This window comes from Drosophila montana, unplaced genomic scaffold (assembly GCF_035044405.1).
Source record: "Drosophila montana isolate Dmon_TW-CO22-7 unplaced genomic scaffold, ASM3504440v1 contig_1964_1, whole genome shotgun sequence".
NCBI classification, from domain to species: domain Eukaryota; kingdom Metazoa; phylum Arthropoda; class Insecta; order Diptera; family Drosophilidae; genus Drosophila; species Drosophila montana.
In genome coordinates this window covers 231,171-370,572 of record NW_026996881.1, presented here as the reverse complement: position 1 = coordinate 370,572, position 139,402 = coordinate 231,171, and the positions used below count along the sequence as shown (strand labels likewise).

Below are 139,402 nucleotides of genomic sequence, written 5' to 3'. Positions count from 1 at the left end.
CTTTGTATGCAAAGTGCAAAAAACGGAAGTGGAGCGCCGAATAGTCGAATCAACTAGCCCAAGCGCCGTGTGCGAGAATGGGGAAGCCGACTAAGGAGTAGGAGGGGTGGTGGGGGCGCGCAGGCCGCAAAGCGCTCAGAAGCTTGTGTTTGATTATTTTTTACGCCGAAGCGGCTGCTCCTAGCTATTTCTGGTGCACTTTATTTTGCAGATTGTAAGCGTTTATATCCAGAGTAGGAGCAGAAACAGGGGATCAGGAGCCAGAGCCGGAGCAGGAGCAACGCTGACAGCTGACTGAAATGTCGAAAGTAACTTGAAATCGCTTGGGCGAAGCATTTGGCAGTTTTTGGGTTCATGGTCCACCCATTTCAAGTGCCCGCCGTAGCTATGTATCTACGTATCTATCGTGTGATTAAGAACGTTTCGTTGTATTTAAGTGTTGGCCCTAAGCTCTTTGTTACTCTTTATGCTCTATTGAACGGCTATTGGCTGGTTTCGTCGGTGCGGGGGTGCGGGGGTGCGGGGGTGCGGTGGTGCGGCCAGCAATGGGAATTGGATACTTGAGCATATCATTACCACAGCTGCGGCTGACAGCGGCAGCTTTGTGCACGGCTTTAGATGCAATTTATCGATACTCGCTTGTGTTTGAAATAGACCTGGCCGTAAATTTGCCAAATGAATAATCCAAAATTTTGCCTTTGTCAAATAAAAACAAAAAAAAAATCCGCTATTTTGAAAAGAGTAAAGTATCACACAGTACAGTACACAATTTCAATATTAAGATATTTACTTTTATTTGCCTTTTAGCCTTTTAGAGGGAAGCTTATCAGCAAACATCCCTAAAGGGAATTGTAATAATCGACGTGTCTAACAAAGGCTCATTAATTGATTTTGTATATGAACAATTAAATGAGAAAACCGAAAATATATTTATTTAATGTATCCTTATGAATCATTTTCTAATCAGACCCCCTTAAATTTAAGAAACCCTCAAATTTAGGCCTCGCCTTTGAATGGTGTGCACAACGCATCAATGAATTTTATTTTGTTGCATTTTAGGCTCCTCTCTTTTTATACCCTGAACACATTGAACAATGAGAGTATATTTGTTTTTTTACATGGGTGCGTAACTGGCAGAATCAATCAATTCCGGCTGCTTAAACGTATCCATACACTCTTGGTCAGCATCAGCCGAAATCCTTGAAATCTGGTAACTAGGTTTACCTATTTCGTCTCTAGCTGCAATTTCTGTAACAGCAGATCTGCATTGCGTCTGCAGGGTATCTTATGGTCGGGCAATCCCAGCAAGAGCGCTCTAACTTGTTTCATTATGCCGATGGCTTCGACTTCTACAACCTTCAATTTTGATATTTTTTGCCTTCTGTTTTAGTTCTCATCCGCTGTCTCTTCTCTTCGATTGCCTTTTAGTACATTGAACACTTGGTATTTGCCATCTGCGTGCTTGGGGGCGGAGGTGGGTTTCGTCGAGGTGGGGTGGTGTGTGTGTGTGTGTGTGTGCCGTTACTTCGATTTGTTTCTTATTTAAATTTTGTATACGCTTCAAGCGACATCATACCAGGGCGAACGGTTGCTGAGCAGGGCTGCATTAAGTGCTTTGCGGGTGCAAGCGCGAATTAATGCGAGCCAGAAAAAAAAAAAAAGTGAACAAAAAATGGGGGGAAAATGGGAAATCGCTGCGGTTGCCAGCTGTAACGCGTTTAATTTATACGCTCGCCCTGGCAGCACAACAAAATAAAGAATGGCCAAAGAGAAGAAATAAAAATATATATTTATTTTACAGCTGCTTCAGCACTTAGAGATATGTATGGGTGTGTTCGTGTGTCCGTGTGTGTGTGTGTGTGTGTGTGAAAGTGTTTCGGGCAATAAAAAGCAGCCAGCGAGTGGCATTCAACACCTTTTTCTATTTTGGCCAAAAAGCTTAATAAACAAACGACCAAATGGGGTGCGGATGCGGATGCGGATGCGAATGCGAATGCTAGTGGGTTGGCAATTGGCGGTGACTCTGGGCACAAACCAGCGCATAAACATTTAAGTCCACAATTTGCACAGCACGTAAAGAGGCACCGCACACACACACACACACACACACCACACACTTACCACACACACATACACACCAGTTACACATACCCTGCCCACACACACACGCAACCAAATGCTAGCCAAATGCAATTTTCACGTGCAACCACAACGAAATTTATGCCACACCAGTAACTACAGCTGCAGCTTCAGCTACAGCAACAGCAGCTGCTGCTGCTGCTGCTGCTTCTGCTATTGCTGCTACCGTTGCCCCACCCACACCACCGCATCCACATGCCACTGACAATGGTTGACACCGTCCGCCCGCAGCCGCAGCTGCTGCACCTTTCACCAGCCGAAGTCGAAGAGTCGACATCGCAGTCGCCGTCGCAGTCGCCGTCGCCGTCGCTGTCGTCGTTCTCGACGTCGCGGCTTCATGCGTGCCCGGCTACGATGTGGCAACATAAACATTAAAGCAACAACAGCAACAACTGAAATAACACAACTGCAACAACCTCCATCCCATCAGGCTCAAATGCATGCCCCATGGACAATTTGATGCGTGAGCGAGACTCAAAGCCAGCTTCAGCGGCAAGTGCTGAGCTTTTTGTATTCAAAACTTTGCGAGCACACCTTACCGTGAATATGAACTCACTGTGAATTCCTTTTACGGGCGAAGTCAAGTCATAAAAATTTAATTAGAGCCATTAACGGAAAATCATTTTTTTTTTAGCTGTCTTCTTAAATATTTTGCTCGAAGTTTTTAGCTTTAATTATAACTGCTCAAAGCTTTTTTTTCTTTCCAGAAAGTCTTAGGACAAAAACGCATCAATCAGTTTTTTTTTAAGAATTCTGTTTAAATTCTTCGCTCAAGGCTTTAAATTGGTTTTTGTAGCTATTCATCAAAATTTAAGTTCCTGAAAAACCTAATTATTATTATTATTTAAAGTGACTTTCCTTCAATGAATGCCAGCTTATGCTAGGATTATTCTATAGAATACTCTTAAATATTTTACAAAACCATAAAAATAATGCCTCGCATATGTTTCGTGCTTCTTGAATCTTGAATCTTGACACACCCTGTAAATTGACCACTGGTCATATGCGAATACTATGCATTCAAGTATTGGCCATGATTCCTTTTGTTGTAGCTCTTGTCGTGCCGTGTGTGTGGGGAGCATTGTAATGCAGCGCTATCACCTGGCGCTGCATTTGCTCAGTAGCCAGCTTATTTATTGCTGTTGAATTAAAATGAAAAACGTTTGTGCTGGTCGAGGCTGGGCTCAGTTCATGTTCATTTCAGGAGCGCCACATGATGACATAACCATTGCAGAGCAAAGCAACGAGCTTTCCGCGTACTAACGACAATAAGCAGGTGCAAACGGCAGAAGGAGCAGGCGAGGAGCAGGTGACCACGGCTGGCCGCACCGGCAGCTCAAGCAGTCATAAGCACGACTCATGGACACCTGCAAGTGAACGGACTTTGGGTTTCCGTTTCCGCTGCAATGTGTCGCCGCCATTATGCAAATGCCGCTGCGCCCCCCTTGGCCACACTCCACAGCTCATTGCAATCTGCATTTAAATGACCCAAGCGAGGTGAAACGCGCGCGCTGAGATTTTATCGAGCATCGTCTTGTCGCATCATTTGCAAAAATATTAAAGAAAATATATAGTCAGCACCTGGAATTATGCATAAAACACCTCAGCCACCGGCAGGAGGCGCCTCCGTTTGGTGCGTGCCTGGCGCTCCGAAATGAGTTTTTGGTCTCGTAATTGAAATTCCTTTTCCTTTTAATGCTGTGATTCCTTCTGGCTTTGACCAGCCAACCAGGGCCAGTCAACTAATGATTTTTAGCTCTTTTGATTGATTGCCTTTTCGAATATTTCTCTGCTAATGCAAGTTGCTAGCTGCCTGAATGTCTTTGTTGATTCCAGAGTCAATAAAAATGCTTGGGATGCTTTGACCTATACAGAAGTTTATTTCAAGTCCTCACTTTCTACTTTAATCTCTTTCTACACATTTCAATTAAGTTACCTTATTTGTGAACAACTTTCCTGTTAATGTAAAAAGTTGATTGTGTAAAACTGTTTAGATTCTTAGATTCATAATAATTTTTAACGGTGTTTATGAAAACTTATTTGAGCTGTGTTTCAAAGTATTTGGAGAATTTACCTCCACCAGCATCCTCCATCTCTCGCCCTCTTAAGCTGTTCCTTTGCCTGGAGGGTCAATATTCTCCCGATCTGTCACAAAGATATATGTATAAGATAGCTCTAAAGAACATTAAATGCAAATTTAAATTCAATTTTAAGTCAGATTATCAGATTATTTAGTATATTTTATACGAATTATACTTTAATCTATTTAAAGAAACATTTTGTTAAACTTAAAGTAAAGTTTCGGGTGTGCTTTTGTTCACGTAGTCTAAACTAATTTAACAGACGGCTAGAGCATGACAGTAGGTAGGTGGCAGCAGGGAGGGAGACGGGAGGCGGGAGGCATTCCCTAGTCGTTTTCATAACTTTGACAAGGTAACACACAGGGCCAAGAGACTGCTAATAAAGTTACACGTAGTCACACACACAGGCTGCGAGAAGGCCGCACACAAATTGTGTGTAACGCGTTTTGTTATGAGCCAGCAGAGCCCACAAACACACACACACACACACACACACACACACACACGCACACCCACATGCATGCCCAAGAGAGTTGTTAACGTTTTTTCATCGCTGTGTTTACTCTTTTTCATCTTGGCAGCAGGAGTCTAATGACAGCAGCCCTGTTGTAGGCACGTTGGCGGCCAGGCGGCGATAAGCGACAATAAACATAAAAAATAAAAGTCAAGCCACCCACACCCCCCTCTTCCCCTCCTACCCGTTCTATGCAATGCTCGACAAAATTTTAACAACCACGCGAGATTTTTGTCGAGCTTTTTTGCAGCTCTCGTGGATTTTTGGCGGATTTTCAGCGCATCAAATTATTCCCCTTTTCACGTACACTCGCACGCGTGCATCGACTCACAGATGAGATCTCGGCCCAACCCAATCCCTTTCTCCTTGGGATACGCAAATTAGTGCGCAGCGCAAATCCATTAATTGAATTATAATTTACAAGCGCGATATGCCGCCAGCTCCCCCCGCACTCTCCCCGTCCTCCCCAGTATGGAGGAAATACGGAGCAAGTAAACAATAAAGATGTCATATACACCAGCATACGGTTGGCCCGGCTGGGGGTCGGCTGTATTCACGCGCAGTAGCCTTATTGTGCAATCGTTGTATCCGCAAAAAATGTTTAACATATTTCTATACCCTTGGATTCATTTTTTTTGCCAGCTCACGGCCGACATTTCTAGCCATTAAATCGTTTGAGAGGGATATAAAAATTTCCGTACGTGATAAATATAATATATCTTTGTATATATGAAACCACTTGTGGTTAAACTATATTGTTTTACAGTTGACATTTAATTCTCAGTTTTAAACTTTTTTCGTTGCATACAAATTATGGATTTAACTACAATATGGGATAATATGGCAAAGGCATGCCAGTCGGATTGTTAAGCCAGAAACTTTGCATGGAAGTCACGTTCTATAATCTGGAAACGTGTTAAATTGAATGTGAGATTGCGAATTTATACAAGTGTGAACTAGATTATAGAGTATCTGGCAGTCAGTCCAACCCAATCGAATGGAGCATTCCGAGTTGTTTACCATCATGGATCTCAAATATTTTGTGTATTATTTTGCAAAGACCGCAACAAAAATTAAATTTCAATTAATTTACTTTTTTTTTTGTGTCGTGTTGCGTTTCGTTTTTTAAATGTGAAAAACTGCTAGCCGCATATTTCGCAAAGAAAATATTTTTTGAATGCTATTGATTGCACTTTTAACGAACACATTGTAAAAGCGTTTGATTTAATTAAGAATACGAGAGCTCCAATCAAATATTTCATGCAAAACAAAAGAAAATATTGTATAATAAAAAAATATTTGTAATGCGTATTTAATTAAAAATACTTGAATATACTCATATTTTTTATGTTCTCAATTGTTTTACGAAGGAGGAAGGATTTTATCAAATATTTCGTAAATGAGTTCTGCAAAACAAAGATAAAGATAAAAATCGGTAAAGTTTTGCCCAAGCAATAAATATTTTTGTTATTTGAATCAAAAAAGTAGATTTACGCAGAGCGTAAATCCTTAACCCCACAATGTGAGCAGTGCATATATAATATACTATAAAGACAAGAGTCAAGAGCTGTGACAGGTATCCAAAAGGTGAAACATTCCCAATCTGTGTGTATGCAAGTTTTTTGTATATGTTTTGGAAGGCTTTACCGTTATTCTGCCAAATAGCAAATCAGACACAGCATAGTTCTTTGTACTTCTTTATTCTGCGTCGGGCGATACACAACTGAACTCTCTCGTACACAATAATGTTATATCGCGTGATAATGTTATTGCTTATGTTAAAGTGTGTGAGTGACAATGTTATATGGGACTGAGTGATGTATGTATGTATGTGTATCTATGTTGCTATGCGTGTTTATCCTGCTACAATGTAATATGCATGTGATACGAAAGCAAACTTATAAACCAAATTTGAAGCTTATAGCTGACACATTCTCTATGCAGGACAGAAATACACATGTCTCGAATATCAGGTATATATTATATACTCGGATATGCCTCCTTTTGCCTGCACAGAAGCATTAAACGCTTCATTCGCTTTTCAATCGGAATCGATTTGTAATTATCTATTTGATTAGTAAATTAAATTAGAAATTTGCAAATTTTAGTTTAATTTCCAAACATATTTCAAACACATTTCCTCCACTTTTAATCCACGTCTGAGCCAAACTCAGATTCATGTCCATGTAACCAATCAAATTGAATTTAAGCCATTTAATAAGCCGACAATTGACATTTCGACTTTGTACATAAATTCGAATTATTAATAAGTTCGTCGGATCCATTTCGTAGCGTTTGTCAATTTGTCGCCTCAGCAAAATGGGGGGCAAAGGAACGAGACCAGACGACAGAAGTTACAGTCCCAATGCAATGTCAATACATTGCAAAAAGAAATTGGCAGCACGCACGACACTGTGCGAGATGGATGCAGAGACCAAGTTCACCAAGGATATGCTGCATGTCTGCAGACCCTCGTCCTGGCGGCTGACTGCCTTCTCCCTGGGCTGTCGTCATGTCGAACGTCAGCTTAACATGCGATCAGCGACAGTGAACGACAGGCGTAAGGACATGCTGAAGTGGCATGCCTCCCCGCCAGCACTTGCCCCTCGCCCACTTGTCTCTTTCTTTATATATACCAGCCAGCTTTGAGGACGTTGAAGGCGTTGACAGGCAACAATTTGCAATTGCTGAAATTATTTCGCTCAAAATTGTTTGTCGCCCACTTTTGATGCGTGTTAACTGCCAAATCAATCGAAAGCCAAACTAATGCAGCAAAAACGCATCGTTCGTTTGCCATTAAAAAGCAATTTAATTTACTGAAATTTAGACGCACAAACACACACACACACGCACAAACACACACACAGACATGAGCTGTAAAGTATGCTACACATTTTGAGAGCTGCTTGCTGTGCAGCTGGAATTTTGTAGCTAGATAAATTCCCATTATTAAAATCGAATTTGCAAAGCACGCATACGGCATGAGCTCTTGCATGGGGCTGCAGTAATGGAAAGGGCGTGGCATTAGTGGACAAGTGATGTGCTGCCGCTAGGGCTGAGCTCCTGTCGTGTCACGAATGCAAGGCAAGCCGGGAGATGAAAGGAAGGAACCCTTATAATCCAACCAATATAAATATAATACTTAGCTTGCAAACCAGTTTGATCCAAACTGATTTCAGTTTGAAAAATCAAAATTTGCTTACAATAAGCCAAACGATAATGATTTTATTTATATGATTGACAAATATATATATTATTTTGAAATTTACAGTATAATAAATAATATCGGCAAATAAAAGTACAGTACTTCTCCGCTTAAAGCCAAAAGATAGGTCATATTTTCTATTGCAAAGGGCCTTCTTACAAAATGAGACGCTTTTCTTATTTTTTTTTGTTTTTGCTGGACAGCAGTTTCGCGAAGATAGAAAGTTCCAATGAAGGGTTACTTTGTGTATGTGATATAAAAACTTACATTTTTAATAAATTAAATTGGTCCATTGAGACGAAACTATCGAATTAAATACAAGCATTCTAGCAATATACTCACATCTCTAGCTGCGATTACAGTTCTGCAGCCACATAACTCAAAACATCCTCCAACCCTAATCGACCTCCCTCGCCATCTGTTCAACACTGGTGTTGCCTTTAGCGTGGCCGCACATTTTATCACACTCAAATTATGCAAATAATCCGAGAAAAAAGCAATTAAAACGAATATTTCGTTTGTTACCAAATGCACAAATTATCAGATTGGGCGTAACATTGGGTCAGCTGTGTGCTCGACATGTTTTCCAATTAATTTGGCTGTCGTCCAGTGTTGAATAACGTGCTTATATGCAGCTGTCAAGTGTCTTAAACAACAGCAAGGAGCAGTATTACGAAAATAAATAAATATTACCCAGAGGATACAAAGGACACGCCCATTCGCCTGATTCCCATACGGTGTGCAATAAATTTTTAAAATTGCGAATTTTCTACTTCAATAAATTGTCAAATCTGCAAATCAACAATAACTTAATCTACGGGCCCTCTAGTGCATTGAGCGGTTGAAGGTGTAGCTTTAGCTCTGTGTGTGTGTGTGTGTGTGTGTGTGTGTGTGTGTGTGTGTGTGTGCGTTTGAGTGTGTGTGTACGCTCCCTGACTGTGTGCAATACATATACATAATGTGCTGTTAACGGCTCATAAAATTGCACTTTAAAACGCGATTCGCCAGTCACGACTCGAGCACAGCAAAGGACAAAACAAAAACAGGAAGTGTCAACGACAACGTTGGGTTGAATCGGCAACAACAACAGCAACAACAACAACAAAAGCAACAACAACAACAAAACAAGCGAACAACTGAGCAACAACGAGGAGGCAAAAATATCACGTGGGTAGTTCGAAACGCGCTTGTCGAACTTGACATAGTGTTATAAACTGCAATTGCACATGGGAACAATGGAAATAGCACAGTTCTGAAACAATTGAGGATCAGAAACAGTGGGAATAGTAATATGAACAGTCAGCAGGGAATATGAAAAACTGGGAAAAGACGAAAGTCGCAATAATACAAAAGTAATTGGAAAAGAGAAGACTTCCACAAAGCAACTAATACTATTTCCATACTAGGAACTTCCAACATGGGACGCTTCAACCGCAAGAAAAAAAATTAGGAAAAAGAATCAAGCCGGAGAAAAAGAATTTGGAATAGAATTGAAACAGAATTGGCATCGAAAACTATAAAGCAAATTTTGAAAATGTGTCTCTTATAATTTAAATTCATAAATAAAAATATAAATATAAATAGAAAAGAAGTGCATACTTTTGAAATTACCCTCGCCTCGTACCATAAATAAAGAGAAAACGAGTCGCATTGTCGCATTTGTGTCTGCCACATAGGCACATAAATTTTGAATTGGCGCTGAACCTAAAAGCAATGCGAAAAATTATTTTTACATGAAATAAATAAAATGGATAAATTATGCGCAAACAAAGTGCAAACAAAAGATGATGCAAATGATATATATATAGAAAGTAACTTTTAAATAACTGCAATGCATATTGAAGAAATAAGCAGCAGAACAGGAGAAAAGTCTGGACAAGAGACGGAAATTCCCCGGCCTTGTCCCAACCAAAAGTTAGAATCAAACTATTCCGCCCGGTTCATTCTTGTAAAGGTAAGGGATTTTCCAAAGCGTGTGAAACACCTCTCAAATAAATTTACTCAAATATTCTACGCCCGTTTTTCGCTATTTTCCACACTTGTGCTAAGGCCATAACATAAAATGCGATAAATTTAATCAAAATTGGCAGTTTCCTGGCTCAATCATCAATCAGTCAATCAGTCAGTCCGTCAGTCAGTCTGGACTGACAGTTTTCTATGAATACCTTGAATAATAAATATGAAAATATTTGTACAAACTGATAAATTCCGTTATAAGAAATGTCACTGAGATGCACTCAGTGCAAACATTGCGACAAACAATGCGAATACAAACACACACACACACACACGCACACACATTGAGAACAAAAATGTCAGCGACAAAACGTTGCATATGCACAGGCGCTGCGCAAAAATTCTTTTCGTTTTTCACATTTGAGTGCAGTTTTTCTGCGTACTGCTGCATAAATATAAATAAACATTTTTTAATATGCACACAAATGATAAAATAAAATAAAAGATAAATACCAAAGAACAACAAAAATCACACACATAGGCACGCACAGAAAAAACAAAATGAGAATTTTAAAAACAAATATAAATAATGCATAAATAAAATGACGAACAGCGAAGCGAGACATAAGACACGACCCATTTAAGTTAAATGCTCACTCGGGAACAGTTTTTGTCGTTCTCGCTGTTGTTGTTGTTGTTGTTATTACTGTTACTGTTATACCCTGTAGCCATTAACGGGTAATCCTGCGACTATACGCGAACGGGGCAATACTGAAATAAGATTAATAGGTTAGCTGGTAAAGTTGAACCAAAGTGATTCAAAAATTCTATTTAAATATAAAAACCATTCGGCATTAAGTATTACGATTTGATTATATTTATAACAGTATTAATTGCCCAAGCCAATTTTACTTGATCTCTAATGCATTTATTCTAAATGTAGGCCAGCTATTTCGGGAACTTAAGATCAAAAAGATATATTATTTGAAATCAAATTGGGTGAGGTGTACTTAAAATTTCAAATATTTCGCACCCAAAACAAAAAGATCAGCCTTTGCAACGGAGCTCAGTACAGGGTATCTCCTAATCGAGCAGTTGTTGTTGGTTGTCAGGCTTTGTCGCGCGTTGTCATGAAATATGCATGCCAGATATTTACACAAAAGGCATTAATTTTGCAATTTCATTGGCGCTTGTTATTATTATTATTATCGTTTTTTATTTCTACTTTTTATAAGCATCGCAGCGCTAAACGGTGCAAAATTGATATACGACTCTCCCCCACCGGAGGCCCATAAATATGCAACAAATGACATATAATATCCATATGCTCTTTGTGTCAGTTGAGCCATTGAAAAAAAACGATTCCTTAACGTGAATATAAATATACTGAGAGAGCTGAACAAATTTAATAGAAATCATATTTAAATTCCTCATTTTCATTAGATTCTTAAAACGTGTCGACTGTTCCCATTTACAGCCTGCATAGCTAAAACTGTTCCTGGGTTCGAATCATGGCTAATACCTAGTTCTTGTCTTTGGGATCGGTTAGGGTTTTAGCTCAAACTTTTACAGATATTTTAAGGGATTTAATCAAACACAGGTGTTTTTAACTGTTTACTTAAAATTGCCCGTTCACATACATGTTCATATCGAAGGGTTTTTAGTTATAGATGCTTTGGTGCTGTGTCTGTTACTTTGAACTTAATTATTTCGTTTTTTCCGTTTTTTTTTTATTTTATTTTGGTAACTGGTTTGATTTAAGGTTTGATTCTAAAAGAGAACAAATTGTAAATCCGGCTCAAAATCATTTTGCTCACAACATTTCTGGGGGTTAACAAATTATTCATCAATATACAAGACATCATTCAGTTAGAATAAACTATTTGTTGCACAGATTTGCCAACCTATTTGAAAACAGATTTAAAATAAGCACACACTTTAATTCGAATAGCGCTTAATATTTGAATAAATGTTGCGTGTGCATAAAAACTGAAATGCGCAGCACGAGGATTTGTATAAATTAGTCAAATGTGATTTACGCTGATTTGTAGCCAGCATCCGTCCATTTTAATAGCAGGCACAACAATTTATGTGACCAAGGCAAAAAGTAACATAAATCATAAATCGAAAAGCTGCAAGAGAAGCCGCCGGGAACCGGGAAAGCGGGAACCGGGGAAGCGGGAATCGGGAATCGCGAACCGGGTGTTTCATATTCAATTATTAATTTTTTGCATACAGACAACAAAATGCACAATTGAAATTAGTCGAAAATATTTCAATGTTAATTAGTTGACGAGCACCCCGGGGCATAATTGTAATTTTCTTTATATAACATATATATGAATATTTATGGGTATTTTTTTTATTTGCCATTATTTGGTATCCTTTTGCAAACGAAATCAATTAAGCGAACGCACAAAGTGAAGATGAGTGTGATTGGATATTTTATGGATATATGACATTACTGACCAGCTGGATGTGACCCGACAGCTGGGGGGGTGGGGGTGGGGCAGCGCATTATGGGCCGCCATTTTTGACGCTGCTTTGTTTCCGTTTCCGCTGTGCACCGCACGACACAGCTGCGTTCGTTTGTTTTTGCACAAAGCGATCCGCTTGCGTTGTTGTTGTTGTTGAATAATTTTTTGCAATTGAATTGACGTGATGCTTTTATGACAATTTCAATCAATACACAGCACGAAATTACATATTGTTATTAATTTATGAGCGAGCGCCATGACAGCACTCGTAAATCCCACAATAAATATGCGACTTTTCGCATGAAATACGCGAATTTCGCACTAAGCCGCGACAACAAAAAGAACGAAGACTGAAACTGGCAATGAGAACTCTGAAGAGCATAATTGGCTTGCATGTACAAATTCATTTTGAACACATATCCAAGCCAATTATGTATTCTTAATGTTGTTACGCTTGAGTAGCTACCCAATGGCGCACCTTATAAAGCAACGTGTAGCTCTGTCTGTTACATATGTGGGCATTCGAGTGAAACAATAGATGAGGAGTACGTTGTTCAATGGGTAATCCGCTGGCCACATGGTAAAACTAACCAAAATGTACGCGGCTTTCTATTCAAACTTGCATGCTAGCGCCATCTGCTGTCAGAGCTGTTAGCTAACAAGCCATAAATTAAAGCTAAATGCTATGCAACACATCATAATTGTACCGTACTCTTTGATGATGCAATGACATCAGCCACATTTGGTTCTTAAAGCTGACTGCTATGCAATAAGGTCCCGTTTATGGTGATATGACACCACCGCTTTTCGGATTTAAAAATTAGCATACAATCCGCTGGCGAGGGTATTAAATAACAAATAATAATTAAAGCTGGCTCACAACCCGTACAATTTGCATAAATGCTTAAAATATATATATGTACTTTCCATTTCGCAGATTTTTATTAGCTTCTGCTAGAAAGCTGTTGGAAAACAATACAAATAGACCGGTTTCATTTCAAAACAAGGCGGAGGCATTTTAATAATGATGGATATGTAAGGGAAGTACATTAAAAGTGTTTTCGTAGCTGCCTGTTTGTAAGTAAATACATATTATATGCGTTTAATTCAATACAAATATGATTAAATGATTATCATCATAGAACTGGACTTAAATAGTCGCAGCTAGTGTTATTGATTAACAGAATTACTCCACACTTTAATTCAAATCTCTCCTCTTAACAGAATGTTAAAGTAGCCCATCCCTACTGTCTCTATCAGCTGTTTTGTTGTTTGGATATTTTTTGGACTGATAAGAAGCGACGCAATTAGGTTGTGCAAATAAAGGCGAAAAAAAGCTCAACATGAGCGGCAACATACACGGCATCAGTTGGTTTCCCAACTTCCCCGACAAGTTTGTCTCATGGGGCCAGGAAATCAATTTGTACGAAGTGCGTAGCAAGGACGACCTGGCAGCCCAGAAGAGCCGCCTGCCCTACATTCCCGTCAACTTTCTTTCGAACGAAACGCGCTATCAATACGCTCGATGCGTGGCCACCTCCTATCACAGTGACCAGCCAATTATCGCCGTTGGCCTGGCCGATGGCAAAATTGGCATTTGCAACTTTCGGGACACCTACGAGAGCAGTTGGGAGTACAGTAAGGCAGAATTTGAGACTCCTTTGTTGCATATGTTGTCTATCAACTTTATCCTCATCCCTTAAAGCGCCGCGGCAGCAGCGCATGTGCACCTGCCTGGCCTGGAATGAGTTGGATGCAAACATATTGGCCATTGGCCACGACCGACATCGCTCCGACTCCTGCATCACCATCTGGGACATTGAGCGCGGCGTGCCTAAGGAAACAGCTAATTTCTTTGGCATGGCCGAAGCAGCCAATTCTCTGTGCTGGGATCACAATCACCGCGTGCTCATAGCGGGCATGAGCCAGAAACTGATTAAGCTTTTCGATCTGCGACGTAAGTGAATTAAATAATCCAAGCTGGTATCGCTTTACTCTATTTGATACTCGCATCTTTCAGAGAGCAACGCCACCTGCCAGTCTATACAGACAAAGACGGTGCAGGGCTTGTCTGTGGCGCCCAATGGTAACTATCTGTGCAGCTATGTGGACTCGGTCATTATGCTGTGGGATCTGCGTGCCATTGAGCGACCGCTGCGCCAGATCCAGTCCTCGCGGAATCACATGCAGATTGGCTGGTGCCCAACGCGCACGTCTCTGCTGTCCTCGCTCCAGCGCGACTCGCCCTATATTACGCTCTACGACATACGTAGCGTGGACAACGAATCCAGCCGGGAGGTGTACCACGTAAAGCGGCAAATTAGTCCGTTCCCGGCCAAGTATCAGCACAGTGGTAAATTTGCCGCTGTCAATTGGCTGTCATGGCATCCGCGTGACTTCGAGCGGGCGCTGCTGCTGGCGGATGCGCTGAATATTCTAGATTTTCGGCTGCCTGCCAGCTTGCATACAGCGTACAGTAATCGGAGCAAGTTGCCGCTGCTCATGCAACGTCCGCTTTATGCGGCTGCCGCTGTTAGCTCGCCCACGGACAGCCAACAGCCGACGACGAGCAGTTGCAGTTCGAATAGTGCCGCCAGCTCTCTCAATGAGTACATCGTCGGGTCCTCCCTGAGCCTTGACTATCTGCAACGCGAGCTCTTCGAGGAGGATCTGTTGGAGGAGACGCGACAGCGAGCACTGCAGGACTACGGCATAAATCCCGAGAACAAACGATTTGCTGAACTACATCTGAGCCCGTATTTGCGCAATGTGTGGGCCACTCTAATCAATGTCTTCTGCGAGGAGCGCTTGGCGGGTTTAAAGGCCACGCTAGGCATCAATCTGGGCCACACCTCGGAGGCGTTGATGGCCAGTTCGCGCATTGAGTCGCAGCTGCTGCAGTGGCCCGATGGCATTAACAACTCCAACAAACTCATTTCCTATCGGTAAGTGATAAGCACAAAATGGCCACAGCAGCAACTAAAGTGATCTTTCGCCTCTTTTCTGCAGCAGCGAACAGCGGGATTTGGCCCTGCAGCTGTGCGGCTGGTCATTTGAGCACGAGCTGGACCGTTTCATAGATGAGCTTTATGCGAACAAGGAGTTCAGTCGGGCGGCGATGATCTGCGTGTTCCATCTGAAGGTGCTGACTGCCTGCAATATACTGTCTCGGGCGGCGGACAAGATGCGCGATCCGAGCATGTATCGGATAACGGCGATCGCGTTGTCCAGCTTCAATGCGGATCGCTGCAGCTCGACCTGGCGCAACCAGCGCTCCAGTGCCAACATGCAGATACAGGATCCGCACTTGAGGGCCATTTTCTCATTCCTAACAATGGAAGCGGACAATTTTGATGCGGTGCTCAGAGAGGAGGGCGTCTCGCTGGCAGATCGCGTGGCCTTCGCTTGCAAATATCTGTCCGAAACAAAGCTGACGGAGTATATCAAGCAGCGCATACAGCGCGCCATCGAATGCGGCGATCTCAACGGACTGCTGCTCACTGGCGAATCCTTAGATGGCATCAATATACTGCAGGCCTACATGGACGCCAGCTTTGATGTGCAAACAGTGGCTCTGGTGGCCATAAATTACTTCCGTAATGAGCATCAGGCGGACAATCGCATCCAGTACTGGATATCCAGCTATTTAGACTATCTGAACAGCTGGGGTCTGTGGGAGAAGCGGGCCGAGCTAGATATAAAAATAGAGAGCATGCGCGCCTCAGCGAGAAGCTCGCGTACCGTTTACCTATCGTGCAATTTCTGTGGAAAATCCGTGTCCAACGCGCTGCTCGATGAACCGCGTCCAAGAAGCACAAGCACCAGCACAAATCGCTTATCTTCCTGCCCCAGCTGCCGCAAGCCCTTGCCGCGCTGCTCGCTCTGCCTGATGCACATGGGCACCATCATGAATACAAGCGCCAGCGAGACTAGCTCCACAGAGCTACAGGGCAGCTGGCAAATGAAACCCTTTTCCAAGTGGTTCTCCTGGTGTCAGACGTGTCGCCACGGTGGCCACACAGAGCACATTTTGCAATGGTTCAAGTAAGTTTATCATAATACTTTTCCCCAAGCAGTTATTAATCGTTTCCCCCTTGCGTTTGCAGGCAGAATCCTGAATGTCCTGTGTCCTCCTGCAATTGTCGCTGCTTTGACATGGACGGCATCAAGCCGAATGCTTTGCGTGATATATCCTAGCTGCTGCCAGACTTTGAACTACAACACAAACAAACACCCACGCCATATGGTTCGCCTTAAACTGATAAGTGTTCATTGTACTTAGACCACGGCTGATGAGCCTGTAGCTTTAGTTTCTTATGACCTACAGCTTTTAGCTGCTCAATTGCATTTTTTACTAACCTAGATCAAAGGAAAACACACAAATACATAACGAAGCGAAACAGCCAAAGCACTTGGCGCCAATTTTAAAATTTAAATAATTCCATACGTTTGCAACACTCGCATGAAAGACTATTTACCTATCGGTTAGCTTATCGATAACTATATTTAATTCTGCTCGACGGATTGACGTAGTTGTTTAACTTACTTTAAAATATCGAATTGTACAGTTCTATTAATGTGCTATTTTATGCTACATTACCAAAATTATAAATCCGTTAATGGAAATATGCACTTGCAGCTTAAATTATTACATTTTAGGTTAATGTTCTTTAAAAACATATGGTTTTTGTTTTTGTGATAAACGAACTAAATATATGAACGAATATCACTCGGTTCATTCAGTTCAACGACTAGTTCGATTGAACAAATGCCGAATTCTGATACAATTCCATTTCACACGTTTTTATAAGTAGATCACAGTTGGTGTTAATTATACATTTATTGCTAAACTATTAACGTTGGGCTTCCAGTTAAATACTATTGTGATACAATCTATACGTTATCCAAATTAATTGTTCTGCCATTTTTTCACAAAGTGATAAAAACAAGTCCAAGTAAGAGTGCAGCCGTGCAACTTGGCGACAATCAGAAATATTACAATCAACGCATGCTTTATACGCATACCCTTCCAGCACTTTTACTATTGGCTCTTGTTTGGTTTCGGTTTCATTGATTTGTTTGTGTATGTGCGGGAGTTTATGAAATTCACGTTTTGCTGGTTTTAGTTAGAATTTTAAATCGTGAGTGCAGCACGCAAATTGAAAATGTTAATATCGCCGAGTTTTGCTCATGGACGCGCCTAGTCGAAAATACTTATAAGCTTATACGAATATTAATAATAGACCAGAAAGACCGCTTGATGTTCTCCAAATATAAAATACCTTGCAAACTTAAATGTCTGAAAATGACGTCGATAATTTGTTGTTTTTGAATTAGTTTTATTTTAGCAACACGCCGCGTTCAGCAACAATGCGAACTGCGAAAATTGAAACATTGCCAACAATTCCGGCATTATCAGCGCGTGACCCTTGAAAATGTTAAATTAATATATGGATTTTAAATGATGCTATCGTAATAACTCTTATCTGAAATTAATATTTTTATAACTTATCTTATTACGCATATGTCGCTATGTAGATAATAGCTTAATTGAGGCGACAACAACGCATGTTTGACTTTTCCGTTAGCATCCTTTTATTGAGCACTAAACTTAACTTAAAATGCAAACACTCAACGAAAGGCTTATTATGTCATTTAACTAAATTTAGCTTTTAGCACACACAGCTCACACACGTACATACGCGTTCAAAGCTCTCTGACAAAATGCGCTCTCACTCTCCATATTTTTGTCGCACGCTTTTAATTGCTTCTGTCATTCCCCAATCCTTACTTATGCCAAATCATATTTATGTTTACCAGTTGTTGCTCATAAATGAGCCGGCAAAGTAAACAATGAAAACAACAGGCAGCTTGTGCTTGTGTGCTCGCATGAAACAGAGCACGATTGAAAGAGGAAGACCGAGAGAGAGAGAGAGAGAATTGCCAAACAGCTGACGCCATTGAGCGCACGGCGTCTGCTGAGGCGAAATTTAAATTATTGCAACAGTTATCTATATTGAGCGACACGAGCCGGACAAGCAACTGCTTGCGCTTTGTCGATTTGTATTGTCTGCTCATTACTTAAATTAAAACGAAACGAAACGATTTCCAAGCAATCGAATAAAACGCACGGTTGAACTTAGGCAAACTACACGACACAAAACTAAACTCAATACTTAAATTCAATATCAAGGTCAGCGCAGCTTGCAAAAGAATTTGTATTTCATTCCAATTTTTTTTATTTTATCATTGACACATGATAAAAATGAAATGAAATGCTCGCAGCATATTTTTCCGGTGGACACACAGTTCTCAGTTAAAGCTGTTCAACCAGTCTCAGATAAAGCTCATGAACTGGTTCCACTTGTCGAAGGACAAGTTCAAAAACTCCAAGCGAAACGTGATTCAAGAAATAAGGTGTTGATTTGTTATGTTTAAATACGGTACACCGTGGTAATTACGTGATCCAATTAGGCTGGAAATGGAGCTATTACTTTCCCATTCTCACAAACATTGTGCTACACAATGTTCGAGCAATGCTAATCGAATTCTTTTAAATGTTCGTCATAGTCGCTGTATACATTTTGAGAATTCTTGTAATAAAAATCGTAGCCCTGTAAATACAATGATTTATTTCTGTGAGTTTGGGATTCAATTGTGTAGCGTAGTGTAAACGTGAACGCAAACGTCACAATTCTATTTGTTTTGCTGCTGTCATTTGTGTATATGTCTGCCAAAAATTATTAAAAATTTCATTTGTTTTGCAAATTTTCATTAACATTTTGTCGAATTGTTAGTGATAAGAAAATTATATAACAGACAATAGAGGGTCCAAAATGGCACGCTTCATCGAACAAACCAGCGCCTGTGTTTGAAGGGGGAGAAGCTCATTGTCGCGTCTTATTTTTTATTGATTCACTGAGCCGTAAATCACCAGACGGGCGGCCCGTGTGCATGCAATATTTCGTTAACATTTATCGTAAACCTTGAGAAAAGCTTTGCCTTACATTGATCTCTGCTTGTAGCTTGAAGTAAGCTGCCATCAACGCTGCAGCGCCCAACAAGCAAACCCGAAAAGAAAGATTAAAACAATTACAAACACACAAACCATCAAACAAAAATACAATCAAATACAGAATGTTGCGCAATACGCCTTTTGCCGGCACGCCCACCTACAAACTGCTACTGGGCTTTGGTCTCTGTTCACTGGGCAGCGCTATGCTCTACGCCTACTTCAAGACGCGCAATGACGACAAGGAGGAGGAGGCGGACAACAAGCGAAGGACAACTGAAGAAAGGCAACAGCAGCGACAAAAGCAACAGCAGAAGGAAATCTGCCTGAAGATTGTTGTGGACAATGACCATGTGCCGTTGATAATTGGACGCGGCGGCGCCAACATTAAACTAATTGAAGAAAGAACTGGGGCAAAGATAAGATTACGGTAAATATTTAATCTACGGATTAAAAAGAAGTAATGAAAGAAAAGACACTTTGGATGTGCAGAATAAACTGTATATCGTTAGTAATATATAATATTTAACCCCAGCGACAAGGACAATGCTCACAAATTCTGCGACATTAACGGCTTGCCAGATGCGGTCAAGGCGGCGCGTGTGATGCTTATCAAGGAGATTGAGCGTGCGCCCCTAGTCAAAATGGAGCTACAAGTGCCGCAGCGTCTGGCCAACAAGATCAATGGCCGTGGCGGCGAGATAATTCAGGACATTAGTCGTGCTTCGCTGGCCAAGCTCAGCGTAGATCCAAATGGACGCAATGGCAAGGCCAAGATCAGCATCGTTGGCAACCAGAGGCAGGTGAACATTGCCCGCAAGCTGCTCGACGATCAGATCGAGGAGGACGAACAGCTGCGTATCGCTGTCGACGAGGTGGAGCAGCATCGCGAGCCGCGCCGCTCCCCCAGTTACAGTCTTACATCTAGCATGTACTCGTCGCAGACATCGCTCAGCTCCCAGCCGCCCCGAGACAAACTGTTGGCCGCCCGCGGTGATGACAAGCCCATGGAGGTGTACGTCTCGGCCGTTGCCTCTCCCACAAAGTTCTGGGTGCAGTTGGTGGGACCGCAGTCCAAGAAGCTGGACGACATGGTCAAGGAAATGACCAGCTACTACAGCAGTGCCGAGAATCGTGCTAAGCATCAGCTCACGACACCATATGTGGGTCAAATTGTGGCCGCCGTGTTTAAGTTCGATGAGAAATGGTATCGCGCCGAGATTGTGGACATTATGCCTAATCAGTACAATCCGAATGAGATGGTCATCGATTTGTACTTTGTGGACTATGGTGACAGTGAATATATCTCGCCAGCGGATATTTGCGAGCTGCGCACCGATTTCCTAACACTAAGGTCAGTATATATACTAGATTATATTATGTATGTATTTTACATTATCTGCCCCTTTTAAAAACTTCCAGATTTCAAGCAGTTGAATGTTTCTTGGCAAACGTTAAGTCAACTATTACAGATGAGCCGAACACCTGGCAGAAGGCTTCAATATCCAAATTCGAGGAATTCACTGAGGGTATGTAATTGTTGATTTTCGAATTTAAAATCCTTATTAATTTACTCTCGATTTTAATAAACAGTTGCCCATTGGCGCAAGCTCATCGCTCGTGTTGTTACCTACAAGGAGCGTCCAAAAGTCACAAGTGCTGTCAACGCAGCCACAAGAGAAGGCACACCTCTGCCCGGTGTCGAGCTATTCGATCCCACTGAAGGCGGAGAGGTGAACATTGGCGATCTGCTGATAACGCAGGGCTTTGCGCTGCCGCTGGATGACGCATATCCAGTACGGTCGCGTTCCAGCTCGCCGTCGACTCAAAGCGATTCAACCATCGAGGAGCTGGGTGCCGCAAATACGCCACGTACGCCGCTTACCCCACGCTCCCCTATGTCCATGTCAATTACGAATGATGTAGAAAGCGTGGAGGACGCGCACTTTGCCGACCAGTTGCACCATTTGGGGCACAAGCTCAATGGCAATGATTTAACAACCCATATCAATCCAGTCAAATTAACTGCAGATGACTTTCAAAATAGAAATGTGCAGGCCAACAATGGCTCACACGGTGATGTGAACCGCTAGAATGGATTCTGGCCTCCTAATTCTCAAAGTTAGTCTAAGCTAAGCTCTCGCCTTATATATGTATGTTTTCTTAGTTCATTGGACACCAACTGTGAAAAGGCAGCTCCGTACTTCCTTCTTGACGTGTATATACTATTAAAAAGCGTAGTCTGTAAGTTATTTACAATTAGGTATTGAAGAAATTTCTTTAATTTATCACCCGCCAATTGGCTGTTTAATTATGGACATATCATGCGTATGAACAAAACACAATATTTTCTAAGCCAATGCAAGAGCAAAATACTTTATTTCTTGTTTATTTAATAGATATGCCATGTTACTTAGGCTGAAACCATACTCTCAGATAATTGGTAAAATAAGATTGTATTCGGCTATTTCATACAATGTACTGGATAGAATATCATGTATGTATGTAAAAATGATGTACATCAAACCCAAAATACAATTTACAAAAGATTGTTTACTTAAATCTATTGCAGTCTCAAATGTGTTTAGTATAAGCTATATATATTTAGATAAGTATATCGTTGGTAGTATTTATAGCGATCGGTGGCAGGTATATGGCACGTATCTGGCTACGCAGGCGTGCAATTTCCATGTCGTCACGCTCCATTTCCCGTATAAGCTGTGAGAACTGAACGAGACCCTCACGATTGCCTGGAAAGCCGTGCACCTTGATCACCTCCAGCTGGAGCTGCATTACCAAAGGGAAAACATGCTGCATCATAAGAATCATTTCTTTGCCAGCCGACGCTTTTGCTTCCGATAGTTTTTTTGAGTTCTCTGGCTGATTCACTGTACGTATTATGTCCATAAGTATTTGTTTTGCACTCTCATTATTAAAACTGTTTAGATAAGACATGTCTAACGAGTTATTCTTTTGTTTTTTTATTTAAACCAACTGCACAAACAAAATTTTTCTAACTATACACCCACAGTTGCCTTGCTCTTTGACATTCACCTAAAACTGGTCATTCACAATTTGGCGCAACAGCAGTGCTGATAAACACCAAAAGCCAGTCAACAGCTGTTATTCTGTCCACACTTCCAGTTAAATGCATCTTCAGCAGCAGAAGTGTATACGTTGACCTAAAAAAAACTACCATAATTAGTATTGATGTTATTGACTTACAAATGCAGCCTCAATTGTGGTGTAACAAATACTTCGACCGTGGCTTATGATTCAGTTCAGCGTGCGCGACGTTGATCAACACTAGACGAAAAATGTCACGTCGGAGAAACAGAAAAGACACAAAAAATATATTATAAAGCTCATTATGCGCAAGTATTTAAATAGATACAAAATAATATAAAATATGCAATTGTATATTTAGTATCTGCTTTTAATTAATTCGAAAAAATTGTCAACGTAAATTGTAGAGTTTTAACAAAGTAGATAAACAACAACGAAGGCGACGTAGATTGTGGTGCATCTCTTAGTGCAAAAAAAAAAACAAGTGGAATAAGTGTGACAAAAGTACAAAAAAAAAGTCGGCAGCATTTGCAGAACAATAATAATACAAAGTAACAACACAGACGCACACACGTAAACACACAGACACAAATACACATCAGCAAAGCGGAGGCAGGTGGCAGCTCAGTCAACAATTGTGCCACACATACAAAAAAAAATCACTAAGAATTATAAACACAATGAATCGCAGCGACGGCTTGGTTAGGCGCGCTGTCAAGCCACGCGAGAACGGAGCCGAGGGCGGTGGCGCTAGTGGGTTGAATGCGAATACACCGGATGACAATCAGGACGCGCTCGACAACAACAAGGATCAGGAGGATAACATTGATGATGGCGACTCAAAGGAGACACGACTTACGCTCATGGAGGAGGTGCTGCTGCTTGGCCTTAAGGATAAAGAGGTTCGTGCGTGCCTGCTGACTGATAAGAGGGCTTATCAGTTGCACACATATACCTGTTACCAATTATCGTTTATCTTTAATTAGTATAACTTGTGTACATATGCCTCAACGCTCTCAGTTTCATCTTTTTCGCACAGCAAAGTTTCCAACCGAAACGCAACATTTTAATAAGTAGCTTCCGTTATTGTTTTCTGTTTTGGCTACTTCTCGCTCTTTCCCTTATTCGCATTCAGCAGCCATTAGTTGGCTGCTCAATAAAGCTCAACCCTTGTTGCCTGCTTATTGCCTCATGTTGGGTTACTTCAAAGCGCATTGTCGTATTAATCATATTACCTTTTGTTTTCGTTGGTATTGTGCAATAAACTTTAAAGCTCAAACTCTGCGGCTGTTTTTAGTGTACACAATCGACGGAGAACGAGTTTAGCAGCAGTGCTGCTATCATAAACACGCTTTGGTCTCCTTCGCCGTTGATCTTCTCTCGCCTCACAGTGTGGCAAAACGAACTTGTGTTTGTGTCAAGTGAGAAAGTTGTGATTGCCAAGTGGCATAATTGAAATTAAACTCATATGTACATCACAACTTTTGATTAACTATTCAATTGCCCAAATGCTTCAAGTAAATAAGATTGCTCGCCCTTATTCAACTAGTTAGAAAGAAAAGCTTTCACTCTTATACGTTGAAAACTCAAATTCCAAGCCCTTGGATGCTGTGCCTAAAGTCAAAATTTTAAACAAGTTTTGGCAGGTATTTCACTCATTCAGCTGATTCGTTTTCTTTCTTTATTTGCATAATAACGACATACGCATAAATTTGGCACATGTTTGGTGATGCCTATGGCTCTATAGCCCATACGTGCCCGTATAGGGCATGCAAATAGTTCTCAATTCGCCTTCGCTCATGCAATCGCATTGTATTTTATTTGCCTTTGTGTTTTATCTTTCTCTATGCGTGCGTGTGAGTGAGTGTGTTTTGCTTCCAGACCCACGACACACCCCACAACACCATCCCCACCCCCACTCCCACCCATCAAGCAGTTGCCGCCTTGGTAGTTAAACGTGTCATTTTGAGTGTTTTGCTCTGATCGTTTTGTTCAACTCTAGAATGGATTCGTTCTTCTGCTGGTTCCATGGCCTTCTTATCAGTTCTATTTTTTCATTTAGCTAATTATTTGAGGAAGTGGTAGTTGCCTTCTGTTTGCTCCCTTCCCTATTTATATTTCTGTACTTATCGCACATAATGTCAACAACTAAATTGTTGCAGGCTTTTGAGTACAAATGATATGAAGAAAGAAGACAAAGTTGTGGCACTCGCTCACTCAGTGACTCATACACGTGCGCAATATATATATATATATATATATATATATATATATATATATCATATCAAATCGAATTACTTTTTCCAGTTCTGTAGCTCGTTAGCCGCCACTTATAGGCTGCGTAATACATTTCATTTCAGTTTAAACAATTCATTTGTTACAAATTCAACTGTTTAAACATAAAACAGTTGCCATCGGCAGCTGGAAAAGTCGGGAGTATTTTGGGCACATAACAACGTAGCCTACTTTCTACTCTGATATTCATTCGACATGAACATGTTTTATCTTACACTCAATTGACATTTTAAAAAAATCCTTCCAACTTAAATATAATAAGTATTTGCACATTATAAATATTTTATATCATATTTTAATTTGCATTGATAAAATGAAAAATGCTTTAAAACTTCTATTCAAAGAACTTATTAGTTTGTAATTTTATTGGTTAATGTAAAGGTACTAGGGAACTTTTTATAAAAAAAAAAAGTCTTGATTACTGCTTGAGCTTTCCAGTTTTTCCAAAGTTTGGAAATAAGCGTTTTATTTAGGCTTTAAAATCATCATCTTTATTAATTACTCTCACTTAATAATTATTATTGTAATTAACATGTAAAACCTTTTATATATATATTTGAATCAGGGTTACACATCCTTCTGGAATGATTGCATATCAAGCGGCTTACGCGGTTGCATTCTCATAGAGCTGGGCCTGCGCGGACGTGTGATGATCGAGAAGTCGGGCATGCGACGACGTGGCCTATGTACAAGGTGTCTAAGCGGAGCAGACTAAGGGTATTCGATCATAAGCAAAACTAATCTGTCATTGTTGCAGAAAACTGATATTGAAATCGGATCAGCAGACTGGCGATGTTTTGTTGGATGAGGCGCTGAAACACATTAAGGAGACAGATCCGCCAGAGACGGTCCAAAGTTGGATCGAATATCTGAGCGGTGAGTGTTTTGCTTGCAAGGCCTAAATACAAATTTTTCGCTAAACTTTGATGGTTTCAGGCGAAACTTGGAATCCATTGAAGTTGCGATATCAACTAAAAAATGTACGCGAGCGTCTGGCCAAGAACCTCGTGGAGAAAGGTGTGCTCACAACGGAAAAGCAAAACTTTCTGCTCTTTGACATGACGACACATCCGCTCAGCGACAATGTGGTGAAGTGTCGTCTGGTCAAGAAGGTTAGACTGGCTACATACCAAACATCAACTTCACTAACACAAATACATGCACTCATACTGGTATATGTATTACAGATTCAGGATTCGGTACTTTCGAAGTGGGTGAACGATGCACAGCGAATGGACAAGCGAATGCTGGCACTTATCTTTCTAGCGCATGCCAGTGATGTCATCGAGAACGCGTTTGCGCCACTCAACGACGATGACTACGAGGTGGCCATGAAACGAGTGCGCGAGCTACTCGATCTCGACTTTGAAACGGAGGCGGCCAAGCCGAATGCGAATGAAATACTTTGGGCTGTGTTTATGGCGTTTACGAAATAGGGCGGTTGCCTAACTACACACTCCTCCCCAAATCCGGCGACCACAACAGTTAGCAGCACATACACACACACACACTCACATACATACCTATACACATACCCATTAAAAAGTTGGCTGCTTGATTTCTTGGCGAAACGGGCGATTGCAACATGCCCGCTATTCGGATTTTCTTCAGCTAACTTTAAAATGACAGTGCGAAGCAAAAGCAGTCTATAGAAGCATATATATATATATATATATATATATATATATAAATATGTATATGTATATACATATCGCTGTAATAACTGATGAAAAATCATACGTTTATTTCGTTTTTATTTTATTTCGCAATTTATTTATGTAAACGAAATGCTAGCCAATAGTTGAATTTTATAAAGAATTGTATGCCGTATTATTCCATAAATTGTGTTCTGTGTAATTTGAAACTATTTCGGCATGCGAATAAACATTATATCAAAATTTCATCAGAGTCGTCGTTGCTTAAAAATTATAATAGTAACTAAGTTGTAAGCTGCAAAAAGAAAAAGATAAAATTAAAAAAACTAAATATTTTGAGCTGCGACAGGATTTTTGTAATTATATAAACTTAACACTAATTGTAAGAGCAAATTCTGATGCAACAACAAACATTTGTTTATAAACCTGCATACTGTGTGTTTACCTATGTTCCAATTTAATTAAAATTAAAAAAAAAATTCATTTGTAATCTGTATAAACAATTTATCTACACACACACACACACACGCAGAGACAGTGATTTGAGAAAGGGAGAGAGTGGGCATCATAGGCAATGTTTAATTAATTGTTACGAGTTTCGGGAACATTGAAATCGAAAACTTTTCTAAATATACAAAACGAAATAAAAAACAATCTACAAATTTATGTAAATGTAAAATGTGCACGTCAAATAATAATAATTCTAGATATTTAAAGGCCTAAAATAAAATAAATACCTATATATATTTACCCTTCTATTAGAGGTATCTTTTATTAACTACGTAGGACCAAGTTAATCTTATCTTAACTGTCTAGAACTTAAGACTCTCAGGCAAATTTCAGCATGAGTATGTTGGTTCCCGGTTGAAAAAACTCCCTGCCTCGAGATTCTGTTCGTGAACCTATTCTTCTACATCTATAATCCCAGGAACTGTTTCAAACTTGGGCTTGTCATGTATATTCAAAAATTGTAATGAAGCAATTTAATTTACAATTGCGCGTTCCACTCAAAATACTGCAATTAATTTTTGTTCATACAAATTGCGCGTTCAATTTGATCTGTACCCAAAATTGGCATCTATCAAATATGGTTAACAAAGGTTAGAACTTAAGTTCTTGATGTCATAGTTTTGGCTCTCTGTCAAAAGTTATATATTTAAAAAATAAGATATTTTCATGATGATGATAATGATTCATGCTGTTACCGATCCACATTTTTTATTAATTATGTGCAAAGTTTGAAGACAGTTAAAGTATAAGTAAAAGTTTTTTCTACGTGATATCTGATATTAAATACACATGTAGATAATGTTCGATAAAATTACTTGGACAATTTTTCAGTGATATAAGTGATATAATCGGTTGTTTTTAGCAAGTTCACTAAAATATTAGAAAAACATTGATGTTTTTAATTGGCAAGGATGAATAATATATTTGAAATCAGAAAGTTGATCGTGCAGGATATTCATTTTCGATCGGCTAAATCGTATGTGTCGTTGAAAACGTTAAACATTTTGCTAAAATATATAATTGCAATTACAAGTATTATTTTTTCAATAAGGCAATACAAATTCGATCTCGAAAAAAATTAATTATTAATTTTTTCAGGATTGATTGCATTTCAAACCTTTTTTAATAATCTTTTAACATGAATTGTGCAAGCATAATCTTCTGGATCTTAATTTCTTAAATAGTTTGATTAACATGTTTAGACTTCTGGGATCAGATATTGCAATATTTTAGATGTATATGTAAGTTTCACCGTTCATTGACTCCTAGAATGTTTGTTCATGTTTGTAAATGAAAAATTGACAGAAACTATAAAAATTTGTTTTAATAAAGATTTTTATTCCATTTGTAATATATTTTTTGCACAGTTGGTTTTTGTTTGGGGGTCCTGGGAAAAGGGGTTCGCAAATACCAAGTATAATTATAATAATTCTCACACGAAACTTTTATAGGTATTTATAGATAGTAATAATCATTTGAATTACGATACACAAATTACATAAAAGACAGAAAACAAAATATTGCATACAAGTTTTAAACACATGAAACAGATTTTGAAATCATTTGTTTCCCTTGTAGAAACATTTTTATATTAATCGTAAATGAATGTGCTGTTACAGGTAAATATATTTGCTTCCTATGCAGTTTCACAATCTACATATTTATCGCATCAGGCTTGCTTCACGGTATGATTTTTAATTTGGGAGCAATTTTAATGTAGCTGACATTTTTAATTTAATTAAAAATATGCTCGAAATTTGAAAGGAAAATAAAGAGAAAAAAAAAACAGAAAACTAATTTGTCTAATTGCAGTTGCTCATTTAACAAATGTTCATAGCGCAGAAATACACACATATATTGAATACTTTAGATTGACAGAAAAAAGAACATGCAAAATGTGGAAAGTTTAATAAAAGTTAATGGAAGATTTTTAACACGCGAAATGATGTCGCAGATATATGTTTATATATATGTATATATGTATGTATAATTGAAGTTTTATCTGCTCTTTATGCTATAAATATGTCAACACGCTCATTTAAACCGACGACTGCCCAGTGAGAGGCGACGCATGCGCGCCCGATTCTGCGAATAGCTCCTGGACCAGCGCTCGTCAGTTGCAATGCTGCTGACAGCCGGCGATTTGTACGTGTTGCCTACGTGCTAACTTAACAGGTCCTTGATCTCCTTGTGCATGTGGCACAGGAAATCCACATAGCTAGCAGAGCCATCTGTGCCGCGATCCTCGATAAGAAAGTGTCGAAATACGCTCTCCAGCTTATCGTTCTGCCGCACACATGTGACCTGCAATCATTATAGGTTGGTCAATATATTTGTGAAGTATTATTTAAAATATTCTCTAAACTTACCCGCATGTAGCGAGTACGTTCCTCCATAATCTGATCGATGATGTCGGTAATGCGTCGTGCCAGCGGCGTATCGGCGGTGATAGCGAAACGTTCGGCATTCACCTGCTGCGTGCATTGGACTCCGAAAACAGATTGGACAAATGTGGGCGACAAGGACTGACCCAGCCAGATGAAGAGATGCACACCGTTCTCCAGTATATAAGCTCCGTCTTCGGTGATCTTTTCATGTGTGCAGCGCACTGGCGTTGGTAGCGACGTCTCATCGGGTTCCACATTGTGTATGGGAATGAAGCGTGGATATAAATAGTTAACGGACATATTCAGATCCATGGCCAGCACAAACTGTATGACATAGGAGCGATCATCCAGGGTCATATCAGACCCACCAGAGACGGCATCGTTCTTCAGCAAACACGATGAGTACAATGGCAATAGCTTGAGGCACTCGGGCAGTATCAGCTGGCCAGCTGATGTCGGAGATGTGCAGTGCTTGCGATAGCAGGCCAAAATCTGCGCAGATCGCTGTATGAGATTGTCCTTGACCTGTTTTGGCGAATGCTCCATCAGCTTAAAGCAGGCTTGCTTCGCAAAGAAAAGCATTATGGCGTCCAGGTCGCAGCTCTTGAACACATCTGCTATGGTAACGGTTACCCGCAGCGCCAAATTCAATATGCGCAGACGTCGCTGGCCACTGCACGATGTATACAACAACGCCACCTGTATATAGACGTTCTCTTCCGGCGGCAGCTTATCATCATGCTTGATCTCAATGCTCACCGACTTGGTTGCATCTGTAAAAAGTAAAATATAATATGCGATTAACAATGACAGACTCGCAAGCTCACAACTTACCAATGCTTGCCAGCTCCACGTCGGTGGTGTTGGTCATGTAGAAGTGGCCAAAGAACTCGGTGGGTCTAATGCCCGCAGAGGTTCGAACGCGCATGACCGCATCAAAGGCAATCGGACGCGATACGTTTTTAATAATGTCCTCAATAAGACGTTTGCCATCGAGTTCCGCTTGAAAGTATGTGTACTTATAAACCTCACCACCCGTCAGACGCGACACTTGGCCAATGGTGGCAATGTCAATGTAGGCGTTATTGAACACAAACAAATCAACAGAACAGCCTTGCTGCACACATTCCTGTCCAAGCTGATTGTACGCTGTCGTTTGCGGCGTCAGAACTGTCTTCTCCTTGTCTGTGCCAAGCAGTTTGCGATCATCACGGTTCTTGAGCTTGCCAGGCGCCTCGGCGATGGGCAGCGTTGAGTTGAATACCAAAAGCTTGCCAGAGGCATTGGACGCCTTCAGGGCTTCTAGACCAGCCTGTATAGCCGGGTATAGTATAGTCTCTGTTTCCTTGGTGTCTACAAACATGCGCGGTATTTCCTCCATTAGTGCATCGATCACGGCCGCCGATTCCTCTGGATCGCAAAGAAAACCATCTAGGAGCGGCATAAACATTTCCTGCACATCGCCCACAACCATCATCTGTGGTTGCGCCAAGCTGCTCTTGATATTGTAGAAGTGCACAGTGCTGTTGTAGGTAATGAAGCCGACGCGCACCTTGGACTTGTCCTGACCCTGGTCCACAGGCAAATGTTTGAGTATGTGCTTTATTTGCGAGCAGAGCAAATGCACCAATCCAGATTTGATCGTATTATACGAGACGTCTAGGATGAAAATAAACGCCGGCAACTCAGGAGCCGTATTGTTCTATAGAATAAAAAAGCTATTTAGATAACAGCTGGGCATAAATGAATTCGTTAAACTTACGCGACAGTAATCCTTGGTAGCTAGAAACTCGTAAGTACCCAGTAGCAGTTCCGGTCGCTCATGCTTATCCACACGCTGCCCGGTGTGGTCCAAGTGCTGATAGTAGTCGGGATGCACTATGGGAAAAAATAATTTAAAATAAATTTAATTTTATAACCGGTGTGGCTAATTTTTTTTAATCTTTACCTTCCGTTGTGACCTTGCACATGAGGCATTGGAAACGTCGACCCGCATCCACGAACTGCATATTGGGCGACATGTAGGCCTTGCAACGATTGCACCGTATGGGACCCATGTCACCAAAATTCACTATTGGCGGCTCCATTTCACCCTGGCCAATGCGCGCCAACGGTGAAATGTTGAGCGTTAGGGGCAGTGCCGTCGTCTTGAGCATATCGCCCGTATTGGGTATGCAGTAGAGAGAGGAGCGCATAAAGCGCGGCGAGGAGTTGCCTTGATCGTGCACCACAAACTTCGTGGTCACCAGCGGCGGTAATAGGCCAGCCTGATTGGTCACAAATGGACCCCCAGCTGCTTGCTGATTTTCAATCATCACCTGTATGGGATTTGGCATTTGATCGGGATCTAGACGACGCGGCGGTGCCTGTTGGTACATATTGCCAGCGCCCGGCATGGGTGGTTGCTACAAAGAACAGAAAATGTTATTGCGGCAATAGCATATGGGCAAGGTAACATTTCCTTTTGCTGGTTACAGGAACTTACATTGTAGCCAGGACGACCGGGTCCTGGTTGTCCCGGATAGGTGCCAGGCTGGGGCGGATAGCCGGGCATGGGCTGTTGTGGCTGCTGTCCAGGCTGGGGTGGATAGCCGGGCATTGGCTGCGGCGGATAGCCAGGCATGGACGGCTGTTGCAACTGTTGTCCTGGTTGTGGCGGAAAGCCGACTACTGGAGGCGGAGCTGCACCAAATTGTTGAGGTTGCGGCGGCGCTGGCTGCTGTCCTGGTAGCGGAGGCGCGCCTTGGAATGCCGCATTTGGTTGTCCGGCATATCCGCCTGGATAGTTGCCAGGCGGCGGTACTCCATATGGCATACCAGTTGGGCCACCAGCTGCTGCCGGCTGAGGTGGCATGCCAGATTGCGCGAACGTGGCTGGAGCAGCGCTACTCGGTGGTTGCAGCGGTTGACCAGATCGTACATAAGCTCCGGGTGCTGACTGCGCTGCTGGTGGTGGCGGTTGCGCAGCGCCAATGGATGTTGGTGGCAGCTGTTGTCCAGCTGGTTTTGGTGGTGGCATGTGTGGCAAACCCGCCAAGTTCGCGCTGTTGAGTGTCATCTGGTTAATGCCGCTGGGCACGCTTTGCGGCATAGGTGCAGGTGCCAATGTAGGCGGAACAGAAGTAGGCGCCGCTGATGTGGGTGGATACAGCGAGGGCGGTGGCGCTGCTGCTCCACCAGCTGCAGACACTGGAGGCGCCGGAGATGGAGCTGATGAGCCATTTGCATAGGCTGCCGCGTAAGCATTGTTGTTATTGTTGAAGCTTAAGCCCGAACCGGCCGGGGGCAATGGCTGCGACGTTGGCGGCGCGTTCGAGTTAAACTGATTGTATGCGGCCGGCGGTGCAGTAGCTCCAACTCCAACCGAGGGCATAGGAAGCGGCGGCTGGGTAGGCTTCAGGGGATTACCACTCACACTCAAGCCGCTCATCGACGTGGCCAACTGTGCGGAGGCAGCGACAGAGAGAAATCAAGAGGGAGATAGAAAGTAGTAGTTCGAGTTATTCATAAATACATGCAATACAGTACAAATCGATTCAATTATGTGTGGACTCTTATCAGGCAGCTTCCATTATGAAACGTTTGCTGACCTCTTTACAGCTTGAGGCTCAAGTACTATTTAAAACTAATACTATCATCGGCACACACAAGTTGAATACAAGTTGTGGCAGCAACGAGTAAGCGATTCGAATTTGGGAGGGTATAACATGTTCTCTCTTTTGTGCTGAATTGGAGCTCATTTGATGTTGCTTAAAAATCAGGCTCAGAAGCTCACCTGCTGGTAGTTGCCATTCACATAGGGTTGCTGAGCGGACGTCACCGCAGCGCCATATTGTTGTTGTTGTTGCTGTGGCTGCTGTTGTTGTTGCTGTTGTGGCTGCTGCTGTTGTTGTTGTTGTTGCTGCTGCTGCTGCTGCTGTGGGTGCTGCTGTTGCGCTGGCGGCGGCGGCTGCTGCTGCTGTTGTTGTTGTGGCCAACCTGTCGGTGGCCGTGTGCCACTAATCGGCGGCGGAGGTGCATATTGTGGTTGGAATTGTGTAGGCGGTGGGCCATACATATTCGGATTCATAGCTTAAAGTGGCCTGCGAGAAGCGTCTCAAAATAAGCACATAAAAGTGAAGCAGCAACTTTCACACACAAAACACAAATTGCAGCTCAAAGTTCGCGTTCCCGTTCCCACGAATTCAAACGATTTCAGACCTTGCTGCGTCGAAATTCGGCTTAGATGCGTTAGCTAGCGACTGTTGTGCAATTATTTGCAGCTTTCGCTGGGAATGGATACACAGGTAAAGCAGTTTTTAACACAAATTCCAAGCAAAACGAACTTCCACGTCAGTTCGCTAATTCGATTTTTTTCTGCTGCCTATTGGTTGCATTTGACAGTTTGCCACGTAAAGTTGTCGCCTGTGCGACTTATATCGATAGCAGTCAACTGATGAGCAGTATTGTTGATTTCGATTTGTTTGGCGATAGTTTTTTTTAAATCAAATGCTACAACCTTTAAAAATATTGAAGAGTCTAAAGCTTACCAACGAAATTAACATTAATATTATCTGCTGCTTATTTAATATATATACTCTTATACATGTTACCTTAAAGTCAGCTCACAGAACAGGAACTATTTAGAGCCTGTCATAGATAAAAAACATTCATCCGTCACATAAAACGAAGTCAGCTAAAAATGAAACTAGTATCGATAGCCAGTCTCTAAAAATATCGAAACCCGGCAACATATACTCTGTTAACATAAACAGTGCACTGTTATTGCAACATATTTATTGTGGCAGTTACATTCTAACTCTTTATATCTAATATGCTCGTTTAATAAAAAATTTGCATACATTCATAGCTTTTATTTTATTTTTGAAATAAAATATTTTTTAAAAATTATTACTCTTATTAAAACACAGCGCAACCTCACATTTATTGCAAATCCATGTAGTACGAACAAAGCAGCATGAAATACATAGGGAATGAATGTGGCGAAAAATGTGATCGTAAATGGACAAAATAATGTAATCCAGAAGTTATGGTCAGGAAAAAATGATTAAAATGACAACGTAAATTGCATGGTTATATTTATTTAAGATTGGACAATGGGAATGGAAGGTTCACGTATTTGGCGAAAATGGTTACGTAGATGTTGAAAACTGTTCGCTTGAGAATCGAGTCTGTATTTTTTTTTCTCGAAACGCACCGTTGACTGAACGCCCTCGAAAAAGCGAAGACCAGTATGCCGCTCAATCTCAGCAATGTCACAAAGATAATCGGTCAATTCGGTGCTGCTACTTGATGCATATTGTTTATTGTCTATTATGTAGCCCTCCATATAGGGAGTATATTCTGGCAGCTGTGGGTCAATGATGAGCACCTTGAAGTAGTGGGAGGGCATGGGGAGCGGAATCCAGTCAACAATTTGATATTCTAAAGTCCAATCCTCGGTGGGGCGACAGGATGGCAAATACATGGGACCTGTGTACACGTACACCGAACCAAATTTTTCCGTCATTTGGGACACATGTTGTTCCAGCTTACGCCAAATTTCACGCTTGAAAGCCTTACAAACTCGCGTGCCGCCGCAGCTCAGAACATAGACATCATTGTAGCGAAGGTGCAGTGCATCGCCGTCTCCGTCGGTTGTTAGCTTCTTGTAATTGCCTTTCAGATGCTCGCACATCCATTTCGGAGAATTGGTGCTTAAGTCCTGCGATACAACGTAGTCCTTGTGCACATATAGATTCTCGATACTGGGTAGACCAAACTTGATCAGATCCAACAAATCTGGCGAGTACGACATTGGTCTCTTGTCAAAAAATATATTGCCAATTATGTCAAACAGTGAAAAGAACAAACGGTTGCGTATTCTGTCTGACAGGGTCGGCGTGAGATTCCACAGCCTCGCTTCATGATCTGTCCTGAAAGTAGACAGCTGAACGCCGAGGGAGATAGTTGGTAAATTGTCCAACTTTCACTATATACTTACGAGTGGGTACAGCTTTCGGCGATAATGAAACACATAGGGATCCCTCCTTATCATGCCAAACAAGTGACGAATTGAACTTTCTTGTTGGAAGTAGGCACCGAATACAAATCCCGTCAAACCCGCCAGCGCATAGAGCGCACATTGTTGGGCGCCGGCCTCTGTGACCGACATTGCGATGTGTCGCAACTCTTAAAAAACTATGGATATATTAATGCCGCCTAGCTACTTTTAATTTAGGGTTAATCCTTTTCAGATTTGCTCTACAAACAAAATAAATAGTTTTTAAAAAATGACCTACTGTGCAAACATATTGCTAGTTACCAAAAAAAAATCATATTTGTAGATCAGCTGCCTACGAGGTAGAAAAGTTCTTTTATTTAAAACTATGACTATATCGATCTGGAACCTGATAGAGATTATTGCACACACATTCCCGTTAGATAACATCTGATGGGAGCAAATTATTTCTGAGGATCTGGGAGTCTCCCCGTCAACCGACAAAATAAACTGATTTGGGATACAGCCTAAGGATCGAATGTTCTGTTATCCTAATCATTTATTTGTCTAACCTTTTGAAACGTGGCTTCGCAGAACATATTTCAACCTAGATCAACCTAGGCACTTGTAATATATTTATGCGGACTGTTTTGAGCATGGACTCGGGCGAGATTGCTCAAAATGAGAAATATTCTAATCTAAATGTCAAGGCAGGGGCAAATTAAATCTAACGAATTTGTTGACAACATGGCAGAGCACCAAAGAAAGATCATTATTAATTTGATTCCAAAAAAACCGAAATCAGCTAATTCAATAGATAATAGCAAAAAACAATTGGCCTAAATAAATCTAAGAATTTTGTGCTAGAGTTAATAACGTTACAGCGGGGTTATACCAAGTCAAGAATTTAAATATAGTCTTAATCGTAAATTGGCGATGTTTATTTAATAATAATTTTGAACGAGAGAGCAGCGTGGTTCGACGGTTGTTGTGAGCACCCAGAAAATACTTTAAAAGAATTTGATTGGAAGGACAAAACTACTGGAGAATGGCGGTAACCGCACACGAGGATCTCAATTTAAACCAAAAATGGCACCCAAAAAGAATTGTTTCTGTACAGATTCAATTCTGTCTTGGCGTATTCAATATTATAGCGACCAGACACAAGAGGCAACCTCAAGAATAGGTCGTAGCAGAGATATTAAGAGGATCTTTGTCGTGTAAGGATCGTCGAATTCCTTTAAACATCGCTTGATGTATTCCAAAACAATTCTGACCTTATTGACCAAGGTCGTAACATGAGAGTGGAATTGGAGTCTATGATCCGGAATAAACCAAGATCAATAACTTTATTACAGGTACTGTTGACACGCTCCAGCAGTAAGCTGTCGAGGAAGAAAGCCATTGCCTTCCATTTGAAACAGTTTAGATTTAACAGGTTAACTTGACACCAAGACCTAAATTCGGCAAATTAATCAAAGTTCAACAGTTTATTGGGACAGACTAATTAAGCTTTATTAACAAATTATAGCAAGCTTCTGTTACTGGAACTTAATTTGTTTATTTATGTTCTTAATCCTCAAGATAGAGCCACCCAATTATGCAAAATCTCGAAAAACTTGCGACTGGCTAGGATAGTTGCTGCCGAATATTGCACTTCTGCGAATGCCCTGAAAGAAATTAAGTCCTGCAAGGTGCTCGATCTCACGTATATCGCAGAGAAACTCGCGAATTGTTAGTTCCCCTGGTATGGGTGCATTGGGAAGCACATAGGCCTCCATATAGGGCTTACCCAATGGCAGCTTTGACTCCACCATGATCACCTTGAAAAAGTGAGTCGGCACCGCCACCATACTGGAGCCGATCATCTGGTATTGCACGCTCCATTTGTCATAGCCCTGCGGTCGGGGCTTGAACAGAGGGCCCGTGCACACATATACTGAGCCAAAATGATGGGCTAGCTCCCTGACATAGATCTCCAATTTGTTCCAGGCACCGCTATTAAAGCCCTGGCCGATCTGCGGCGCTATGTTGGTCAGAAAGAAGGTTTCGTTGCAATCTATTTGCTGGCCACGATGATTTCCAGCCGCTGCCAGATGACCACGATCAAAACCAGAGTGTCTATAGTCGGCGAGCGTCGATCGAAAAGTCGAAGGCACACTCAGATCCGGCCGATAGGTGGCGCGAGCGCGGATAACGCGCCGCGCACCCTGTAGATTCGACTTCTGCAAGTGTTCGCATACCCAATGTGCCACGCGATTGCGACGATCGTAGGAAAGTACAAAGTCGCTATATAGCCTCACATCATCCAAGCCCGGAAAGCCGTACTTCATGATACGCTGCACGCGGTGTGTGGTGTCACTCGCCGAACTGAAGAAGCAAAACTGGGAAACAGATTTTTAATTGCCTTCAGCTGATCAGTAGGATACTGGCAAGATGCAGGCTGCTGGCTTACCACACCGAAGAGCTTTGGGCTGATATAGTAGGCATAGGGATCTTGCTGCACGAGCTCTTGGAGCAGCCGAGTCGCATGGTTATGTTGAAAGTAAACGCCAGCCACAAAGCATCCAATCGCAGAGGCAAATCCAATTGCCACGACCAGCAGCAAGTGCCAGGGCCGGCTCATAAAAAAGAAACTGTAGGAACAACTAGCTACAAATTTATTTGAAAAAAAATATATATATTAGAATTTAATTACAGAGTCAGCTGTGGTTTTCATGTAAGTTTCAAACTTGGGAGACATTTTAAATACGAAGTGATTTCCTATGCGATTTCCAGGGGTAGATATTTTAAAAATTTTAATTAGCATGCACCTTTATTACAATGTAATTAGAGAAAAAATATTGATCCCCAATCAGTCAGTCAGCATTGCAGAGATTATAAAACGATAAGGAGTTCTCCAAACGGGAGTGCCCGACATGGAGATACTCTAAGCATATATGTACATATATGCATGTATAGAAACTGGAAGTAATAGGAACAACAAACTATTTGTTTTATTTTCTAGGATGTCAATCTGAAATATTTATTTATCCAAAATATGGCATATTTTTTGAAAAGTCTTAGTTTAAGTAATAGATAAATGGACTAACGAAAATAATGAGATATATAGTGAGAAGTGTATGAAACATTAGTTGTGGAATTTTGGTGAAAACATAATTCATATCGGGTTCAGCCAATCTTAAAAGCTATTTAACTAAGAAGCTTGAACAATTATTACAGCTAATCACTTATTTGAGATAGAGAACTTTCCAGTCGTTGAGGAGAAGGCACTTGGGTATTGACAAAGTTGCGATCGAGACCCTCAAAGAATTTTAATCCCGTCGCGTTCTCGATGTCGCGCACATCACATAGCAGACTATGTAGCTCGGTGTTATCATTGATGGCTATGTTGGGCACCACATAGGCTTCCGCATAGGGTGTGCTATTGATTTGCTTCGGATCGATGATAATAATCTTAAAGAAATGCGTCGGTATGGCGACAATCGTATTGTCCTCCGGCTGAAACTCCAGATACCAGTTGTTGCTCTTCATTTCGCGTGGCAGGTAAATGGATCCAGTGTACACAAACACTACGCCATGATTTTGGGCCATATCATGCACGTAGTGCAGCAGTCGATCCCAGACGCCGGCATTGAAGCCCCGGCCCAAAAACGGTTTTATGTTCGACATGAAGAAAACACGCGCAGCCTCCGACTGCTGATAGATGCTTGGCAGCGTTCCAAATGGCCTACGGCGTACTGAGAGGCTGCGATACTCTTGTGCCGTGGCATTTGTATAGCTGGATTCATCAACGCGTTCGCACATCCACTGAATTGCCGAGTTACGGCGGTCGAACGAGGTCACAAAGTTAAAGGTCTCGTTTAGGTTTATCTCGTTCATGCTCGGAAACCCGTACTTCATGACGGCGCCCATCTTGTGCGAATTGTTGTCCGGGATCTCTTCATAGCATTCGGTAATCGCTCTCACGTTGAAGATATCCAACTGAAATGGGTGTACACCTGTGTTCAGCAGGGTGCTACCGTACAAACAGGCTAGGGGGCATCTTACCAGTCCGTAGAGCTTTCGTCGAATGAAATAGGCATGTGGATTCTGCTGTTCCAGTTTCTTAATATTACGGATCACATGCTGGTGCTGATAGTAGGCACCCAGGGCAAAGAATGTACCGGCTGTGGCTGCAACAATTGCCAGTTTACCACTCAATGGCATGTCTATGTCCATGTCCACATCTCCACTAGCGAAAATAACTATGAAATTTAAAAAAAAAAATTAACTAAAATTTTCGATATAGCTTTAAGACGTGTTCAGTTATTTTTTTATAAGAATTCAAAGTGAGAGTTGTAAATCAAAGTTATGTATGCGGCTAATGAATTAAAGAGTATTAAACTGATCGACTCAAATGCTTCTGGCATTTGCCCAAAAATTTTGACAGAAACCTGCAAAGCAGTAGCCTTACGAAACTAAAAATGAATGGTTAGAACGCGATGACTTCTGTGTTCAGTTATTCCAGTCAATACAATTAAAGTTAGGCCGAAGTCTGAGCTTGGTAGATTAATTTGTGTGCTATATTGCATTAAGCCCAAGGCTGCAAGCTGGTCTGGAATACAAATTTATATTTTACAATGAAACGAACCTAAAAACCACCCAAGCCGAAACACAAATGGTATTTCTTCAAAAATTGTTACTTCAAACTAAAATACTTTAAAGGAAAATCCAACGGGTATATTACCATATTTGGTAGATGCCAATTTGGGATCAAGAACTGAACTATTGGATTTTTTAAATGGTTTATGACAAATCAAGGCTGGAAACAAAACCTGGGCACATGGAGGTGTATAGAGGTGGGTAAAACGTAATTTTGGTGGTATAGTCTTGGGCAGTTTATTTATTTTATTAACACACATTTGGATGAATTAGTAGGACTTGTCAATTTAACAAATATCAGATCTATGTCTATGTTCGTGTGTGTTTGAGTGTATGCGTGCTTTGCGGATGCATGTCTAGAATAAAGGTAGTCTCTTCTAACAGAATATTCGACAACTCGTCAGGGGAACTCTTAGTCGGACAAGGATAGTAGACGCTAACTTGTTTTTTTTGTCTTGGTAATCGCAACATTAATTGGGCAAGTTATTTGTGAGCAAGCGATTCCCTTGACAATGTGCAAAGTTTTCGTGTCCTTTTCTTTGCACCAAGTTAGCACACGGTTCTGCCCTGAAATCTACAGCCAACAGCCAACACTTCTACTGTGCACTTGCCAACTGCATTAAGTCAATAAGAAAAGTTGAAGTCATCGTTGGCCCACCGTAACCGGAAAATACAAAGACCAAGCGGCTGGCCTACCCCTTCGCCAACGAAGTTTATAATAAGCGCCCAGTGCAACGGCTGACTAAACCAAAAAGCGCCCTTAAGATTTATTCGCAAAATCCCGTCGCACTTTGTTATGCTTAAAAATGTTAGTTACGGATTTACAGTTTTCGGTTCAATGCGAAACTTTGGCGTAGAGGCCCGCAGCCCATTGGGCGGTTCCAAAAAAGTTTAAACGTTGACCAAAACTGCAAAAGAACAAAATGGCGGACTGCAAAATGGAGCGGTTGAGAGCTTGGCCTGGCTACGATCTGGATATTGTTCAAATTGTAAAAACATTTCTTTAATTTTATAATGATTTATTTTATTTTCAAAGAAGGCTGCTCTCATTTTGCGACAAGTAAGCTCTTTCTCTGAAGATAAAGTAGATATTTGGGAGTGTGGTGCATGTATCTGTATTCATTCATTATTTTGGATCCTAGGTTATAGGTTATTTATACCCTGAACCCATAGAAAATGGGGAAAAAGGTATAATAGTTCTGTACTGTAATGTATGTAACAGGCAGAGGGAAGTGTATATACTTTTGGTCAGTATCAATAGACGAGTCGATCTAGCCATGTCCTTCTGTCTGTCCGTATACATGAACGCGTCGATCTCAGAACCTATAGGAGCTAGAGACTTGATATTTTGTACATAGGTCTCCCTAGAAATCCCATGCTTTGAGCAAGTCGCCAAATTAGGCATATAGCATCTAGAATAGTATATACAGATCAAGTACCTTTAATTTAGCTACAATAGAGCACTGTTACTTGTTTTCATGTATTTTTACTAGCGGGCAGAACCCGGCCTTGCCCGTGACACGTATGTTAAAAATCAACGTTCTCAAAAAGCTTTGAAAATGATTTTGAAACTTATCGGACGGTAAACAAACAAAAAAACGTTTTCCGCCAATTTACCAATGTTGCCAGTGGAATTTCCCAAATCGCTGAAACACGTATTCATTATATTCTTATGTAGAGCTTTGAAAATAAGTTTGAAGCAAATCGGACACAACTGAAAACTTCGCCCAAAAAAATCTTTAAGTCGCATTCCCCCCGAAGAAGTTTGAATTTTGCGAAAAGTGTGAAACACGTCTCAAATAATTTTTCTTATAAATCTCTGGAAATGAATTTGAGCGCGAAACGTCGCCCACCAAATCTTTGACCTCCATTTCCACCAAAGAGGAATGAATTTTCCTAAAAGTGTGAAACACCCCTCAAATGAATTTGAACAAAGATCTTTGAAAATAAGTTTGGGGCCGATCGGATGGTAAACAAAAAAGTTACATGCAAACGTTTTTCGCGATTTTTCCACACTTGCGGGTGGAATTTCGCGAAACCCCGTCTTAACGTGCACCTACATCACATAAGGTAGCTACAGTGAAAATTTCAGCTTCCTAGCTCTTACGGTTTGGGCTGTGCGTTGATCACCAATCAGTCAGTCAGTCAGTCAGTCAGGACAAACAGTTTTATATATAGAGATTAATGATCAGAGAAGGTTCAAGGTATCCCCAAGTCGGACATTTCCGACTAGAGCAATTTTACTTGTTTCCTCTGTGCATAGATGCTTGCATCTACTTGCAGGTCATTCCCGACCAGAGAATTCTTCATGTGGTATAGCAAGAAAAAACTTTGATAAAGGCGGAAGTAATTACAAACGTATAATAAACGAAAAAAAAATATATATATTTTAATATTGTGCATTTTTTGTAAATATGTGCTTTGTTTATCAGGGGAGTATCATCTTATTTAATAGATAGCGTGGTTTGACCTAAGGCAATTTATGATGTAGGGTAAAATAAAAGAGATATGCAAAACATGGTTACCTGTGTAAATGGGTTCGTGTACCTTTAATCTCAACATTATCTGGGACCCCAAACAGGTCACGTGGTAAACAGAGAATGCTTTAATGACAAACGACTTTAATGACAAACGACTTTTGGGGGTAAGTAAGCCCCAAAGCTGTTGGCTGCCTGGAGTGGCAGTTTTCCCAGTTAATTCCCGCCCTGCCGCCGTCCCCTTGCGTCCTTGTCAGTGGCACAAAGGAACTGCGCAAAAAGTTTGGTGACACTCAAGCGAACAAAGTTAAGAGTAAAATGCGCAAAAGTGCAGTAAATTTTTGGGTACGAACCAAATATTTTAATTCGCAGAGAGAGGTTTCAAGAGGGACTTCCAGTTGGGTGCCGAGATTCGAAATGCTCAATAAGTGTCCTTTGAGCAAGCTGAAGCAGAAGAGCGCAACGTATAGGCAGCCGTGGGCCTGCCAATTAATTTGTGTAGTCTAATTGGTGGTTTTGCCAATTAATTAGCGTGGGCGTGGTTGGCGCCCACAAGCAACCTCAACCCAACCCCTTTTTGGCATATTGATTGACGCCCGAAGGTTGAGAAAGTGTCGGAGCTAGAGGTCCTCATGGTTCAGCCATGTCCCATGCCGACGCTTAAGGGTTTTTGCGGATTTTCTAATCAACGAGCCTCACGAAATTTGCATAATTGAAATGCCGCCTCACGTTCGCCAGGTGTGTGCCATTTATGTGTCCGTGACCAAAGTGCTGAAAACTTGCCACGCCCGCCAGTTTGCAGCTCGTCCTGGCCGCATTTCTCAGGCTGCCTGAGCGATTGACTTGCTAAGTGCCTGAAATTTGTCGCTTCATTTGGTCTCTCATAAATAACATAAATTATTCGCCTTAGTCTCCATAATAAGGTGTGCTACAAATTTGATTTGAGCTGAGCAATTAGACGATAACAGAGCGCTGCGATGAGTTTTCGACTTATTTGCTATCCTCGAGCGTACAAATGAAAAAAGTTGTCAAACTTTGGAATTTATGGTCGTAGTGCCGTAATTATTACGAGCTAATCAGATTCATGTTTAGAATAAATTTGGGTAAGCAAGTGAAACTCATATAAAAGAAAATAGATCGTATTGTTAGGGTTGATGAGTTTTGAGCCTGACAAATATTCAAAATTAATCCTTTACCCCTTAAAATACATATGCACATACGTAAATATGTCTACTAAAGGAAACGATTCTCGGGAAGCGTATCTTCCGATTCGCTAAGCCCAGCTCATATGTACAAGGTGAATACTTAAAAGGAAATATTACTCTAGTTGGGAGATACCCTAAATCTTCTTCTGTCGAAGAACAAGGCCTCACGCCGGAGCAATCTATCGCTGATTTGTTAACGAATTTCAAGTTCAACTACAAGATTAGTGGATGTATTTAATTAGTATTCATAATTGGGCTCTCAACCCCCTTTACCCCCACCCACTCTTAGCGTGAATAGGCGGGAGAGTAAATGAGTTCCATTAAACAGTTGTTTATTTTGATATCAATTAAATAATCTGTTTAATAACCGGCGCTCGGTCGCTCTCTTCATGCGTCGTTTGTTATCTCTAGAGATGAGGGAGAGAGTGCAGACACGAAGTCGCCACTCGAGAATATTTGCTTGGAATAGAGAAGGTAGCGGGCCGTGTTTTTTTTTCGTGACTCGTGAGCCACGAATCAGGAGATTTTGTGTTCGTGCACATAAAAGAAAGGCACGACATATCCTGAAAAAATAACTTTGAATATATACAATTGAAAAGAAAGTCTTATGGCATTCATCTATTTGATCGCTCCTTAAAAAGTAACAATAAGTTCTTTTTACTAATATCCAGAAAAATATTCGAAAAATATACATAACATATGAAGTTTTGTATAATTTTGGACACTGCCTCGTGCTGAACCCTGGCTCAAAACTGAGGCAGCCGCAACCATCTCTAGTTGGAAGTGTAAATTTGAGTTTCGAGCGCTCGGAACCGATCAGCCAGTCAGTCGTTAGTTGAGCACGCACCATTGAGCGTTACGGAGCTGTTAAATTGGCGTCTGACTAAGTGTGTGTATGCGATCTTTGGGGCAACGCACGAACGCGAGCTCACGCATAAATTCTGTAACTGTTCGAGGGCTTGGAAGAAAAAGATCAAGTCATGCGCTTCGTACCGATAATATTTATAGCTATAGGCGCTATTAGTGTTGTGATAGGTAGGTCAGCTGTCAAATAAAATGTATTTAATATATATAGGTAACATATTTTTGTATTTGCAATAAATATTAGCGGCATCTTCAACTGAAGCTGCCTCAGCAAATCTGCCCGAGCTAAACCAATGCGATCACAAGTTAACAAAGTCCAATAAGTATTTGGATTATCCATTTTGGAAGAAGTTCTTCAAGCATTTGGTACCCTTTACGAGCAGCGCTCGTGTCAAAATGCAATTCTTTCTATTCAAAAGGGACTTTCCCGATTGCGGTAAAGAACTGTTCCCCAGCGATGATGAGACCTTGGAGCGTTCCGGTTTCGATGCACGGCATCCCACTAGGTAAGTGCCTTAATCGGGTTCAATCCCAAAGCCATTGCATTGGCTGATAAGAGATTGGGAAGCACAAATGTGCATATGTGACAGAGTAATGGGAATTTTCAATGTAAATAGTATGCACTACATGCAAATTGAACCTATGTATTGGTCTGTAACTTGCACACATATATGCATGTGTGTATCTATTGTTAACCCACATTTACTTTCTCATTCTAAATATACATTTTTTGCGTCATTTTGATCAGCTGTAGTTTTGCCTGGTGCAAAAATTTGAGTAAGTTTCTAATTAATTGTTTTTATACCCTAGCCCGTTGCAAATGGCTATAATGTTTTTGTGCAAGGGTATGTAACGGACAGAATAAAGCATCTTCGATCCCATAAGGTATATTTATTTTTCTGAGGACGACGAGCTGAGTCGATCTAGCCTCGTCCGTATGTCCGTCTGTGGGAACGCCTCATCCTCGGGAACTACAGGGGCTGATGTTTTGAAATTTGCAATACATACTCTCGATAACTATTTTAAAATTTCAGAATATTTATAAGCATCGATTTTGATGCATGGTCTTTTAAGCAATATTCGCAATTTTAAAACGAGATACACGATATTTAGTAGTCATACAGATAAAATAGTAGTATATCCTTTTGGAAAACTCCTTTATTCTTCTCAAACTAATGAACAAACTATTTTTAATTATAATTTATAATTATAATTTATATTTCATATTTAAGCAGTAAAAATTTCATAAATATCGTATAATCTCCGAAGGTAATCACAAAAGAATTTGTTGTTGTGATTTTTAGTTAGTATGTATTGAAGTATATCAATATATATATTTAGGGTATCTCATAGTTGGGACCACTTTTATTTGTTTAATTTTGTTATTCACATGTGAAAACTGGTTTTGTGTTTTTATCAGTATTTAATGCTCTCTAGTTAGATCATGGTACAACGGGTAGATTGAATTTTTTGCCAAACATGTAAAAGGTAGCAAGCCATATAAATAGCTACAGATGTGATGAAGTACACTTAGGAGTATTCTGCAGCAGTGTTAGCAACCATTAATAGGTACGAAATATGAAAATCTAGTTTCGTTGAAATATCGAATACTCCACCTTCGACCTTGTTGGAGCCGAAAAGGTGAACGTTTATTAATATCACACATTTGAACACATTGAACAACTATTGATTGGTTTGGAGCGCACTTAAATTATATATTATTCCTTTTTAAAAACAAAAAGTCATTTCATATTTAGTTATACAATTATGCAATCACTTTCTTAATTTGATTATTAAAAATTCAATACTCTCGCTTTATCCGAAGTAATTTTTGAATAATTAATAAGGCCAGTTCATTAAATCTGTGTGGAGGGGTGTACGAAGCCTGGGATGAAAAACTTTTAAACGTTAAATCAAAACGATCGTTAAACGGCGGACACGGGAATATCGGCTTGTACTATTCATTTTATATATTTTTTTTTTATATAGGTTCATTTCTTTTCGAACATTAAATATTTCTGTCTTATAAACTATAGCTTGCTACAGGGAATTCTATAGTCGAATACTTACTAGGCAGCGGAGTGGTACGTGTTTATGGCGTGCTTTCATTTCGTTTTTGGCCGCTTATCAGTGAGTCATTCACAGATGGTCTGAAGTTAAAATACCTTGAATTAAATACAAATGTGTTTATTGTTGTCTGCAAATAAGTTGCATGCAAATTTGTTGGCAATTGAAAAACCAGAAATAAATATTGGCAAAATAAAAATAATATTCTTATCTTAAATTGTTTTTAACTTTTTAAATGCAGCTTTATTTTCTCCGAATTTTTCGGAAATAGCTTCTGTATTTACCATATCTTGCGCTAATCTTAGTTGAATTTAATGATCGATAACATTGAGATAAGCTTGGAAGTCTATAAACTAGTATTTATCCATATATAATATTTAATACTATCTCTTTTATGGTTGAAGGCTTACTTATTGCTTAATTAATATTGTTAATTAATCAAATTTGAATATTACAGAATTATCATACACGGCTGGATGAGTCAAGGCAAGGGTTCATTGAATCGGGATGTGAAGAGCGCGTATCTGAGTTTGACTAAACCAAAGGCCAGCACACAAAATAATAATGATGCCGCACAGAGTGAGCCCCACATGGAAGCTCCTCGTTATGAGGATTTTAATATAATTGTATGTGATTGGAGTAAGATATCTTCAAATGTTAACTACTTTGGTGTTGCCGATATGGTCGAAGATCTGGGCTTTCTGCTGGCCGAGTTTGTGCGTTTTCTCCATATGCGTGCCGGTCTGCAGTTTGACGATGTCTACCTTATTGGACACTCCCTGGGTGCACAGATTGCAGGCAGTGCGGGCAAACAGATCAGACCCTTTCGCTTTAATACGATCTACGCATTGGATCCGGCGGGTCCCAAGTTTCGGGAGCAGAGCGATGAGTATCGCATCGACGCGAGTGATGCACACTATGTGGAGTCAATACAGACGAGCATTGGATTGGGCTTCGAGGAGCCCGTGGGCCATGCCACCTTCTATCCCAACTTTGGCAAGGATCAAAAGAAGTGCTATATGTACGGCTGTTCCCATAAGCGTGCCCATGACTACTTTGCCGAGTCCATCAATAGCACCAAGGGTTTCTGGGGCATTCGCTGTGAGCGCATATCCAAAAAGACGTGGGTACTTTTAGACAATGATGGGGAATTTCGTATGGGTGGCGAACCGTCAGATCCCAAGAATGGAACGTTCTATGTAAAAACCTATGATAAAAAGCCCTATGCGATGGGAACCAGGCAAGAGCTGGCGAATGCTCCTCGGGAGGTTGAGAGAACAACAGAAGTGTATCATTAACATTAATTTTATTATGTGAATAAGCGAGAAGAGTATCCCAGCTGTGAAATATTGATAAGAAAGTTGCCTTAATACTAATATTGATAAAATGTAAATATAATTTAATTTCATTTGTCAATTCTCTTATAAGTATTTCTATTTTTGAGTACCTTACCGTTATTTTTATTATTCGAAAAAAATAAGTCTTTAAATCTATGGTTCTCAAACAAATCATAAAACAATCAACACATCTTCTATTAAAATCTCAAAACTCTAAAAACACGAACGCTAAAAATATTTACAAAATATTCAAATAAAATATAAGCAATGTTGTATATATTGCTGAGTCTATTGCTGCTCAATATGCTGCTTTTGTTGAGGGGATTTAAAATACCACCGTGGGATCCAAGCTATCTGGATGATGATATGGATTTTCCGGATATACTCAATGAAATAGACTATGAGATGATGCTGAAACGTGCCAAGAAATATCAATTTCCCTACGCTTACATTCAAAATTAATGCCACACTTTGCTGTTGCAAAAATGTAAGCGCATTGAATTTTCTGAACATTTTAATTAAAACCAACAAAATGTATGTTGGCCAAAATCGTTGCAGTGCAGCAAGTTAATGCATTTTACTCGGCTTAATTAGCTGACATTTTAATTATTCATACGCCACGTGTGACCGCCCAAGCAAGAGCACAGCCACCGGCAAGTTTCCCACCCCATCATAATTTTCACTTACATAATTAAAGTTATATCGTATTCGTGTTGAGGTTGTGATACAAGTTCAGAGACCCGGTTCCATGTTGTGCATAATTCTATGATTCTACAAGTTTCAAAAACAGCTCGAGCAGATTTTTGCAAATAGTATGCAAGAACTGAAACGATGCCCGTAGTTGCCCAAATATAAAATATATAATCAAACGAATGATTAACCAAAAATAGTGTTTTCTCATTCCATCCGAAATAAACTTTGGTTTGAAAGCACTACTGTGCTAAAGGGTAGTTAGTCTTCGGCATTCCGCAGACTGCCCTGGAATCAGATTCTAATACATACGTATTTTGACTGCAAAACATTCTCTTGTCCAATTTGGAAAGGTTAAATGAATTTGATTTTCAGCCCAGACTTACCACTTTCCTAATGTTTACTGTTTCTTGATCGGTTAAGTGACAGCTTAAAAGGTGTTTAAGACGAGGGATTGGCGTACCAAGCCACAAATATGTATTCATTCCAAATTACGAGTGTGGCAATAATTTATGTAAAATTACTTTTCATTTTATATGGACCTCAGGACCTGTGTTGACGACTAGTTTACAATTTTGGATTGTGCAAACGACAATCGTAAGAGCTGTACTAATTGTGTGCCCAGGATTCGGGTAATTTGATTATTTAAATTTCATGCAAATCGCATATAAGTAATTTATGAGACGTGCGTCGTCTACTGGACCTGAGCTGGCATTCTAATTAAGACATGAACATAATTCTGCAAATGTCTCCCAAGCTAGCACTCACCACAAGCAAACCAATAGCCACTATTACAAGACCAGCAGCTCACATATACATATATGTACATGTGTACCCAAACCTCCTCCAGTTCATTTGACTTCCCCCAATGCAATTTACACTTTCAGCACTGTGCAAAGTTTGGAAACCTTTTTGTTAAGCTTGAAGACCAATTTGTCGCCTAGAAATGCTTCGTGTGGAAGCAATATAACTCACTCTTTGTGTGTGAGTTGCTTTGAGACTGCCTTCCGCAAAACGTATCCCACTTAAAAGGGGTTCAAGAAAAGAAAAAAGAAAAATTAAAATAAAATCTGTAAAACTTCTGGGTAAAAGGTGCGTGCATAACCTCACAAATGACACCCTGGGTAAAACAACGACAATGACTCGACATCAGTACTCAACGCCAAGGGTTAGAGAATACTTAAAGTTCTCGGATTGACAATGCGCCCACACACTCATAAAAGTTTATGCGAACACGCACTTAGGTCAGCAGATACTTATGTATCTCTTATGTATCCGCAACTTGTATATTGTATCTATGCCTTTTTCACAATTTTATAGTATTTTTATGGCGTACAAGTTTTGTATTTTGTATTTCCTGTTCCCCTTTGTGAACGCGTCCTGTTCCAAAGCCTTAATGTATTTAAATTTGAAAGGTCTGCCGGGTTTCAGTTTTAGCATCTTCTTAAAACTTATTTTCTATGTAGGATTCAGGTCTATGCAGTTGAAGTGTTTCAAGTTTAAAGTTTTAAGAAAAATCAACCTTTTATAAATAGTACTTATAATAGCAAATAACAAGGCTGCAAAATATATCCGAATCAAACCATATATAAGACAAGAGAGTACAGCCACCTTGGGAACACCAAAGAATTAATGCCCTTGTCGACATTTTCCTTATGGCTTTGCAGATATGTGTATATATAAAGCTCTTAAATGCAGCGTTTGGTGAAAATATCTTGAAGAACTAAATGTTTATATACAAAAACGTTTCGTTTATAATATAATTGTGCAACCTTAATAAGATCATATAGATGCAACATAGTAACACATATAAATATCGAGTTTGAGTTAGATATCTTGGAAAACAGAAAAGTTTGTCACACAAGAACCTGCTTTACGCTTTTCGCTAAAGTGGTCCGATCCGGTCGTTTCCATCATATGACATATGACACAATGTCATGTTGTATTAAACTTATAAGCACGAATAAATTTATTTGGATTGTTCCTGCTCTAGCGCCTTTTGATCAAAATCTTCAGAAAAAATTTTTTGCAAGAAGCTAAGTAGTGATTTCTTTTTTGACTCTGCAGCCCTTGTTGTAGACAGAATCCCTGGTGGTAAGTTCACGTAAGTATAACTTGCAAACAAATATGTGTGTGCGTGTGTATGTGTGAACATGTATTTGAATTTGTCTTCTTGTAGGTTCACTTCTACGCCTTGCTGTGGGTCATGTCCATTTTTGCGGTGTGATTTTATGTGCAAACTCAAATTATACAATTTGAGAGCCATGAAAACATTTTTATACGTCGGGTTTGTTGTTGTTCTGTTCGGTGTTGAAAGGGACAATGAGTTGCTAAATGCTTTGAATATTCTTTTGGCCATTGCTTGGGCTGCATGCATAATATATGTAAGTACGTTATGTAGCCAACATTCTTTTCCTTCGAATCTGGCCACACTCACACACTAACACATACGCATTATAATGGATACAAGAGCTTTTATGTGCTGACAGGTTGAGTGTGTCATGTGGTTTTTCCTGGGCAGAATACTTTTTGGCCTGCTGCTGCTGTCACTGAAACCAAGAGTTTTGGTTTTCATTCTCATTCGCTTGAGATAGAATGATGTTGTATGAAATTTGTATATTATGTATCAGATTCGTAAATTCAGCTTTTGTTTTTTCTCTAATGGCCCACTGTTTTGTGTGGAATTTCCCAAATCGCTTTGAAAATAAGTTTGATGCGAACCGGACAAAACTTAAAACTTCACCGAACAAATCTTAGAATCGCACTTTCCACTGAGTAAGCTTAGATTCTGCGAAAAGTGTGAAACACGTCTCAAATGATTTTTCGTATAGATCTTTGGAAATAAATTTGTAACACATGTAACAACTTTCTGCTCTTGTTCAATTACGGAATTAGCTACACACTTTACATTTTTTATATGGATTAACCGCTTAAAATGTATGTTTTCACCATATAAAAAGTATAAAAATGTGGCAAATTGTACATGAAGTTTTTTTCAGCCATACACATATCAATCGATATGAATGTGTATTGAGGTTTATTGTTTATATCTAGACGAGAGCTACAGGCACCAAATATGACATGAACTTTCATCGATATTTAATGTGTTTAAGCACAATACGTACTCTGTTAATTATACAAGGGCAACACGGGGATAGCTTCATATAAGATAGTTGCAAGGGACACAACGACTCGATGAATTTAACAATTCAATTCTTATATAGCTCTCATTAGAATCATATTTCTAGTGCACTTCCAGTCATTGGAAGAGCCTTATCCTCATCTCTCAACATGTTATACACACATGTTTACACTTGTGTCCCTAGCTTATGTCTCAAGCCGCAATTAGTACTTATAAATAGTTACACATTTTGGCTTGATATTTGTTTGGGTCATGTGACATTATCGCCATATTAGTGCTTCGTGACATACATTTAGTTAATCTATGTTCACCCTCGAACTTTAGTTATGAATAATAGTGCACTTTCAACAATAGACTCTTTCAAGGATCACTCAGAGAATTTGGGAGAAAGCATGATCTGTGAACCCATATGTTTTCCTTATTGCACGGTGTTTGTGTAAGTGTGCTTTTTTTATTTGCAGTCTTACGAGTTTATTTTTGTATTTTATGTCATGTAAAATGGACTAACTGGGAGATTTTTTCGCTGCCGCTCTTAATCGTAAGCCTCTTGGAGCACATAACAAAGTACGCACTTTGTTAACATTAAACATAAAGTCAGCAATAAAGCGATGGCGCCTGCTGCAAATGGTTGCTCTACCGCTTGAAGTTGTTGTTGTTATTGCCTTTACAACTTTTTCTTTATGCCCACGTGTACAAACAGTTATGTGTGGGAGTGTGTTACATTGCATTGCACTCAAAATGGCGTTAAGCTCGTTACAAAAGGCAACGCAGCGCAACAAGCAAACAACAAGAGCACAAAGCTCAAGAGAGTATGAGAGAGTGGGAGACCAGAAGCTTCGCCCTAATTCAATTATGTGTGTATGTGTGTGTGTGGTGTACACACTGGCCAGACGTGCAAATATGACAGAGTGCAAGTGAAACAATGCAGACCTCTGTCCAACTATTGCCCAGGCTCAAGTTTGTTATTATTATTTTTTATTTGGCGTGCGCATTTCTACAAATTAAAAGCGAGGTCAACTTGAACTCCCAGCTTGACATTACACTGTCCCACCAGGTTTTTCAGTGTTTCGCCCACTATCATTGTCGGTGTTGCCATCGTCGTTTACGCAACCACAAAATGTTTCCGGCACGACCCACACGACAGCAACGAGAACAACAGTTATGGAAACTATTTGCAAATGCAGTATACAGTATTACAAACAAATGCAACGCTGGGCACATTGGCTTACAGAAAACGAGTGCCTGAAGCACAAGATGCTACTGACTCCCGTAACTGGGTCCAAGAGGCGAGAATCGGAGCACGTTTCATGTTAAGTATACAATTACATATATACTATCCATATGTATCTTACACAAATAACAACAGTACCCGGAAAGGCAGTTTCTCCCCAGTCGCCAACTGTGCGGTAGGTCAGGACTCAGAAATAGCAAAGAAATCGTAAATTGAAACAAGTTCAAGTAGTGGCAATCGAATTTTAAATACCCTTGCGGACCTATTTGGACATAGATATAGATATAAAAATAGATTGCTGCGATGTTATCTTAGTAAAGAAATGTACGAAACGCATAGATTTTTCTTATGTATTTCATCACCTATTACCTTAATTATTTTAACTTTGTCAGTCATTATGCAGCATTTCTGTCGTTTACAGGGTATAAAAGCCAGTTAAATAAGAAACAGCAGCTGGAAGAGGGCACTCTTCCACTTCAGTCCCCACTTTTCACCCACGAGCAAAGAGAATGGCAAATAAAAATCAGATTCGTCCGTGGCCAAGTCTCAGACAGGGAAGGGTTAGGGAGGGAAGCGAGTAGGGCTGGGCTAGTCATGGCAATTGGCCGCCTTCTGTTTGACGCTGTTAACCCTGCAAGTTATGCATTCTTAATTTAATCGCTGGAAATTGACTCTCCAGAGTGCGAAGCTCGGCAAGGCTTAGCACAGCTCCCGGGGTTCTGTCTTTTTGTATGCTTTAGCTAACTCCTTAACTGGGTCTGGCGAACGAGCAATTTTGAAAACTTTGCTGCAGAGATTGGACATATATCATACGATTATGATTATATTGCATAGTTTGCAATATCCAATGGCTTGGAAAGCTTTCTGCCCAAACAGACATTAAGCTCCGCAGATATTAGAAACTTCTCCACACTTGCACACAACAAGCATGCAAATAGTTGCCAGACGTTGCGAAACTTAGTTTTGCAGAGGGCGCAACTGTCTGTGCAACTTAAGAAAAGGCATTATTTGGCTGCAATTTCGAGACCTGTGTTCAGGGGAGCCAGAGAATATTTAAATTGAGCTTGCTTTAGGATACTCGATGAATGTATTTAATTTCTTAGTATATAATTAATTGAATTCTTTTCACGAATTACTATTGTAAGAACTGTGGCAGGAAACGATGTGTGCGTGTGTGTGTTTTTGTGTATGTATTTATAGAAGGAAGCTAGAAAACTTAAGCCTACAATTGTAGGTCGGTATATACTACTACTCGGGGTATATGCTAATCGGACCCTAGCGACTAGGGCACTTTCTGTTGTTAATAAAAATGTATAAGTATACATTTTAATATTTATAAGTATATACTTTAAAGCACGGTGTACGATCCAATCATAATTGCAGTTCTATTTATGTGTATGCATTTGCGCTAGCTGCACGTGACCTACCAATAAAAAATTAGCCCCTCGGATTTCTTAATAGCTTCTGTGTTTCTTAACCGATCTTGATGATATATAGAATAGTCGTATATTCTCAAAAAGACAATTTATTTAAAATTGTTGCTTAATTGGTGGGTAATTCCAATTGATTTATTTATCTGATTTATAACTATTTAGCGTAGGCGAGAGGGGTGTGGAATAGTATATATAGATATCAATATCAAATAGCTATAAATAATAATATTGATGGTTGCTTTAATACATATATTTAAGAAGTCTAATAAAAATAGTAATCGAAAATTAAAATGTAGAAAGTGTTTTGATACATGTATACCTAAGCTTGCAAGCTCTGCAAAAGAATATTTAAAATATTAACAATTTTTAACTTTGATTTGACTTAAATTTTGGTGCCATTTTGTACGAAATTGTATTTTCTACAGTTTTGCTGCAGTTTTCTAGTTTTGTCGAGCTCTTCTGCTTGGACGCAGCTGTTGATTTGCTGCGTTGACATCTTTTTAATTTATAATGCAATCGTGCGGATTGTCGCCTTTTGGGCCTGTGTGACAGACAATGCATGTGTGTATGTAAATGGATATGGGGAATATGGCTAAGCACGCGTGTTGTGTCGCCGTCTGCCGTGCTGTTGTCTTCTGTGTTTGTTCTCACGAGATTTACAACGTGACGGCGCACAAGGCGAGGCAGTTGTCCCTGCAGGTTGACCCAGGCGCACCTGCCACCCGGCAACTGGCAACTGGCAACTGGTGCCGCACAGTGCCTTGGGTAATGTCATCGACGGCGTTCGCAACACGTGCCAAGGACACTGATTTATATGTTTTCCATTTTTGTTTTATTAGCGTTCCGTATCTTTCATCCCTTGCCATGGCAACGTGCGTGGCATTAATGAGCCGCCACAATACAGGTCCCAATGCCTATCGTAATGCTAGGCCCAGGCCCAAAACCATGGCACTACGAGTTGAATTAAGGGTCCATTTTAAAGCGGACGCCGACTGCGCAAATTAAAATTGGCATGAAATAGTCATAAATTGCGCATTGGCGCAGTCAAATTTACCAGCATCAATTTAAAGTCAGCTTCATTTGAATTTTCAACACGCAGACAAAGCTGCGGAGGGGAGCAGTTCGTGCAGATAAATGTATGGAGCCGTCCATAAACCCAACAGCTGTGGCCGTCTCATGGGCGGATGTTGCATGCAACTGCGACGGAAATGGCTGCGCATATCCAGGGGCAAGCCAATAGTTTGCGGTGCTTTGAATGCGTCGCATTTGCGATTCACGGAATGAATGGATTTCTATGAGTTCCCGAAATCCCATTTACCTCCAATATACCAGCTACACGAGTTCCAGCAAACGCTTTCGATTGCAAACTGTTTGGTGAACTTGGTTTTCCACATCTGTTCAATCAGGTATTAGTTCGAAGTTTAAAAGTTGGTTTTTATAATTTTGATTATTTTAATAAGAACAAGTTAATTTATTGTAATTAAATTAAATACATTTACTATTTGTGTATAATGTTTGAAATTTTAGAAGTTTTAATATTAAAAGTAATGAAACTAAAAGCTTTTAATTAACGCAATATAACGAACAGCAACAAAATAATAGATTGTTTTTGATAGTTTGAGGTGTACAAAATTGTTAGGCTTCTTGAGATGAAAATGTTTACATATATCCGTAATTAATATTTCAAAACAAATATATGTGATTAGTTTATTTTTGTTTTATCATTTTGTACATATTATCTTTCAAATTTTTGCTCTATTCGGTAAGATACATGTCCATCATATTTTGATTCCCAATAGTGCTATTCTTCCTGATGAGAAACTTTGACGGTCGTTGTTTCTGTTGTTAATGATGTTAAAGTTGTCGTAATAGTAGATGATTCTGTAACATCCTCTGTAGCAGTAGTAACAGATAAGCCTGTAGGTAATGGAGTTGCCATAGGAGTAGTTTTAGTTAAAGGTTCTGTCTTAGGAGTAGTTGAAGGTGTTTCCGTAGTAGTAGTAGTAGTAGAAGTAGTAGTAGTAGTAGTAGTAGTAGGCTCTTTCGTAGTAGCAGTAGTAGTTGACGGCCCTTTCGTAGTAGTTGTTGTAGAAGACTCTGTTGTTGTTGGCCTTGTTGAAGGTATCGCGGTTGAATCTTGTTTTGAAATCACTTTGACCGCCTCTAAAATCCAATCGTGTTGCACAGCCACATTGGCAAAAACAGTGGGACCAAAGCACATAAACTTTCCAAAAGAAACAACGCCCACAAGTTCTCTATTGACAACTAGCGGACCACCAGAGTCACCATTGCAAGCGCCTTTCTTCCAATCAAAGGCGCAGACCATATCATTAGTTATTATCCCAAAGTTTATTTTCCAGCATAGTTTGTGGCTCATAATTCGAAGTTTCACGCTTTGCAATTGCGTTGGTGACACGGGCAGCTTTTTACGGAATCCCCAACCGGTTACTGTTGCGGAAGTTTTTCTGCCAGGAGTTGTCCTAGCCAGGGCAATGGGCTGCACGCTTCTTCCGAAAGTGAGGGGCGTACTTAGGCGTATTACGGCTATATCATTTGCATATGGTGGTTGGTTAAAGCGTTCATGACTGAGAGTTCTGGCTACCCCGACCAAAGTGCCACCCGAGTTATGGTAAGTAGAACCAACCCGGACTCTTAAATCCGTATGGGCCCTACCTGAAACACAATGTGCAGCAGTTACAATGATTTCTTCGCTGTAGATGGAACCCCCGCAGACGTGCCTCCCAAGAAATTGCAGCGAGATCTGCCAGGGTGCGTTCTCGATGACTTCATTCGAGCCACCAATAATGCGATTGCTCGTAAAGGATCCATTTAAAGCCGGCTCCAGGTGGGCAGCCACTAGAGTGGTTGTCAAAAGCAGCAGAACACACTTGAAACACATTTTTCACACTAAGTTTATAGATTGTTTGTGACATACTGGCAAGACAATTCGCTTTTATAGTCGAAAGCATTGACGCACTGGTAATACATCATTGCACTATACTGGAATTTTAATAGAATTCAGATTTCGAAAGCTTTAAAAGTAGCCAGACTTATCTTAGACTATTCATATTTTACGCATTTCTCGTTTAGAGCTATCAACTTTATGCTTTTTACTTGTGGATGCCACTCAATTGTTTTCCTTCCTAAGAAATCTTCAGAATATCTAACGTGTGAAAAAACACCATTATTATTATTTTCACAGGAAATATGTAATGCATAGAAGACGAGTTTTAACACGTTTGTATGACTGGCATTTTAATAGAATTTAGTTATCGAATGCTTTAAAAGTAGTCTGACATATCTTAGACTATTAATATTTTACATATTTATCGTTTAAAGCTATTAACTTTATGCCGTCTACATTAGGACTTACCAAGAAATACTTCAGAAATACTTCACTGAAAATGTATCTTTTTTGTATACCCTAATGAGGGTGTTATTATTTTCACAGGAAATATGTAACGCATAGAAGACGAATTTCAACTCTTTTTATATAGACAACTTCTCAGTATCTTAGTTAAGCATACTTTTTTTTCATCTCTTTTCCTCGAAGAGAATAGCTGATGAAAACGTTTTTCAGAACGTGGTCTTTTGAGGTAGTTTGTATGTTGCGGTCATATCTTTATCAACAAGCAGCCAACTTCGCCAGCCATCGAACAAAGCCAACAATCCGCGGCGCGCTTTTCATTTCAATTTGCCAGCAAAGGCCGTTGGGCGTTAGAGGGGTGGCGGAAGGCAAAAGATTTGTGGACAGATTGGCCCGCCTGACTATGAGGAGGAATTCAGGCATTTTAGCCAATTTAGTTTAACGTTGCTTTAGATGCGCATGCAGATGCAGATCTGTAGCAGATGCTGATGCTGCTTTCATTCAATTTCTACCATGCCCACTTAAGCATTTTGAATGCCAAGTGCATTGGATGATGCTTTGCTGGCTCTTGGTTTGGTTTAATTGGGCACACGCAAAGCGATGGGGTCCACCCCGCCAGCTCGGACCTGCACAGGCGTCAACTCGACGAAAGCACCTGCAGAATTAGCTCAATCGGCACCTGGCCCCCTGCCAAACTTGACACTGGTCAACGGCCGGGGTCAAATGCACATTGCCACCTTAGAAGAGCCGTTAGATACATGGCTGCTTGCAATGTGTGGATTGAAAAACGTTTTAATGGACCAGGTTTTGGGGGCCACGTGTATGGAATTTTGCGTTACTCCTTGAAATTTGAGTCACATCATCCGCAGCCCCGGGGACTGAACGTGAAGAGGTTTTGGGGCTTGGCGTTCACATGCATACCGAATTGGCTTAATTCAATAAAATCTTCAACAAAGTTGCTTGGCCGCATGTGTATGGCGCGAGGGGGTTTGTTGGAGAAGGGAGGAACCCAGCCAGTTATGAGTCAGCAGCATTTTTCACTGGCATTTGAAATTGCTTTTGTGCGCCTCATAGTCGATAGTAAGGGGGCGTGGCGACAACATCAGCCACGGGCCACTTTTCAGTTTGTTGTTCACAAGTCTGGAAAGTAATTCTATTAAAAACTCACAGCAACAGCAACAACAGCCCCGACATCGCCAACAACAACAAAAAGTAATAATAATAAATGCGACGTGGAGTCGATAACATTTTTAGCTTTATAAACAAATTTGTTGGAGCTCAAGGCTTGGCAAATATGATATTCCATTAATTTGATGGATGCTCGATTTTTTTTTAAGCGTTTCAGCAAAAATTCACATTTCAAGTGCACCCACGAGGCGTATGATTAATGCAGCTTGCATTTTTTTTGACCAGTCGCAAAGTCAGCAACGAGCGATAGAATAAAGCTCTCTATACTTACGCCCACTACCAAGAATATGACAGATGACAATGAAAAACATAGGAATAACATGAAATGTAAAAAACTGTGAGTTGGATGACTATCATGTTTGATATATAAGGGATACACCATTGTATGCTTACATATGGTAGAAGTTGTTACCCAGCATTGCCGGAGTGGATTTTCTATGTAATCTATGAATCTTATTCAAAATGTATTTACATTGATATGTATTTACCAATTTAAAGTTTTGAAGGATGCAAAAGAAAACGCTCTAATCAACCGTTTTCGCTTACGTTTTGCCTGAGGCGCAAACCTTACAAACGTTTTCATTATTTTACTATGTTTATCTTAGAAAATAAGTTTGAAGCTGGTTGGACTAACTTGAAAATATCCCTAGATAACCCCGGACGCACCTTTTTCCCATGCAAAGTTATTTTATAAAACGCTGGAAACACGTATAAAAAGAGATTTTTAGAAATAGAACAGCCATTAGGTTGTCGCATACCTCAACCAGATTAATTTATTTTATTTTAGCATTGAAAGCCCCGTTTGTGTGCTTCTCTGCTTGTTTGTATTGGTGTGCAGGGTATCTCTTAGCTGTGTGTTGTAGTCTTACAAATTTATTGTGCTTCAATAAATATTTTCTTTTTGCAAGCTGGGAGCCAGACATGTTAAGCGTGATAAAAATATATATGTAAAATGTAAAAATATATATATAAATATATGTATATATGGCTCCAATAGTGATTGCTTGCACGGTAATCAGGAAATAAGTTTGGGTCAAACTTTAATTTTTAATTATATGCAAATTGCAGGAAACTTCAAGGGACATTGCGAAAGGAAGGGGGTCGGGTTGTTCACTTCCTCGTTAACGTTTGCAAGTTAAAAAGCAGACGAAGAAAATTATTGCGCGCACAAAGCGAATAAACACAGAAATAAGTTTACATTCAAACTACATACCAGGTTCTCTTGAAAGGAAGGGGAATGTTATCATCTGTGCTCTACCTAATTGCATCCCAATAAAGCACATTTGGAGAACTGCTGCGTTTCCCTTCAATGTTTTTCTTTCTGTGATGGTAACAACAACTAGTCAAAGAGTTGACCAGCTGGAAACAAGTTAGGTAATAAGGTAATATCTTGCAATGCTTGGCATGGCAAATGCTTTCCTGTATTTGTCCCACATACTTGTTTGACTGTATTCTGACTTGTAATACTTATTATTAAGTAAAAATGATCCTTTTAAGCAAAGTTAAGGAAAATATGCTACGCATAAAGAACTTACTGCATTGCGCACGAAATATGTGATCCTATAGATTAAGTACATTACCCATTACTACACATAAACATAAGACAACAAATAGAGTACGAAATTCTGATATTCACTCAAGCAATCAGAAAATGATCATTCAATCCCACTCCAATAAACCGTGAGTTCTTCTAAAAAATCGTATGGAATTCGTATTGATAAATGGCAAGTAGATGACACTCAGTATAAGAGAAGAGAGGCTGCACGGAAACTCGAAATTCAAGCCTGATTATTCAAGACGATAAACAAAGGGTAAACGAAAGAGGTAAGAATACTGAAGAAGGTATATATAAGTATGTATAATTGCACCAAGAAATAGTATTGATGATAAGCTTTTAAAGAGTTTCAATTTTATGTGAATTTAAAAATTCCTTTCAGAAACAGCGGCATCTTAGCTTTCTCTTTTCTGTTTTGTCTGATAGACGTTTCCCTGCAAAACAAAATTACCGTTTAAACAATGTGAGTTACATTTATTGTCGAGCAATGGAATCTACGGATCCACTATTCAAGAATTTTTATAAACTAAAGCCGATTACAAAAAAAGAAAGTATCACAGATTTTCATTTACCAGTAACGATGATTGTTACAATGACTTCCATCATAAAATTAGTATAGTTGTATGTATGTATGTATGTATGTATGACTCAAGTTGTATGTGGCAAACTGCAATTGATAAATCTTTATTAATTCACATTTTACGTGGTATTTTATAATATTAGTAAATCGGCGAATATGGATTGTCAGCGGGCGCGTATAAAGAGCACAGCATGCATATTTTTATGAGTGTATATATTTTGTCGTAAAGTACCCTTTGCAAGTTACTCAGGCAATCTTTAACCCGAACATTCGCGATTAGCTTACTCTTCCTTCTTATTGGTCCATATACGCGAAATGGAATATATATTATTTAATTGATAACAGAAAAATCACCAGATGCACACCCTGCATATCAATTATAGCTCAACTTTAACCTAAGAGTCTGATAAGAAACTATATCATTTAATATATGAGCTTTCATTTTGCAGTACGCGCTTGCATACATTTCAGTTGCAAATTTGCTGAATAGAACGCGGTTTGCGAGTTTCGGATTGTTTATACAAAATGTACATATACCTAAAACTATTGTTCATATTATTGATAACGTCATTGCAAGTGGTAAACAGCGAGTTACTAAAAAATCCCGTAAGTTTTCCAATTACTTTGAGCATGAACTATGATTGTTAACCAATGAGTTAATATATTTCAGCATTGCGCTGTCTCCAAGAAGTTGGATGAGCAATGCGGGGGCTATTGCTACGGCATAGTCAAGCCGCTTTTGCAATATGCTGCCTCTATTCGGTCGAAAGAAAATCAGTTCAGCGAACTAATTGATAAGATTCAGAACCTTAAAGCAACTATTAAAATGTTAAAGAGCCAAATAGAATTAAGTAATAAACACACAAACAATTGCTTGACCAATAATGAGCTGAAAGACTCAAATGAGGTCCTTGTGGATAAAATTCAATATATGATATTTGCAAAAAATAATAATGAAGCTCAATTAAACACAGAGCTAAGGAACAGAGATTCAGAAATATTGGAACTTAAAGCTCGAGATATAGCGAATTCAGCCAAAATTAAAGAACTAGAAAAGTCACTATTAGAACAGAACACAAAAATCATAGAAAATTTAGATTCAAGCTGCATTGGTAAGCTGACAAATATATATGACATAAAAGTGCCTGGAACGAGCTTCTTTGCCGTGCCCTGTGATTCGAGTCTGGCTGGCTCCGGCTGGATGGTAGTTCAGCGCCGTCAGGATGGGACTGAAAACTTTAATCGCACTTGGGAAGACTATCGGTTGGGGTTCGGAAATTTGCACGCAGAGTTTTTCATAGGACTTGAAAAACTCTATTTATTGACCCAATCGCAGCCACACGAATTGTATATATATCTAAAAGATTTTAATAATCAAGTTCGATATGCGCGGTACAGTAAATTCCTCATTGGTAGGGAGGAGGAAAACTTTAAGTTAAAATCATTGGGAAAGTATTCGGGAAACGCAGACGATGGAATGGCTGGACATATTAATATGGAGTTCTCAACACCTGATAAAGATCACGATACTGGCAGTCAACATTGCGCACAAGAATATAAATCGGGGTGGTGGTTTCATAAATGCTATACCAGGTAACTTATATAAAACATCAAGTAAAATCACTTAAAAGTATTAACTTGTGTGCTAAATGTAGCAATCTAAATGGAGAATACAGGACGACTAGACTTGATCAACTTTATGGCATTGATTGGTTTAAGTGGCACAAGGAATCGCTTAAATTTGTTCAAATGATGATCAGGCCCACAAATAAAAAAGCTTAATTCATTTTACAACTTTCATTTTTATTTGACAAAATTGAAAGTAATTCTGTATTATGTTATGTTATTCTTGCTAAAATTTAAATTCTGAACTCTTTGACAAGGACAACAAGCTAAGTCGATCTGAAGGACATATGAACATAAAATATAAACGAAATCTTATTAAAAGGATGAAGATGAAGATTGGTGACCAACGCACAACCCTATGAAGCTCACTGTAGTTACCTTATGTGGTGTAGGACTACGATAAGACGGGGCTTTTGGAAATTCCACCCGCAAGTATGGAAAAATCGTAAAAAAAATTGTTTGAAACTTTTTTGTTTACCGATCGGCCTCAAGCTAGTTTTTAAAGATATTTTTTCGTGTGTGTTTCTCACTTTTTGCAGAGTACAAGCATGCTCGGCGGAAATGCGATGCACGATTTTTTTTTTAGCAAATTATTAAGTTTTGTCCGATTTGGATCCGTGTTTCGGTACATTTGAAAATACCATCCGAAACTTTGGTCAATTTTCAGAAAGTTTGCAAATAATTTGTTCGGTTTATCGGCTTAAAACTCATTTGCAAAGTTCTTTGATAGAAGTTTTTTGATTCGGTTTTGCAAAACTCACGGCTTGTGGATGAAAAATGCGTGTCAACGAAAGTTTGTTTTTCGGCTTCAAGATTCTCACCACAAGACTTACATACGCGCAAGCTGCTGATTCCAACATTTGTTTCTTTATTTGATGTATTTTAAACATATTTTGAAATAGAAGTGGAGATCAAGATGGTACGGTTAGATTTCAATTATCCCCAGGCGTGTAATTGGTGGAAAGGTAATGTTTAAAATCTGTAGCACAAAACAGGCAAGGCCGGATAATACTCGCTAGTATTTAATACATAAACAAAGGTCGAAAATGAGTTTTTGTATTGATACAAAATGAATATATCACTTATATATTATAGTCATGTTGTTCGGCGGTTATATCCTCTAAATCAACGGTTGGATACATTTTATGTATTTATGGTCAACGCGTTTTCAACATTCTGCTTGCAATTGGCCTCCTTTCCGGTTACGAAAAACAAGGAAAACCGCCTGCCAAATTGGTGATTCATTTTTTTTTGCACCGCACCAATGCAGCTGCCACTTTTTATTATGCTCATCAAAAGTATATAATTCAATTTTTCCAATCGAACAAATCGCTGCACGATGTGAGTAAAAATGATCAAAAAACCGATAAAAAAGATGAAATGAAAATTGCGCATACGTTAAATAAATGGTTGGCCATAAGCGCCCTTTGCCCAAACTCCCACATTACCTCGTAGCCCACGCCCTATCAAAATCAACTCTTCTATAGAATAGAGCTAGAGATGAACAACACTTTTCTGGCACAACATGACACGAACCTTAACTGATAAGCTACTGGCTTTCCAAATGTTCCGAGCCTTTTTATGTCTGAACAAAAATACCTTTTCAAAAACTAAGTTCGATTCATGAAATATGGGTAAAACAACCCAATAAAGTTTACTTCTTTGCTAAAAATTTAATTTTTTCCTTTAAATTTTGAAAGTTTCCGATTTAATTTGCACTAAGCACGGTTCGTAAACCTTTTTTCTATTCTTACCGTTCCTTACCTTTTCATAAATTTCAAAATTTTGTATTTGCACTGTGCACTATATTGATCTCTATCCAAATGGATGTCTTCCACATATGGTTAAATAAATTAAATTTGTTAGCCCCATTCATTCTTATCTTAAGGGCGTGGTGTCCCTCAAATATTTAAAAAAAAATAAGTTCATATATATGCATGTGTACAGATTTATCCTTAAGATCCTAACCGATCTTAGTAGAATTTTCTAGAGTAAATCTAAATATGCCACAGAGTATTCGTATATTCGCAAAAAAGAGAACATAATTAACATACGGCTCAAAATTGTTGTGAGGGTCTCATTATTTTGCGGTATGGAAATGATAACATATACTTAATCTGTGTATACTATACAATGTGTCAGATTTTGTGACTCCAGTTCTTGAAGCATTAGAGATAAGGTACAACAAAAATGATGTCATTTGTATTAATTGCTTGGTTAGTGGGAAAATTATCGATGCTTTTTGGGAAATAGGAGCATCTTCTGCCCTTTCTACCCACTTTGAGAAGGTTCAGAGTATTATAAGATGGAATTCCGTCTACAAAATGGTCCTGTTCAAAACTGGCTTGAAGCCTTGACAGTATTTTAACACATTACAATAGAACTATTTATTGACAGACAAGGGCTTATACATAAGAACATATGGGGTGCATTCATTTAAATTCCTTTATTGTTTTCTAGGCGATACACATTTAATTACAAAATTAGAACATCCACATGGTTTTGAACATCCAATATTATTCAAATCGGATTCAATTATTCCTACATTTAGAAACTTAATATTCGCAGCAAATCCGATCCTTCAACAAGATCCTTTTCTTGTGTTGTGAGTTTTCGTGACACTAAATAGTACACGAAATGTGCCCATCGCTGGCATAGGGAAAATATCCATTGCGTTCCGGAAGCGGTAATAAATCATGTCATTGCATTGTGCGGGTCGCAAGTTCTTGGGTTTGGTTCTGGTTCTGGTTTTGGTTTTGCCTGGCCACAAAAGGAGTTTTGGCAAGTTTTATGCAGTCGATGGCAGCATTTCGATATTTTGGCAGTCGGCATTTATCATACGCAATGTGTGATTGCCACAAGCTGTGGCAGCTGCTGCAGATGCTGCAACTGTTGCAATGGCAGGGTCACGGAGCGTGTCTTTAATTGCTGGCAATTTCCGAATGTTGACATTTATTAAAACAATAAACAAATTTGCACACACATTTTCGGCTATCCAAAAATTTTAGCATTTCATATGAGGCGCCATTTCTCATGCAGCCAAAATTGCCAGAAGCAACAGGAAGAGAGTCACATCTCCCCGTCTCAGGCAACATGGCAACATGATAGAACATAAGCATGAGGCTCACGTACAATACATAAATATTTTAATTCAGCTGCATTTTGTTGATAGTTTTATGTTGCGTCGCTTTTCGGGCTCTTCCCACTTCCTCGGGGCGCAACTGGAAATTTGCCTCAGCTGCTGTCATGCAACTCAGCTCTCTCGTACAAGCTGGATGAAATGTGGGAATGATAAATGCCCATCTTGTATTTCAATTTATTTTACAATTTCCTAAGCTGGCAACAAGAAATGAATACATTTTTGACACTCTCAGCTTGTGAAATATCTGAAATTTATTTAAACGATAAAGTTTATACAAATCATTCAAGATGTTGAATTTAACTACACATTTCATAAAACTATAAATCTAGATAATTCAGCAAAATAATTCATAAATTTAGATTCTCAATGATAAATGGTCGAATAATCAATCAATCATTGCTTCGGTTTTTATACCCTGAACACATTCAAAATTGGTAAAAGGAAAGGTACACTGATTTCTTGGAAATTTATATAACGACCATATTCTACCATATTCTTAATCAGGTCTGCTGGCCGATCTAGTCATGCTTGCCTGTCCATATATATAAGTATACCAACCGCTGAGTGAGCTTGCCATTTTTTAAATGTCTTCTCCATTCTACCTATAATATCGATAAATATCGATTTACAGATTTGGTTTTATAAGCATAGCTAGTAAATTGAAATAGCTAGATGCATTAACCTTGATATGTAGATGCGCGTATAACATACACAGATTAAAGATACTTCCCCGTTACCTCTAAAATTAAACAAATATTTCAAAAAGTATTCAATTGTTTATTTCTCAAATTTGAAATATTTAAGGTACACACCGTAGTTAATCAAGAATCATTTCCCTAACAAAGTGCCGAGGGTACCGACCGAAGCGTATTATCTTAACCTGAATCCTGATGGGATTGGCTTTTATTGATTGATTTAAACTCCATATAAATCAAAAGTACTTTAGCAACTTCAATTGTAAAAACACTCGATCCTTTATTGATAGCAGTCTAAAAACAGAATAGTTCAGTTCGAAAACGTTTACGACACTTAAAACTTTTCGGCCAACAAAAAAAAAGGTTGTTAATGTGCTTAGAGATACGTTCTCCATTCGTTCCATTCGCACATGACCAGAAAAATCTTTCGAACCGATTTCCAATCGACTTTTTAAAGAAAAAAGCTGCCTATAAAAAACTACAATTTTTATGTGCCATGTTCCGTGTTTTTCATAGCGGACTTTTTGGAGTGACACGGAGTATTTTTGGAAATTGCATTTACGCCGTGTGAGCGAGCAGAAGAAGTGAGTAGACGAGGAGAGGGGGAAGCTTGTGAGTGAGTGGGCTGGTTGTGTGTTGCCATATTTTTGCCCCTTTGGGCAATAAAAGCTAAAATGTTTGGCAGCTCAAATGAACGCAGCAAGAAGCGAATGCGGCAAAAGTGGATTACCAACTTCGGCGGCGGCAGCCACTGCAGCTGCAGTTACCACACCCTCTACCCCTGCCCCCTTGGCCGGTGTAGCCACTGGAAAAAGGTGTTACAGTACTGGCTCGCATTTGCTGTTTGCCTGAGCCTTTGAAAGGTGCCTGATTCTGGGCGTGGGCGTTGCATGACCTGAACCGAAGTGAGTGGCCCTCTTTGTCTATTCAATTGAGCTGGTTAACAAGTGCAGCTACAGGCTACGGGAGACCGGCCCACCTATCAGCTCGATATCCGGCTCGAATACCCGCCTGCAGCTAAGTGACTGGCCCCGTTTTATTGGCTTTGAGTTCTGATGCAATAAACTTGCGTAAAAGTGCGCGTCCCGTCAATCGCTGTACGTTTCTGTTTTTGCTTTCGCTATACGGCGGAATGGATGTGGAAGAGTGCTTTTGAACCTTGAGTGGACCTTAAATTTGTCTGGTATATGTTGAATATACTAATATGAAGAAGTTAAATATTTGAAAATATGGACTTAATGGTTTTTTGCTGACACGATATTGTAAGAAAGGACGCCGAGCGCAGTCGATATAAAAATCCTTTCTTTCAAATAAATATATTTCAATTCAAACTCAGCAATTGCAAGCTTCCTAAAGTTGGGAGCGTCAGTACTTTATAAACGCAAACAATACAATGCAATATACGATTTAAGGGTTAAAAGGAAATATTTTATTATGAATATGCAAAGCGAATTGGACTTAAAACTAATGTGATGGAATATACTTATTTACTAGGTGCAGTTTATCCTCGACTCTCTTAACGTTGTGGAAGCAATGCAAATCCTGTTAATCCTCAAATGCAGATATATTCATTGAACATAATGACTTTTTTAGGCTAATCATATAGCATAGCTTCGAAATCCTGTTTAATTTGCTATTTATACGTACAAATACGTGTTTTTCTCGGCCCACCCAATTTCAGTTATGTATTAAAAAATAAATACAATGGAAATTCTGTGCAGTTAGCTTTAATTGTTTGGCATTTTCAATGCCTGAACAGGCCGTAGAATTCCCGTACAATTGCCGTGCATATGCAATCGAGTGCATCCGGCAACAGATGCTGCGGTTGTCATTAAAACGCAGCACAAAAACAAAATGTATTCCGAAAGTATATGTACATACATATATTTCTATTTATATTTATTTATACGTTTACCCGTACAATACATAAATAAGCGAAAACCAAATTTGCGAAATTAATTAAATCGACATAAAGTAACGACGGTTTTGGTTTAACGCTTTGAATGCGGCATTCTGTGCCGCAAATATATTGTGAGTGAGAATTGAAACGCGTGTCCACCGATGCGAATCGCATTTGAGTTGTCGTAATGGGCGAGTTAAATCAAATGACTGACTTTAAGCTGAAACGGCTGACAGGTCGGCGCTTAAAGTGAATGTCCACTGCCCAAATCGATGATTCAAATAATCAATCAAATGATTAACATAGTGAACAACATAATCAAAAATAACACAAACACAAAAATACGGAAGTAGGATTAACACTTATGGCTCAGGCTAAATCAAAATAAAAGTGGTACCTAATGACATTTGCCTAAATGACAGTTTTGAAATTGCATTGACATGGATAAATGTATTTATACCTTTATAGCCCTAAACGGAACGGCCCAACCTCTCAACGATTTGGTAAAAGTGCGTTGAAAAGTCGCGTTCCAAGGAAAAAAGGTTTCTGTTTCTGTTTTTTTTTTTGTGAATCTAGTGGAACATTTGGAAAAGTGAATTGGAACAAATAAACCAGCTTAACAGAATTTTGTGATTTACTCCTCCATGGTTATTTAATCCTTGACCAGAACACGAAAGATAATGTTGTTGATTTACAAACGCAGAACTGTTTGCAACTCGGACTGTCGCTAGTTTCCCTTCTTAAAGCAAATAATTGATGTTCGAAATGTGGCCTGCAACATCTGAAACTGACTTTAAGTCACTTTACTTCACTCTATTGGCAATTAGTATTGCCCAGCTGTGGCTGCCACATTGGAGTCGTGGAAAGAAACGGCAACTCATTAATAACCGTAGCGAGGCAATGCTAATGCAAATGTTCATACATCACTCATACGTCATGTGGGTTAATCCAATCATTATATGGCTGCCAGTGACTGATATCCGAGTTGGCTGAGCAACTGACAGCTTCTCGTCATTTGGAGTTTGTGAAATATCTAATCTATGGCTGAATGATGAGAGTTTCCGGTTTCACCCGCTGGATATCAATCAAAATGATAATACCCTTACTTAAATATGGGACACATTATTAGCTTCAGTCGGAAACAAAAGGGTTATAAAGATAATTCAGCCTAACCTAAGCTAATTTAAAAATTGGCAAACCCCTTCTGAAATAGCAAGAACAAGTACATTAGTTGAACAATTTGCAAAATACTGGAAATTGTCATCAAAATTGAATTACATAAAATTTCTAGTACTTTTGGCAAGCGACATAACGTAAGCTCTGCAAAAGTTATTGCAGCTAAAGTCCGAGGATTTTCTTCTACTGACTTTATTGAAAAATGTCAGAAAATTAATACCTTGTGTGATCGGGAAAGTCTCCTTCTACCTGTTATATTTTCAATAGGTATAGGGTATATTAGAAGACATGGACCCTAACATTAAAACAGAGTAAATTCAAATGTGTGTGGCGGTTCCTTAACTCTCTGCATTTCACAACTGATTCATCTTAAATCATCATCAAATTTATTATCCGAAACTCCTTTCTGAACTTGACAAAACTTATTTGTGTTTCGCATTGTCAAAAATAAATAGGAAATATGAAATTAGTTTAGCATTCAAAAGTTGTTGATTAGATTTCTGGACCTGGGTGCATCCGAAAATATACATGGCCAGGAGACCGCCGCCGATACCTAAAACGCATGAGCGTACGCCCGGACCTGTTGGCCAAGATACAAAAGCTAACAATGAGAAATTCCTGCATGATGTGTTCACCACCACCAACAAATATCGGAAGATGCACGGCTGCCCCGAGTTAAAGATTAACAACGAGCTCAACAAGTATGCTCAGGATTGGGCCAATGTACGGATGGGTTCGCCTTTTATCTAATCGATAGTCTTGACCGATTCCTACTGATCCACAGCACCTGCGTGATAGGAACGCAATGGAGCATCGTCCACAGCCCAAATATGGCGAAAATATATTTCTATCTGGTGGAATGGATGTAACTGGCGATTTGCCCGTGGACATGTGGTACCGCGAGATCAATGCCTTTAACTTTGATAAGCCCGATTTTACGCCCACCTCTGGTCATTTTACACAGTTGATCTGGAAAGCCTGTACGGAGATGGGCTCTGGTGTGGCTCGCAGGTGGATTAGACAAGCTACAGAGACCTTAGTTGCCAATATATTTTATAATTGTTCCTTTTGCAGGGCTGATCGTACCTGGGTGGTTTGCAACTATAATCCACCCGGTAATGTTATGGGGCAGTTTAAGGAGAATGTGCCTAGAAAGCTCTAGTTAATGTACTATAACATCTTCAATAGTTGTATTTCGGGTCCAGAAATTTTTTATTCTTTTTCTCCTGTAGGAAAAACGTAAAATTTTAGAAACCAGTTCTGCATCCCTACAGTACTGTCAAAGTGGCGATTATGATATTTTAGACTATCTGGAGAGTGTACCAAGTACCACAAGTACCAAGCTAAGATATAGTCAAGCTTAATAGATTTGGTTTCTCTGGCTTTCGAATCTAATTGATTTTGGGTTAGTAAAAAAGGTATCGGTAGGAGAACCTACATTCCAAATTTAAAGTCTCTAGATTTTATATTTATAGTCCATAAATCTGATGAGTTCATAAAAACGAAAACAAAAGATCACAATTTGAGAATATAGCCGATTCGAATTAGCCCTTCAATATTTCCAATTCTTTTCTTACTTTTTCGATAAAAATTATAGAAAATTATTTTGAAAATAATTATATTATATAAATAAATAAGGCAAAATAAGTAATCTTATCAAAAGGCAAACCATTTGCGATCTGTTATCGGATTTGATTTCGAATTTCAGATGATATTGCAGCCAACAACAGAGCGACGGAAGAGAAAAGTTCAATAAGCAGTCGAGAAGGGATCCACTGCTGATCCACACTACTCTGCTGGAGTAGTGCTTAAACAATTTCAATAATTTTATGCTGAGAGTGTAAAGAGCAAGACATTCGGAATATGGTAAAAACATGGCGCTTTGAAAGAATCAGATACTTTCGTAGCTTGCATTTCAATCCAAGGATTCAAGGATGGTTGTCGGAAACATTTGAAAATTTCAGCGAATTTGTGACTGAATCCGATGGGAACTGTTGCAAGTAAATGGAATACGATGCTTGGGCCTGAAATGTTTTATTGAATTTTATGCTGCGGTGGTGAAATATAACGCTTCGCTGGCTTTTGGCTCCTGAGCTCAGACCAAATTTAATTTGGCACATTTTTTTGGCGACAATTTTCAAGTCACACGTCATTAATTTTGCATTTTTACCATAAATATCCGGTGCGACGGCTGGGGGCAAAGACAGGAGCTTTGTTACGGGGTTGGGACAGGCAGGGATTGCACGACTGACATGGACATGGACTCCATGAAGGTGTCACGGCAGCCCAGGGCAGAAAATATGACCATACCCTCAGCCATTTTGCCTCCTGTTGACAGTTTTTTGCGTATTTTGTCTGTGTGGGTGTTTTTTTTTTTTATTTTTTTGATTTTATTTTTTGAGGCGCGTCCAAATTAAAAACGGCAAATTTCACCATAAAAATTCATAGTCTACTCTCGGGGCGTTAAATCGTGTGACGCCCACGTTATGATCACATTTCTCTGCTGCTCCTGTTGTTGTTTTTCCTTTCGCGTTTCGCCATATTGCGCCTTTGTTGACTTCCGTTTGCTTTTGTTGTAGCCAGCAGCATTTTTGTGGCATGCTGCCAACCAACTTTGATGCGTTGCCACTGTGTGTTTGTATATATAGTTGTGTGCGTGTGTGTGTGTGTGTGTGTGTTTGTTCGTTCGTTCGTTTGCTTGTCACTTGTTGGCGGTGTGAAATTGAAGCCAGCAGCGGCAACAGTCAACGTAACGAACACCCTCTGAAAGTGGTTTATTGGGTTAGGGTTATGGTTTATGGTTTATGTGGGAGTTTTAAAGCTGTTGCTGCCATTGATGCCCAGCGGAAGAAGATTTTGAGACGCTTTAAAGCAGCGTAATACAGAGCGAGGGTTATTTAACATTGTGAAACATTGTAGGGGTAAATATTTAGTTAAGACATCAAACTAAGTTCCAAAAACAACGGGAGTTCGTGTTCGAGGCTCCGACTAGCTGAACGGATGTATGTTGCATTGCCTTTGCCGAAAGCTGTTATTCCCAGGCCATTCAGATACAAATAATTTTAATATATCTGTCGTATAATTTTAATAACAATAATTTGCATACTTTGGCGGAAAATTCTTAGTTTTTAAGTTGTTTATTAAGACTACAAAACAAACATGCCGTAATCCGCACGATATCCTCTCTCGGGTGCTTAAGACCCGATTCTTTTGAAATTTTTAGGCGTGTACAATCTATATAGTAGCAATAGTTAATTAGAAAGGAAGGGCAAAGATGGCCTCTATATGTAGAATATCAAGTTTATGTATATAAATTGCTATAATGTTATATGTATGCGAGGGTATGAAATCTTTCCTTATTCAAAGTATTCAATTAACAATTTGGTCAAAATTAACGAGCAGTTCCAGCAATGGCAAACATAGCTTGGCTCGTTGGATCTCCAATGAAGTTGTTCAATGTAATTAAGGCTGACGAACCTGACAACCAGGTCAGTCTGCCAATTGGCACTCCTTTGCCCACCTGCGGAACGCTTGCAACCTGCAACTTTTATTCATGCAATGCAAATACGTAAAGAGTCAACGGACGGACGGAGCGGATCCGTTAAGCGAACTATCTGAGCTCAACTGAACTCAGCTGAATATCGCTCGATGCTTTTATGCATTGTAATTTTCGCGTAATTTCGCATGGTAAACGTGAAAATGCTCTGCCATTTTAAAAGCAGCAATAACAACAACAGCAGATCTGCTTACGGCAAAGTCTCATTTATTTTAATGTGTCGACACTGACGACGTGCAAATGGCTGCCAGTTTGCCCTGCGTTTTTCAGCTTTTCCCGCTTTCTTCTGGGTTTTCATTTTAAAATTGCTTGCAGATGCAACTGCAGCTTGTGTGTGTGTGTGTGTGTGTGTGCGTGCGTTGTAATTATTAAGCTGACATCGCAGCTGCCTGCCGCCTGCTGTTGCACTTTTCATTCAATGTCTGTGGGACCCAGCAACAACAGCAACAACAACAGGAACAACGGGAACAACAATAGTCATGGCCATAACAATGCCAATTTTAATGGTCATTGCAATAAGACAATAACCATAAAAAATACGCAGCGACACGGACAACCGCAGCGTGCATAACAACAACTATAACTATATTGTTGGCCATTTATTGGGCTTATGGGGCTCATTAATAATATTCAGAGGCCACCTTTAACACAACTTTGACTTAAGTTGCCCAATGCAATTGAATTAAATTTCAATTTGAGCAACCTGCTTAATACCAAGGCTGCAAACTGGGCTTAAGCCGAACAGGCTTAAGTCTGGAGTTCCAAATATTTTAAAAACAACAATATTTTTGCTTTGAAATTAATAATACATATATAGAAGCTATAAATAAGGATGTGATTGGCCGACTAGGAGATTCATTCAAGGAAGGAGTACCATTAGAGCACTTTTATTTGTTAAAATTGTTAAAATTGTTCTCAATAAAAGACAACAACGAATGTCAAATTTTTGTTTATATCCCGATTATGTACTATCTAGTAAACAAAGGACCAATTTTTGATAAATTTTCATGCGACATTGTCATAAATTTATCTATTTATTTAACTGTTCTTTGGCTATTCAGATAAGCGTTAATGTTGGACATTTGTATTTATCGGTAGTTTTGTTCATGGTCATTGATAAATTTATTATTATTATTTTTATTTTAGCAGTGAAATGTGTTTGAAAATGTTTGAGGGTCGTATAATAAGCTGAAAAAAATGCCTCATGTAAACTATTTTACGTAAAATGTTTAATAGCAGCTGTTATTGAATGAATAATATTATCAAGATATGACCAAGCTTTGTTTTATTGTGCAAGACTTCATAGAAACAATTGATCGAAAATTATGCTCCTGTATAAAAAATTGTTTGGCCCTTACGAATATAACCATGCTACAAATCTTATCAGCTTTGAACTACTGTATCGAGATCAGTTAGATGTATTAGTTAAATGAGAAGAGCTGACTATTTTGTAATAATATATTATCGAATTGGCGAAAGAGCTCCGAAATATGAGTCCTTATTTGAGCGAACACATGTCAAATAATTTAGTGAAAAATCCCAACGCGACAGAAGGCGGAGAAATTTTGCGAAGATTCGTTAACATTAGAGGGAGCTAACCGCAACAATTTGGCCTTCCATGAGCTATAAAACTACTATATATAAGACCCTAAAAGCTACAAATAATTAAAAAAAATTATGTCAGATCCTAAGGGAAGAGAGTTCTACTGCAGACCTTTATATAAATTATAGCCTAATTCTATCAACATATTTTTTAGATCGCCAATTGTTAATTTTCCAGCAAGCAGAAACAGTTGAATGTATATAGATTATAAATCTAAATATCTTAAAGTGCTGAAAATTTATTGGAGCTATGAGGTAGTGTATTAGCGTAACTGAAACTTCTTTGTCAATTTTCTATTGCAATGGCAGTTCAATTAGCCTGGCGTGTTGGTTCGGCAGCGAATAAGCTATAAATATCATGAATAGCCTACACACGCATACTTACACATACACATAGGATCACCTAGAAGGGCATCCTTGCATAAATTTCCATCTGCAGCGGCATGGAAAGTAAAACGAAAATCCGAAAACGAATTTGTGGCACAGTTGAAATCTCTGGGGCAAGGATAACCAACAATAGAAAGGATAGGAACTGCAAGAAAAACTGCCTGCTGCATTAACCCAGCACTGTCTTGGCATTATTTAAAATCACAAACCCTTCAAATTGCATTTTAATAGAATTTATTGCGCCAAACGATTCGAAAAGAAATTCCCACAACAACATCCGCGCGGAGTCAGACCCCTGGCTGGGGTTTCAAATAATTGCCCGCAACTGCAACACTTGACTTTCACGTTGTTGTTCGAGTGCTATAAAATGCTGTGCTCAAGGAGCAGTCACAGCAGCAGCCAAAGGATGTGATAAGAATGGCTTTTCCTTGGCTTCCTTTGTTTTTCGTGCAGCGAAGCGCATCAATTTCAAAGTACAGAAATACAACAAATACAGAAAAAAATATAAAGACAGCCTCGGCAGAACGGGCAATAGTCGGGAAAACAAATTATTACTTGGCTCTGCTCCAAAATGTTTAAATTACAATTTGCACAAAATATATGTTGGAAGCACCCAACCCAGTCAAGTATTTGACTCCGACTGAAAGATGCCTGGAAGAAACCATTTCAGCCCGCCCATGGCGACTGCCCATGGGCATAATTTTTACGGAAATCCACAGCCTTGGGATAGGCTTTGCTCCAGCTAGTTGCTCCCTTAATAAACTGCTCTAGGAATTGGCTTGTCAACTGCTGTTGATCTTTGTTTTTCAGCTTATCAGCATTGCGTATACGCCATATGTGCACTTTCTGTAAGTTTATTTACATTGCACTGGCCGATAACTGAATAAACAATTTTCTGATATCAGGGATATTATGAATTGGTCATTTAATTTAATATGCATTTGCATAATTGTTTAAACTTAAATGCAGTCTGATGTAGAGAAGCATGCGCGGGCAAAAATTTATAAAGCGCAGCTCGGCCCACAAGATATCATTTAATGTCATTAAATTTATCTTTTCATTAAGAATGTTCCTTTATTGCTATTTGACTAACTAATACTTTGAAGAGTTATCAATTATTCGCTTCATTCCAAAATTTACGAATAGGAGTGTCAGCATCTGTTTTTATTACACCACATTTTTCAAAGTTGTGCTTATGATTCTAGGTGAAACATATGTTATATCAAATCGGTTTGACTTAAACCTATTTCCAAATATCTATGTAAATATAACTTTAGACGTGGAGTTAAATATAGGACAGGTATATATATATATGTATTTAACTTACTTAAACTTGATCATATATGTACATATTTACATACATACAAATGCATAAATGAAGTGTTTTGGCTCAATAACAATGCTGCAAGAATACATTAATAGCTGAGGATAACTCAACTAAGAACTAGTACTAATGATGCTCTCGAATCACCCTCAGAGTGCCAGGCTACACTCTCCACACCGCCAACCACCCAGACAACAGCCAACATGGAGGAGCAGCAATATTGATCAGGTCGTCCTTGTCGCACCACCCACTCGAGTCATCCTGCCACTGGCATATGCAAGCTGCTGCTATCCGACTCGGATCCAGCAGAGGCGACTTCAATCTCGCGTCTGTATACTGCCCTCCGGCCTTGAGAGTGACTGAGGCACACTTTCAAGCCCTTTTCGACCAGCTTGGCCCCAAATTCCTGGCAGGAGGAGACTGGAATGCCAAACATCGCTGGTGGGGAAACTACCGCATGTGCTCCCGAGGGAGAACGCTCTTCTCTGCCATTGAGAATGAAGGCGTCGAAGTCATAGCCACTGGAGAGGCAACGTGCTACCCATATAGGGCTACTGCAACACCAAGTGCACTTGACTTCGGGCTCTACAAGGGATTCAGACAGGAACAGCTGCGAATACGAAGCCTCCTTGACCTGACGTCGGATCACCTCCCATTACTGATTGAGCTCGAGGAGACTCCCAAGTGGGAAGTTGGAATCCGCAAAATGCTCCCGCCGCGCTCTAACTTGGAAGTATACCGGGCCTGCCTCGAGGACACATTAGAGCTCAACGTCACCATAAATACGGCAAGTGAACTGGAGAGCTACGTTGACCACCTCACAGCGAAAATTACGGAAGCTGCTAGACGTGCAGCCCCGCAAACCCTGCCTCACACTCGTACCTTCAGAAGGTCCCTACTAAGCCCTGAAGCCAGGAGTCTCCTTGCCGACAAAAGACGTCTAAGGAGGCTGTACATCCGCAACGGAGACCTCTCTACCAAGGCAGAAATGGTAAGCGCGTCCAACCGGCTCAGACGACTGCTGGCTAGGACTCGAACGGAAAATCTAGACAGCTTCCTCGAAGCAACTGGGCATGACGGCAACAGCACCTTTTCAGTGTGGAAGCTCACCAGAAGCATTAAAAGGCAAACAGTTTTTACCTCCCCGATCACGGACCACTCTGGCCTCTGGCTCCGATCGGACGAGGAAAAGGCCAATGCATTTGCTGACTACTTGGAGACAACCTTCAAGCCATTCGACTTCGCAGATGTTGCACAGCGCCGTAAAGTAGCCGAGTCACTGGACGCTCCACTGCAGATGGCTCTCCCGATAAGAAGCATCTCCCCCGCGGAAATCGGGACACAGCTGAAAATGCTTGAGCTAAAGAAGACCCCAGGATGCGACGAAATCGACAACAGAGCAGCTAAGGCTCTCCCACGCAAAGGAGTCATGGCGCTCGCCACAATTTTCAACTCCATGCTCCGCCTTGGCCACTTTCCGAAGCAATGGAAACATGCGAAAATTGTGATGATCGCCAAACCCGGTAAGCCGCTAACTCAACTTGAGTCCTACCTCCCTATAAGCCTTCTGCCGACGCTCTCAAAAGTCTTTGAGCGACTTCTGCTAAGCCGTCTCTTAGAACTCGACGAGGTCACGCGCCTGGTCCCGGATCATCAGTTTGGCTTCAGAAAGTCTCACGGCTGCCCCGAGCAGGTCCACCGGGCAGTAAAACATGTAATAGAAGCTTTTGAGCAGAAGCAATACTGCGTCGGCGTTTTCCTCGATGTCAAACAAGCGTTTGACAAGGTCTGGCACGATGGTCTTCTGTTCAAGATCAAACTGATACTCCCAGCGCCATACTTCAGCATCCTTAGCTCCTTTCTGGCAGGACGCACCTTTAATGTGGCCGTTAAAGACCAAAGGTCGGCAATTAAGGGCATCAGAGCAGGTGTCCCACAAGGCAGCGTCCTCGGTCCGATGCTGTACACGCTGTACACGGCGGACCTGCCCACACAAGGACAAAGCAACGAAGACCTCAGCCCTGCGAGACTGCTGGTGGCAACATATGCGGACGACACTGCCTTCCTAGCCTCCCACAAAAATCTGCAAGCTGCTACAAGTGCAGTGCAGGACTGGCTGCTGCAGATCGAAACCTGGACAGCTATGTGGAACATCGCTATAAACTGTGCCAAGTCCGCCTGCGTCACTTTTACGCTGCGCCCAGACAGCTGCCAGGGGCTACGGTTCGATGGAGGAACCATTGAGCAGACCAACTCTTTCTGCTATTTGGGTGTCCACCTCGATCGAAGGCTCATATGGGGGCCTCACATCGCAGCAACGAGAGCAAAATGCCTGAGAAGACTACAAAAGCTCGATTGGCTACTAAAGCCTCAAAGCAAGCTGCACATATCCACGAAGACACTGCTAATCAAAACGATGGTAACGCCTATCTGGACATATGCGATCCAAGTTTGGGGCACGGCATCAGCACACCAGCTCCGTCGCATAAGAGTGGTCCAAGCCAAGGCAGCACGCAAGGTTGCTGGCCTGCCATGGTACGTAACAACAGACGCCATCGAACGCGATCTCCGCCTAACAAAGGTCGGAGATCAGCTCAACTTCTTCAGCAGCCGATACTCCGACAAATTGGTGCAGCATCCGAACGCGGCCGCAAGGGCCCTGGCAGAGCCCATCAGTGAGAGGCGCCTCCGAAGGCTACACCCCGAAGACCTACCAACGAGGCGCATCACTTAAACATCCCTTTCCCATTATTGTTATATATTTTTAAGTCTGTAATCATCATTTAAGTTATTAAATAATAACTATACAATATACCCTTAACTCCGCTTGGTAGAGATCAGAAGGCACTGATCGATTCCAGCGCAAAATAAAATAAATTAAAAAAAAAAAAAAAAAAAAAAAAAAAGTACTAATGAATGGATAATAGATAAGATAGGCTAGTAATGCAGGTTATATGTGTGCTAATGTTGTCAACGAGTACATTTCTTCACAAGCTGCGGAATGTTCTTGAGTAAAATATAAACTACCATGCTTATTACAAAAAAATTATCTAATTCAATTTTTACTGTAGGTTATTTTTCCTAATGTGTTAATTGCCAAAAAATTAATGCATGAACAAATAAACAATAAGTCAAAAGGCAAAAATTGTGTTATACGAAAGGCGCACAAGACCAAAGGCATAAGATCAAAATAGTTGAAATGCCATTAGCAAAATATGCTGTGAGCTGTGCTAAGGATAACAGCAGGCGCCAACATCAGGGGAATCATCTAGAGCCTCGGACTGAGTTTGACCACAATTGTGTGGTTACGTGATGATGTTTTAGCTGCTGCTGCTCCTACGGCTGTGGGTCGCGATTCTTTAACGCTTAGCTCATAATTTCAGCTGCCCTTTTCTTTGCTCCTACCATTCAAAAAAAAAAAAATAGAAAAAAACTAATGATATGTGTGGTTGGGTTTTTTGCTGACCACAATGAAGGCCTGGCGGCTGCTCGCGCATATTTAAATTAAACTAGTTTTGTTTGTGGTCCTTAAATTTAAATTTGAGCCAGGAGTGGACAACTTCCAGATGACAGGCATTTAAAAATGCATTACGAGCTTTAATTAAAATTCTGTTGAAACGACTTTTTGAAAGTTGGCAAGGACTAAAAACTGAAATTGTCTGCATCTCCTTTGTGCCAACTTTTTGGCAGGGCAATGCCCTCTCATTCATAATTCACCTTTAAAAAATAAAGAAATAAGAAAGCAATATATATAGCGGTTCATGTCCATGACGATAAGTACCATATGTGGCCGTTGGGTGACGTTACCGTTGGCACTTCACACGCATGACTACGTATCCTTTTAATATCCTGTGTGCGCGACGCTTCAAAACTTCCGCTAGCATATAAATAATATGAAATATGAATACAGAATTCCTTGCATATAAATAACTGAATGTTGTAAAGCACTGAAATTACAAAGAGTGGGTGCCATTTACATAAATGCTTCCTTTTTTGCGTGCTCAATAAGGAAAGAGTTATATAACTGACTGGTCAAATTACAGTCCAAATAGTTGTATAAAAATAGTTGTTATTAACCATCCAATCGGATACAAACTCACTTCTAAAGATCTTTGTGCATTGGAGATTTGCTTCGCCCACTCTGAATGGTAAATAGGTAATGATTAATGCATGAATGAGTGTTTAAAATTAAACGGAGAATAGCTACTAAATACTTTTCCAGCGAGTCTTTGAATTGGTCGGCTTCGAGCTCATTTGATCTACATAACGTGGAATTTGAGAATTGGGGTTCAATGAAGTAAGGTTATAAAGCTAGGATATATAAATGGTGTTAATTATTATGATTATTATGTTACTTTTAATTTTAATTTCTATACTAACTTACTGACTACTTTGATATCCAGTTAAGATCTTTTAACATCTATAAAACAGTTGTCGTATTCAAACTTATGTAAGTTTTGTAGATCTTGATTTTGAAATTGAATTACTTCGAGTAAGCCTTATATAATTGAGTGTTTAACACAAGTGAACTCCATTCGGAATAGTTGGTTGTTACAATAACTGCATTGAATAAAATATCAATTACCTTTGCTGACTACTGACTTTCTCAAACTTTAGGCGAAAGAAAACAAATATTTTTTACCAAATATACTAATGATGGGTAAAGTATTTTCTTCTGCCGGTAGAGAATTTGCACTCTATAACCTGAGCGAACTAATTGGCATCGCCCAATACCAGGCAGCTATTATAAACATTATTTTGTATGAAACAAACTGAATTAAAATAGTACCATATAAACAGAGCACAGCATACAATAGAATCGCAATTGCAATTCTATTTATTGAATTCAAAAATAGCACGCTATTGAATGTTTGTGTTATAGAATATTCATATTTTAACAAATAGACAACAGCCTTAAAATTGTGGTTTTAATTGTTGTGCGGTTCCAATTGGAGTTCTTATATATTTGATATTTGATACTTGATCTAAATATACTATACTATAAGCCACAAGTCAAATGTTGTTACTTTAGCTCTTAAGACCAAAGAAATATGCGCAAAAAGCAGGATACCAATGTCGATTTTAATCGATTGTGGGGCAAGTTTTTGATTATTTGAAAAAAAGTAGAAACTGTGCGGGTCATAAAAGGACCTACGTTCCAAGTCTTCAGTGTTAGCTTTCTAGATTGACGCTTTTACCCATGCGGATGGACATACAGTGAGGCTGTCAGACAGACATGGCTTAATCGTTCCGCCTGTTAATGCTGATTTTTATGGGATCGGAGATGTCTCCTTCTGCCTGTTACATAGCACAACAGTACAACAAAATCATACCCCTTTTCCCATTTCAGTTGGTACAGGGTATAATAATTTTTGTTCATATGCGAACACTGTGAATTCGTTTTCAAATGTTGTTGTCTGATGTGCATAATTATTTACAAATATGATGGCAACATTATACATTGCAACAATTCGATGATTAGAATTTGCATAATTTGACCTACTCGTGCTGATGTTAAATGATTTAACATCAACAATAACTCCCCATGCTACTCTCTGTGCGACACCTGCACACAAATTTCAATTAGGAGCATTTGCTTAATTGTGCTAAACATTTCGAGTGTCCGGTCCGAAATTAATTTGTTTGTGTAACAGGACAAACTAACAACAGTTGCTGTCCAACCCCTTCCACCATCCACTCCCACCCAGTTCAACACTCGGCGAGTTCTTGGCCAGGTGCTGTTCAAACAAATTGCGTACGTGTATATGGGTCCTGCTTGGGTCCTTTGCTCCTTTGGTAATTGTAATGCAAGCAAATAAACGAGCAAGTGAAACACGAATATTCATACACGACACAGCCCAACAATGGGTACAGGGAGCTCAGCTTGTGATACAAGGACGCACAGCAGCAGCAACAATATTTGGCAAATTGATGCAGGGATAGGGATAGGGACAAGGAGGTAAAGGGGTGGACTGCGCCACTGCGCAGCAAATGTCACAAATTTCACAATCAACACCAATTTTTAATTTCAATTCTGTTTTTTTGTTTGTTTATTTTTTCCAGCTTGTAACAAGTTAGAATTTATATCCTGCCAACACCTGCTGCCATTCCTTGTCCCCAAGCGCCAATCGAATTATGTTAGCTATGCTTACACCAGGTCCACATACGACATTTGATATTATTTGTGTGCTTGGACTGCAAAAACGGGCTTAATAAAAGTTAATAATACATAACAAACTGTGATTTTTTAAAGAATTGATATTATATTTAATTTACTGAACCATTTTTTATTTTTAGCTGTGACTATATTTCTAATTTCACTTCAATAAGATGTTCATCATTTTACTTGTCTGATCTTGACAACTTTAATATTTTATTTTCCGAATCGCAACAAAAAACTCATTTGGGAAGTTCATCCCGCAAGGTTAAAATGTTTTGTTTACCATCTGATCGGCATAAAAATCATGTTCAAAGATCTTTGAACTTTCTTGCTAGTACATATGTATGTATGTATGTTTAACTTATTAAAATGTGAATTGGAAGTTAAAGGTGAATACAATAATATTCACAATTTTACACAACTCTTAACATATTTTGACCATAGTTGTAGCAAATTGCATTGGCTATCATATCGGGTTTTCACCGTAACAATTCTGAGCGTTTTTCATCAGCGCAATTTTGAGTTGATTCAACGGTCTCTTGCTGTCTGTAAAGTGTCACTTTCAATTGCAGAACACGACTCTCGAAATTAGAACCCGTTTCTAGCCAACTTCGAGGGTTCAACAATTTCGGTGCAGGGCAAAAATTAACTCCACGGTTGCTTGCCATGCTCTATCTGTCAATCGATGCAGCAGTTGTTCGAATTCGTTTTCATTTTCATTTTAGCTTTTGTTTTTTTTTTGAGGTGGAATAGTGACAGGGACTGAGGCTGCGAACTGACCTATAAATCATCTAATGGCCGCAGCGTTCGGTTTAGTTTTTGCGCCTGTCCCCGCAGCTGCCCTACCGCGCCATTACCATTTCAATATTTGTGCGAAATGCGGTTGCAGCCACACCGACACAAAACACTCTCCATCATTCTCGGCATGGCAAACGGGGCTTGGCTCGGTTTTGGTTTTGAGTTTCGTTTGGATTTTGTTGTTGCTCCCAACGTTTTAGCTTTGGGAATTTGTGCAGCACTTGCATTGAATGCCTGTCTGTCTGATCGGGCGTGTGTGTGTTTCGGTTTGTATGTATGTATGTGTGTGTGTGTTGACCAAGACAAGCTTTTAGTTGTTTAAATTTGAGTTGCATCGTGTGGCCCATACAAATAAAACAAAGCGAAAAAGAGCTGCATTCATATAGAGCTTTCATTTCGACAATATTTTTCGCTTTGATTTTACTTTTTTTTCGATTTTCGCAAATTTCCTATTGCATATTTCAACTATTTCCTTTTGGTAAGAGTCATCCTTGCATTTGCTTAATTTCCGTTTTTTTCTGTTGCTTTTCTCTACCATTTCAATTGCTCTGCCCTGTGAGTCCTAGCACACATCTTTTTGAAATTCAGTTTACATTTCTGATACTCTGGACTCACAGATGAACATCAGTTTTACAGTTCATTTGTTATCGAATCGAATTTTACTTTTCAGTTTTCTTTTGCATTTCTGACGGCACGACATGGCGTATGCGCAACGTATTTGCCATGTGTCAAAGATACGGAAAAATTAAATTAAACGCACTTGAGTGTGAAATTTGCCAAGAGCTTTAAGAGAGTTGCTAAACGATACTGATAAGAAGAACTGCTTAGTGAGAACCAACTGTGCCTAAAGAACTGAAAACTCAGTGATGATTTATGACTGTTATTTTCAAAAAGAATCTAGCCCTATAAGGCAACCTGGTAGAAGCAGTTACAAATAGTATCAATTAAAAGCTGATGACATTAGAGAAGATTTGAGCATTCAATAAGAGGAATTGTGTAAACCTGTAAGTCCAACAATTTATTCTGACTGAATAACTCGCCGACTTATTGTAGATTAACGCATAGCCCAAAGTGTAATAACTAGGAAATTGTTACTGTAGTTCCCTTTTCTAACTATCAGATAAACTTCTTATTTATTCTCGAAGATCTTTGTAAATACGTATTTTTCTATTTATTCAATGGACTTTTCTTAATTTAAATTATATTCAGATAGTACGTGTACATTCGCGTTTATGTTTAAAATTTCAACTAAAAAAAGTAGATGAACTTTTTTACTTTACAGTTTTGGTTAGAGTCACAAAATTAAGCGGGTTGATATGCTCTATTACCCCACACACTAGCTAGAATCTAAAAAGTCCTTGCTTGAGCTTACAGTCTTAAAGTCGCAAGCCCAATAATCAAGAGGACTCTTTCGACTGATAAATCAGTTTCTACTAGATACTATCTACGCAGTTTTTTTTACTTATATTGTTAATGAGTCAAATAAAAGTGAAAAGCATTTGCTTAATGCTTAGGCGGGTGGGCAGAGGGTATCACAACGTACGAAGTCCCAAGGCTTGAAGTTGCGGTAAGTCCCAAAATAGCCATAAATTTTAAAGTTTTAAAAAAGAAACAGACGGTTGGATGAATACAAAATAAAAAAGAGACCTCACACGGCGAACCAGAAAGCGTGGCTTAGAGGAAAAAAAGGTCATAAAGGAGGCCTCAAACAACTTGGCCAAGTAAGGCCCGAGGAAATATGCTTATTTTACTTATGCTTCTCCATTGCAGGAGCGACGCTTCCTCTTCGCCTCTTGTTTTTGGTTTCTTCCAGCGAGCCTTATGACACTTTAATAAATGCATTTTATTTTTATTAAAACAATTAATTGTGCTCTAGTGCCCGGAACCGTGCAACGCGTGCAGTCTTTCTTAAAGACTTAGCCCGATTGCATAAACAACTTGGGCCCAACAATGGCTTTATCTAACCACATATGGTTAGATTGGTATGTATGTTAATGGTTCGGTTTATGGTACAAATAAATGTAATTTCCCTATTTGAACCGGTTCGGTTAAAAGGCAGGTTGAATATATTGTTTTTAATATGCAGTATCAATAGAAGTGCTGGGTGGAATACCAGGAAGTGGAGTTGCAGGTCCAGCTGTGTGAGCTGGTTGCATAGTTGCGCCACGGACGTACAGCAAAATGATGTTGTTAAAGTGCAAATGGTAAGTGGCAGCATCATGATGTTGCCTTTAGGGAGACGAATGCTGCACGAGGAGCGCGGACTCTCAGCAAAACATTGCCTTTTGTTTAACGGCTGCATTAAACTAAAAATAACTCTTTCTAAGTATGACACCGACTTGTCGATGCTCTATTCCAGCTTATGATTTATCGGTTGTACGACAATAAAACACGTATTCAACTTAGTTAGAGGTTCAATTCCAATGGAAACAAGCCCTAAACAAAAATGTGCAAAGCTGTTTATACAAAATTATGACCAACCCTTCTCAAATGAAGGGTATGCGGACGTCCACATAGACAACCCGTAATCAAAATCACGCACGCATACAAACCACACACACACACACACACACATGAGAAACTAAACAGCATCCGTTGGGGTAGGTGGTGGGCTTTGAGCGAAAGAGTATCAGGAACGGCGACAGCGATGTCGGTGGCAACAGCGCGCGGCATTAAGCACGTCGGCAACATAAATATTTTAATTTTGCTAAAAATTTGTGCTGAAAAGTCGCTTTTTTGTATTAGGAAGTGCGAGGCGAAGACACAAACATGCACACACACATACACACACGCGCGCGGAGCATTAACTAAACAAAATGGCGTCGACGAAAGGATGCGCAACGCAGCGCAGCGTTCGTAATTGTTGTTGTTGCTGCTGTGGTTGCTGCCTGCCAGGGCGGTGCTGGTAATGATAAGCGTTGTTAGTGTTTTACTTTAATAGGCAAAATTATGTGCACACGGACACAGACACAGACACATAGACACGCATGTAGACACTAGCACACTCTCATACAAAGGCTTTGACTCAAACACGGCTCAAAGGCATAAATTATTGCGGTTAACAGACAACACAGCAGAGGACATAGCGGTAGCAGCAGTGGGAGCAGTAGCAGCAGCAGCTTCCGTTGCAGGAACTGAATCTCTCGCCGTGGACGGAAATGCCGCTGGCTGCGCTGTGCCGAGCTTTAACCAAATTAAAATAGTGTCGGCCTGGCCTAAATGCAGCTTCCTCGTGCCATTTCCAGCAATATAATGAGTCAAATTTAACTTAACCATTGCAACGAGTATTCTCCTTTGGCCACGAATGGTGCTACGCATTCAAGGTATCTATTTATTATACTTTGATCAGCATTTTCCATCCAAGAGTGCTGGATTATGCGCAAAACATTAAATCTTTTTACATACAGATCTTTGAAAATCATAGTGAAGCCTATCCAATGTTGCGCGAAAAAGTTTCAAATTTTCCGCCAAATATCCATTAGGTCAGTATAAAAACCTACCTTTTGTTCTATGATTCGCAGGGCATAACATATAAAACCGCAATTGTTTTTATTTTATAATTTATTTATTTTTTATGTTTCCCTATGCTATATAATCCCCCTGCCGTGTATAATTTACTGATTTCACAATTGTTTCTTTTCCGGTCGCACACACATCCCGATATTGTCCGTTCCAGCATTTCGGGAAACATGCATTAAGAAGATGGTAATATCATTTTTTTTTTGGACGAGTTTCCAGAGCCTGCCATTGATGTTGCGATGTGAGGATGTTTGCCATATGTATGTGATATGTATGCCATATGCATTAATAGTATGAAAACTATTGTTTCTGCAAATATCTTGACCAAATTAATTATTGGAATGTAGCTGCCGCCAATTATGATTGCCGCTAATTAAAAGGAAAAATAACATATGAGGTAATCCAAAATTATTATATTGTACTGTTAGATATAATTACAGAGTAATACGAACTGGTAATTTGCGAGTATATTACTGATGTCTTGTATAAGAGGTTGCCCTTTATGTTTCGATATTCTTTCCAATAACTTAGATTCTAGAAATTTGAAGTTATAAGCAGGTTCCATTGCATCTGTTTATTGAAGCGAAGCACGTCTTTGTGCAGTCACCTTAAATACGGCATACAAAATTCCGATGCTGACGGCAAGTATTATTAGAATTTTAAGCGCACAGCCTAAAATGGAGGAATCGTGCCCATGAAGCGACATCGGACAGAAATCGTAATGATGCGAATAGTGCACATCATGACAGTGATCTCCAGAGAACATATGCCTCCATGCCCTCTGTGGTAGTTCCAATAGTACATAAATTCTGGATTTTTGCCGAAAACACTCGGGATGTTCAGCCCTTAAATGGGCCTCACAAATCCTTCCGTGCGGCGACAGCTTACAGATAAAATTTAGAAAATGCTTATATGGATTTAGCCCAGACATGATGCTTTCAAATAATAAAAACTTCCTGGCGAGTTGATTTATTTATAAATGAATCGAATTCTATACACTGCCACTGACAAACATTTCATAGATGTCTACCACAAGTTTGCTAAAAAATGAGTACAAATTTATTATATTGTTAATAATGTAACAACTAAGTTAGTTCTTTATAAATCAATCGTAGTATTCTCCGGCGCGAGCGGAATTAGTTTTTATTTCGAATAGCTTCCGTATTTCTTCTGGGGTCTTGCCTGTGATCATGTTGGCCACTGCCTTGCAGGTGAGCGTGAGTAACCCCTTGATATTCAAATAATTGGCAGCTTGGATCAGTTCGAAGAGTGTGGGTTGGTCAACACTGATAAACTGAGTGTCCCACGGATCAGTGGTGCACTGTGCGTCCCCTGAAGGATCATATTTGTGATGTTCGGCCCATTCAATAACTTTGCGCAAAATAGCTGCACTCACTTTCAGCTTTGGCAGATCACCCTCTTCTGTAGAGCACATATCTAGTAAAGGCTTAAAGAAAAAAAACAGAAAATTTACTCTTTATATTATTTGCGAGAACGTTCCACTCGGAATGTTTTGAAGTGAAACGCTTTTGTTTACATGTTAATGACATTGCAAAATGTGAATTTTCTATTGGAAAATTTTGTACAAACTGCTTACCCTAATTATGTCCGAGCACTGGGCTATTTGATCGTCTGTTTCAATAATTATATCATCGGAAGTCAGAAATTTTATAACAGGCATGATTGATTTTATGGCGTTAAACGCTTCCCGTTGCAATTTTCTTATATCTGCCGGAATGTATGACACGCCTTTGAAATAGGGATGAGCGATATTTACACAACCTGTTAAAAGTATCAAGTATTTTAAATTGACATGAATCTAATACCACTATAAAAATGATATTTCTTCCATTAATTTTCTCCGCATAAATTATGTGTTTCAGCTAGTTTTTTTATAAAGATTTTATTTCATAAACATAAGTAATTTAAATTTGCGATGGCAGTACGGTTGCCGAGTGTCGGGCAACAACGATATTACGGACGATGAATTTTCGATTGTTTTATACTATAGATTTCCAGATGGGCGAATGAGATCATTCGTATTCCCATATTGAGTCATTATGAGTTATTTAAAATGTTAAGTTTAAAAAAATTACATCAATAATAATTGAAATGTTTATTATACATAAGCTATACATTATTAATAATATAGAAACTGTAAAGTCTAATTGTGTTTTATAATTAAATTAAAAAATGTACATAACTATATGAATATACTATCGTGTATAATCCGCCTTTAGCTGAACCGCGTTTTTTGTTTCAAATTTTTATGTGTAGCAGTGCTGGTTACTTTCTTTTCAGATTCAGAGTTTTATGTAACAGATCCGATCCGATGGTTACCCGGGCACTTGCAGAAAAGCTGAGTACTCTGAAAAATATAAGTACTTATCAGCTGAACTTTTCCTAATGAATCAGTACTCAGCTGCTCATTTTGTAGTCGCTAGAAAGCTGAATGCTTTGTAACAACCGATAAGTACTCAGCTGTTGCCTTTGTTGCTGAAGATCTATGTTACGGGACATATTAAAATACATATGTATCTGAAAGTACGTATTTTTGCCCTCTGCCGCCATTACTTAAATGTTAAGACCATTGCTGTTGTGAGTTGGAAGGCTGTAGGAGGAGAGACTGCGCTAAGATTCTGAGAGAATATATATTTAAGTTCTTACCTGTGTAGTTCGTTTTGCACTATGCTGACTCTGTTAACATCGGCGTAACATAGCCAGGGGCCAGGCGTAAACCCTGCAGTGTTCAAATTGCAGCTCCACCTTCGTTTGGCACGCGACAATCTACTTTGTAATTCATATGTAATTGGTTGTTATATTGGAAGCAGTATGCTTTCAATTAATTGGATGAAATAATAAAACGAAACTATCCTTGATGCAATAACAACAAATATTTTCTAAGCTTATCGGCCATTGTAATATATGTAGCACGCCAAAATCGATATTTTTTAAATTTGTGCCACATATAAAATTGATTTCTTATAAGGCTAATTTAAAAAGCATTCTTTGCGAACTGTTTTTAGCCACTTGCTATAAGATCTCCCACATTATAGTACAAGCCCTTTAAGAGGAATGTGTGTTGAGTCCAAAATGGAAGAAATATTCATATTTCCGACAAAGCATTTAGAGAACAACTTCCGATTTTGTAGCCATTGAAGATGGATAAAAGACGGTATTTATATATATTTGTTCTTGGTTTAAATCATCTATAACCCATATATCCATTTGATCGATAATAATCGATATCGCTGTTCTAAGGATGTTTTAGAACTTATAGGAGCTGGACACAATAAATTGGGTATGTCGACTTTCCCTATCAACACACAAGTCATGCTTATGCCATTTCATTTCTTTTCAGAAAGCATTTCCCATTGTGTGGAGCTAATGGAAGAAGCATCACAGCTGCTGGAAAATTGAATAATCATTCGCGGATCCGTTATGGCAAAAGTGAGTTCTATGAAAAAAGTGGAAGAGAAAATTAAGTAACATTTCCTCCCATGGGGTAGATCCAGTGTTTGATAACTCTTGAGCCTTCTTGTAGCGGCGCTGTTGCCGAGCGGATTGACTGCGAGGGTATTGGTGTGCCTATAGAACCGATCCTAACACTAATTGTTTTATCTGGTAATTCTCAGGCATACTTAATAAAGATAGAGGTGCTATTTGGTTGGTATTCAAAATAAAAGAGCACAATATAATTAAATTGTTTTTAAAGCTTTTGATGTTTGTTAAAAGGTATTCATTTTAATATTAAAGCAAGAAATAGTTGAACGATATTGGAGCTGATGCTTTTGCCACGCATATTAAAGGGAGGAAAATCCCGAAAATATACAAATCTATCTGGGCGACTGTTTATTGAACAAAATGAAATGTGTAACAAAGTGGCATAATTTTTTTCTTATTGAAATACTAGTTTTTAAGTTGCGACTGCAACGTTCTTCTTCAGCCGTAATACTTATAAAACACATTTTTTCTTAAATTATTTTATGAATGAAACGTCTTGAAAGGTCGCCGTTGCCTTATTGAACATTTGTGTGGCTTTAGTTAAATGTCGCCAATTTTTTAAGATTATAGGTATTCAACACTTATATCATTTTTATCAATGTCTACTTTAAAACAAGATTTAGTGTTCCACTTTAATTTTGTTTTTTATTTTTTAAAGTTAGAACTGACTGTCGATGTCGATAAGTATTTTAGAGTTAATCAGGAATTTCAAGCACAAATTCCAATAAATCAAAAGCATATTATCGGTTATCGAAACCATAATATATTGAAGTTTAATAAAACAAATTTTCAATAGTAGGCGTGCCATTGTTAGTTGAAAGCTTGTGACATCTGAAGTCATCAGTCGAGTTCTACAAAGCAGTTGAGGAGCTTCAATTTGAGCAAATTTGTTTAATTTTGTGTATTTTCGCTATAAATATGGAGTCAACAATAATTTTGGATGATTTGGAAATCGTGCCCCCAACTAAGACTAAAAATAATGCGAGTGGCAAGCGTAATGCAGATGCATCCAATATTGAAGCCGGCTGCCCTGCACCTGCATCAAAAAAACCACGAATTCGCAATCGTGAAGGTAATTCACAGCGTTGGGAGAAGGATAATGTAAGTATATAGTTTCGCTTCCTTAAATATACCTATAATAAATTAGAAGGATATTCAAAAACTTAGTGTATAGTCTGTTCAGAAAAAATAGTAATAAGTTATTGTGTATTTTAATTCGTTCTTTGATATTGTATTTCCGAAGCAACCAATGCGAACATACATAACCATATCATCTGGCCTGCGCTTCTGAGAGGGCAGATCTGTTTTGACTATTTCGACTGGCTTTTGTTCATTCAATGGGATAGCTGCCCCAAATAAGAGTCCGCAAATGCTACCCCTTACCAACTTCTTCCATTAACCCTGTAGGACTTTGCATTGCAATCTATAACAAGAAAAAAGGAATAAGTAGGAACGTTGTAGTCGAGTGTGCTAGATTACAAAACTCCCTGTACCCTTCAGCATATATATACTGGTTTTTGGCACCACGCTTTAATGTCAAATCATAAAATTAGCTCAATTTGAATTCCTTAATGCTTCTGCAGGTATATTTATGCAAAACACAGAAACTCAGGTGCGGCCAATTGCGCAATTTACGGATTGGGAATGGAAATTTAATATAATATAATAACTTCTGTTTGTTATCAGAGCTTCATGATATTTTAAAACACAATGATCTATATTATATGCCTTTAGTCCCAAGATTATTGATTTTCATCGCTATTTTGGAAATGGTATTATATTTCAAATCTCGGTTTTTGTAGTTTTCGAGATCGACGCGATCATACAGACGGACCGGCAGACGGACATGGCTAGATCGACTCTGCTATTGGTGCTGACCAGATATACACTTTATGGGGTCGGAAATCCTTCGTTCTGCTTCTTCACCCATTTTTCATTTTTGTATGGGTACAATATATATGTATATAGAGCTTTAGAATATATTTAGCTAATGATATGCTAAGATAAAAAGTTTAATTTTGCTATTGTACTTTTACAGGCTGTTGCTATGCAGCGATCAAAGGAACATATAATGATGGATGGAGTTAATTATACTGATAACAACCAACCTCAACCGGAGACTGAATGTGAACCTCCGCCAAAATCGTTCCGAGCTCGCGTGGCCGGGAACGTCGGCGGTCAAGGCGAGCAACGTGGCAAGTACCGTGGATCGCGTGGCGGTGGTGGCAATGGCGGAAGTGGTAATGGTGGAGGCTTTAATGGTAATGGTGGGGGTGGTGGTGGTGGTGGTGGTGGTGGTTGTGGCGGGGGCGTGGGCGGTAGCGGTGGTCGGTATTCAATCGGCGGTAATGGCCACAATGGCTCCTATCAACGGAGCGACGAGTATTTCATAGCACAACGGCTGCGTAGCCTTAATGGCCCAACTATTGACCTTGCTCCAATTGATGTCAATGAGGAGGAGATAAAATTTTCCGGACGCAATCGCCTGTATGTTGGCAATTTAACTAATGATCTACAAAGGGAGGATGGCTTGCGTGAACTGTTCAAGCCGTTCGGTGAACTGGACGATATATTCATGGGTCCAGATAAAAAATTTGCATTCGTTAAGGTCGATTATCATGTCAATGCCGAAAAAGCCAAACGTGCCTTGGATGGCGCCCTGGTCAATGGCCGACAGCTGCGCGTACGTTTCGCTCCCAGCGCTACAGCTTTGCGTGTTACCAACCTGACACCCTACGTGTCCAACGAGTTGCTCCATAAGGCATTCGAGGTATTCGGACCTATCGAGCGGGCATTCATTATTGTTGACGATCGTGGCAATCATACGGGTGAGGGCGTCGTTGAATTTGTCAAGAGATCATCTGCCCACATCTGCTTGCGTATGTGCCATGATAGATGCTTTTTCCTAACTGCTTCGTTGCGTCCATGCGTGGTAGAGCCCAAGGAGCTGACAGAAGAGGGTTTGCCCGAAAAGGCTCTCAACAAGAATAGCCAGTTCAACAACGCTCGCAGCATTGGACCACGCTTCGCCGATCCCGATTCATTTGATCAGGAATACGGTACGAGATGGAAGGAGCTGTATGCTCTATACAGCGCCAAGAGCTCTGCTCTCAAACGTGAAATGAAGATGGAAGAAGAAAAGCTTGAAGCTCAGCTGGAGTTTATTCGCTATGAGCGGGAGACTCAGCTTTTGCGCCAAGGTTATTGTTTATACATTTATACAAACCTATTTCTTGTTTTACGCCATATTCCCAAGAGAAAGTAAGGATATCTTTTTGGCAAGAAAAATATTTGTATATATCTTCATATAGGTATATGCCTTTTGCAGATATGTGAGAATAGTGAAACTAGTAAATGCGGATTAAAATATGTTGGTAAACAGCATTTTTTACCATACAATAACCTACTTTTCGACCGATTCTTCCTATGACAGCTACATAATATAGTGGTCCGATGTTGATAAGGTTTTGTTTATATATTAAGAGCATTGTGAAACTAATAAATCCCTAATTTGGTAGAGTTGTTAATAAACAAAAGGTTTTCCATACAAAAACCTACTTTTCAACCGGTCTTTCCAAATGCAGTTTCATGATATAGTGGTCCGATGTTGAAAGAATTTCGCATATATGTAGGGAGTACAGTGAAACTAATAAATGCCGAGTTTGGTAAAGATTTCTTAAAAAAAAATAAAAGAGTTGTTCATTGAAGTCCTTATTTTTCGACTGATCGTTCCTTTGTCAGTTATATGATATAGTAGTCCGATTCGGCCGGTTCCGACATATTTTCAGTCCGAACAGTTTCAGGACGACAGTTAGATGGCTGTTTATGCGCTTCGCATTTAATGACCAAATTATAATACCCTTTACAAATTGACTAAAGATAATAATTTGTAGCACTTTTTGCAACGAATCGAACATTTAAGTGTAAAAATTCTGTTTATAATATATAATATAATATATTGAGTTCTAATTTTGTAAACATAAAAAAAATATAACAAAACTCAACGATAGTTCACATGGTTTCGTTGATATACATATATTTATTCTAGAACTAAGAAAGCGCGAAGCTGATAATGAGCGCCTGAGATTGGAATGGGAAATGCGCCAGAAGCAGTCGTTGGATATGAGTCTGCTCGAAGATGACGGTTTGCTACGTCGTCAGAGCGGAACGCAGAGCCTCTTCATGCGTCCCGACGGGCCATTAAGACGTCGCCAACAGGATAAGTCTTTGTATATGCCGGAGCAGCCAATTGGATTCGTCGGTGGTTGCGAGCTTGGATCAAGAAATCGGAGCTTCGAAAACTCACCATTTGTGGTCTTTGGAGGTATTTTACAACACATTTTTCAATCAAAGCCATTTTCTAACGTGACATTTTACTTCTTATAGATGCAAACAACACAGATAATAATACTGAATCTGGAGCAAATAATCAGGTATTTACAGGGTTCTACAGACTATTCTAACAGATGGTAAAATGTATACAAGAATCAAAATATTTAGGTTAACAATTATAAATAACAAATAATTATCAATTCTATAAAAAACTGCTGATATTAAGCTAGTAAGAAAGAAATATACGAGCGGTGGTTAGCTTATTTTTCAACAAAATTAAATACATTTATTGAATACATTAGTTTTAAAATCTATTTGGTATGATAATAAATCTTGATAGTCAATAGCTTTACGGGAAAAATATCGACTTGCCGGATGATTAGGAAAGATCGATTTATGCAAGCTGCGGCCTGGGAAACTTAACAAAAATATTTCTGAAGTCTTGCGGTTTAAATTCAGGAACTTTAGCTTTAAAACTGTAGGTATACTTATTTTCTTGGTTCGCCTGACACTTGTCGAGTGTGACTAAACAATTAAACATATTGTCTGTGTGTTCAGTACAAGAGTACAGCGACAAAAACTGAAGAAAATAAGCTGTTTCTTTCTTTAAAGCTAGATGATATGAATTAGATACATTAATGATATGAAAATTAATGGATACACTGCCATTCCACATAGGCTTAAGATAATTCACACCAAAATTTTGTTGAATTGCGTTGTTCACTGCAACTGGGTTACGTCCTCACAAAATAATGTAATTTTTAGCCGCTTTTAACATTTCATTTTTAATAACATTAAAATAACTTTAAAATTGAATAGTAATTTTTAAGTAATCAAAACAAACTAGCAAACTTTTAAGTGGGTATTTACAGCCGAAGTGGGTTAAATTACAATTTCTCGTCAGTTAAATCGATAACACAGTAGCAGTGAACACCCCTTATTTAAATGTTTATATATTAAAGTGGATCTTACAAATTTCTCGAATAGGTTCCGTTTGATACTAATTTCGAAGTCCATCCAGTTATGAATCAAGAAAATGGGGTAATTGGTGATAATAATGCTCTGTGGGGACGGCGTACTATATAGTCATTGGAGCCCAAATGGATTATATATACAATATAATACAAAAATCATTAAATTTTTGTACATACTTTGATCCAAATAATAAATGTTTCTTAATGTTTTACTTTTAATAATGCAAGAATTTATATTTTTATAAATCTAGCTAGCGGGTAAACCGCTATTACATCACGTTTAAAATAAATTCTTTCGAAGATTCTTGAAAATGATTTTGAAACCGACCGGACGGTAAAGAAAAAATTTTCAAACAATGGTTTTCCCCAATATACCACTGTTGCGGGTGAAATTTCCCAAATCGAAACAAAATGAAACTCATATTCCCTATGTAGAGCTTTGAAAATAAATTGATGCAATTCGGACAAAACTTAATCCAAACAATCATTGAATCGCATTTTTCACGAAGAAAGTTCCGTCATAATCCTAGTTTCTTAAAATTGCGTTTTTTCCCTTTTGTTTTTCTGAATCTGTTTGTATATGCGATAATTTTGTCTCTCTAGCTCGTTAAAGCTCTACTCTATTTGAAACTAATTCGTTCTGCGCGCAGACTAGAAGGGAAGCTACGTTCAACTTCAAGTCTCTAGCTCTCATAGATTCTGAGATCGACGAGTTCATCTATACGGACAGGCGGACATGGATCGTCGAATCGATCGGCTATTGATGCTGACCAAGAATGCCAACCACCTGTTGATTACTTTTGCACAAAACTCTATTAAACCATTTTTAAAGGGTTCGGGGATGAAAAGGTCATGGTTGAAACTTGGGTATCCATATGCGCCGCCAGCACTTAAAGCCGTCTTAATTACATTTAGACTAAGTTCTCGCTTGTTGGATTTTCATTCGAAATTAAGTTGTCTAAGTTGAATTTCGGAATATGTCCATTTCTCGCAGCTGGGCAATTTCCTGTTCTGCCACCCTATCAATTTTGTGGCCATTTGATTTACAGGTTTATTGACACGTTGCGCACATGTCATTCCGTCAATGGCAGACAGCCGAGCAGCCCCCTCCACCCTGGCAGAAGCGCCAAGTATCTTGGAATTGTACTGGATAAGAGGCTTAGTTTTCGGGCGCACATCGACGGCCTTCTTAAGCAGTGCCGCTATAAGATGGCCAACAGCCCATTGCCACTTCGCTGCAAACGGGCAGTTTACAACGTCGTGGTGGCACCAACTTGGAGATACGGTATTCAGGTTTGGGGCATTGCATCTCGGACAAATCGAAGACGGATTCAGACACTCCAAAACTTGGCCTTGCGCCGAATTACGGGTGCTGACTGGTACGTCAGAAATTCTACCTTGCACATAGACCTCAAAATGGAGACCATAGACAGCCAAGTCGGAGCTTTCGCCAACCGGTACAACGAACGCTTGCAGCGACACTGCAGCCGGGTAGCAAGTGACCTCGCTGGGAGGTGTGTAGTCAGGAGACTCAAGACCTCCTCTAACCACGACATAGGAGACGCCCCAGAGTCCCCCGACTACCTACGTGACGATGCAGCCTTACTCAAAAAGCCGCCTTTGACGTTTGTCCACGATAAAGCCTGAGGACCCAAACAGGCTTGGCGTAATATCACCTAAGCCAACTGTGTTGTAAAAAAAATGTATGCTATTTTTGATTCAATACAATAAACAAACAAAAAAAAAAAAAAAAGACAGCCGAGCACACTTGACAACGAGTTGATTGACAGACGAGCTGTCGGCAGACAAGCATGAGTCTCAAGTGCATTTTGCTCGTGCCCACGAATGTTCCGAATTTAATCTGCACATTTATCAATCTATTCACAGCTGTTTCAAGTTAGTAAATTGATTTTATTGCAGCTTTAGATAATCTCACCAACAAACGGTTTTAACGTATGTATAAACAACTATTTCCTTTAGCTTGCATCATTAAATGGTATTACTTAATAAATGAATATCAATTAGTGTTTAACTAGGGCTGTGGCAAAAAATTTTTTTTTTACTTTGAGAATTCGTATTTTTTTACTTGATTTCTTCCACTCTTATAACTATAAAAGGACAAAATTACATCCTTCAGTATGCTGTTCTCGTTTGATAATAATAATAATCTCTTAACTTTTTAAATTGTGATGTATATGAAGGTACTGCTAAGCATAAGTTCCTTCGACCAAATAAATACCTTGAGAAGGACACAGCGCTTATTCGATAATGTTACAACTAGTCACAAATTGTTTCTTTGGGAGTTCGAGTTGTTGTATGTCCGGATTAGAAAATCGTTAATGGGATTTCAGAAACTGATTTAGATTTGATTTATATTTAATGAAAGCAAATTTAAAGAAGTTGACCGAAGTCAGCCAGTCGGGACGAAACATTTATATATTGAGATACAAAAATGTTGACATAGATACTTGAAAATGAAAAATTAAGCGTCCCATTGACTACAATTTTCCAGAAGCAGAAATGGAATTTCCGAAAAATGTGAGACATATCTCAGCTGTGCTATTTTATCGAAAATAAATCGCTTTAAAATATTATGTTGCAATTGGCAGTCAAAAACCTGTGTCACATTTTGTTGCGTGCTCCACCTGATGTTTATTATATGTTGGAAACCTCAAATCAAGAGAACCTCTCTTTTTACATATAACAAAGTGCTACTAAAAACGTTACAAAATAAAATAGCTAACACATTTGGTTTAAAGTTGAGTTGGTTTATTTTTCTTAACTTTAAAGGCATGCAAATATGTGTTCAGTACACGGCCTATGCTAACCTTGAAATGCACTTAAAATTCTTGACGTTAGCATTTTGACACCGATTTTTAATTGTTAGAGCCGACTTGTTTGGCTTGTTGTACACACACGTGTGTGTAAATTGTGAAATGTGGAAATTGGCACATTTGCATTCTTTGGTTTTCTAAATAACTAAATAACTTGCCAGTCGCATTTGTTGGGTTTTCTATACACCGGCTGGCAATTTCTATGGCTGCCGTCTAATCACATGACACACATTTCGACTTTGAGCTCTGGGCAAGCTTTAAGTTTTTCCTTTTTTTTAGTTTCTAGATATCAGCGCCGTCTGCACATTAGTGCCACCAGTTGAATACAGCGCGGAGCTTATATAAAGTCACACAAATAATTGTCTTAAAATCAAAACATGACCTTCAACTGGTGACTGAAGTTCACAACTAATTGTTTTGTTCTCATTGCAGTAAATCAAAAGAGTTATTATCCAAAACTTCCCCTAATTATTTTTAAATCCCAATAGTCTGCAACATGGATTGACGTACAGTCCTTGTAAAATTAAAAACCCTCAACCCACCGAAAATGGGTTGGGTGTAATGCTTTTGTGCAAATGTAAGTATCAGGCAGAAAGAAGTATCTCCAGCCCCCCCACAATGCATATATATTCTTCAGCAGCATCAAAAGTTGAGTCGATCTAGCCATGCCCGTATGTATGAACGCGGCGGTCTCAGAACGTATACGAGCTGGGGACTTAAGCATAAACTTAGGTCCTTCTAGTATCCGCGCAGTTAGAACTTGTTTCCAATAATCGATAACTCTTTAGGGTCTTCAAAAGCTGGAGTCACCAAATTCTACAAACTAATCAGTCCAAGTATCTTTCATATTATGGCCATCCTCCTCAAACAAAATCAAATAATTAAACTCCACTCTAATTTAAGCAAGGTTTGCGGTGTTAACAAATAGCCTTTTTTATTTGTTTTTATAAATGGAAGAAGAGGGTGTAGTGTATGCTCTAGGCGGGCACTCCCGGCTAGATCATTCTTGTTTGAACAGTCGAACGGCATAAATATAACATAAAGTCTATTAGCCAAATAAATGCTCTTGTAAACATTTGTAGTCCGTTGTTGAAGAACCTCCATCCCCATTGGTCCAGGTCTGACTCTACTTTTCCACACAATCAATTGGAAGCTTAACTCTCACACACTCACACACATCTATACTCGCTCACACATACAATTATGGCTATTGTGCAACGTACTTTTGCTTCTGTTTGGGGCAGACAGTGAATGCCGGCGAAAAGCCTGTAAAAATAAGTCGAAATGCTTAAAGCATAAGATAAACAAACCGGCAAAAAGTAACACAAACACTTACACTCACAATGACTCATCTGTGAATCCTGAGCTCAACGCAAACTCACCAAAATTTCCCTAACATAACATTGGCAATCGGCGCCAAAGCGGAAATTTTGTTGTAGGTGTCAAAACTTTAAAGTTCCCATTAAAGGATGTTGTATGGAATTTATGTTCCCAGCTGTTTTCTGATTATTAAGTAATCATAGGATATGTAGAGTTGGGTTGATAGTAGAATGCCACATTATCAGCTATGATATATATCCGGCTGGTTCCGACGTACCTATGCAAAAATTCATGACGAAAGTGTGTTTTCCAACACTTTCTTTACTAAATTAGTGTTAACAACTCTACAAAATAGCCGTCTTATAGTGCAGATTCATGTTGGTACAGTTTGTTATAGGAATTCTCAAAGTATAAAAATATTTAAAATATTTCAATTTGACTCATGAAAATAAAGTTGGAACATTTTGTACGGCAATTTAGCGCTGGGTAAATAGAAGGGACTTTCTTACGCAGAGATTTGATTACCATCCGATTGGCCTCGAACTCGTTTTCAAAGAACTTTGTTCGAATTTATTTCAGGGGTGTTTCACACTTTTCGGAAAATACAGAAAACCGCAACTGTGGAAATTTGACGAAAAGCTTGGAACTTTTTCGCTTACCATCGCGGTTTCAAACTTATTTTCGAACATCTTCGTGAAAATATATCTAATGTTTTTTCATGGGCAGAAACTGCTGATTCCAACTTTTGGTTTTTTATTTGATGGACTTTAAACATATATTCAAATAGAAGTGAAGTTCAATATATTAAGGAAACTACTAAAATGTATATATTTGTATATAATTTTTAAATACATATTTAATTTTCGGTAGGATGCCAAACTATTTTTTTTTGTCAAGCTGCAGCTTTAAAGCGCATGGGAAAATTTATGGAAACTTAAAGCAATGGGAAGTAAAAATGAAAACTAAAGGCTAAAAGTGCGCTTGGAAACATCGATTATACAGAACAAGAAAGGGGAACACACTCGCACAGAAACGTGTGTGTGTGTGCGAGTTTTACATTTGTATTTTTAGCACACGCATCGTTTCACATTGTTTCTGCTTGTTATTATACTTGGTTTAAAAATTTAAAAAGAGTGTATTGGCTTATGGCTCGATTTGATTGCTTGGTAAATACTAGAGCTATGCTAGCAATAGATTTTTCGAATATTATTTGTTTTGTCTCAATATGGATGGTATTCCTTACACAACGTGTTCCAGTTCCAGAAAGAAATACAACGAACATGGCTAGAAATACCCGAGCTAACGAACGAACATTCCGCTCAGAACAGCGACTCTAGGATACTGGATAGTCAGTATATTAATTAGCATTACGATTTCAGTGCGTTCAAAACGACCGAGTCTAAACCTTTTCACTAACCAGAACATTTGAACCTTCAATTTACCTTATAAAATATAATTCCTATTGATTTGAAGCTTTTGATCATCACCAGCCCAATAAGCAACCTATTCTAGAATATGTTTACACATTGAGCAGCGTATTGCGCAGTCGGTTGCTTGTCACTCGATTTGATTTTCTCTTGAAGAAAGTTTGTTCGGAAAAGAGTTTCCCATATTAGCATTTGCGCCACCATGAACTCGCTTATACTATGTTAGTATGGAATAATTATCGTGTTCAGAACGACGAGCTCTGCCGATGTTCAGACTAACTGTATGTGTATTTCTTTGAAATTAGTTGTGATAAAAACCTATTTTTGTGGCCCTAGATACTCTTACCCACAACATATCGTTAGCTTATAATGAATAAACAATTCAATATTATTTCTAGTCTTTGAGTATTTCACATTTGTCATGTTTTTGCTATACATTTTCTTTGTCGTATGGCTCTCGGCTTGCTAAAATGCTGCAGAGGCCAAGGCCACATGCACAACATTGAACATTTGGGTACCCAAGAAATAAAACTAAATTAAGTTTGAGTGTTGTTAGTTGGTGAGGCTGCTGCTCCACTTCATAATTATAATTAATGCAAGAGTCAACAATTGTGCAAAGGATGCAATACCAAAGGAACGTGGGCGAGGCAGGGCGTAAGCCGGACGTTGCAAGTTGCTTGCTGTGGGGCAAACGAAACTTCAGCCAAGGTAAATTTGTAAAGTTCTTATTTAATCCAGGATATTATAAATACCCTGACCTTAAAGGAAGAGTAAAATCGAATAAATATTGCTGTAATCATATTTCTTTTTATGCCTGGCTAGTGCCCACAGATAGAATGAGTTATATTGTACGAATGGAGTATAAAGATGCTTGACCGTGGTCAAACAACTGAAGTCCTGACTTCAGACTAAATATTCGGGCCTTTTCGACCATCCCGAAACGTAATTTTTGTACCATCCCGCTCTTGCTCTTGATTTTATAATTATTTCCGTACGGGCCATGGGTTCCAAAATGTAAATAAATGAACAAATAATTAAAAAAAATATTCGTACCAAAACTTAATTTTATACTATACTATATTGATCAGTTTTGGCTCATATGTAAGGAACAAGTAAACTAACAAGAGTCAAGCTTGGTCAAGACATCTTGATCTTGGTTCAAAAATGTACATATCTTATTGAGTTGGAGACTATAACGACAGGGCAATAAGTAAACCATTCAAATTGTGGGCTTAGCAATTGGTGTGCGGTGATTGGCTCAGTACAGGCTGAGCAGCTTGTGGCTTTGGGGCTTGGCGGTCCCTGACTTATTCAACATGAGTTACAAAGTTAACAGAGTGTATCACCCTGTGCTGTGTGACCCTTTCCCACTTGGGGGGAGGGGCTGGTTGTCAATTGGCTACCGCATACTCAGGTGTACAGGAACAACTGAAAGCCAATTGACACTTGTACCTAACTATGGTTTTGCCAGCGGACATGGTCAGGACATTGGTTCGTTTGTTTGCGGTGTAAAGTGTCATTACACAGCTGCTCTCTACCGTTTACGCTGCTACAATTCCCACCTCCAAATGCCATCAATTCTCCTACATGGCGTTGGCACTTAAATCATGCTGTTTACGCTTTAATTAAGTTAGTGAGTGCTAAATGTTTTTATTTAATTTTAATTCTGATTTTCATTAACAGCGACAGTTTATAGATAGATATTGGTATAGTTATACACAAATATGGATAAGAAAGCGCAGGTACACTCGTAAACTCCATCACGAGCATTCGCAACTTTAGCTCATAGTTTTCTCTCCTCATCAGCAAAATCATGTTGTTAATAGTTTGGCTCCTTGCCTTGACTAAACTTATAATTAAATCAAATGGCTTCTTGCCTTACCTAAAGGCGCGTTGTGTTTGGATGTTCGGCCCAAAACGCATCAGACTTTGATCGGATCGGTTTTCAGAACCAACCACAAAATCCGTTATGCAGTGATAATTAATAAAGAGAGTTTAAGTGAAAAAATCAAATAATTGATAACTTCTTTATTATCGTCCGTATTGCTTGGTCAATTTGTTCCGTGTGTTTTTGTAAAAGTTAGTTTGGTGTTCGTATTGGGTCATGTTGTACAACCCCGATCCACACCCATTCCAAATTCATGTTTGTCCGATGTTATTTGCTCAGGTGACTTTACCACACAGTCTTGCATAAATTAAAATGTCATTCACTTTATGCTTTCCACAATTTGTTGTTAGTTTCTGGTTCGCTTTCCTTTTAGCCAGCCTTGTTTACAGCGGCAAGTTGAGGTGAACATAGTAGTTGAACAGCTCCTTTTTATAATTTATCCAAAACTCTGCGCTTAATATAAACCCATTAAACATAACAATAAAGTCAACAACGGAAACAGTAGCTACAACTTGTCCATAGAAGCGAAATTTTTTGTAAAGACATTTAAATTACAAGCCGAGCAAGTAGGAAAGTTGCCGTCGGAGTTGTGCAGAACTCTGTTTAATGTTTTCATAAAAATCTCATACGTTGAAAGTTTTCCGGGTTAATGGGGTTTTGACTCCAAGATTATTACTTCAACTTTCTCACCAACCTTAGCTTTTTATATGAAAAGGTGTCGAATGCGTAACTAACATAACTACCAAAAAACCCAATAGCGCTATTTAATATAGTCCTGTGATAAACAGGTTATCTTCATTATCTAAGGAGAGTATTGAAAATTGTAAATGTACATTTTGGTCAACATTTATTGAAAAACCAAAACTCTTGTCATCTTTTGGCTGATTATTCGAACGGCAACTATATGATTTAGAAGTCCCATCCAGCCGATTTGGACATACCTACATATTGCTAGCAACAAAAAGGCGGCCGCCTATGAGAAGTTTCTTGACGATAGCTTTAAAACAAAGCAACTAGTTTGCATAGACGGGCACACGGGCATGGGCATAATAAATTCTGCAGTGGTATACAAATTAATTCAGTCTTATTTTAAATCTTCTCCTGTCCTATTGCATAAGCTAACACAGGCTTCACTTGCGTGGCAAAAGGTATCTTTGACTGCTTCAAGCGCAAGTGGCAGTTGCAGTAACCATTTATAGCTCACTTCATACCCAGTTGCTCACCGATTCACTTACCTTGACATGCTCAAAGGACTTTCGCTGCGTGGTATGTTATTCCGTTTACTTTTGCCGTTAACATTTCTGACGAGTTCTACTGCGAGTGAAGCAAAATCAAGAAAGGTCCTGGCAACAAAGGACCCAAACCAAGGAAAATCAAGAAGAAATATTTTTCTTCAAGGCAGATTTAATACTTTGCCAACACGTTCAAGACGTCCTGTATTTGTTTTTCTACAGGAGTTAATTGCTTGTAACCGTTTGGATTAATCTGCAGGTACATTTGTTTTCCCTTTCTCGTGCTTATAATATATGCTTCGTATTAAAGCATTCTAAGGAAAAATTTAAAGTTTGATTAAGTTATCTTCAAAAATAGGTTATTTATACAAAGAGTCTTCACTGAGAGACTTCTAGTCTGTCTTATGGGATCAATAATAATGGGAAATTCGAATAAAATAACTTTTTCCATAAAACAACGTATTTTTGTACGAAACCTTACAAATTCAAAATTCAAGGGTCCTTTTTGTATAGCTCAGACGACATCTTCGAGGATAAAAACCAGGAGTTTATAGAACGGCCTTAATGGCTTAAGTCATAAATGTAATTATTTTTATACCCTGAACCCATTGAAAATGGGTAAAATATATACATATCTATAGAAAGAAGCATCCCCATAAAGTCGGCATTTGTCTATTTTATATTATTTTTATTTTTAGGCAAACTGCTTGTGGCAATGGTAGAAGACGGTTCAGGGTATCCTCTAGTCGGGAACTCTGAACTTCTTTGTAATGCAGACGAAGAGGGGAGAGAGAGAGAGGCTGCATTCGGTAATAAGTCATAGGTATTGGTGACAGTCTGAAATGCGGACTAGTGTTAAAAAATTTACTTACAAATGGGTTACCAGTGAAAGGATGCCGAACTGCAACCCTATCCTGTCCAGCAAATTGCAAATGGAAACACATAAAAAGCGATTAATGGATAAAGAGCACGGCATGCAAATGGATAAGCTCGGGAGGAGCTCTAAAGTTGAAATGATTTATAAACACAAGCGCGAACTCTGCCCCACAGACATGAAAGCTCCATTAGGCTTTCCCCATATGCGACTTATTGCCAGTACTGTGATCTTCGTTTGCATCTTCCTATGATTGATTTAAATAAGAACTATTTTTTAAGGCCATGTTCCTGTGACAGCGTGATGCATATATATTTATTTGCTATATGGCAGCCATTAATCGTTAATTAAACTGGGCGCCTTCTGCTTTGTGCCCGCCCTTAATGTAACTTATTCATAACAAGTTTATGGCCACGTAAGGTTTTTGTCAGTTTAAGAGACCAAATTAGTAGGATTTATTTTTTGTCAGCATGAGTAGCTGAGTTGATAAAGCAATGTCCGCCTATGTTTCTATGCGAACTAGTGTCTCAGTTTTACATATGTCGAAATCGGCCGGATCTGAACATCATATCATATAGCATTCTCCACATTTATCAGTTTCTCTATACTCCCCACTTATTTGCAAAATCTTATCAACATCGAAGCTCTATATTATAAAGCTGTATATTCTTAAATGAATAAATTTTTTGCTCATCAAGATAACTTGATCATACTCCGCATTAATAAGTTTTACTAAAATTATTTCCGGTATGAACATTTTTTTCAGGATTAATATTTACTAGTTTCACAATGCTGCTTATATATGAGCTAAATCTTATTTAAATTGCTTAGCTATACTACCAACAATACTGAGAAATACTCTTATTGATATAAGCTACTCCTGGCTAATAGTTTCATTGTATTTGCACTGTTTGCCAAAATGACAACAACAAAATTAGGGATTGACATCTAGATTAACCAGGCAATTTGCAATCAATGTTTAGGTTTGTTAATGTGATTTTTGTTATTGTCGTGGTTGTGGCTGTGGTCGCGATTATGTTGTGGATTGTGCTGTTAGTTGTTTTGTGGCCGACACTTAATTTGAACCGTAGTCGACGCCTAATCAATCCGTTAGTTAACACAGTCAGCAATAAGTTAACAAATGGTGACCCAGTCTACGCGCTAACATAGTTTCCACACAGGAAGCTGATTGACCACTTGACTAGTCAACGTATTGATAAAGTGTCTTTGGTTTGGCTTGACCCTGTCGCTCTTCAACACATATTTTAGGCAAATATTTTACATTAAATGCTTACTAAATTAGAACCAGTAGCTCAGGGGATATCCTGAGCCCGGGCCTAGCTGTCGTTACCAGCACTTATTCTTTATATAAATACATCCGCATATAAGCACGAATACTACTTGCTGCGTAGTTTGAGCTACAAGGTTCTTCGGCTTGCCATAGCCCAACACTATCGAAAATCACATTAAAATAATAGATTAAAATTAAAATAAATATGACATCCAATTGTGTGTAAATACCAAGACCCAACACAATAATTTAATAAATGCTTCTTTTTTTTAAAGTAAAAAAAAATTGTTCAGGATCTGCGTACACTCTATGAGAGAACCTACATTGTATATAGGGCTTCACTGATTGTTTAAAGTCTTTAGTTTTCCGAGAAAGCTAAATATGTCAGACGGACTTCGCAATATCAACTCAACTATTCTTCCTGACCAAGCATATACACTTATTCTCAGAAATACCTCTTCTGCTTATTACGTTAATTTGCAAAAAACCAGTATAAACAGTTTAAGGCTTGAACATGCTGAAATAGTTGTTTATTGATTTATTAGTGGGGATATTGTAAACATTTAAAGGTGAATCAAAGTGTAAGTAGCTGCCGACGTACCCTCCGGATAGCTGTCTGCCGCGTGGGCAATCCTTTTGGTCAATTGCCAAATATCACCTAACACTGCAGATTGTTCATTTTTAGATGTAACTGCAAGGTTTCCTTAAATTGTTGGCGATGCACATATGCTAAAAAGAGTAAATTACTAAATATTTAAGAGGTCATTGCGAACGACATTAGCTGACAAGAATAGCTTAAGAATCAGATTATTAAGATACAATTTTATAGAAAATAGTTAAGGCCAGCTTGCCATGATCAAATTGAAGCCTTAAGTAAACTTTTTATTATAATTATTTAATGTATAGAATATCGTTACAAACTGTAAGCCTAACTTGCTTAAATGGTACTGGCAACTATGACTTTCGGCTAGGACGATACTACATCCATACATTAAACTGTACCAATTTTTGACCGGAATCTCGCTGCCGGATTGGAGAAGTCATTTACCTTATGTTTTAAGAAGATTAGGGAGTGCTTTAAATTTAGTTACTAAAACTCTTACAATATTTAAATTAAGTCTGATGGTCAAGCTATTTTTGTTCTTATTAACTAGCATAATGTAATTCTTAAGGTGTCATTTTTTAGCTAGTGTCATTTGGGTTTGACCTTACCCCCCGTCAGTCCAGATATTATTATGAGCGATGTCATCAGGAGGCGTGCCCAGCCACAGCGTTTCTTTTGACTCTTCAGCATAGTCACCTGTTTCAAGTTATCCATATAATCGTTGCCAAGGGGACGCAGGTTCCACAGCAACTTTTGAACATCGTAGGGCAATAGGGTGTCCAGTTCCTGCTGAGGTATGCGTAAGGGTTCAGGCTGAAGCTCGACGGGCACGCGCACATTATGTATCATTGAGCGACCTGTTTGCTTAAAGATGCACAGAATCGATTGGTTTTGAAGCTGATGCATTGGCGGTGATTGAATGCATTGGACACAGAAGCGATGACAGTATTCTTGATCTTCATGGAAATCAAAATAATTTAAGCTGACATTTATTTCGCTGATGTCATAGGGCTCAATAAAGCCGCAGTTTGGACTAGCACTGTATTTCCATGGGGCATTTGAGCGTATCTTGTATAGCAACCGTTTTGCGGTGGGATTTATTATGGATATTAAACGTCTCTGAGTGCGATCATAGGGCGCGTAGAAGATCATCTTTTTGGGGCTTACACTAACTAGTTCAGAGTTAAGTTTGCGCGACATGTTTCCTCGTTTTCTATTTATCTTCCAATTGGCACAAAATATATTTGGTCTATCTTTTGTACAAATGTATCTTACAAAGCCAGCAGATCAAACTGTGTATTTTAGCTATCAAAATATTTTTGACAGCATTTCCATATGCTGCCCCATTGCATTGCAATTTGTGCTTTAATTGGAGTAGCCCATGTCAAAATTCGATGAACCAAAGCTGAATGGAATTTAAGAGTTTCATCAAGATTTCTTAAGGAAGAAAAAAAAGCCCTTAATGACAGAGAAGCGCACTACTTGGTCATGGCAACAATGAATGGACTTTAAAAGCCGAAATTCGATGAAAGTTCATGATCGCTTCTCGTCATTGATCACAAATCAGCTTAATGAACCAGAATCTAACATTGAGATTCTAGTCTCTAACTTTTGTTATTTTCGAGATCAATGTCCTCAAACGAATAAAACGCACGATGATAGATAGAATATGTTTCTCGTTCTGATCAAATATTATATACACTTTATGGAGTCGGAGTTGCTTTATTCTATCTGTTACATAGATTTGCATAACACATACAACTTCTTACAAATTTGAAGTAAGCATTTGTAAAATTGTAATATATGGATATATATTTATTACAACAATCAATCTATACAAATTATAACTAATATTCGAATGTTAAATTGAAATCACAAAACTTAAATTGAAGATGTGTACGTGCGACAGTTGTGAATGTTTGGACTACGTCTGTTGTACGCCTAGAGGAAAAGCCGTTTTTTTCTCACTTTGGACAATTGTTAATAGCGCAATTGCCGTTGCTTGTTTGACCTTTGCTACCGCGAGTAAGTTATCTTAAAAGTGGTTAAGTATCTAAAACAAAAACTAAAAATCGCACTTCCGTCTTAAAGGCGCTTGGTTTCTGTACATCTCTTATACCGTGACAGCTTTGCATGTTTTGGGCGGTATTCTGCTGCTGCTAGGCGTTCTAAGGGTAAGTGCTAAAGTTTATTTCTAACATTTTTATACTCTTTGCATAGTGAAATAAAAATACATTCTACGAGTCATCAAAATATTACACTGCGAATAGAGTTTTGCACAGTTGGCTTTATCCAATAGCAACGTTCTTATTGGTTTCTTTTTATCTAGCACTGGGCAAAGTGTTTTCTTACTGGCATTATTATAAGCTCATTTTTTCCTTATTGGTTTATATACCTTATTTACTTAGCAGGTAAGTAAGATACAAACTTTACTCCAAAATCTTTATTACTCGTATTTTTTCTTTTCAGTTGTCCAATTGATCTTTACAATTACTTCTTGCAGATATTATAGCACTGTACTATCAAAGGGTGCTGGTCATTAAATTAAACTCATCGAGTACATAAATTAAATTGCGTGTAGAACATTTTACAAATTTTAATGATATGGTACAAGACTGTTAAGTCAGAATCGCAGACAGCACATTTAATTTTTAAGCGCAACCAGATGTTAAAATTGCTCAACTACAAAATTCATGACCTGACCGCTTGGACAACACACACCGGAGTTATTAAAAAATGAATTTCCCACATAATGGGACAAAGGAAAGAAGCATAGCCATTGCATAAGACGCAGATTGCAATGAAAATTCTCCAAGCTACCGATGATAAAATCATGGAACCCCTGAATGGGAAATAATGCCTGGCCTTTATTCGTTGAAATACTTTGTGGCTGATTGATCAATATGAGTCGACTTGCGTAAGCGTACAGTTGGCCTTCGGATCAATGTGATCAGTGCCATCTTCTATTGACTGAGAAAACAACCACTAAGATTATTAAAATTGACGAATTTTGGAAACATAATCGTTGTCGAGTCCGTGAGAACCAAGAGCCTGCATGCTCATAACGCTATGGAATGTGGCTTGAACCTGATTGATGCTGTTCCTGTCGAAATGGGATCAGACCGTCATATAAAGTATATATAGCTCATGAAGCGAAATCTGTCTTTACCTGAGTCGTACGATCGTGTATTTTTATGTTTTCCTCAGTTGCTAGACTGTACACTGTGCTATCATCCAGGCTTGCCTTCGAGAACCTTTTGAAGATTCTTTTATATATCGTGCTGACCATGTACTCTTTCTGGAGCCGTATTTTCAGCGTAAATAAAGAAACTGCCGCTGAGTGAATCAGTTAGGTGTCTTAACATCATAAGAATTTAGCTGATAATCAAATCTTGGCTAGAATTATGACGATTCAGTCAACAACCTTTGGAAAGCTTAAAACCACGTTATTGATTAGTCTAAACTGACGTTTTTACTCGAAGTAACCGACTTTTTCTGAGGCCCCTGTGTCCTTCCTGTGCATGACATTACAGTCTACTTCTGTTATAAATTTTGGCTTAGATTCATTAACAGAAAATTGTATTTGCTTGAGTTCAAATTTTGAAGGTTGCCTTCTGCAGCCATGATTTTATCTGGGCCTAAGATTTGGAGGCTTTGGAACTTGGTTTTAGATTCCTGTACCTCCTCTTTTTTAGGTTAATGAAATGCTGATAAGGGTTGACTGAAGACGAGCAAAAAGCGGTATTAGGATTCCATGTCAGAAATCCCCTTACGACATTAAAAGATTTTTTTTATTTTATTTTTATTTTATTTATTAATGGTCGACAAAACGAGTGTCTTCCTAATCATTCAAAAATCATTGTACAAATTAAATGCTAAAAGCCTATTTAGAATATACAATTTTCTAATAGCATCACCGACCGATGAAGGTGTTTTATTTGCTCGTCCGGCCATTATTGAAGGAGCTTCGTCTTCGTTAGTGATCGACTTGAGATCGAAAAATAACATTTGGAGCCGACTTTCCTGCTTGCTAATTGTGACTTTACGATAAGAGTTAAAGATGATAAAAGCTTCGTGCCTTTTGCATCGATTTTTTCAATGGCCATTGCCCCTTGAAGACGTCATCTGTTTAAGGGCAATGTAGAGGGCAAGGTAGCAGCGCCCAGGGTTGTTGAAGGGCAGCATAGAGCATGTTCATTTTCCAGCTTTTGTACATTACTGCTTTTGGTTACAGAGGAGCCTACTAAGCTTCGAATTAAAGAATGAAAGGCCATCGGAGTGCAGGAGTTGCTGTATATACCGCCTGGGAATATCACTGTTATTGAAGTAAAAGAGTTGGCATTGCAGTAGGCCGCGTGGGTAACGAGTCGAGGGGAGGGCAGATGATTGATGCTTGCAAGGCAGTGATTCATTATTACGTTATTATGATCCAAATCTGGAAATTGTTTGCGGTACAAAATGTATTGATTTGAAATGTAAATAACTTATTAACAAGGATTACTGCTCGAGCTACTGTGGCTGCGCCTGTTCGGCTCCTGCGCTTGTCTGTTAAAACCCATTTACAATAAATGAAGACTGACTGGCTCAGCAGTAAAACTACTGGGTATCTTATCCTGGTAGTCATCCAAAACTGACAAGCGGGGTAAGCTATTAATCATTTCATTAAATATAAAACATGTAAAATGCATTATTATGTATGCAAGTACAAGCAAACGTACATAAATTTCCAACTAACTATTTTTGTGTTTTGAATTTTTGTGAATTATATATAGATGAATAACTTTTAAAATATGGAACAAAATTTTAAAATATAAAACAGTGTTAGTCGGTTATATATAAGCTTAAAAATTAATTTGTTTACTTTTTAAACAGCTATGCCCAGGTAATTTAAATAATTGTTGATATTTGTATATATTCCATCTGCGTACGTTCAAAACCACTTTTATTATCCGATCTTCTGGGAGCTGCACAACGAAACTGGTCAACAAGGAAAGCCTGTTGAAGCTAACAATACAGAACTCACGGAATTTTTAAAATAACTGTAGCTGCTCTCTATGAATGGTACAAACGAGTTAACCCCTTTATACCAAATTTTGAACAATAGCTGGTAGTTCCAGGCTGTCGCATTTAAATTGTTATAAATGAAGCCACATATTTCCGAAGAGGTTAAACTAATATTCTTAACTAGGAATAGGAAAAACAACGATGTTGAATATTTCTGCACATCGAGACATCAATTTATTACTTGCCAATTTTATTCGATGGTTGTACTCAATTTTCATTTCGATTTGACATGACTTGTTTCCATTGAAATGTGCAGCATACTCTCATCCTCTTCAAAACTGAATCAGTATATGTCGGCAGAATTGGAACATGTATGAAGATACGAATCAGCTTGTCCTTGCTATCAAAACATGTATTATGAATGGAATCAACGATCTCGGGATTGCATTACTAGGCTTTTCTTAAATCAATATGTATTATGTACTATATCTTAAACGTATGTTGCCACAAGGGTACAAAGAATCAAATTGGCTCTTTGAACAAACATCAACATCCATTACACTTAAAAGTCATGCTGTTTAGTTTTCATGTCATTCATTATACAATCCGTTTTTTTTTTATACTTATATATATCCTGTCTATTGCTGTGTGTAAGATGAGTTATTACTGTCGGCATTGGTTGTTGTAATTGCATGCACAAGCTCGACATAGTTCACCAATCCCTGATCATTCACGCGATTGGCCAAGAGTTCCTTCATCTCATCCTGGGTTAGATGCTCGCCACAACTGGTCAATATACGTCCAAGCCAGGCCGCTTGTATATAGCCGGTATTCTGCTCATCGAATAATCGTAGGCCTAATATTAGCTGATCGGCCACTGAGCCTGGTCCAGCCTGATGAACTGCAGCCAGTGACATGATGCTCTCATAGATCGACATGACCTCATCAAAGGAAATGCGTTCGATTTGGCTATCACGCAATTGTCGGGTGTGCTGACGTATGCTCTTCTCACTGGGATTGGCACCCAGAATGCGTAGGCAGTCGCCCAATTGCGAAAGTCCAATTTTGCCATCTCCACGTCGGTCGAACTGCTGGAATATTCGTCGCATTTTTCTGAGCTGAGCTGGTAAGTCCTTATTGGCCATGTTGTTTCTTACTGAATGATGGTTGATTGATTGAAAACTGTTTGGTTGGTTGATTGACCGATTGATGACTGATGACGGCACTGAGAGTGTGGGTATTAAAGTGTGAGCTTATATGGACACGCATTTTCTGACCAGTTGCTAGCAACTGCACAGATAAACTGTAATCCAATTATGTGATTGGGAAGAACAAATATACAAATAATTTTGACATGTTGACAAGTAAAAGAACCGAATGACAGTACAAATTCGAAAACATTACTTGCTGCTGATGCTACAAAGGTTGCTTGAAAAAACAAACTGAGTACAATAGGTTTTATTACTTGTACCCAATAAAAATAGATTAACAAGGATTTGCTTTTGTGTAAATTAATTTTACTGGAAGAGGAAAGCACCTCTAACACCATTAAGTGCATATATTCTTGACCACGTCGAAGAGCTAACTTGATCCAGCCACGTCCGTCTGTTTGTTACGCTGATTTTGAAAACTACGCAAGCTCTAGATTAGAAAAATAACTAAAAAAAATAAAATATCTATTTTGGGGAACAGCTCTATTCGAAATCATTAGATATTTTTTGTTTGAATTCGTACGTATCCCTACTATCAATTGGAATTATAACTAATAAAAAATCGATGGGATGCAAAATGAAAATCTAAATTTTGACCCAAATCAGCCAAATGGCAAATGTTTTTTCTCAAATTCGGGGTCGGCTCGAAAATCAAAACTTTGTTGATGATTTTTATTCAATATCTCGGGTAAATACTGTCTGATTTTAAAATGTTTTACCTTTTTGAATTCGAAGGGATCCCTACTATCACTCTGCATTTTAATATTTTAAAAATCGATGGGTTAAAAAAAGTGGTTGACTAAAAACCTATTCGTTTGTAAAGTCAACCTTTTTTGATAATTTTTTGTAATATCTCGGCCAAATAAAGTCCGATTTGGGAATTTTATACCATATTGGACTCGTAAGGATCAGTACTATCGATTGGCATCAAAAAAATAAAAATCGAAATTTTGACCAAAATCAACAAAATGGCAAGGGGTTACATCACGTTTATTCTCAAATTCGGGGTCGGCTCGAAAATTAAACCTTTTTGAATGATTTTTATTGAATATCTTGGGTAAATACTGTCTGATTTTGAATTGTTATACCTTTTTGAATTCGAAGGGATCCCTACTATTAATCTGCATTCAAATATTTTAAAAATCGATGAGTCAAAAAAAGTGGTTGACCAAAATCCGATTCGTTTGTAAAGTCAACCTTTTATGAATATTTTTTGTAATATTTCGGCCAAATAAAGTCCGATTTGGGAATTTTATACCATATTGGACTCGTAAGGATCAGTACTATCGATTGGCATCAAAAAAATAAAAATCTAAATTCTGACCAAAATCAACAAAATGGCAAGGGGTTACCTAACGTTTTTTCTCAAATTCGGGGTCGGCTCGAAAATCAATCCTTTTTGAATGATTTTTATTGAATATCTCGGGTAAATACTGTCTGATTTTGAAATGTTATACCTTTTTGACTTCATAGGGATCCTTACTATCAATTTGCATTCAAATATTTTAAAAATCGATGGGTCAAAAAAAGTGGTTGACCAAAAAGCGATTCGTTTGTAAAGTCAACCTTTTTTGAATATTTTTTGTAATATTTCGGCCAAATAAAGTCCGATTTGGGAATTTTATACCATATTGGACTCGTAAGGATCAGTACTATCGATTGGCATCAAAAAAATAAAAATCTAAATTCTGACCAAAATCAACAAAATGGCAAGGGGTTACATAACGATTTTTCTCAAATTCGGTGTCGCCTCAAAAATCAATCCTTTTTGAATGATTTTTATTGAATATCTCTGGTAAATACTGTCTGATTTTGAAATGGTTATACCTTTTTGAATTCATAGGGATCCCTACTATCAATTTGCATTCAAATGTTTTAAAAATCTACGGGTAAAAAAAAGTGGTTGACCAAAAAGCGATTCGTTTGTAAAGTCAACCTTTTTTGATAATTTTTTGTAATATCTCGGCCAAATAAAGTCCGATTTGGGAATTTTATACCATATTGGACTCGTAAGGATCAGTACTATCGGTTGGCATCAAAAAAATAAAAATCTATATTTTGACCCAAATCAACAAAATGGCAAGGGGTTACATCACGTTTTTTCTCAAATTCGGGGTCGGCTCGAAAATCAATCCTTTTTGAATGATTCTTATTGAATATCTCGGGTAAATACTGTCTGATTTTGAAATGTTATACCTTTTTGACTTCATAGGGATCCTTACTATCAATTTGCATTCAAATATTTTAAAAATCGATGGGTCAAAAAAAGTGGTTGACCAAAAAGCGATTCGTTTGTAAAGTCAACCTTTTATGAATATTTTTTGTAATATTTCGGCCAAATAAAGTCCGATTTGGGAATTTTATACCATATTGGACTCGTAAGGATCAGTACTATCGATTGGCATCAAAAAAATAAAAATCTAAATTCTGACCAAAATCAACAAAATGGCAAGGGGTTACATAACGTTTTTTCTCAAATTCGGTGTCGCCTCAAAAATCAATCCTTTTTGAATGATTTTTATTGAATATCTCTGGTAAATACTGTCTGATTTTGAAATGTTATACCTTTTTGAATTCATAGGGATCCCTACTATCAATTTGCATTCAAATGTTTTAAAAATCGATGGGTCAAAAAAAGTGGTTGACCAAAAACCCTTTTGTTTGTAAAGTCAAACTTTTTTGATGATTTTTTGTAATATCTCGGCCAAATAAAGTCCGATTTGGGAATTTTATACCATATTGGACTCGTAAGGATCAGTAGTATCGATTGGCATCAAAAAAATAAAAATCTAAATTTTGACCCAAGTCAACAAAATGGCAAGGGGTTACATCACGTTTTTTTTCAAAATCGGGGTCGGTTCGAAAATCAAAGCAGTTTTTCGCAATTTTTTCCTGCTTGACGATGGAAATTTCCCAAATTCAGTCTTAGCGGTCACATCCATCAAATAAGGTAACTACAGTGAAAACTTCAGCTGCCAAGCTCTGACGGTTTTTGCTGTTCGTTGATCACCAATCAGTCAGTTAGGCGGTCATTCATTAAGTCAATCAGTCAATCGTTTAGTCAATTAAAGTGGGAAAATCGCTGTTGACATTCAGTACGGATACATTAAAAAATATATTAATCCAAAATTTTTTCATTTTTGATGTTAAAAAAAAATTAGACATTTATTATGTCGCCCTATCTCAAAAAATAAGAATTGCCTCTAATGAAATGTAATCACCATAAATAACTCTTTTAGAAAATTAACAAAAAATTAAATTTTGATGACTTTAATAACATAATTTGCAGAACATAATCAAGATTTCAAATTTATCACTACACAGCCCGTTTAATCGCAAGGGTTCTGAATAACGACAATAAAAAAGTTATCATGGGGCATGAGCATTATCTCATAATAGCTAGTGCGCATGCGCATAGATGTAAACTCGTTTGTTGCATCCAGATCTAAAATCACCTGACGGGCTTTTTCTGTTAGCGTTTGCATATGTCCAGCATAATGAACTGACATTTGGTTATCCAGCGTTGACTTGATGGCTATGCCATCGTTATCGACAACAATGATCCCCACAATATTCTTTATACCTTGGAAGCGTTTCAGCATCTCCTCGACTTCTGCGGACATCTTTAAGCTGTTCTTTGATTTGTGCTACAGAGAAACAGGAACAATCAATCGTATTTTTAATGTGTTTGGTTTACGACTGAAAAATTTATAATGCCTTAAATACTGACAGTTGAGAAATCCTGATTTACAACGGCTTACTCGATTCGGGAAAGTCAAAGATGATGTGAGCTAAGAAAGAGTAAGTGGCATTCGTGTTATCCGTGGTGAAAACCTCGAGCATTTACAATGGCAAAATAAGTTTGAAACTGGCGATCGCATATGATCGCATTGAGGTCCAAACAAATCGATGACCTCACAACTAGGGTTTCCCTATCATATCCGAAAGAAGTTTAGACGAGTCAGATTATACATATATATTCCCTGGAATGATGCCTATAGACCCTATCTGAAACTTTCCCCGATCAACGAAAGTGCAGCTTTGATTGCAAGCAGCAACCAGCTTGCATCCTTATAACCTATAGCTTCATCAGCTACTAATCTGACTTTTGTTTCCCCGCAAGCAAACCTTTGTTATATTGCAAGAAAGCAAAATAACGAACATATTTATAAATTTACTTTCTCCACACTTAACATATAATCTTTCACGATTATTGTTTCTCATGATACCTTCTCAATCATATGTGATCCTAAATTTTGCACTCCACATAAAAAGAAACCAACCTTTGCCTGTCACCCTTCAAGTTTCTTTTCTTTCTCACTTCCTCTGTATTTGTGTGTGAAGTGTTTTCGAATAATTTTATTGCTTGACTTGATCGACCAACTCATCGAGGCGGTGGGGTATTATTTGCCGTTGAACTAACTCTGCTGTAGGAAAGTTTAATTTTTCTGAGATTACTGTTGCTGAGATTGTATAAGTGGAAGTTACTTTCCCATCGCCAGCAATTTTTATCAGTTTTTCCTTATTTTATATACTAGCAGAGGGTATTATAATTATAAATTTCTAGTAATTCTTATAATTTTTTGCACTTATGAGCCCTACCATGTTCCTCATATATGAGATCAGTTTTATTATTACAGGATGAAAAGTAAGTTTTTGTATGGAGATATCGAGAGCAGGTTATTTAATTGTTTGTAAGGCCGGATCTGACTAAACTGAAACTGAAAAGTTGACTTTAGTGTGTGGCCCTAAAGTACGAAAAATTAATTGAATATTGTTAACACTCGTTAATTACACAGCCATCCCGAGTTGGAGGGACACGGCGTGGTACTTTCCGTTCGAATTGCAGACGAATTCGCCAACATCAAGTTTTGTGCGGAAATTATGACACTCTTCCGGGCAAGCAGCCGGCCGGCCGACAAACAGAGAGCCAACTCCTTGCAGTCTGTTGTAAAATTGTGCACTTTTGAAAATTAATTAAAAGTCATAAAACTCATAATGAAATTACTCAGACAGGCTAAAAGACTGACAGACTGACAGACAGGCAGCCAGAGGCGAGACAAAGATAGCCAAGTAGAATCCTGCTGTCTCACATGCAGCACATGCAACTTGAAGAGGCTGGCGCGTTGCCGCAACACTTTGGGGCAGGGGCATCGGGCGCTGGGAAAACTTTGGACACGGGTCAACAAGGTGAAGACCTGTCGAAAAATTTTAGTTGAAAATTCGTTTTAAAATTAAATCAACGTTCAGTTTAAAACTCACAAAGACAATTTGCCGTGACATTCAAGTGAGCCATATGGAAAATTGTCGAAAAATCGAAAACTGTCAACTAACGCAAAAATTGCTTTCCTCTTGCAATGACACGGCCGTGGCTACGACTTAATTTGTTTTACAAATATTTTGAATAAATATTGCATTTTGCATATTGCATTTTGTCCATTGATGTACACGCAAGAGATTTATTTAAGGGTGCAAAGGGATTTGTGGCTCGGCAATCACTGGTCGTGACCCTTGGCTAGGATTTTGCAAATCTGAGCACCTGGGTGTTCACACCACGATGCGTAAACTATTTACAAATATTGGTGTTCTGGCTGACACATTGTAAAATAATAAAAATTCCTTTAAATTCCGTTTTAGTTTTATCGCAAATATAACCCTTATTTCAATACCCTCTATTTCACAAGTCGAAAGTACAAGACTAGGAGAAACCCTGAACCCTGCGCCAAGTTTCCTTTTCAAACATTAAGGCTTCTATACAAACATATACAAAAACCTACATACCAAGTTTTAATAAACCATTTGTTATTTCAATTCTTCTATGTGTTTCGAATGGTATGTAGGGTATGTATACCTAAAATTTTGTAGATATTGTAGTTTTTGAGATCGACGGTGGGGAAATCGACTTAGCTCGCTGTCCTGATCAAGAATAATATAACAATGATATATATTATTTAGGGGGTCAGAGATGCTTCTTACATTATACCCTTTTTATCAATTTGTATTAGATTCAGGGATAATAAAATTAAGTGTTTCGTGTGCATAACATTGTAGTATAACTTATAGTAACCTTAAAATTAAGTGTTCATATTGGATTTTGTCCCAAAAAAATTATCTTCGGCACGCATAAGATTAAATACCCTTGAACTAACGATTGGAGGGTTTGATCAATATATCTGGACAGCCAAAAAAAGGTTTTCATACAAACACTTTACTTTCGACCGATCATTCCAGTGGCAGCTACGATGGCAGCTTTATGGGGTCGGAGATGTCTCCTTCTATGAGTTACACATGGTATTATTATAGTACGCTCTTTAAGGGTATAAAAATGTAAATGCTAGATCTACGCTGTATCTCCGTCGAAATGATAGAGCCCGCATGTTCCGCCAGTTTGATGTTTAATTAAGAGGCCATCATAAATCACGACCACCTGTTTTTCCTCCTGTATCCTGATTTACTCACAGTTGTCTATCTTAATATATTGGAACCGGCTGCTTAGCTACGCCATTCCCGTAAATGGTATTGAAGTCCTATTCATTAAACTCAAAATAATTCATTTAATAGCTTGTAATAATAATTAGCTTGTAATAAAAGCCATCTTCAATTTTAATTTTGGTATAAAACGTTTTTAATGCGATATTTTGAATGAGCTCCGATAATTTAATATTTGCTTTATTTTCATAATTTAAGCTCATTTTTGTCTCAAATTATTCAACATCTAGTGCTGTTATTAAATTAATAATGGATTCATTATTATTTTGAACTTATGATCCTGTGATTAATTGCATTTTAATTGAATTTTCTTTGCTCCTTTACATACTTCATGCACATACAAATCCGAAACGTGTATTGAATGAGAACATGCAAATGTGTTTACTGGATAGCAAGTAATAGTTATCTAGCCGGGAGTGCCAGACTAGGAGATACCCAAAACCTTCTTCTACCAAAGTTAGATGCACCTGAGAGACTTACGCAAACACAGGATTTCAATATCGATTTTCACAGATTGCTTCAAAATGGGACGATTAGGATTATCGAAGGACTTACGTTTAAAGTGATCAGGGATAAAAGGTTTTAAATCGACTCAGTTCGTCGACCTGACCAATAATATATATACTTTGTGAGTTTGTCATGTTTCAAGCGAGTTATGTAAATATAATTATTTGTTACCTTTTCATTTTCAAATATTCAATATTTAATTCAGTTTTCGTCAATAATAATATGCAATAAATAATTGTATACGTCTGCAAATATATTATGAATGTTAAGCCTGCGGCAAGGTGTTAATGAAATGCCAGGATACCAGGACCAAAGCCCACACAGCTGGTACCAAATAAAACACTTGCAAATCAATTGCAGCTGCATTTCAAATTAGTAACCAAAACTGTCCGAACGCTGGCAAATGCAAAGCAGTGCGAGCTGTTAATGTTAATCAGATTTGCAATTTGCAATTATTAGCAAAATATTCGAGTGCGAGCGCATTACCAATTACGAATACATTTGTTTTCATTTGTTGTACGTGTGTGTGTGTGTGTGTGTGTGTGCACGTGTGTGTGCTGTGGAACTGGCAGTTGGATTGAAAGGGGTTCGGGTGGCAAGGGGAATACTCGGAATTTAATTTCGTGTAAATTAAAATTATGATTGAACGCGTGGGAGTAGCACGCTCGTGTAGGACTTGAATTGAATTTTAATTAATTTGAACATGTGTGAGCTTGGGGCTCGGACAGGCGAATTTATATGCCCAGTCAGGTTAATGTGCAATAGAACAAATTTGATACAAAAATCTAATCAAACGCCACATCAATGAAATTTAAGTTGTTATAGCTACAGATACTGAGATATATGTAAGTACTCCTTACAGACATATTCAGCACACAAATATTCTTTGACTTTTCCAGCCCTAAGTTGATTTTGATCCAAATGCCCGGAGATAACATTTTAAATTAAATATTATAGCACTGGCTTTATGCAAAGACACCCCAAAAGGCCTGATAAATGCCCGTCAATAAACAACACAAGTATTCTGCCATGTGTGTGGGACTGCGAAATAATGTTTTTTTTTTTTATCTGCACACGAAACCTTTACATTGCCACATCTTTGCGTGAGAAGAGTATAACGATTTTGGTATGTATCAGGCAGAAAGCAGCAGGCAGCATCTCCGACCTCATAAGTTTATATTCATGCAAACTGCGTCCATCAAACAGTGTCGGTTCCTCTGTATGAACGCATCGGTCGCAGGAAACAATAAAAGCTAGAGCATGGCTACTTTAAATATATGAGCTAAATCTAATTTTTAACCAAAAGCTCCAATGATTTGATGGCACCTTGGCACGGGTTCGGGGTACCTCCTAGTCCGGAACTTCGAACACTCCCAGCTCTTATACTTGTTTTATCTCAACAGAGAAGCTTAATATAGAATTTATGTTCCCATGGAAAGGCCACTTTTTGAATATCTTCACTACTAATATCTCTATAAAATACAGATGCACTTAAAGCGAAATAGCCTTGAATTTTCTTGCATGTATTGAATGCCAACTCCGAACCCTGAAAAGAAATATTAAAAATATAACTGATTGTTGTTGTTATTTTTCCCTAAATATTAAAGTATATTCTTGACTAGAGATAGTTTTATAAACAAAAGCGCACACGATGACCCACATTATGAGATACACTGGGTCAATTGCAGAGTTACTTAATCAGATGGCTATTTTAACTCACATCTTAAGGACATAAACGCTGCCGATAATCAAGCTTTATATAAACAATTATATAAAACCCCCAAACCGTTACAACAAAGCAAAGAAGTATAAATATGTGAAACGGCTTAGTGGATTGGCCTTAGTCTGATATATGAAATGTATGTACCATAAACATTTTATATGTTGGGTATACGAAACCTTGACATCACCTTTTTCAATCAAATAAAGAGCAGCTACCCGTGTCCTTCATCAACTGCCCTCGACTCGACCTCATAGCATACTCAATAAGCTGGCATTTTATTTGCATTTTTTCGTCACTTGATGTTTGCCTGGCTGGTTGCCCAATTCCCAGCAGTTTGCAGAGTCCCCCTCCTAACGCCTCGACACTGGCGAATATTTTGCCAGAGTTTTTACTTGGTTCGCGCGACGCTGTTGACAAATTCATCATCGTCTAAGCACGCGTCTGTCAGGCGCGCTAAGGATACAATAAATGTCTTTCGTGGTCTGTGCGCATGGCGTGTTCTGGGCCAGGACTCGCTCGGCTGCGTGGCTGCCTGGCTGCCTGTTCTGCGGCTGAGACACCCGCTGAGTGAAATACTCTGTCGGATTAATATGCAACAACGTTTTGCAATTTTTTGTCTCCATTTTATTTTATTTTTTTCTTTTGGCTTATTCATTTGCCTTTGGGCTTTCGCTCTTGGCTTCCTACATCCTCTGGCTCGGCTCTCAGTCGCGAGCTCAGGTGCACTTTGCGATAACAAATTAAACAACTTCATGCAGCCGTCGAAAAATGCTTTGAGTTTTTGTTTGCCTTACAAAAATAGATGGCAGCATGGTAGCAGCAATGAACGAGTGGGGATGCAAACAGAATTAGTTAAAATGGTGAGGCTCTCCACCGGAGTCCACAAGTTTAATTAATTCCAGATCTGAATTCGCGTTATATTACCAAAGCCCAGCTGGATTCAAAAGACAGAGTACCGAGCTTTCAAGACAAACGTTTACCAAGATACACATATCATAACCACGCAACAAAAGCCAAAATGGGCGAAATGTATTATAATTTTGTTACGATAATGAATTGAAAAATAAAACTTCCCATTGCCCACGCCGATCAAGTTTATTTAAACTTAAATTTACGTTTGTAGAGGGTATTATAATTTTGCCATTAAATGAGTAGCGAATAGAAGGTACGACTAGCCATGTCTGTCTGTTCAGTTCTAACCAAATTTGGTAAAAAAATATTAGCCAAACTTGGCATTTAGAATATCCATTGCTTTCCTCATAAATTTGAAAGCCCGTATATCATAATCCTTATGGGTTTCAATCCTTGTTTCTAAATATATATTTATCTTGAGCATGATACCAACTTGTCAACGTGTTCATGCTCCGAAAGAACAAATATTTTGTGTAACACTTTATTTGTATTATTATTACAATTGTTTTATGTCGTGGTTAGCATAAAATTGTTAGTGCGAGTCCATAAATACATATTCCCAAATACAAATAAAGTTTACTATAGCAATGGATACATTTTACTGTGCTCAGTCCACTCGACTTCACTGACAGTCTTGAGCTCTACGTAGGCCTGTTTAGCTAGCCAGTGAAACAGGGCACTGTTCCATTGTGTCTGCGTGGCCCAGAGTTCCCTGTTTGAAGGATTGGCCGATGTTCGAATACGACTGTAACGAGACCACAAATAAACCATGCTGCGCATCTTGTAGACCCACAAGTGATTCGGTATGTAACGTATGATATCCTGCAGTTGGCACATATGTTCCGAGTCTAATTTCTCCAAGAAGGACTCGTTTGTCAATTCAAAAATGGTGCCCATTATCGATTGAAAATTCGTCTTGTTCAACTCCAACGCCAAATGAGCCGAGTGCAGGAGTGTCTTAATTGCCTCCGGCCTGTCATAGCTCATTTTAACATGCAGAAATGAGTATCTTAAATTAATGCCTTTAAAGCGCTCGAGCTCTTTATCGATGCCCGCCTCACACCACTTGAAGTCTTTCCACCAAATATCCCAGCTTCTGTAGTTCATGTTCCTGTATATATCCGTCCACTCATCGCGGAGGGCCTGACGAAATCGCTTGGCTGCAGCGCGACTATAGTTTAAAGATAGTATCGGGGTATTCCGAGCTGGTGCCTGTGGAGGCACCGCCTCCTTTCCACCAACAATACTGCAGTGCTTACGTCGAAAGAACTTAATTGCATATGATTTGCTCTCCGGCTGCGGTAGCGGCTTCCAGTTGCTTTGAAGATAGGGCATTTCAAAGTCGCCTATTTTAAATAATTGATCCACTTGCTCTATAATGCGCCTCTTGCGTTTATTTTGGTCAAGTTCCCCATTGCTTGGCTCAGCAGCGCGTTTACATCCTCTGCCTTTACAGTGCCCGTTTCTGGCGTTTGAAAACGCGGTATTTTCGGTTCTATGGGGTCCCCTGTCTCGGTAAATGTTTGGCAACTGATTTGAATTCAAATTTTTATTGTTCCCAGCATCATTTCTGCCACTAAGTCGCCTAAACGTGGGCTCCAATGCATTTTGGAATTGTACATTATTTAAATTTCTGAATGGAAGCTGTTCTCTGTTAAAATGAAATTTATCGCTGGATAAAGCAGGTAACCGACGATGGTAATTGTGTTTGAAGAACGCATTGTTTTCAGAACTTTTTATATGTTGAACGGGGCAACCTACAAAATTGTTAGTGTGTGGTGGGGCAAAATCATCTTCAATGTTGCGGGGATCTGAATCTATATTATAGACTTTATCGGTGGGGTAGTTAAGGTTCCGATAATTATTGTTATTGTTGTTGTATGGGGTAAAATGATTTGCCTGCTCTCCATGAAAGTTATCCTCCAGATTTCGTGGATCTGCATCTATATTGTATACATCTGGTTCTCTTCGATGCAAGTCAGGTGGTCGAAAGCCCATTTCTCCCACAGGCGTGGAAGTCAATCTGCGTTCCGGGTAGTGGTCATTCCTGTTATCAGCGAGATATGCCAAGGGAATAGGATCACAATCTGGCGAATTTCCACGACTTGAGTTCCAGTTGATGCCGCGTGGTGGTGACGGTGTTCTGGGATAACTCGATGGGGCCATTTGACGATGCAGAAGCTCTCGGATTTTACGTAAAACTATGGCATCCACCTCGGCCTGTCGTCCGAGGCCCAGCTGCAGGCTAAGGCGTTTCCAATGCTGCTGAAAGTGGGTTAGGTTGAACTCTGGCTGCTCGAGTGTATGCACCGCTAGATCATGGGCACAGCTGGGGCTCAAGCCCAAATGGAATAGCCAGTCGCGTCTCTCGTTGAGCTGCACGTTGACTCCATTGCCAGATTGAACACCGAAACCATTGTGCGGGTTGCCAAATAGTTCTCTCTACATTTGGGATTTCGGGTATCTTACGTTCAACGAATCGAAAAGTATATTCCCCTTTTAAAGCTTACCTGTCCAAAGTGCTGTGGCCGCCCGCGCATGTTATTGCCATCATAAAAATTAACCCGGTGCAGCATTACGTAGAATTCTTTCCAAAATATTAGTGTTCCTTTTCAATTTAATTTTTGTTTTTTTTTTGCGATCTAATCAGTTCGAAGACCAAATTTGATGTGATGTCGCTCGAGTTTTGCTTACTAAGTACAACTGCCAGCAGTCCCTAAATGCCACGCACACTTGATAATGCCGAATTCTGTTAGCATTGAATTCGATAAATTATATCAAAAGCACTGAGCTTATCGATAAATCGCCAGCTAAATAAAAAAAAAAATTAAATTTTAAATTTTGGTAATAAATAGTGTTTGCACCTTATCTTCATATATAAAATCTTCTTAAAATCACAGCAATCATGTAAAAAGTACCATTATATTAATTATCCAATCTTTGTTATTAATAGCATAACTGGGATTGACTTTTGATTTGTGGAATTTATATAATAAATCGTTTTAATTAAAGACAATGATATTGACTCAAAATGTGTGCTGAACTAAAGGGGACATATTCTATCTCATATTACTACCCCATTGGAAATTGGCAAAAATTGTATAATTTAGTTAGGCACAAATATATCTTTGAAACCTGATTAAAGTTTGCAACGAATGTTAATATTATCTATAATTCGTAAATGTTGACTTCTTGACTATAATTGTGACTAATACATTCTGCGTATATTGGAGATTACAAGAGGTTATAATTTAGAACAAATAATAATATGTCCCTTTCTGAAAATTGAATGTAAATATTGATTTCTATTAAGCTAAGAAATTATCTACTTAAACTGAGTTCAGATCTATGATATGCTCAATATGAACTTACTGAATTTCTTTTAAGTTTTAATTTATTCTGAGATATGTATTGCAATATTAAATCATTTATTTGCAAAAAAAATGCAAAAAAAAAAAACATAAACGATATTTATGTAGTCGTGCCGGCAACAGTAAAATGGTTTAAACTGTTTTATTTGAATTTTTCATTTGCAATGAACCCAACTGACGGGCTATCGGGCATTCCTATGTCAACTCGCTTGTTGATATTGATACCTTCTGCACCTCTGTATTTAATCATTCCTTCAAATATTTTATTTATATATCAGACTTAAGCCATACATTCCGTATTCACTTAAATATTTGAATTTGGAGCACTCGCAGAATCATTTTTCGATTTAAACCGCCTTAAAGAAAAATCCAGAGCCGTTGATCCATTGGCCCAGATAAAGTTGGCAATAATTTATTACAATCACTCAAGTCAATAGCGATGTCGATGAGGACAAAAACGTAGCACATAAAATATAAATGGATCTCAGCCTTGCTCAGCTCTGTTGGACAGATGATACGAGTTGTGTGTGTGCAATATTTTAAAATTGCATCCCAGAGGATAAAAAAAAAATAAAAAGAAAAAACGTTGCAATAAAATGTGCTACATCGACACACGTCGCAAGTGAATGGGAAAAATTGAAATAAATAAGATATAAAATGGAAACAAATACACCAAATGACCCACAGGATCCCCTCCCTGCCCACGTTCTCTTTGCCCCTCTTTTCACACAAGCCTCAATTCTCGAGCTGAATTTATGCAAGTGAGACATTTGCGAAAGCCTTGCGACTCGATAAGAGTATTTATTTTGGCTTGGCGCTGCAATACGAGTATTCAGAAAACAGCGCCACGAATTGCCAATACGAATCCTTTTGGCCGAGAGTGTAAATTGTCTATGCCGGCATGCGGCTTACGCGGCGTATGTGGAATGTAGAAAGTTGGTTTTCTTTGGGTCCTATTTCGTTTGTGTGTCTGATACGTTCGGTGAGCAGACTCTGCAATCCGCTGACTTGGCGACACGGCCACGCCCTCTACTTGCAATTAAAGCAAACAACAGCGCAAACTAATCTCGAGGGCCTCGTAAATTCCGTGGGGCATTCCTGAGGGGTACTCCGACCACACCAGAGCAGATGCCAGGATACCAGCCAGTACAACAATAAACACCGCCTGTGGCAAGCAATTGAAACTATGCACCAAATCTGCAAACGTTGGCGGAATCACTAAGCTGCTTTTCTAATTCCTATCCTATCCTATCCTTTCGCATCATATCCATTCCTGCCACATACACCATGCCCCTTCCTCCGTCCACAATTTTATGCAGCATTCTATGCACTTTGTTTATTCTTCGCTGCGATGCCAAAGTGTGAGGGGGTTAAACGAATAAGAAGCCGGGCTAAATTTGGCTTATCGCATGTGGTATGTTTTGCCCAGCCAGTTCTGTTGTCGGGCTTAATTTGCATATTAATTGAATGTCAAAAAAGGGCCAAGAAGCACAACTTCGGCTGACTTTCGAGAGCGTCATGTGGGAATAGAAATTGACTTGAGGCTATGCACGGTTCTAAATCAACAAAGCAAAGGTGAATACATTAAAATTATCTCTGGAATTTCAATTTAAATGGCGAGTGAATTTCATTTATACCTATAACAAATAAACAAATACTTAAATCTAGAACGAAATTAAATTGAATTAGTATTTTGTAGTAGGTGTTAAAGATGCCTATCATAGGCGCAAATGTATATCAAGTGACTTGGGAGCTCTTTAACAAATTTTATAATTCTTCGTAGTTTAAAGCCACTGAGAAGCTGCTGTTCCAACCTTTCCAGCTGCCTTCTATATATCCATACACGTTATTTATGTACAAATCATAAGTCATCAATCGATTGCACAATTTAAACTGTTTATCTTAAATAATGTTGTAAACTTAATTAAAAGTAACAACTAATTTAATAGGTTAATTGGTAATTTTGAAAGCTATCATCTTTTATTATTTCACAGCGAACAGAGTACTGCACATTCGGCTGCGACCGACTCAAAAGCTAATACTTACTTAATATGAGTTTCAGATATATCTGCAAACTGAGTTTGAGGCAGATCAAACAATTTTGTATCTAGAGCTAATGCTGTAGTCCAAGCTCTATTGATAAATCGTTGAATATCTTACGACAATGCAACCAGTTAATTGCCTTTAGAAAATGTTGTTAAGTGGCTGCCAAATAAACACGACCCAAAGCATAGATGTGGCCCATCATTACAATAAATCAGAATGATAACTATTCAGTTTTGGGTTTTCTGAGTGGGGCAAACGGGAGGTATGCATACTCGCAACAGAGTCATAAATCTTCAAGTGGCAGTGCGCCCGTGTTGCTTGGCTGCTCCTTTGACTCGCATCCTGCTATTTTCAATGCTCGTTCGAAATGAAAATGCCATAACCCGCTTATAACGCACTTCTAAGCCCTATCAACTCCAGCTACAGCAGGTACCCAGGAGCAGATAGAAGAAACATCATCAGGAGCCACTGTTTGGCTCTGGCTGCCATGACAACGAGCCGGCTCCGACATGTTGCTGTCAGTGGAAATCGAGTTTCACTCATTCCTCTAACTGCCGTCTCGTACGAACTCCCAGCTTCTAATTGGCAGATGCATACAGCATGGACAATGGCACAATTGCCATCATTCGGCAGCGGTAGTAGTAGCAGTAACAGGACTAGGAGCAGAAGCAGGTGCGGTAACAGAAGCTAAAAATTCAGCAGCTATATAATCAGAAGGCATTTTATATGCAGTTGTTCTCATCTGCCAATTTTACGCATTGTGGGCACCAGGTGAATGCTGTTGTGGTTATACCATGCTCAATTGTAGACAACACTGAGAAAAATAAAAAAGAAAAAAGGAACTTTTTTTTAGTTTAGTTATATACTTGTAATATGAATTAAATCATTTTATATTATACTAGCGGGTATAACCCGGCCTTGCCTGTGGCACGTATGTTATAAAATCAAAATTCTCAAAAAAATTTGAAATGATTTTGAAACTGATCGGACGGTAAACAAATAACTTTCATACAAACGTTTTCCGCCAATTGACTACTGTTGCGAGTGGAATTTCCCAAATCGCTGAAACACGTATTCATTACATTCTTATGTAGAGCTTTGAAAAGTGGTTTGAAGCAAATCGGACACAATTTAAAACTTCGCACAAAAAATCTTTGAGTCGCATTCCACCCGAAAAAGTTTGGATTCTGCGAAAAGTGTGAAACACGTCTCAAATGATTTTTCTTATAGATCTCTGGAAATGAATTTGAGCGCGAAACGTCACCCACCAAATCTTTGACCTTCATTTCCACCAAGGAGGAACGTATTTTTCGAAAAGTGTGTTTTTTGAAAATAAGTTTGGGGCCGATCGGATGGTAAACAAAAATCTTTCATACAACCGTTTTCCGCCAATTTATCACTGTTGCGGGTGGAATTTCCCAAATCGCTAAAATACGTATTTATTAAGTTCTTATGTAGAGCTTTGAAAATAAGTTTGAAGCAAATCGGACACAACTTAAAACTTCGCACAAAAAATCTTTAAATCGCATTCCCCACCGAAGAAGTTTGAATTCTGAGAAAAGTGTGAAACACGTCTCAAATGATTTTTCTAATAGATCTCTGTAAATGAATTTGAGTGCGAAACGTCACCCACCAAATCTTTGACCTCCATTTCCACCAAGGAGGAATGGGTTTTCCGAAAAGTACGAAACACCCCTCAAATAAATTTGAACAAAGATCTTTGAAAATAAGTTTGGGGCCGATCGGATGGTAAACAAAAAAGTTACATACAAACGTTTTTCGCGATTTTTCCACACTTGCGAGTGGAATTTCCCGAAACCCCGTCTTAACGTGCACCTATATAACATAAGGTAACTACAGTGAAAATTTCAGCTTCCTAGATCTTACGGTTTGGGCTGTGCGTTGATCACCAATCAGTCAGTCAGTCAGTCAGTCAGGACAAACAGTTTTATATATAGAGATTTATATCGAGTAACTGAATAGTGCCTGAAACATGAGCCAACACTTGTATCCCTCGAATGTTCCATAAAAAATGCAGTAATAATATTCCAGTTGCCCACAACTTCAAATTAAACGGAAAATTATTGCATAATTAGCTATTTAGTTTCCTAAAATTGAAGTTAATCTGCCAGACAATTTGTATTCAATAAATGAATGAATAATGAACATTCATATAACATTATTCTGACCTTTTACCCTATAGAGATACACTTTATTTCTAATGATAACTAATTTAATTGGGCATCGTTCTTTTCATTGCTAAACCACTCTTGGGCTTTTATTTAAGTTTTAAGTATGCGGTTTACTAGCGGGGATTAACCTTGCCCGGGCCAAGTGTATTTAATTGAATCTAAGATATTTTTCATATGTAAAAAATTTGAATAAACTCTACGGTTAAATTTGTAATACGCATATGTATATGTTCTAAAAGACCTTTCAGTCAAAAATATATAATGTGTGTATACAGATAAATAAATTGTGTCTCATTTTCGCTGTGCCTTTTAATTTGTATTTTTCAGTGTAACCTCTGATGGTTGGCAAACTTTTGCCGCTTGGCTGCTTGGCTGGTCAACTACAATTTACAGTTTTGGACTTGGCTACTTAGTCGAGAGGCAAATATCAGACTCAGAACAAACATTCAGTCCAATTGAGTCTCTGCTCTTCTGGTTCTGGACAAGGTTCCTTTGTGCGATGCCAGTCATTAATGTTGCTCATGTGTCCTATGCTGCCGCTCCTACAGCCTATTCAGTATTGTTAAATTCTGTTGAAAGAGGGTATATACGGTTTTATAGCAACATCTGAGGTGTAACATCTCTCAGATATGGAGTAGCCGCATAAATACTTAACGAGTATGAAACACAGAGTATCTCGTAGTCGAGCGAATTCATGTACAGGGCTTTTACTTGTTATATGTTATTTGCATATGCGGTAAGAGCTACCCTCTTCTTCCGCTCTCTCCGCCACACACTCCCGTTGGCTCTCTTTTGGGCCTGCTGATGCTTGTGCCGGGTTTTGAATGTGCTTCTCAGTCTCAACTTTCACATAAACACAATCAAATTTTGCCTTTTGCCAACTTTTCCCATTTGCAGCTCGTAGTGCACATTCCGAAAATTGCAATCACAGCGAATTTCTGAAATACTACAGAATTTATTAATACTATAATGCGATGTCTCATTTAGTGGATATACGCGTAAATGTTTGGCAACTGATTAGCTCAGCTGAGCTAATGCTCACATAGTTGACTATGTATTGAAATCTCCTGCTGAAAATTTAGAGAGCTCGCCAATATATTTATTGCCAATTTGTCGCAGCCATGTTAGGTTGCCAACAAAAGCCTTTTTGCCATTTGGCAATATCTTTGGCAACTCTTATAGCGTTGAAACCGCAGCAGCGGCAAGCAAACTGCCTGAAGAGCTACATACGAATACAGAGACCGGGATGTGTGGTAAGGTTGGGACTGTGCCTATCCTTCAGCCGGCAAAGACTCGTCAGAGCCATCAAAGTGGTTGCCGAGCTGAATTTCACTTCCCTTGTGGCTGCATCAGAAGATATGCAAATCCTTGTCTGTCAGGCTACCTCTCTGCCGCCCCCTCCACCTCTCACTCTCACTCTGCCTCTCTCATTCTCGATGTTGACGAAATGAATCGAAATGTTTGCAGAGTTTGCGTCAAGTTTTGTGCTTCAGGAAATTAGCACGCAAATTACCACAGACTCTGCCAAGCCCTTCTCCAACCCGCAAACTAATTGGCTAGAAATGTGTGAAAATGGCATTTAACCGATTTATGATATTGCAATGGCATAAAAATGCAGCAGTTCAAAAATATATTCGCCATACTACGAATAAAGAAAATTTAAGAAAGACTTGCAGTATACGAGTAGTGCAAATATTGAGACTCTCTGACCTTAATATACGGTGTGCGGGTTTGTTTAATTAAGTGGTTTTCGTAGAGGTGGGAAACTTGCGCTATCAAATTTGTTGTGTCCAGATCATATTATCTTCTTAATATGATGCAGGCGCAACATTGTATCTTACAGATCTAAGGCAGACTAGCCTCATCGACTCGGCTGTTGAGCACGCCAAGAACAAATATTTTGTGTGCCAAGAGGCAATGTACTTTATGGCGACATACATATACTTCTGCCTATTACACACAATTGCTAATAACAAATATACACTTGACATTTTAAATTGTCTCTGTCTTAAATATTAGTCTCTATTTTTAAATAGTGCTCCGGACAATGTCTGGTAAAACTTTGACAAGCACATCACTGAGAGCTAAATAATATGTTTACCATTGTCTTTTACCTTTCTTTTCTTTCTTTCTTTTTTCAGATATTCTCATTTGCGCTCTTATTATCTTTAAGTTATTTTGTTTAAACTCGAATTATAAGTAATTATTGAATTTAAAATTGAGTTTATATAAAATTGGCAAGGTTGTCAAAATACACAAATTACTTTCGGAGAGTGTTACAAAGTATACGGACGTATTCGATTATACTTGCGTGCGGATATGTATATATACATATAGGATAAAACTTCAAGGGTTTTAACGCTTCAAAGCAGTCGACCGTCCAGCTTCTGCTACAACATTTCATTCATGCTCATGTTAAAGTGCTTTTTGCAACGTGTTGGAGCGCAAAATAGTCAACGATTGTGACCTTTAAGTGAGCAAAAAATGGGATTTAAAGAAACATCCAAGGACCATTCGTGAGATAGAAATAAATTGCACATTCCGCTTCAACTGTCAATCCTTTACAAAAAGCACTTAATGCAGCATGAAAGCATGTAAGAACGGCTAAATAGAATTAATGTTGAACCGATGCTCATAAGGGTTGACTCATATTTAACTCAAAGTTTTCTTATAAGAACTTTGTTTTCGATCTTTTTTTTCTGTAGCAGTCACGTGAGTTCGAGTTCCAATATTGATACGAACTTCCTTCGTTTTTAGAGACAAGATATTTTGATCAACCAAAAAAATGGCGAGTTTTCTAACCTGGCCAAATGCCAAATATCCGGCTGAAATCAAGTAGATCCTCACACAAGGAATCCAAGAAGTGGGGACGATTGAAAGTCCTTACAAAACAAGGATTCTACGTTGATCGATTTCTTACATATTGAAGGCACATTTAATAATGTTCGGTCAATAAAATAACTAACTCAATGGTGCTGTCAATGTTTATAGCTTTCTTCACATGTTATTAGCTTCGTTTCAATATTGTGCATTTTTAGCTTTCTCTTAATTTATGACGCTGACAAATGAAAAGTATTTCTCACGTACGGGTAAAATAACAGTGTTGCCCCCTTGTACATAAGGGCGTTACGTTTGTTGCAAATGTTCCTTTCTGGCCAGGTCCGCACTCAAATTGGCAAATTAATTTAACATCCCCAACGCCATAAGTTTTCGGTTCGCTCTGAGACCAATCGATGGCTGACTCTCTGCCACCCTATAATGAATAAATGAATATTTGCAACATCTTTGAGGCTAAAGGAATAGTTAATGTCTTAACGTACCGAATTCGATTCACAGATGTTAAACAGGAGTACTTTTCGTTTAGTATTTAAAGTCTCCATACCTGACATTAATTTGGTGATACCACTTTTAGGCATTTAACTGACACGGGGTATCAATATATGTATGTACTATGGTTTCCTGGCTTGTTTAATTTAGCATAAAAGCCAAGTTCGGAAATTATGTGAGCCAGCTTTCGAAAACTTGACCGACCTGGCTAGGCTTGTGCATTAGGGTGAAGATTGGTAGAGCGGACGAACGGCTACTTTCTTTGATATCGCTTTAGGCCAGAGCCAGGGAGTGGGAAACGACTTGATGAACTGTAAATGAACTTTCTGTTTGAATTCGATTTAGTTTTATTGCTGAATTTCACTCCGAACACATATCTAATAGAGTTTCCCAGCAGTAGCAGCAGCAGCAGCTTTAGCTTAAAAGAAATAACAAGTCGTGGTCAATTCAGGATATGCTGCTCTACAGCTCGGACACGTGTTTGGCCATGTTAGTGCAATGTGTATACAGATTGTTCGAGTGTGCTCCAGCACATACTATGCAAAATGTATTCGATATCCATTTGCAGTCGATATAAATTGTGAAATAAAGCACCATAAAAATGCAAATGATGATGCTCCCCCAAGCGAGCAGCAACATTGTTGCAGCTGAGAGACAGCTGCGGTTAGCCAGAGTTAAGATGAGTTGAGTTACATTTGGTTCGGTTGAACTGAAGGAGCAGCAAAAGGCAATATTGTATTGTTTGACAATGAGTTGAGCCAAACGATGTGCGACAAAAGACAACAAACGGTGCAGGGCAAAAATGCAAATGCAGTTCAATATTCCAGATATTTCCGAATTTTTGCTAAATTAAAGCCATGGTTTAGTCTTGATATTAACTTCGTCACATAACAATACATTGCGGTAAGGCCATAAAAAAAAACATTGGACATAGTCCGAATTTAATGAAATTGTCAAAGCGTAAATGTGGCATGCTTCAAAGAGTTCAGTTTGTGGGTGAACGAGAAAATATCCCAAAAATAAAACATTCTGGATCTAATGAGAAACTACATAAGCTCCCAGCTCCTTTATAAGCTCCCAAATATGATCGAAAAACCTAATCTAAATATCGATACTTATCAACTTAATGGGAACGGTTTGATTTATTGATTATATAAATAGCCTTAAAAAACGATTTAGCTTTAATTGTCTCTGATGTTGATGAGTTCATACAGACATATACTAACTGACATGGTTTAATCCCTTTGTCTGTTGATACTGATCATATATATACTTAATAGGTTCTGCCTGTAGCTTACATTTCCACAAAAGAATTCTTCCCTTTTTACCCATTTCCAACCGGTTCGGGGTATAGAAATGTTGGTCAAAATGAATATATAATTCGTGTATGTTTTCTTTCAATATGAATGTATACACAAATGAAGTATAATTTACCTTTTTGGATCCGTCCCGCTTTTTAAAGGCCATTTGTTAAAATGAAGGGGTGCAAATGGTTGATGCCCTTGACAGTTAACTTTTAATAATATATGACTAACTTATGTTTTTTTTCTAATATTTGTAATATTTTACGTCAGTTACGGGTAAATGATAGCCACAACAATTTAAAAATTGAGTTGTTACAAAAGACCAAGTTCACGCCAGTTTATCGCATAGGACTATAAATAAACCTAAATACACATAAATAAATATCCTAAATAACTTTCGATCGAGATAAATGGTATTATTATTAAAGTTCATTTTACACAATTCTCTCTTCAATGAAGTTAACTTTTTGCCATGTCAGAATGGAAGAAAATCTTCCAAAACTATTTAAATGTGCGCCTATAACTATAACGCAATTTTGTTGAGTAAAATTCTACAGCAATTGGTTTTTAACATCAACAACATCGGGCAACAATGCAATAAATATTGTGAAAAGAAACTCATTAGCATAAATATTAGCACAAGTATTTACGAGTTGCCCAAACACTAGCGAATGCACTGGGTAATCGCAATAATCCTTGAATGATCCAGTGTGAATTTATCAACTGTCGAGTTGAGTGCATGTTTTAACATATAAATTGCTGCCAGCCTTAATTATAAAAGTCAAAATGACGCATGTACTAAATATATATCCTGACTGTCCTGTTGCAATTAAATTTTGCAACACGGCGGCAGATTAAAGCAACTGAGCCGATAATTAAAATAGCATTAAATTGTGCGTAAAATCTAACATTTAACAATTTAACAGCAACAAAATGCGCTTAGCCATGTTCAAAATTACTTCGAACTAGGCTCGAATGCAGTCTAAGGATTTCTTGCACTATCCTATTCGGCTTACAAAAGACACATTTGCACACAAATCTTAAATCACAAAAGAGTTAAGATTAAAAAGTTAAGGAAGTCTGACAAAAGAAGGCAACCAAAATTAAGACAACTCGAATCTCCTAAAAAATTGATAATTCGACCCGAACTTCAAATGGTTCAAATGGAAACTAAAATGGAGAATCTTAATGGTAAAAACAGAGAAGAAACAGAGAGAGAAGTAAATAAACAGTTTATCAATCTAACATTTAGTTTATCTAAACTGTTGAGAATTATCGTAACAAGTTCTTAAAACTACGTCATATCGCAAAATAAGTAAATCTTTATCTTCCTTATTACTTTTGTTGGTTTTGTGCGTTTAATACATGGATCTTATTGTTTCATAAATTTGGCAAAATCGGACCAAATGAAATCGTTTTCATCATTTCAAATGAAATCGTTTTCATCATTTCAGCCGAAATCAGGATTAATCAGTTGAAACGAAACTGCAATATATATTGTATATATTTATATAGTTGGTGCGAATTGCACAAAGAATTTCGGAATCACTTGCATATATATTTAAACATATACATATATATATTAAAACATCGAAAATGTAATTATTCTGTGAAAAATGAAAAATTGAAAGAGACGTGCGGGGAAAAAGTCGCGTCGGGAAATGCTAGAATTATTATAATTGAACAATCTACATTTCAGGCAAGAATATATTTGTGATGGTGGCAAATCAATTTGGTTGATAGGACAGGATTAACCCCCATTGCAGATGTCAAGCGAGAGCCTTGCTGGCTGTCTTCCTTTGGGCTCAGCCTTTTGTGGCTGCTGTTGGCGCCAGTCTCATTAATAATCGCAATATCCACGGCACGAGGCGGGTTCGTTATGCAAAACTGTCATGAATCAGGCGAAAATGTAATTACATTCTGCCTGATGAGCAGCGAGCTCATCATCTTCCTTGTGCCAGGTCGGGACATTTCATCTTGGATAGCACGCATAACGTGCATATAAATTTTATAATGTCGTTGCCAACTTTGAGGACACGTAATCTAGAAGTAAATAAGTTTTCTGCCTTGTCTCGCGCAAAGTTTTGCTTATGAGTCTTGAGTCAACAAAGTTTTCTGCTTGTTGCTGTCCTCATTCAGCCCATTGGGGTATAATAATGATGTTGTTATTGAATTCAACCATTAAGGATGCTTAGCATGATCGCTGAAGTATAATAAGTTGTAAAACGATAGCTGCAAGCTTCAGTAAAATGCATTGCCCAGAGAGGCGCTCTCAGGTCAAATTATGCAAATATTAATATTATTGTTGAAATTATTATTATCTCTCACGTAAAAAAATTGTAAATATTATTGTTATAAGTAAACGATTTTCAAAGTTGATCAGCAAATATCTATCTAATAACTTATCTAATATTTGTCACCATTTCTCCGATTTCTGCCGCGTGCAGTCACATATTTGATAATTCCATATGAGCACAACTGTAATAAAATCGGCTGACTACAAATGGCAAATGTCAAAAGTGGTGCAATGTCATGCCACAATTACATATTATACAGCCCTGTTGTGTGTGCTTGGCACAAGGTTGGGCACACACCCATCTGTGTCGTATATTACGCGAGAAATGGGTGTGCCTGAAATGGGGCACGTAAACAAGTGATTTTCAATGTCGCAGCACTTACTGGGGTTATGTGAGTCAAATGTGAAGGAAATGAGATTATCGAGACTCATAGTTCTTTCTAAATGTTATTATTTAATTAAAATGCCAACCGTTTCGTATAAGGGGCGTAACAAAAACAAAAAAAAAAAACAAAAGCCACAGTGACAAGAAACGTGAATTTTTATATCAGAGTCTCGCAGAGTGGAACAGACATCAGAGAATCCGCCATTCACAGCACAGACCTTGAGCAACACTTAGTGCGGTTGAGGGAATTTGTTTTTGTATCTATTCGTTGGCCCATTGTTCTATATATTATCAGTCGAGTATTTGCAGCGAACTTTGTACCTTGTGGCAGACACACCGAAAGACCTCAATACCAGCGTCCGATCCAAGCCCTTCTATGGCTGCGTAATGCACCCAATCCCCGCCAGAAGCACCCACTTTTCGACACGTTTGCAACGCTGTCAGGCAAACATTGAAAAATCTCAACTAATGTCAAACGCTTTGTCGTCACCGTCGTCGTCGTCTTTTTTTTGGCGAAAGAGCGAAAGGGGCGGGGGTTGACTTGACATTTTTAATTTGCTTGTCGCCTTCCTCCCAATGCATGGTAACAAGTGGGCGTGGCTTTTCTGCCTTAAAAGTAGTGCACAGTCTTTTTGAAAAGGATAAATGCTTTGTCCATTCTGATAAATGGGCAAAGTTTCAGAGTAGCCCAAATAAATAGCTTACGATTTTTCACAACACATAACCAAAACTTTACAATCCGCCCTTATTCCACTTCCATACAACCAAGTCACAGTGCGCCACTGTGCCACCACAATGAGGAAAGCCCCCGGGTGTTTAATTCTCGGAATAATAGCGCCACTTGTTCGCAAGTGTCATTGTAAATATTTACAACAAGTTCGCCCCAAAAGGTGAAATCCACGTTGATAAGCTAGCCCTCTGCCAAAGATAACAACTGATTTCATTATGCAAATTGACAAAGTTATTTGACCAAGTCGTAGTCTTAATACCCTAGCTCGTTATAAATTGAATTTTATAAATATTTAAAATATATATTAATTAGCTGAGGTAGTCTTGGGAAATTTAATGTTTACATATCAACATTAGCGCTGTGATGAATTAATAATTATTTAATGGTCATTGAAAAAATCACAATAATAAATCGTTTAAAGAATGAATTATGATAAATTATCATTAAAAAAATAATAATATGGAAATGATTTATAATTATACTTAAAAAATCAAGTTTTTAAGAAGTATTTTAATAAAAAAATATATATTTATATATAGTATATATATTATTAGCATTGCTAAAACTAGGTCACATTTAATATTGTTTTGTATCTATCAACACCATTTTTATATGTTTTTTTTCTTTCAGAAAATGTCAAAAGGGGGACATGGAAAATAGAATTTTACTGACATTTTGAAGAG

General features: G+C 38.7%; 19 protein-coding genes and 2 long non-coding RNA genes across 30 annotated transcripts; 10 read left to right on the top strand and 11 right to left on the bottom strand.

Annotated features, from left to right (window-relative positions):
- The first annotated feature begins 13,644 nt into the window (after positions 1-13,644).
- On the top strand, positions 13,645-16,772 carry mio (GATOR complex protein mio). 2 transcript variants are annotated; one of them, XM_064679109.1, is made up of 5 exons: positions 13,645-14,010; positions 14,078-14,329; positions 14,393-15,317; positions 15,382-16,416; positions 16,479-16,772. In XM_064679109.1, exons 1-5 carry the CDS (start codon positions 13,716-13,718, stop codon positions 16,567-16,569), a joined length of 2,598 nt encoding a protein of 865 aa, XP_064535179.1. In that variant the 5' UTR covers positions 13,645-13,715; the 3' UTR covers positions 16,570-16,772. The 2 variants fall into 2 exon arrangements, with proteins under 2 accessions (XP_064535179.1, XP_064535180.1); XM_064679110.1 differs by having other exon boundaries at positions 15,382-16,420; positions 16,483-16,772.
- Positions 16,773-17,193: 421 nt separating this feature from the next.
- papi lies at positions 17,194-21,646 on the top strand. Of its 2 annotated transcripts, XM_064679063.1 has the most exons (5): positions 17,194-17,327; positions 19,398-19,814; positions 19,920-20,738; positions 20,807-20,913; positions 20,978-21,646. In XM_064679063.1, exons 2-5 carry the CDS (start codon positions 19,510-19,512, stop codon positions 21,475-21,477), a joined length of 1,731 nt encoding a protein of 576 aa, XP_064535133.1. In that variant the 5' UTR covers positions 17,194-17,327; positions 19,398-19,509; the 3' UTR covers positions 21,478-21,646. The 2 variants fall into 2 exon arrangements, with proteins under 2 accessions (XP_064535133.1, XP_064535132.1); XM_064679062.1 differs by lacking the exon at positions 17,194-17,327 and having other exon boundaries at positions 19,095-19,814.
- A 246-nt stretch (positions 21,647-21,892) lies between these two features.
- LOC135426079 (protein C10) lies at positions 21,893-22,435 on the bottom strand. The gene has a single exon (XM_064679066.1). The coding sequence runs from the start codon at positions 22,337-22,339 to the stop codon at positions 21,989-21,991; it is 351 nt and encodes a 116-aa protein (XP_064535136.1). The 5' UTR covers positions 22,340-22,435; the 3' UTR covers positions 21,893-21,988.
- A 137-nt stretch (positions 22,436-22,572) lies between these two features.
- On the top strand, positions 22,573-27,158 carry sau (Golgi phosphoprotein 3 homolog sauron). 2 transcript variants are annotated; one of them, XM_064679064.1, is made up of 5 exons: positions 22,573-23,352; positions 25,311-25,438; positions 25,503-25,621; positions 25,682-25,857; positions 25,933-27,158. In XM_064679064.1, exons 1-5 carry the CDS (start codon positions 23,131-23,133, stop codon positions 26,179-26,181), a joined length of 894 nt encoding a protein of 297 aa, XP_064535134.1. In that variant the 5' UTR covers positions 22,573-23,130; the 3' UTR covers positions 26,182-27,158. The 2 variants fall into 2 exon arrangements, with proteins under 2 accessions (XP_064535134.1, XP_064535135.1); XM_064679065.1 differs by lacking the exon at positions 22,573-23,352 and adding an exon at positions 23,944-23,967.
- Positions 27,159-28,227: 1,069 nt separating this feature from the next.
- Sec24CD (Secretory 24CD) lies at positions 28,228-33,678 on the bottom strand. Its single transcript, XM_064679077.1, has 7 exons — positions 33,073-33,678; positions 31,783-32,739; positions 31,246-31,702; positions 31,060-31,175; positions 30,132-30,999; positions 29,280-30,070; positions 28,228-29,214 (listed from the first exon to the last, which is right to left on the bottom strand). The coding sequence occupies exons 1-7, from the start codon at positions 33,364-33,366 to the stop codon at positions 29,074-29,076; spliced, it is 3,624 nt and encodes a 1,207-aa protein (XP_064535147.1). The 5' UTR covers positions 33,367-33,678; the 3' UTR covers positions 28,228-29,073.
- A 680-nt stretch (positions 33,679-34,358) lies between these two features.
- On the bottom strand, positions 34,359-35,585 carry Tengl3 (Testis EndoG-Like 3). The gene is made up of 2 exons (XM_064679093.1): positions 35,281-35,585; positions 34,359-35,226 (listed from the first exon to the last, which is right to left on the bottom strand). The coding sequence occupies exons 1-2, from the start codon at positions 35,449-35,451 to the stop codon at positions 34,381-34,383; spliced, it is 1,017 nt and encodes a 338-aa protein (XP_064535163.1). The 5' UTR covers positions 35,452-35,585; the 3' UTR covers positions 34,359-34,380.
- Positions 35,586-36,766: 1,181 nt separating this feature from the next.
- On the bottom strand, positions 36,767-37,961 carry Tengl2 (Testis EndoG-Like 2). Its single transcript, XM_064679094.1, has 2 exons — positions 37,733-37,961; positions 36,767-37,661 (listed from the first exon to the last, which is right to left on the bottom strand). The coding sequence occupies exons 1-2, from the start codon at positions 37,901-37,903 to the stop codon at positions 36,876-36,878; spliced, it is 957 nt and encodes a 318-aa protein (XP_064535164.1). The 5' UTR covers positions 37,904-37,961; the 3' UTR covers positions 36,767-36,875.
- Positions 37,962-38,267: 306 nt separating this feature from the next.
- Positions 38,268-39,557, bottom strand: Tengl1 (Testis EndoG-Like 1). The gene is made up of 2 exons (XM_064679081.1): positions 39,328-39,557; positions 38,268-39,261 (listed from the first exon to the last, which is right to left on the bottom strand). Exons 1-2 carry the CDS (start codon positions 39,496-39,498, stop codon positions 38,500-38,502), a joined length of 933 nt encoding a protein of 310 aa, XP_064535151.1. The 5' UTR covers positions 39,499-39,557; the 3' UTR covers positions 38,268-38,499.
- Positions 39,558-44,434: 4,877 nt separating this feature from the next.
- LOC135426138 (phospholipase A1) lies at positions 44,435-48,442 on the top strand. Its single transcript, XM_064679137.1, has 3 exons — positions 44,435-44,638; positions 44,712-44,973; positions 46,992-48,442. Exons 1-3 carry the CDS (start codon positions 44,584-44,586, stop codon positions 47,830-47,832), a joined length of 1,158 nt encoding a protein of 385 aa, XP_064535207.1. The 5' UTR covers positions 44,435-44,583; the 3' UTR covers positions 47,833-48,442.
- Positions 48,443-56,060: 7,618 nt separating this feature from the next.
- On the bottom strand, positions 56,061-57,280 carry LOC135426107 (trypsin iota-like). The gene has a single exon (XM_064679099.1). The coding sequence runs from the start codon at positions 57,264-57,266 to the stop codon at positions 56,169-56,171; it is 1,098 nt and encodes a 365-aa protein (XP_064535169.1). The 5' UTR covers positions 57,267-57,280; the 3' UTR covers positions 56,061-56,168.
- Positions 57,281-61,530: 4,250 nt separating this feature from the next.
- Positions 61,531-62,851, top strand: LOC135426132 (fibrinogen-like protein 1). The gene is made up of 3 exons (XM_064679131.1): positions 61,531-61,663; positions 61,728-62,650; positions 62,713-62,851. Exons 1-3 carry the CDS (start codon positions 61,583-61,585, stop codon positions 62,837-62,839), a joined length of 1,131 nt encoding a protein of 376 aa, XP_064535201.1. The 5' UTR covers positions 61,531-61,582; the 3' UTR covers positions 62,840-62,851.
- Positions 62,852-70,011: 7,160 nt separating this feature from the next.
- On the top strand, positions 70,012-71,264 carry LOC135426133 (Golgi-associated plant pathogenesis-related protein 1). The gene is made up of 4 exons (XM_064679132.1): positions 70,012-70,319; positions 70,381-70,607; positions 70,671-70,763; positions 70,829-71,264. Exons 1-3 carry the CDS (start codon positions 70,125-70,127, stop codon positions 70,756-70,758), a joined length of 510 nt encoding a protein of 169 aa, XP_064535202.1. The 5' UTR covers positions 70,012-70,124; the 3' UTR covers positions 70,759-70,763; positions 70,829-71,264.
- Positions 71,265-85,289: 14,025 nt separating this feature from the next.
- On the top strand, positions 85,290-87,769 carry LOC135426136 (uncharacterized). The gene is made up of 3 exons (XR_010435847.1): positions 85,290-85,409; positions 85,479-86,746; positions 86,831-87,769. It is a non-coding gene; the product is annotated as an uncharacterized LOC135426136 (long non-coding RNA).
- Positions 87,101-88,711, bottom strand: LOC135426134 (S-phase kinase-associated protein 1-like). 3 transcript variants are annotated; one of them, XM_064679133.1, is made up of 3 exons: positions 88,540-88,703; positions 87,381-88,389; positions 87,101-87,311 (listed from the first exon to the last, which is right to left on the bottom strand). In XM_064679133.1, the coding sequence occupies exons 1-2, from the start codon at positions 88,621-88,623 to the stop codon at positions 88,048-88,050; spliced, it is 426 nt and encodes a 141-aa protein (XP_064535203.1). In that variant the 5' UTR covers positions 88,624-88,703; the 3' UTR covers positions 87,101-87,311; positions 87,381-88,047. The 3 variants fall into 3 exon arrangements, with proteins under 3 accessions (XP_064535203.1, XP_064535204.1, XP_064535205.1); XM_064679134.1 differs by having other exon boundaries at positions 87,395-88,389; XM_064679135.1 differs by lacking the exon at positions 87,101-87,311 and having other exon boundaries at positions 87,979-88,274; positions 88,339-88,389; positions 88,540-88,711.
- A 1,237-nt stretch (positions 88,712-89,948) lies between these two features.
- LOC135426150 (uncharacterized) lies at positions 89,949-90,645 on the top strand. Its single transcript, XR_010435850.1, has 3 exons — positions 89,949-90,243; positions 90,304-90,392; positions 90,452-90,645. It is a non-coding gene; the product is annotated as an uncharacterized LOC135426150 (long non-coding RNA).
- Positions 90,646-91,275: 630 nt separating this feature from the next.
- LOC135426139 (protein no-on-transient A-like) lies at positions 91,276-95,974 on the top strand. Its single transcript, XM_064679139.1, has 5 exons — positions 91,276-91,547; positions 92,485-93,646; positions 94,495-94,770; positions 94,833-94,879; positions 95,766-95,974. Exons 1-5 carry the CDS (start codon positions 91,365-91,367, stop codon positions 95,862-95,864), a joined length of 1,767 nt encoding a protein of 588 aa, XP_064535209.1. The 5' UTR covers positions 91,276-91,364; the 3' UTR covers positions 95,865-95,974.
- Positions 95,975-107,118: 11,144 nt separating this feature from the next.
- Positions 107,119-108,546, bottom strand: LOC135426108 (major sperm protein 55/57). 2 transcript variants are annotated; one of them, XM_064679101.1, is made up of 2 exons: positions 107,831-108,546; positions 107,119-107,364 (listed from the first exon to the last, which is right to left on the bottom strand). In XM_064679101.1, the coding sequence occupies exons 1-2, from the start codon at positions 108,420-108,422 to the stop codon at positions 107,348-107,350; spliced, it is 609 nt and encodes a 202-aa protein (XP_064535171.1). In that variant the 5' UTR covers positions 108,423-108,546; the 3' UTR covers positions 107,119-107,347. The 2 variants fall into 2 exon arrangements, with proteins under 2 accessions (XP_064535171.1, XP_064535170.1); XM_064679100.1 differs by having other exon boundaries at positions 107,119-107,347; positions 107,831-108,545.
- A 419-nt stretch (positions 108,547-108,965) lies between these two features.
- Positions 108,966-110,595, top strand: LOC135426100 (uncharacterized). 4 transcript variants are annotated; one of them, XR_010435838.1, is made up of 5 exons: positions 108,980-109,247; positions 109,314-109,396; positions 109,552-109,633; positions 109,692-110,356; positions 110,430-110,595. XR_010435838.1 is itself a non-coding variant. In XM_064679092.1 (4 exons), exons 1-4 carry the CDS (start codon positions 109,115-109,117, stop codon positions 109,785-109,787), a joined length of 360 nt encoding a protein of 119 aa, XP_064535162.1. In that variant the 5' UTR covers positions 108,977-109,114; the 3' UTR covers positions 109,788-110,595. The 4 variants fall into 4 exon arrangements, 2 of the variants coding, with proteins under 2 accessions (XP_064535162.1, XP_064535161.1); XM_064679092.1 differs by having other exon boundaries at positions 108,977-109,247; positions 109,726-110,595; XM_064679091.1 differs by having other exon boundaries at positions 109,692-110,595.
- Positions 110,596-112,435: 1,840 nt separating this feature from the next.
- LOC135426140 (myosin-2 essential light chain) lies at positions 112,436-113,620 on the bottom strand. Its single transcript, XM_064679140.1, has one exon. The coding sequence runs from the start codon at positions 113,369-113,371 to the stop codon at positions 112,865-112,867; it is 507 nt and encodes a 168-aa protein (XP_064535210.1). The 5' UTR covers positions 113,372-113,620; the 3' UTR covers positions 112,436-112,864.
- Positions 113,621-116,691: 3,071 nt separating this feature from the next.
- On the bottom strand, positions 116,692-117,169 carry robl22E. The gene has a single exon (XM_064679108.1). It carries the CDS (start codon positions 117,058-117,060, stop codon positions 116,767-116,769), a length of 294 nt encoding a protein of 97 aa, XP_064535178.1. The 5' UTR covers positions 117,061-117,169; the 3' UTR covers positions 116,692-116,766.
- Positions 117,170-123,607: 6,438 nt separating this feature from the next.
- On the bottom strand, positions 123,608-125,735 carry LOC135426148 (uncharacterized). The gene is made up of 2 exons (XM_064679148.1): positions 125,579-125,735; positions 123,608-125,510 (listed from the first exon to the last, which is right to left on the bottom strand). Exons 1-2 carry the CDS (start codon positions 125,642-125,644, stop codon positions 123,648-123,650), a joined length of 1,929 nt encoding a protein of 642 aa, XP_064535218.1. The 5' UTR covers positions 125,645-125,735; the 3' UTR covers positions 123,608-123,647.
- Between the last annotated feature and the right edge of the window lie 13,667 nt (positions 125,736-139,402).

Excerpts from the sequence above, each read along its gene's own strand:
- LOC135426079 (XM_064679066.1), bottom strand. The coding sequence starts at position 22,339 with ATGTCTTATCTAAACAGTTTTAATAATGAGAGTGCAAAACAAATACTT.
- mio (XM_064679109.1), top strand. The coding sequence starts at position 13,716 with ATGAGCGGCAACATACACGGCATCAGTTGGTTTCCCAACTTCCCCGAC. Across the intron at positions 14,011-14,077 it reads CGAGAGCAGTTGGGAGTACA|CGCCGCGGCAGCAGCGCATG; the intron begins GTAAGGCAGAAT and ends CATCCCTTAAAG. Across the intron at positions 16,417-16,478 it reads CACATTTTGCAATGGTTCAA|GCAGAATCCTGAATGTCCTG; the intron begins GTAAGTTTATCA and ends TTGCGTTTGCAG.
- LOC135426100 (XM_064679091.1), top strand. The coding sequence starts at position 109,115 with ATGTGTACGTGCGACAGTTGTGAATGTTTGGACTACGTCTGTTGTACG. Across the intron at positions 109,248-109,313 it reads TTTGACCTTTGCTACCGCGA|GCGCTTGGTTTCTGTACATC; the intron begins GTAAGTTATCTT and ends TCCGTCTTAAAG. Across the intron at positions 109,634-109,691 it reads ATACCTTATTTACTTAGCAG|TTGTCCAATTGATCTTTACA; the intron begins GTAAGTAAGATA and ends TTTTCTTTTCAG.
- Tengl2 (XM_064679094.1), bottom strand. The coding sequence starts at position 37,903 with ATGAGCCGGCCCTGGCACTTGCTGCTGGTCGTGGCAATTGGATTTGCC. Across the intron at positions 37,662-37,732 it reads GCCCAAAGCTCTTCGGTGTG|TTTTGCTTCTTCAGTTCGGC; the intron begins GTAAGCCAGCAG and ends TCTGTTTCCCAG.
- LOC135426148 (XM_064679148.1), bottom strand. The coding sequence starts at position 125,644 with ATGCTGCACCGGGTTAATTTTTATGATGGCAATAACATGCGCGGGCGG. Across the intron at positions 125,511-125,578 it reads GGCCACAGCACTTTGGACAG|AGAGAACTATTTGGCAACCC; the intron begins GTAAGCTTTAAA and ends TCCCAAATGTAG.
- LOC135426138 (XM_064679137.1), top strand. The coding sequence starts at position 44,584 with ATGCGCTTCGTACCGATAATATTTATAGCTATAGGCGCTATTAGTGTT. Across the intron at positions 44,639-44,711 it reads CGCTATTAGTGTTGTGATAG|CGGCATCTTCAACTGAAGCT; the intron begins GTAGGTCAGCTG and ends AATAAATATTAG. Across the intron at positions 44,974-46,991 it reads GATGCACGGCATCCCACTAG|AATTATCATACACGGCTGGA; the intron begins GTAAGTGCCTTA and ends TGAATATTACAG.
- Sec24CD (XM_064679077.1), bottom strand. The coding sequence starts at position 33,366 with ATGAATCCGAATATGTATGGCCCACCGCCTACACAATTCCAACCACAA. Across the intron at positions 32,740-33,072 it reads TGAATGGCAACTACCAGCAG|TTGGCCACGTCGATGAGCGG; the intron begins GTGAGCTTCTGA and ends GCCTCCGCACAG. Across the intron at positions 31,000-31,059 it reads CTACCAAGGATTACTGTCGC|AACAATACGGCTCCTGAGTT; the intron begins GTAAGTTTAACG and ends TTTATTCTATAG.
- LOC135426139 (XM_064679139.1), top strand. The coding sequence starts at position 91,365 with ATGGAGTCAACAATAATTTTGGATGATTTGGAAATCGTGCCCCCAACT. Across the intron at positions 93,647-94,494 it reads GACTCAGCTTTTGCGCCAAG|AACTAAGAAAGCGCGAAGCT; the intron begins GTTATTGTTTAT and ends TATTTATTCTAG. Across the intron at positions 94,771-94,832 it reads ACCATTTGTGGTCTTTGGAG|ATGCAAACAACACAGATAAT; the intron begins GTATTTTACAAC and ends TACTTCTTATAG.
- LOC135426134 (XM_064679133.1), bottom strand. The coding sequence starts at position 88,623 with ATGCCTGTTATAAAATTTCTGACTTCCGATGATATAATTATTGAAACA. Across the intron at positions 88,390-88,539 it reads AGTGCTCGGACATAATTAGG|CCTTTACTAGATATGTGCTC; the intron begins GTAAGCAGTTTG and ends TTTTTCTTTAAG.
- LOC135426133 (XM_064679132.1), top strand. The coding sequence starts at position 70,125 with ATGGCCAGGAGACCGCCGCCGATACCTAAAACGCATGAGCGTACGCCC. Across the intron at positions 70,320-70,380 it reads ATGCTCAGGATTGGGCCAAT|CACCTGCGTGATAGGAACGC; the intron begins GTACGGATGGGT and ends ACTGATCCACAG. Across the intron at positions 70,608-70,670 it reads GGCTCTGGTGTGGCTCGCAG|GGCTGATCGTACCTGGGTGG; the intron begins GTGGATTAGACA and ends TTCCTTTTGCAG.
- LOC135426132 (XM_064679131.1), top strand. The coding sequence starts at position 61,583 with ATGTACATATACCTAAAACTATTGTTCATATTATTGATAACGTCATTG. Across the intron at positions 61,664-61,727 it reads GCGAGTTACTAAAAAATCCC|CATTGCGCTGTCTCCAAGAA; the intron begins GTAAGTTTTCCA and ends AATATATTTCAG. Across the intron at positions 62,651-62,712 it reads TTTCATAAATGCTATACCAG|CAATCTAAATGGAGAATACA; the intron begins GTAACTTATATA and ends TGCTAAATGTAG.
- LOC135426108 (XM_064679100.1), bottom strand. The coding sequence starts at position 108,422 with ATGTCGCGCAAACTTAACTCTGAACTAGTTAGTGTAAGCCCCAAAAAG. Across the intron at positions 107,348-107,830 it reads AATATCTGGACTGACGGGGG|CATATGTGCATCGCCAACAA; the intron begins GTAAGGTCAAAC and ends TACTCTTTTTAG.
- Tengl3 (XM_064679093.1), bottom strand. The coding sequence starts at position 35,451 with ATGTCGGTCACAGAGGCCGGCGCCCAACAATGTGCGCTCTATGCGCTG. Across the intron at positions 35,227-35,280 it reads GCCGAAAGCTGTACCCACTC|CTGTCTACTTTCAGGACAGA; the intron begins GTAAGTATATAG and ends CTCGGCGTTCAG.
- papi (XM_064679063.1), top strand. The coding sequence starts at position 19,510 with ATGTTGCGCAATACGCCTTTTGCCGGCACGCCCACCTACAAACTGCTA. Across the intron at positions 20,739-20,806 it reads ACCGATTTCCTAACACTAAG|ATTTCAAGCAGTTGAATGTT; the intron begins GTCAGTATATAT and ends AAAAACTTCCAG. Across the intron at positions 20,914-20,977 it reads ATTCGAGGAATTCACTGAGG|TTGCCCATTGGCGCAAGCTC; the intron begins GTATGTAATTGT and ends TTTAATAAACAG.
- sau (XM_064679064.1), top strand. The coding sequence starts at position 23,131 with ATGAATCGCAGCGACGGCTTGGTTAGGCGCGCTGTCAAGCCACGCGAG. Across the intron at positions 25,439-25,502 it reads CGACGTGGCCTATGTACAAG|AAAACTGATATTGAAATCGG; the intron begins GTGTCTAAGCGG and ends TCATTGTTGCAG. Across the intron at positions 25,858-25,932 it reads AGTGTCGTCTGGTCAAGAAG|ATTCAGGATTCGGTACTTTC; the intron begins GTTAGACTGGCT and ends TATGTATTACAG.
- Tengl1 (XM_064679081.1), bottom strand. The coding sequence starts at position 39,498 with ATGGACATAGACATGCCATTGAGTGGTAAACTGGCAATTGTTGCAGCC. Across the intron at positions 39,262-39,327 it reads GACGAAAGCTCTACGGACTG|TTGGATATCTTCAACGTGAG; the intron begins GTAAGATGCCCC and ends CACCCATTTCAG.
- LOC135426140 (XM_064679140.1), bottom strand. The coding sequence starts at position 113,371 with ATGGCCAATAAGGACTTACCAGCTCAGCTCAGAAAAATGCGACGAATA.
- LOC135426107 (XM_064679099.1), bottom strand. The coding sequence starts at position 57,266 with ATGTGTTTCAAGTGTGTTCTGCTGCTTTTGACAACCACTCTAGTGGCT.
- robl22E (XM_064679108.1), bottom strand. The coding sequence starts at position 117,060 with ATGTCCGCAGAAGTCGAGGAGATGCTGAAACGCTTCCAAGGTATAAAG.